The 112,833-nt window shown below is 37.3% G+C and overlaps 8 protein-coding genes across 20 annotated transcripts; 3 read left to right on the top strand and 5 right to left on the bottom strand.

Annotated features, from left to right (window-relative positions):
* Window positions 1-6,144: 6,144 nt before the first annotated feature.
* Window positions 6,145-27,561, bottom strand: fuca2 (alpha-L-fucosidase 2). 2 transcript variants are annotated; one of them, XM_067367147.1, is made up of 7 exons: window positions 27,194-27,561; window positions 19,021-19,208; window positions 17,209-17,548; window positions 11,639-11,849; window positions 10,611-10,801; window positions 10,350-10,458; window positions 6,145-7,273 (listed from the first exon to the last, which is right to left on the bottom strand). In XM_067367147.1, exons 1-7 carry the CDS (start codon window positions 27,376-27,378, stop codon window positions 7,136-7,138), a joined length of 1,362 nt encoding a protein of 453 aa, XP_067223248.1. In that variant the 5' UTR covers window positions 27,379-27,561; the 3' UTR covers window positions 6,145-7,135. The 2 variants fall into 2 exon arrangements, with proteins under 2 accessions (XP_067223248.1, XP_067223249.1); XM_067367148.1 differs by lacking the exon at window positions 27,194-27,561 and adding an exon at window positions 23,292-23,345.
* Window positions 27,562-27,716: 155 nt separating this feature from the next.
* LOC137006104 (TatD DNase domain containing 3-like) lies at window positions 27,717-33,452 on the top strand. 5 transcript variants are annotated; one of them, XM_067366555.1, is made up of 12 exons: window positions 27,717-27,861; window positions 27,955-27,987; window positions 28,068-28,141; window positions 28,210-28,288; window positions 28,372-28,434; window positions 29,462-29,571; window positions 30,829-30,884; window positions 30,974-31,086; window positions 31,490-31,570; window positions 31,661-31,744; window positions 32,771-32,845; window positions 33,389-33,452. In XM_067366555.1, exons 1-11 carry the CDS (start codon window positions 27,808-27,810, stop codon window positions 32,783-32,785), a joined length of 762 nt encoding a protein of 253 aa, XP_067222656.1. In that variant the 5' UTR covers window positions 27,717-27,807; the 3' UTR covers window positions 32,786-32,845; window positions 33,389-33,452. The 5 variants fall into 5 exon arrangements, with proteins under 5 accessions (XP_067222656.1, XP_067222655.1, XP_067222654.1 ...); XM_067366554.1 differs by lacking the exons at window positions 32,771-32,845; window positions 33,389-33,452 and adding an exon at window positions 31,920-32,063; XM_067366553.1 differs by lacking the exons at window positions 32,771-32,845; window positions 33,389-33,452 and having other exon boundaries at window positions 31,496-31,570; window positions 31,661-32,066.
* On the top strand, window positions 33,395-44,160 carry coq8ab (coenzyme Q8A, genome duplicate b). 3 transcript variants are annotated; one of them, XM_067366549.1, is made up of 15 exons: window positions 33,395-33,511; window positions 33,638-33,901; window positions 34,089-34,155; window positions 34,254-34,328; window positions 34,411-34,536; window positions 37,760-37,845; window positions 41,555-41,695; window positions 41,792-41,873; window positions 41,951-42,044; window positions 42,679-42,820; window positions 42,924-43,031; window positions 43,119-43,184; window positions 43,271-43,357; window positions 43,594-43,671; window positions 43,865-43,997. In XM_067366549.1, the coding sequence occupies exons 1-14, from the start codon at window positions 33,401-33,403 to the stop codon at window positions 43,630-43,632; spliced, it is 1,488 nt and encodes a 495-aa protein (XP_067222650.1). In that variant the 5' UTR covers window positions 33,395-33,400; the 3' UTR covers window positions 43,633-43,671; window positions 43,865-43,997. The 3 variants fall into 3 exon arrangements, with proteins under 3 accessions (XP_067222650.1, XP_067222647.1, XP_067222648.1); XM_067366546.1 differs by lacking the exon at window positions 43,594-43,671 and having other exon boundaries at window positions 43,865-44,160; XM_067366547.1 differs by having other exon boundaries at window positions 43,594-44,002.
* Window positions 44,161-44,874: 714 nt separating this feature from the next.
* On the bottom strand, window positions 44,875-52,563 carry LOC137006103 (proton-coupled zinc antiporter SLC30A2-like). Its single transcript, XM_067366550.1, has 8 exons — window positions 52,199-52,563; window positions 51,921-52,105; window positions 51,592-51,738; window positions 48,677-48,830; window positions 47,938-48,124; window positions 45,313-45,418; window positions 45,096-45,230; window positions 44,875-45,023 (listed from the first exon to the last, which is right to left on the bottom strand). The coding sequence occupies exons 1-8, from the start codon at window positions 52,276-52,278 to the stop codon at window positions 44,896-44,898; spliced, it is 1,122 nt and encodes a 373-aa protein (XP_067222651.1). The 5' UTR covers window positions 52,279-52,563; the 3' UTR covers window positions 44,875-44,895.
* Window positions 52,564-53,380: 817 nt separating this feature from the next.
* dnajc5gb (DnaJ (Hsp40) homolog, subfamily C, member 5 gamma b) lies at window positions 53,381-60,589 on the bottom strand. The gene is made up of 7 exons (XM_067366556.1): window positions 60,161-60,589; window positions 59,308-59,441; window positions 57,682-57,895; window positions 57,387-57,537; window positions 55,118-55,174; window positions 53,862-53,903; window positions 53,381-53,706 (listed from the first exon to the last, which is right to left on the bottom strand). Exons 2-7 carry the CDS (start codon window positions 59,418-59,420, stop codon window positions 53,672-53,674), a joined length of 612 nt encoding a protein of 203 aa, XP_067222657.1. The 5' UTR covers window positions 59,421-59,441; window positions 60,161-60,589; the 3' UTR covers window positions 53,381-53,671.
* A 982-nt stretch (window positions 60,590-61,571) lies between these two features.
* Window positions 61,572-67,065, bottom strand: tp53i3 (tumor protein p53 inducible protein 3). 3 transcript variants are annotated; one of them, XM_067367880.1, is made up of 7 exons: window positions 66,921-67,065; window positions 66,553-66,638; window positions 66,160-66,291; window positions 65,818-66,085; window positions 65,513-65,725; window positions 62,913-63,109; window positions 61,572-62,662 (listed from the first exon to the last, which is right to left on the bottom strand). In XM_067367880.1, the coding sequence occupies exons 2-7, from the start codon at window positions 66,583-66,585 to the stop codon at window positions 62,480-62,482; spliced, it is 1,026 nt and encodes a 341-aa protein (XP_067223981.1). In that variant the 5' UTR covers window positions 66,586-66,638; window positions 66,921-67,065; the 3' UTR covers window positions 61,572-62,479. The 3 variants fall into 3 exon arrangements, with proteins under 3 accessions (XP_067223981.1, XP_067223980.1, XP_067223978.1); XM_067367879.1 differs by having other exon boundaries at window positions 66,553-66,633; XM_067367877.1 differs by lacking the exon at window positions 66,921-67,065 and having other exon boundaries at window positions 66,553-66,749.
* A 1,432-nt stretch (window positions 67,066-68,497) lies between these two features.
* cenpo (centromere protein O) lies at window positions 68,498-77,532 on the bottom strand. Of its 2 annotated transcripts, XM_067368140.1 has the most exons (7): window positions 77,408-77,532; window positions 76,193-76,341; window positions 75,500-75,580; window positions 75,255-75,390; window positions 74,841-75,109; window positions 72,297-72,459; window positions 68,498-69,538 (listed from the first exon to the last, which is right to left on the bottom strand). In XM_067368140.1, exons 1-7 carry the CDS (start codon window positions 77,436-77,438, stop codon window positions 69,429-69,431), a joined length of 939 nt encoding a protein of 312 aa, XP_067224241.1. In that variant the 5' UTR covers window positions 77,439-77,532; the 3' UTR covers window positions 68,498-69,428. The 2 variants fall into 2 exon arrangements, with proteins under 2 accessions (XP_067224241.1, XP_067224242.1); XM_067368141.1 differs by lacking the exon at window positions 75,500-75,580.
* A 63-nt stretch (window positions 77,533-77,595) lies between these two features.
* Window positions 77,596-100,990, top strand: slc5a6b (solute carrier family 5 member 6). 3 transcript variants are annotated; one of them, XM_067366999.1, is made up of 16 exons: window positions 77,596-77,958; window positions 81,714-82,164; window positions 82,314-82,379; window positions 82,476-82,527; window positions 82,606-82,673; window positions 84,111-84,265; window positions 85,686-85,826; window positions 86,301-86,430; window positions 86,556-86,644; window positions 88,253-88,362; window positions 88,520-88,590; window positions 91,577-91,663; window positions 92,092-92,267; window positions 92,353-92,459; window positions 98,257-98,378; window positions 100,855-100,990. In XM_067366999.1, the coding sequence occupies exons 2-16, from the start codon at window positions 81,817-81,819 to the stop codon at window positions 100,936-100,938; spliced, it is 1,806 nt and encodes a 601-aa protein (XP_067223100.1). In that variant the 5' UTR covers window positions 77,596-77,958; window positions 81,714-81,816; the 3' UTR covers window positions 100,939-100,990. The 3 variants fall into 3 exon arrangements, with proteins under 3 accessions (XP_067223100.1, XP_067223099.1, XP_067223098.1); XM_067366998.1 differs by lacking the exon at window positions 100,855-100,990 and adding an exon at window positions 100,019-100,519; XM_067366997.1 differs by lacking the exon at window positions 100,855-100,990 and adding an exon at window positions 100,016-100,519.
* The last annotated feature ends 11,843 nt before the right edge of the window (window positions 100,991-112,833 follow it).

Genomic DNA, 112,833 nt, shown 5'->3' with positions numbered 1-112,833 from the left:
CATCCCGTCCAGGGACCACACGTGGAGGTTCCACAGGTCGGGACGCGGGTGCCATAGGAAGCCCCATCTCTGAGTCAGGAGGTCCTTCCTCAGAGGAATCGGCCAAGGAGGGGCTGTCGTGAGGAGCATTAGGTCCGAAACCCGGGTCCGAGTGACCAATATGGAGCCACTAACAAGACCTGCTCCTCATCCTCCCTGACCTAGCACAGGAGCTGTGCGAGAAGGCTCACTGGGGGAAAACGCATATTGCGTAGGCCCCGGGGCCAGCTGAGTGCCAGGGTATCCGTGCCGAGCGACTCGCCGGTCAGGGAAAACCACTGGCCGAGGGCAGTTCCTGGGGAGGCAACAGGACTACCTGGGCCTCGCCGAAGTAGTGCCAGATCAGCTGGACCGCCTGGGGATGGAGCCGCCACTTGCCCGCAAGTGGAGGCTGCCGTAAGAGCTCGTAGGCTGCACGGTTAAGCACACCTGGGACATGAGTGGCCTGGAAGCGACCTCAGATGCTTCTGACTCCATAGCAAGAGATGGCAGGCGAGTTGCGATATGCGACGGGAGCGTAGACCAGCCTGATGGTTGATGTACGCAACGGCCGCCGTGCTTGTCCGAGCGGACCAGTACATGCTTGTCTGACAGCAGCTCCTTGAAGCGGCCCAGTGCAAGACATACTGCTAGCAACTCGAGGCAATTGATATGCCAATGCAGTCGAGGCCCCGTCCAAGACCCGAACCGCATGCCCGTTGTACATGGCCCCCCATCCGGTGGTAGAGGCATCTGTGTGGACCACAGCGTCCCAGGGGTACTCCCGCCCGCAGGAACAAAGGGTCCGACCACCGGATGAGGGTAGGGCGGCAGCTCCGTGTCACGAGGACACTGAGCGTGCTGCGCTGCCATGGCCATCTCAGGACCCAGTCGCGGAGCCGGTGTTGAAGCGGCCTCATATGGAGCAACCTGAGCGGCGAAACGCGGCTGCAGATGCCACATGCCCCAGGAGCCTCTGAAGTCTTTCAGTGGGGCCGCCATCCTGCGCTTGAGCGAACTCAGGCAGTTCAACACCGACTGGACGCGCTCCTCAGAGGCGCACAATCCAGGCGATCGAGTCTAGCTCGAGACTGAGAAAAGAGATCCTCTGCCCGGGGGCGAGTTTGCTCTTGTCCCAGCTGACCCAAAGACCCAACAGGCTGAGGTGAGCTAAACCATCTCCCTGTGTACGCACAACTGCTTCGCGAGCTGGCCAGGAACAACCAGTCGTCGAGGCAGTCGAGAATGCGAACGCCCTGTTCCTTGAGGGGAACAATGGCCACCTCCGCAACCGTGTAAGGCGTGGAGCGACAGGGCCAGCCCGAAGGGTAGGAGTTTGTACTGACATGCTCGACCCGAGCGCAGAATCGAGACATGAAAGTATGCATCCTTCAGGTCAAATGCTGCAAACCAAACCCCGGGACGGACGCACTCGAAAATGCGCTTCTGCATGAGCACCTTAAACGGCAGCCTGAAGGTACCGGTTCAAGACGCGCAGATCCAGGATTGGCCATAGCCCACCGCCCTTTAGGGTACAATGAAGTAGGGCTGAACCTGACTTCAAATCGGCTGGAGGGACCGGCTCGATTGTATCCCTCGCCAGGAGGACAGCAATCTCCACTCGGAGAACAGGTGCAATGTCCAACGACACCTAAGTGAAGTGGACACCCCTGGACGCCGGAGGACACCGGGCGAAATAAATCGCATAGCAGAGTCTGATAGTACGCATGAGCCAGCGGAACGGGCTGGGGGCACTAACCAGGCCTCCAGACACCGAGCCAGCAGAACCAAACGCACCACAGACGTACCGGGGGTGGGGCAGCGAACCAGAGTACGGGGACCCGACTCGGGCGGCGTGGTAGCGGCCCAGAGTGTGATCAGACTCTGCGAGGTAGCAGTGCGTATGGGAGACGGCACACGGGGCGCGGCCTGCACCAACACACTGACACCTGCTGGCGAGGTGAGAGGGGGCTGGGAGTAGCAACGCGGGGCGCTGCACATCGCCAGCCACACTCTTGGGACGTAGAGGATCGGAAAACAGTTCTTAGTGGGTACCGCTGGACTCCGGAGAGCCAGCGGCGGAACAGACCAATTCTCCACCCGGCCCTCCTCCGGGGAGAAAGAACCGTTTACGTCAGCTCCAGGTCGCCATATCTCCAGGACCGTCTCCCGCTAGTCAGGTGACTGCGGGTTGAGCGAGAGCTGGGTTCAAGGCCAGTTTGTGAGATGAGCGCATCGAGAAAGCACACTTTGACGACGGCACATCCCAGCAAGACTCGCCAGGGGTGTTTCTGGACCACCATGGTGGACATTGTCTGGCCAGGGGCCTGCGCTTTGATTTGCATCCTGCGTAGCTCAACCCCGACTCAGAACTACCCACATGCAATGAGTGCTTTGACCTACTGCAGACTTACCAGGGGCCAAGACTCATGCAGGGCAGAGGTGGTGTGCCCGTAGCACTGCCACCCCACCCTAGGGGGTAGTGAGAGAAAAAACTTGTAGTGCAGATTATGACCCTCTTGGCGTTCCATATTAACGCCAAAAAAGGCCACAAACTGCCAAGTTTTCTCATGCACATCCGGGCTAAGCCAGGGGGCGCGGCAAGGCGAGTACGCGTCTCACGACACCCCCGGGGGCCCGGGAAAGCATGGTTGCCAAGTCTGAATCCGATTCGGCATGAGCACGCCACAACCGTGGGACGCTCAGCCTCATCTTCATGTTCAGAGCCCAACAATACTCTCTCCAATGTAGCAGTCGACATCTGATCCTCTGCTGGAGCCCTGACTAAGATGTTAGGTCCTCCATATTTATTTTAAGGAGGACCAGCAACACATGCAGAAGCTACCAGCCATGTTGGACAGTGAACGTGGCCGCCCAACTGGACGACACACGGCACCCTGGGCACCGACGTGGCCATGTATCTAAACATGATCCACCCACGAACATAGTCACAACATGTTTGCAATGCACTAGAGGAGTGGGGGGCCCACGGAGAATGAGTCGGCGGGTATTGCCCCACTGTGATCCTCTGGTCACCCAGGCTTATTAACCAAAGTAGCACTTTTCTGATTCAGAAAAATAACTAGATCGGGGAATAAGTGAGGGGACTCCACCTCATTAAAGGCAGCCGAGTCTCGACCGTGCATCTAGAGCGCCAGACAGCGCGCAGGGTTGCCGTGGCAACGCGCGCTGTCAGCCGGCAATTCGACGGCACACGGCGCGCTGAGCGCTCAAGCCCTTACGAGAAAGGCGAGCAAACAACGCGCCGACGTGGACATATTTCCATAAGAAAATATGACCACCCACAAACACAGTCTCAGCACGCTAAGCAGACATGAGAGAAAGTGATCGTGGCCGTCAGAGAGGATAGGAAACGACCGCCTCCAGAAACGCACAGACAGAATGACATCTTGAAAAAGACGCAGTGTCTGTCTGTGAAGCTCTTTTAGAAGGGGAAACTTCAGCTCTTTTGTGTCGAGACACACAGGGAGCGTCACGACGTGTTTAGAAAAACACAGGAGGAACCAGACCAAATCGCAGACCAACCAGTGGAATTACAGCGGAACGCTGGGAAAACATTGGATGTTTCCACCCGGCTCACTCCAACTCGCGACCTCGCTGCAGGCGTCGTCACACCAACACAAGCGCCGAAACTTCTTCAGAGGCTTGAAGTTCAAACAGCCGCAGGACACCAGGTAGGCTCCGAAGCGAAAGACAGAGTGCGATTGCATCTGCCCCCCTTTTTATATCCACCTGTTAGGGGAGGTGCGCATTATGCAAATATCGCACGCCAATTCCATTGGCTTGTTTTAGTTCTCTCGAAGCTGATAGGGGCTCTCTAGCGATATCCCAATTCGTCGGTCACTACTGACGTACGTCGAACGTGACCGACTGAAAGGGAACAGTATTTATATCATTTTTTACCTCTAAAACACCACTATGTCCAACTGCATTCAGCACTCGGTTAGTGAGGTCTGAACGCGCTCTGACAACGGCAGCGATGTCTCGCGCTTATACTTCAATGAGTGCTAAATGATTACTTCAATGATTATTTCATTAAAAAAATGGCTAAATGTTCTTGGTAATTTTTAAATATAAAAAATAGTACTATATTAATTATACATTGATCGTTCATATTAATTCATAGTGCATTATAACTAATGTAAGAGACGACTTTAAAATGTTAATGTTGAAATTAAAAATGAACATTCATTTTATTAAACTTATTTAATGTTACAAATGGACTCTTATTGTAAAGTGTTACCATTTCATATAAATCCAAACAGTCATGCTTAAAAATTGCCGTCTTTACACAAAGGCATAGCATATGTATACTTTCACACATTATTTGGCTCTATTTTAGAAAACGTGATGATTATCTAATGAAAATATGTGTTACAGTGCCAATAAAAAAAGAACTGAAATCGAATTCATTTCTGATTTATGTTTCTGTCGTTGCATGATGCGAATACAGTTTAAATATGCAACTTCGCTGGATAATGAATGCATAACAGCGAACAAATGGATATAAACTAATGCAAATGAATGATAACAATCGTGACATTAAACAGTTGGTGTTTTTGTCACATTATTTTAACCGCTTGAGATACTACTAACGTTAGCATCCTCTAGCCTAGGGCTGGGCGATATAATGCGCATGACAAAATGCGCGTGACAATTGCATGCGATATATCGCCCAGCCCTATCTCAGCCTCAATGCCAAACATACTACTGTTCTCCACTAATGCAGCATCTACTCAACAAACTAATTACTTTATAATGATATGAAAACATGTGATGTAGTGTACTGTATAACATACCGTTTCGTTGCCCGTTTTTGAAGTGTCCCGCTTTGTGTAGCGCGCAGCCTCATGTCACATGTCAAAACAAACTCTACGAGGCAACAGTGATCGTTTTTATTTCGCCTTTAGAGGTCGCTCTCGTACTGTATAATGACAGCATACTCTTCTCAAATCAAATGCTTTGGTAAAATGTATCGGAGTAAAAGTATACATTTTATTTAGGAAATGTAGTGGAGTAAAAGTAGAAGTTGACAGCAATATAAAAACTCAAACAAAGTACAGATTCTCCCAAAAAATACTTAAGTACTTTAACAAAGTATTATAACTTCATAACATCTCACCACTGGTGAGTAAAGCTTGGGCTAATTTTCATTTGAAAGTGAACTAATCCTTATGCTGACAACAATGAAAGTGCTTGAGAACTATAGGAGACTTATTTCGTAGCACAAAAGAAAACAGTGTGAAAGTGTGGCACAGAAATTCAAAAACAGTGGACTTGTGAAAAGGCCTCTGAAATAATCAGGCCTTCATTTTAAGCTTTCATTTAGTGATGAGGGATTTTTTTGCTAGACAAAGAGCAGGAGAAATACCAAGCGAGTGTCTCAGAGCCAGCAAAAGCTATGAAAAGAGGGACTGTTTATCTCACAGACTAAGATGCAGCCTGCAGAAGTTGTTGTCCACACTGGAAATATCTACTGTAGCCAAAGCACAATAAAGTCAATTAGCCATTTCCAAAGCCCATATTTACAAAATATAGACTTCAGGGGAATCAATATTCTGCTGTCATGAGACCAAATCAAACTTTCTGCATCTAACAGCATCCAAAAATGTTATGGTGTTGCTAGAGGAGGAGTACAGTGAGAAGTGCCAGGTTCCCACAGTAAAGTTCAGTGGTAGTAAAGCTGAAGTGCAGAAGTTCTGAGTGCTGAAGGTGTGAGGGAGTTCTGCTTTATCAATGCTGTCATGAATTCACACACAACTTGAAACAAAAATTGAAACAGAAGATGCTCCATTTGTTGAATTAAATCTAGGGTGTACTCATTTCTGCAATCCTTCATTTAAACACAATTGGCTAATTTACTTATTTTACAGATATTAATGACATATATTTTTCTGTTTTAATTAAGTATGTTGAATACATTTCAGTTCTGCCATTTTCCATGAATCGTATAAAGGGTTTTTTTTCTCTTTTTTTTGTATTTGTTCAAAGGGGTGTACTCATTTATGCTGCATGTGTAATTATTTAAACATTTAGCTCACCTGTTTCTGTTATATTCAGAAATATAAAAAAATTATTTCAAAACAGACACTGTGAGGCTAATCAAACAATTTAATTTATCAGTTTATTCATTTTAAAAGATAATAATGCAAACATACAAAACAGCAATCATTTATCTCATACAAAAATACTAAAATGTGGTTCTGAAAAAAAAATCTCTCTCTCTCTTTTTTTTTTTATTTAGTTAATTTATACATTGTTGCAATGTGCATTTCTTAAGAAACCATTATATTTTCGCCTGTGCAAAAGTCACCATCATGACACCAGGATGAAGCAGGTGTTTAACAGAAATTGCTATTGTTAGATCGGATGGATCTGCACATCAGAAATATCAGATCCGACCCCACACGTTGAATAATCTTAGTCATGTGCGTTTCAATGCCCAGACTTCATCTGACCAGCGCAATTGCTTCACAACAACATCCCATAAAGCCTTGAAATGGCGATATTTCTCTTATCTCTTATTTGTGGAGACAAGCATTCTAAATTCTATGAAACCCCATAATCATAAGATAAAACAACAATAGAATGGAAGTAATAAGTCATATAAAATCAGTTGAATAATAGAAAATGATGAATAAATGATTAAATGATAAATCAAATAACAACTGCATAAATGATTCATTATTATAAAATAAATTGAATAAAAAAAACACAGGTTACTGAAAATCCTTAGATCCTTCACTTTGCAGTTACTAAGATGTTCAGAGATATAAGTGTGTTGCTATGCGGTTGCTAGAATGTTCTGTCAGGTGCTGCACACGGCTTACTTTTTAAAGTTTTTTTTTCACAAGTTTTAACATTTCCAGTCTGATCTCTTAGCAAAGCTAGAGCACACCTCTCCACTTTGCGCCCCTACTAGGATACACTATGCAACAATTAAAAAATTTAATGATCTGATAAAGATGTGAATAAAAATGTAAATTATTTTTGTTGTATTATTATTTAAATGTAAAAGGTGGGGGAAGATATAGTGCCTTCAATCTTTGGCTTCATTTGTCCTAAAGCAGCAACTAACTGTGTTGCTACCCTCTGGCTACACCGCACCAGTCAGTCGCAGAGTCCAAGCCCAGGAGCAGGGCATCTGACTCGGGGCCAGCTGGGGCAGATGAACCTTCAGACCTGTGGGACTCATGGACTTCCACGAGAGGGCCTGATAGCCAATCAGCACCACCTGATTTGGAAATTTGGAAAAGGTTTGAAGGAAGAAAAAGAAAGGTTTTGCTTCAGATGTGATGCTCAGAAAACAGCTCTGAATAATTAAACAAGTCTTCGCTAAGCTCCCAGATTGACAATACAGTAAGCATTTCTGAGAAACGCTGTTGAAAGTGGATCGAACCGGGCACAACACAACATTACAAAAAAGTCAGAAGAATATCACTGAAAAAAAGGGTTTATGATCAGGTAAGAGCTTTAAGACCCACGTTAATATTAGAATAGCTTTCCAGCACGGGAGAGACCCAAGCGAAAGCAGGCCTTCCTGTTCACAAAAGAAAACACGTAAGCGTAGTCATTTTAGAAGTTTTATAAATTAAAGCTTGTATTTTTATATTTATATGTATATATTTATATAAATTTAAGTTGAATATTAATTCATTGTCAATTAATATAATAATTATTTGACTATATTATAAATAATTATAATTCATATAATATAAAATGTATAATAATATAATAAATAATTAGAGGCACAAGGCAATTTTGTCTAAATGTTTTTTACAATGAACTGCATTAATGATAGAGTAGGTGATTTCGGAATGGCTAGCAATAGCAAACTAGCTTTGAAAGCATGAGATCCCACCCTCCCTTCAGAGGGTCTCCAAACCACGCCTCCTTCAAAACACATGAACTGACACAGCAGAGTCTGCAAAGCGTCACAAGATGAGAGACGGCGTTAAATTACCTCATCTTTCAAAGCACACAACATTACAATAGTAATGATCATAAACAACTTACAAAGCTCTAGTTGTACCACCTGACTGCTGCAGATTCATTTCGGCGTTGATAGTATTGACATAGAAAGGCATAATTCTGAGTCTGAGGACGTGAACAGCGGGTACACCATCATGTGTTACGACATGGCGTGAAGTTAACGCAGCAAAAGCTCATCGTTTTTGGTTCAGGAGGAATTGTAAAAGGTGGCTGCTGTTCGTTTACGGCGCCTGGTGACGGTCTACAAATATATCATTGCATTCAGACTGAAAAAATGTGATTGGATGAACATTTTTTGGGCCCTAGATGTACATGTTTTAATATTTAGACCACTTCTATCATTGATTGCTATCTGGATGTGAAGAGTTTCAATCAGTTTAACAAATTGGCTAAATTGTATATTCTTCTGTGTATTTTATGTTAATTTTTTGTTCTTCCTTGACATCCGTTCATCATCTTTGCTTTGCTTTTTGCTTTACATTTTGGAGGCGGAGCAATGAAGGGAGGGTTGTGTTTTTTGGGTTGATTTCAAATATCAACAGTGTTTCTCTTACTGCACCTTTAAGGCAGAGGTCACTTGCTCAGACATTCCCACAGGAATAAAATGCAGATTTGTGAATGGCAATTAAATGACTCAGAGTCAGGCAGGATATAGAGTGCCCCAGGGATGACGCGTTTTTGTAGGCAAAACCCGGAAGCGAGTTAGTATTTTAGGACTTCCGGTTCCAACGCCGTAAAGTCTATGGGTTTTTTGAATGGGTTTTTGCTAAATCGCCTGAAATAAGGTCTGTGGTTAACAAAGCCTCTAAATACTTTCACGTTTTGATCTATGGCATAAAACACACCAGTTATAACCCACTTGTGATTTTTTAAAACTTTTACTGTGTCTTAAAATCGGCGGTTGCTAACAAATTGTTAAAAGGAACTACTTCCTTTGCTGGGGACTTTAGACGTCATCATGACAAACAGGACATTTGGACAGCATTTCTCATGAAAAAGTGGATAAGTATTAATAACAGTGCAGATCATAATCAGCGAGCATGTTTTTAAATAGAGTTGTTTTCTAAATAAAGTTTGAGGAAGCTTGGTGGTGATGTTGATCCGCGACCATGGTGTGCTGTAGTCCGTTTATAGCCTACTATTAGCCTTTTATATCTGACCACTTTATTTAGGCTTCAAAATCTATAAATGTTGTGTTAACTTGTAAAGATTATCTTGATAGACAAAACGTGTAAGTGTCATAACCCTTTGTTTAACACAGAGCTTATTTTCTGCGATTTTCCAAAAGTCTATGTGAAAAATGAATAGGCTTTCAACCGAGGGAACCCGTGCGGCGCTAACTTCCGGGTTGGCCTACAAAAACGCGTCATCCCTGGGGTACTCTATTTGCATGAAATGTGACATTGCAAAGCATTTTTTATACGCAGTAATTTGATTAAAAAAAAAAAAAACTCTGAAACTGAATAAGAATCAGTACAAACAATACTGTTAAAAAGTCTTGGATCGGGATCAAAACTCTCTCATGCTCACCAAGGCTGCATTTATTTGATCAAAAATATAGTAAAACTGGTAATATTGTTTAGAAATATTGAAATGAAATAGTATTACCATTTAAAATAACTGTTTTCTATTTAAATACAATTTAAACATAAATATAAATGTATTCCTGTGATCAAAGCTGAATTTTCAGCATCATTACTCCAGTCTTCAGTGTCACATGACCCTTCATAATTATAATTGCCATTCTATGCTGATTTGCTGCTCAAGAAATATTATTATTATTATCATCAATTTTGACATTTGTGCTGCTTCATATTTTTGTGGATACTGTGACACGTTTTAGAGGATTCTTTGATGAATAGAAAGTTCCAAAAAACAGCATTTACTTGAAATAAAAAAAACTTATAATATTGTAAATGTCTTTACTGCCACTTTTGATCAATTTAATGCAACCTTGCTGAGTAAAATTATTAATTTCTAAGTAAATTATGGTGATTAAATCTAACAACCATTTTGCTCGAATCACATCAAACCATGCAAAATTATTATTATTGTTATACTTTGTTCTCAAATTGTTAATGTTAACAACATCAGCACTGCGTGACTGTATTTAGTATGTATTAGCGTTACTAAATACAGTCATATTAGCGTTTCAATTTATGTACATTCTAATCTCTAACGTTAATTTGTCATCTGATGAGATGGCAACAGCTGCTAAGGTATGGTTGGTCACTAAGTTTTAAGGCCGGGCTTAACAAACAAACAATCAATCATTCAATAAGAATCTATATATATATAATTTCTACAATATACATTACCCGAGTCTTGTCTGCTGACACAATGGGGTCGTTCAGGACAACGTACCCATCATTGGGCCATGAAAGAAAAATAGCATAGATTGCTTTCTCCTTCTGATTCCATGTATACCTGTGAGGACAAAACAAAATTATACTTTAATTTAAAAGCAAATAAAGGTGAAAGAGATGAAACAGTTGAAGAGAGAAACAGAGGCAAAGACACAAACAGAAATTTTTGTAGCACGTTACTGTACATGAGAGAGAAATCATAATGTAACTGACCAAACTCCAGGAGTGGCAGTGTCGTTCTGAACTCTCCATGCACTGCTGTTGTAAATGGCCTCTCCGTTCACCTTAAGCCACTGACCCATCTGCCGCAGACGCTCCTCAAATATGGGCACAATGCGGCCGTCATGTGTGGGGCCCACATTCAACAGCAGATTCCCCCCGCAGGACACGGTCTCCACAAGAGTCTGCAAGACAAACAGAGGACTTCTTAATGTTCTTGCCTTTTACTTTTATATAAAATTGACATTTTTATATATATATATATATATATATATATTTATATATATATATATATATATATATTTATATTGTCAGAAGAAAATGTAATCAGTGTTTACCCATGCAAACTCACCATCACAACATGTTGCTATATGGTTGCTTACTAGAAAAAGAGCTCACACTCAAGTCCATTTTGATAACCACAGTAAACCATACAAGCCACTTGAACTATAAGCAATACTAATAAAGGTGCTTATAGTTTGTAAATTGCACTAATAATAATAATAATAATGGTATACATTTTACTGGTTCTTACAGCAAATTAAGGTAAAAAATTACCTCAACCATGCTAATTTCCACAATAAATCACAATATTCATCAAAACAGTAGGGTGAACATGATTTCACGATTACAACATGTTCCAGAATCACCATCTTTTTTGATCCTGGAACAACATTCCAATCAACCAATCAGATTTGAGGGACAAGTTTACAGTTTATGTAACTAAGTGTTATTCATCTATTTTTTCCCCTCTGATTTTAGAGAAAGGTTATGGGTAGGGTTAGGTTTAGGGGTATGGATAAGGTTAGGTTTCAGACAGGAATGTTAACTAAATATGTTGATCCAGGAACCTGACTTACTTTGAAAAATCATGGTGACCAAAACAGCAGAAATGGATCCATGCACTGAACAAAACTGAAAAGTTTGGCATCAAAATACACACTTGCTTGCTGCAGCATTCATCATTTGTAAGTCATGTGCACACAAGTGTCATAGTGATTGAATGTAAATGTAAAGCTCACTCCTATCAGCTTTTCGATACTGAGGTAATCGCTGAGTTTGGCGTCTCTCCTGTAGCCCCATGACTTCTGGTCAATGGTCATGCAGTTCTCCCACTTGTGCTTCAGCAGGTGTCCTGGGTTGTACCGATCTGAGCAGGTGTAATATCCACCATGTTTACATATGCTGCCATATCCCCACCGGTCATTGGTCACAACAGTGTCACGCACAGGGCTGAAAACACACATTTGCCATCATTTAGGCGACATGACTTCACTTAGACAGTTCTAGTAAGCAAATTGTTTGGTTCTCTACAATGTTATTATGAAATTAAATCAAAATGAAAGTCTTCAGTCTACGTCTGTTTGCTTTGAGTTCATCTATACACTAGTGTACTCCAAAACACTGACTAAATAAGCGTTTAGCAGATAAATTTAAGTAAAAATCTTTTGATTGAGGCAATCAATGGCAGTAGCTCCTCACTGCAGTACACAAGATCCAGGGGGTGAGGTTGGATCCAGATCAGGGGGTGCTGACGGGTAGGTTTAGGGATCAGTGTTTGATGTAGTCAATCAGTATGGTGATTGACATGACCAATATAATTTTAAGAATCTGCTGCAGGGTGACATTGGCCTGGCTACTGACGTCACACTTGGATGTGGGCTGGGTTGGATTGTCCATCGCAGGCTGAAGTGAACGCTTCTCATATGCTGGTTCTTCTGGTGGAGCAAAGTATATAAAGTGGGAGGAGTTGGATCTGGATCCAATCTCGCCCCCTGGACCTTGTGTTCTGCAGTGAGGACCATCTCATCAATTGGGCAAGATTTAGCTAGTTAAAATAGCCAAGTGAGCCCCTGCTGGTAGAAGCAGCAATTACACTAATCTGTTGCCAAAAAGCATTTTTCGCCATTGACCATTCAAAACTAACCTTGTATTTTGACAAAATAAAAAAAGAATGTCAAACAGTACAAAATTAAAAAATGTAATGACTTTATAGTAGATAGCTGATTTTTTTCAGAGGGATCTTAAAGGGTTAGTTCACCCAAAAATCAAAAATTCTGTCATTTATTACTCACCCTCATGCCGTTCCACACCCGTATAGATCTTCGTTAATCTTCAGAATGCAAATTAAGATATTTTTATTGAAATCCGATGGCTCCGTGAGGCCTGCATAGGGAGCAATGACATTTCCTCTCTCAAGATCCATTAATGTACTAAATATTTAAATCAGTTTATGTGAGTACAGTGGTTCAATATTTATATTATAAAGCGACGAGAATATTTTTGGTGCGGCAAAAAAACAAAATAACGACTTATATAGTGACGGCCAATTTCAAGACACTGCTTCAGGAAGCTTCGGAGCATTATGAATCAGTGTGTCGAATCAGCGGTTCGGAGCGCCAAAGTCACGTGATTTCAGCAGTTTGACGGTTTGACACGTGATCCGAATCATGATTCGACACAAAAGATTCATAACACTCCGAAGCTTCCTGAAGCAGTGTCTTGAAAATGGCCATCACTATATAAGTTGTTATTTTGTTTTTTTGCCGCACCAAAAATATTCTCGTCGCTTTATAATATTAATATTGAACAACTGTACTCACATGAACTGATTAATGGATCTTGAGAGAGGAAATGTCACTGCTTCATGTTTGTAGTCCGGGTCCTACAGTCTTTTAGTGATTTTTAAATTAGTGTTTGATTGTTGAAATAAAGTTTTGTATTTAGTATTCATGTCCTAGGCCCTTCTCTTCTTAAAAACCACGTACCTCTGTAACTTTTGTTGGGGATAAAATCTACAAGTACTAATATATTCCGTTTAACAAGTTGTCATGACTTAGTTTGTTTCCCTTTCCGGCCATACCACTCGCTACATAGGCGTGAATATTTAATTTGTCTATTAATTCGATACATTTCCTTTATAGAGATCCTTCTGTGATTTATCCATCTGCTCTGTTCTCGACATTATATGTATCATATATTATATGTATCAAAGTATTTTTATAGAGTAGCCTACGAGTATGAGTAGCACAAGCAGTTTCCGTAATATTTTAGAAATTCGTAACTCTATAAACATATTTGCAAAGTGAAGAGAGGTGAAAAAGGTGACATGTAGAAAGTAGATAGTTGTAGGGGGTCTGGGGGCATCCTTCCCCAGGAGAAGATTTTTGTGATTTTAACATGTAAAGGAAGCATTCTGGTGCACTCTGAAAAGAACATAAATGGAAAAAACAACATTTGCTTCAAGTAAAAAATTAAAAATAAAACATTTTGGCACCAGAGCTGAGCATTGACAAATTTCATAATTGAATGCGATTTTGATTCAGAAGCTTGCAATTTGATTTTGATTTGATTACCTTTGATTCAGTATTGATTAATTTGGGCCTATCAGGTACAGTACATGGCAAATTTCCTCAAAGAAAAAAATCTCTCAACTAATGCTGTAAACAATACAGGGAACCACAGCTGGTACGTCATTATAATATTAGGTTAAATTGATCGTAAGTTACTTATATATAGGCTAACTTACACATAAGGAAGTTTTTATAATAACGTTATAATAAAAGTGACAATTATTTTTCTACTCTTTATGTAGGCCTAAACATTTAAATGGTGACTGTCATAAAACAGATTTATGTATTCAATATAGAAGCACATGTTAAGTACAAATACAATGAATATGTAATACCCTATAGAGCATATATTTATCAAAATGCTCCTCTCAAAGTTCATTTTTGTAGCTAAATGATGAGTTATTGGACATTGTAAGGCTTTTCTGAGGTAGGCTAAATGTGACATTTTTACAAGCTGTTTTATTGACGCCTTTCTGCGGTTGAAACGCTGATTAATCAATTGCATGTGACATGACAGATTTTGGTAAGTTGTACTGTATCTTTCAATATACCTTCAGATGTTCAATCATTTTGTGTTGTAACTAGTAAAGCCAAAGAGATGGCTGGTCACGCTACAGAGCGCCAAGAAAGATAGTGACTAACTCCAGTCTATGGAAAAATAGTAGCCCATTTGCAATTCTTATGAGAATCTTGTGTCACACAGTCACTCACCCCGAAAAAATAACTCTTCGGATGTAAACGATTCACATAAATTATGTATTTTGATTCAAAACTGCTAATTTCGCCACAAAGTGACTAGTTTGCAGGTATAATAAATTACAAAACTGAATAGAGGCAATAGTCTGGAAACACAAATATTTTTCCATACTCTGATTTCTTTTTTCCATACTTTTCCAGAACTGGAAAAAACTCAAATCAAATTCCATACTTTTCTATACTTTTCCAAACCGCGTAGGAACCCTGTTAAAAGGTAATCTGTAAATAGGAAATTTGTTTAAAAGCTGGTTTTGAACAGATAGGGAGAAAGGGAAGTGGGATGTATTTTTGTTTAATTTTTCTTTGCTAAGATAAGGTAGTCTTTTAAAAATAGCTAATTTTTGTTTTGTTTTTGTTTTCCCATTTCTGAAGCTGACATAGTGGCAAGTAAACTAAAGAAACTATTAATTGCTCCTACAATTAAAGCAAATCTACACTTTCCTTATGTGACGTTCTTCATTTATGTTACTCCTCAATGCTCCTAGACTTGGACGTAACAGTGCCACTTGCTAAATTCTGGATGTGATTAGAAAAGAATGCATGTTCTTGAAAAAAAAACAAAAAAAAACATAACTATCATACTTGTGATCTTTGTGGTGGAAAATTAAATGAACAGGAAATGTATAAAATATGAAAATTCAGAGCAATTTCTGAGGTAAAATCTACAGCCACAAGGAAGTAGCCTTTGCATCTATGTTTAAATATATACAAATGCAAAACCTAACCCGTGTGTACACATAATACATAATACAATACACAATACACCACACTGCAGTAAATGAAAATTAGATTTTTTTCCATAATATTTCTATTAATTTGTATAATTTAGAATCTTATCAGCAACTAGAGTATTTGATATATATATTTTTAATGTTTTTAAAAACATATATTTTTTTTCCCTTAAAAAATAAATTCTTTTTTAATATATTCCATTGTATTACAGTATTTTTATATTTATGTATGTGTGTGTGTCTATCTGTCTGAGTATATACAGTGGCATGTGAAAGTTTGTGAACCCCTTGCAGAATCTGTGAAAATGTGAATAATTTTAACAAAATAAGAGAGATCATACAAAATGCATGTTATTTTTTGTTTAGTACTGTCCTGAGTAAGATATTTTACATAAAAGATGTTTACATATAATCCACAAGACAAAAAAGTTGCCGAATTTATTAAAATAACTCAAAAGTTTGGGAACTATTGATTCTCAATACTGTGTGTGGTTACCTGATGATCCATGACTGTTTTTATGTTTTGTGATGGTTGTTCATGAGTCTCTTGTTTGTCCTGAGCAGTTAAACTGAGCTCTGTTCTTCAGAAAAATCCTCCAGCTCCTGCAGATTCTTCAGTTTTCAAGTATTTTTGCATATTTGAACCCTTTCCAGCAGTGACTGATTGATTTTGAGATCCGTTTTTTTTCACACTGAGGACAATTGAGGGACTCAAACTCAACTATTAAAAAAGGTTCAAACATTCACTGATGCTCCAGAAGGAAACACGATGCAATAAGAGCCGGGAGGTGAAAACTTTTTGAATTTAAAGATCAAGGTAAATTGTATTTAATTTGTCTTCCGGGAAACATGCAAGTATCTTCTATTGCTTCCGAAGCGAAGTACTAAATGAAAAAAAAAAAAATATATATATATTTTAACAAAATAAGAAATATTTGGAACTTTGAAAAAAAATTGAACTTTTTCATCCTGTTCAAAAGTTTTCACCCCACGGCTCTTAATGCATCGTGTTTTCTTCTGGAGCATCAGTGAATGTTTGAACCTTTTTTAATAGTTGAGTTTGAGTCCCTCAGTTGTGCTCAGTGTGAAAAGACGGATCTCAAAATCATTCAGTCACTGCTGGAAAGGATTCAAATATGCAAAAAGTCCTTGAAAACTGAAGAATCTGCAAGAGCTGGAGGATTTTTCTGAAGAACAGAGCTCAGTTTAACTGCTCAGAACAAACAACAGACTCATGAACAACCATCACAAAACAAAACAAAACAAAAAAAACAGTTTTTTGAACAGAGATATTTTAATAAATTCAGCTACTTTTTTGTCTTGTGGATTATATGTAAACATCTTTTATGTAAAATATCTTACTCAGGACAGTACTAAATAAAAAAATAACATGCATTTTGTATAATCTCTCTTATTTTGATAAAATTATTCACATTTTCACAGATTCTGCAAGGGGTTCACAAACTTTTGCATGCCACTGTATTGTTATTGTTAGTAACTGAAAATATTAAGATATGAATATTGTCTGGTACCATGAAATACTAAAATACAAATTATTAAAGAATAAATATTATTGAAACAAAATACAGTACATTAATTTTATTAAAAAAAAAGTTTTTTTTAATCAGCCTTCTTTGTCTGTTGAGGATCACAAGTGAAATAGACATTAAATATGATCATTTGATATTGCCTTTAGACCTCCTCCCGGTTTCTTGGTTTGTAATCATGACACTTCTGTTAAGGTGGCCTTACCTCTCGTTATAAAGCCAGGCGAGGAACCCTGTGCTGTTCCAGTAAGAGTCGGGTGCATCTCCATCACCATCAGACCACAGCACTTCAGGTTTGAACTTGTTGACTATCTCGTACAGCTCAGGCAGGCTCTTTGTAGTAGGGAACACATTGGTTTTGAAGTGGTTGTCAGCATCGGCTCTGAACTTAGGGTTAAACCACTCAAACAAAGAATGGTAAAGCCCCAGACGCAAATCACTGTGTGTCCGCAAAGCATTGGCAATATCATCCACCAGATCCCGCTTCGGCCCAACCGCCACTGCGTTCCAGGGCCATGAGTACTTTGAGTCCCACAGTGTAAAGCCTGAGGAATTGAAACACACAGGTGAATCGCACAAACCCTATCAAGAACATGTTTGGGACTTCAATTAAAAAAAAAAAAAAAGTGATTTTTTTGCATTGTGATTTTATAGTGTATTCCATTGTACAGTATTTTTTTATATAAAATTCAGAAGTAATCTGTCTGAAGATGACATGTGGAAATGTGTTTAACTGCATGAAAATATTGTCTTTACAAACACTGGCATTATTTTTATTTTTATTTTGGGGTGGTATGACCTGTTTTCATGTTATTCACACATAAACCTTTTGTTGTTCCCCTTAAACAAATAGAACTATACCACTGTAATGTAATGTAATGTAATGTAATATTATATGGCATAGTACTATTTGGTGCCTTTATGCCTTCCTACAGTGGAATGCATCCTCTGAAGGCAGCATTTTTTATCTTTCGGATGCAGCCCATGTTTCAGGTATTGCGGTATGGCATATTGGTGCCTGTATATTTTTAAGGGGTCCTTGATTATGATTTGACTTTTTTTAACTTTAGTTAGTGTGCAATGTTCCTGTTTGAGCATTAAAAAAACATCTGCAAAGTTACAATGCTCAAAGTTCAATATAAAGGGAGATATTTTCTTTTACAGAAATTGCTTTTTAAGGACTACAACAAACAGCTGGTAGGGACTACAATGGGCTTCTTTCCGGGTTGGTGACATCACAAACCCCAAAATTTACATAAACCCCGCCCCCGAGAACACATAACAAAGGGGCCATGTTAGGGCTGCACGATTAATCGCATGAGATTGTCATGCGTGTCTCATCAGTAAAGCCGGTTCTGTGATTAGCGGTAAATGTCCATCACCTGCTTTCAAATGGAGCGGCACTTAATATACAGAGCCGTAGTTCGCGGACAAGCTACGCAATATCGTGTTCATAATCGAAGGCGATTCATCTGCGATTATGAACGCGATATTGCGTAGCTTGCCCGCGAACTACGGCTCTGTATATTAAGTGCCGCTCCATTTGAAAGCAGGTGATGGACATTTACCGCTAATCACAGAACCGGCTTTACTGATGAGACACGCATGACAATCGCATGCGGTTAATCGTGCAGCCCTAGGCCATGTTGAGCTGCTTTAGAGAAAAGGAACAGTTGTTGTAGTAGAGTGTTGTTTCATGCCGTCATTTTACGCCGGACTGCTTCACAAACAAGGGTCAATTCAACTCTGGATTTGCACAAAAGATTAACATGACCTTTTACTGTTTTCACTGCAAGTTATATAGTTAATCATAGTTTTTACTTAAAAACATACATTTGTTTTATAGAATGTGATGTTAAACCATTTATAGTAAGGTATTTTATAGTTAACCAATTAACAGGTTTTTACCATGGCATTTTTACAGTATTTTTTTTTTTTATGTAACATTAAAATAATCGGTTGACATATATGCAAAAATTAAATGCAAATGCAGTCGGTGCAGTCATTTCTTACAAACCTTCATGGTGTTTGGTTGTGAGCACAATATATTTGGCTCCAGATGAGGCAAAAATGTCAACCCACTCTACAGGATCAAAGAATTCAGCCTGGAACTGAGGTGCAAAGTCTGCGTAGGTGAAGCGAGTTGGATAATTCTGCTCCATAAACTTAACATAAGATGGGATTTTCTTGCCCTGCCAGTACCACCTGTTGGAAAACAAAACTATTAAGTACAATTAACCTCAAATATGCAAACACAAAAACACTGTCATAAAGTGACCATTTATTGAAACTTTAATTGAGGTAAGTTGCATTTTTAAATGAATTATATTACAGTATTTCGATATAACTCAAAAGGTAAAATGTCTGGAGGAGGTATGGGGAAATATTTTCACATCATGCAATATTTTCATGGAATTAATGTAAAATAAAAATATACATGTAAAATATACTCATTTTACAAATATAGGCTTCATTTTCTTTGCAAAGCAGATCGGATCATTTCAGGACACAGTCCGTTTACATTTGGCCTCTCTATCTGGATAACCGATTGGATTTCTGTTTCCCGCACAATATTTAAATTAGGCGCGTTCGAAAGGCATAAGGGCCGTTTCATAGTCAACGCATCTGTACACATACGCGTCCCCGAGGCTACGCATCGTTACGCTTCGGCCGCCATTATGCGTCGGTGCGTAGCCAAATGTGTCGTCCTAGTTTTTGATACGCGACGCGCCGATGCACGCAATACTATGCGTTGTCAGTGGGGGCGACATTGCAAGTATTGTACATTAATTCAAGTATATTGTGTTTACAGAAGAAGAAGGTTTGAATACAATGGCGGGCGAAGAGGAAAAATTATGCGAACTTGTATTCATCCTAAAATACTGGAAATGTCTCTCATCGTCCAGGCTTCGCATGGGAAGCACCAGAGACAAACTCCCCATCCTGATCTCTTTTTTGATTTAAAGGGCGAACATACCACCGTCTATCTCTGCGTTGCCTTTGTTGCCGCCGATGTAAAATCAGCAACAGAATACACTCCTCTTCAGTTGCCATTTTGATCTGAATATCACCCGACTCTACTATCCCCTGTTGCGTGAGCGGTGTATTGCATACACGCATCGCCCGTGACGTTTGCGTCCTCTGTTTAGACTATGAAAGGGAGCGCGTCGCTCGCGTTGCTTGCTCACGTTTCTCACGTTGACTATGTAACGGCCCTAAAGGCCAGAACACACCAAGCTGATGCCGACAAACTAGTGGCAATGAAAGCACTGTGGGGTTGGCTCACGTCGGCAGCGTCTGTGTCCAAAGTTGCCCTGACACACCAAACCGACGGCCAAGTAGCACGTCAGTTCTGCGCCTGTGTGAGATGAAATTCCTTTCCGAGCCAGCAGGCGGCAGTAGCTGAACAGCCAATCAGAATGATCAGATGGCCCCACAGACCGGCAAGCTCCGACGCCGTTTCAAAAGCAGACGAGGACCAACTTCAGCCGACGTTGCAGAACACACAGAGAAAACTTATTCGGCCGACGAAGAAAAACTGCCCGATGGCTGACCGTCGGCTTGGTGTGTTCCTGCCTTATGAAGCCATTTGAAGCTTAAGGCAGGAACACACAATGCTGACGGTCTGCCGTCGGACAGTTTTTCTTTGTCGGCCGACTAAGTTCTCGGTGTGTTCCGCACCGTCGGCTGAAGTTGGTCCTCGTCTGCTTTTTTTTGGCCGATTCGAAAAGTTGAATTGCCGTCGGAGCTCGCCGGTCCGTCGGGCCATCTGATCATTCTGATTGACTGTTCAGCTACTGCTGCCTGCTGGTTCGGAAAGGCATTTCATCTCACGCAGGCACAGAACTGACGTGCTACTTGGCCGTCGAGCGTCGGTTTGGTGTCAGGTTAACTTTGGACACAGACGCTGCCGACGTGAGCCAACCCCGCAGTCTGCTTTCATCGCCACTAGTTAGTCGCCGTCGACTTGGTGTGTTCTGGCCTAGAGTAAAACAACTTTCACTTTAGCTTCTATCAATGCAGTGCACACAGCACGGATTTTTTTTGAGTTATTCAACAAAAGTAGGCAACAATCGGTAGGCAAACGATCACAAATATAGTACTTAATTAACTAATTGAAGTTTCCCAACATTAATCTTGTATGATCAAAAGATTATTATTATTATCATCATCATTTCATGATTGGAAGGAGTGCACAAGCATTTAGATTGTGAAATATGTAGAAAATGGCAGAATCTGAACATCTTTGTATTAAAGAAATAAAAGAATGCACATCGCATTAAAAGCATTCATTAGAACTAAACAAGGGTAGGCTATACGACACCAGATTAAGTAATAGGTTATAGCGTTATAGCGTTGACAGAAATGGGAGATAAATAAACTGAAACAATAAAAACATACGCGATTGCCTTGTTTAGAGAATGTTGCACAGCTAAAATGAAAAAATTAGTTTAAATAAGTTTTAAAGATTGTTATTTATTGTAAATTTCAAGGAAGTGTAATTTCTTATCAAAACTGCATCTGTCCATTATTTTCTGACAGCCATGGAGAGAGACTGGGCAGGGATTTATATGACGTTGCATGTTAATGCCAAGTGAACGCAGCTTGCGATACCATATAGTACTGAATGATTAACATTAATGTACAATGATAATTACATGGGCAGGGGCGGAGCCAGACATTGTAAATATTCGGGGCTTAGCCCAAATCTATTTTGTCCAATAACATTTTAATTTTCCATTAACAGCTTTACAGACACGAAAGTAATATTGTGAAATATTATTACAATTTAAAGGGATAGTTCACCCAAAAATGAAAATTTGATGTTTATCTGCTTACCCCCAGTGCATCCAAGATGTAGAGGACTTTTTTTCTTCAGTCAAACGCAAATTATGATTTTTAACTGCAACCGCTGCCGTCTGTCAGTCAAATAATAGCAGTGATTGGGAACTTGAACAATAAGAGTCGAAAAAACTTCCATAGACAAATCCAAATTAAACCCTGCGGCTCGTGACGGCACATTGATGTCCTAAGACACGAAATGATCAGTTTGTGCGAGAAACCGAACAGTATTTATATAATTTTTTACCTCTAGTACACCACTATGTCCAACTTCGTTCAACTTCCGGTTAGTGAGGTCTGATCGCGCTCTGACAACGGAAGTGATGTCTCGCACTCATTGAAGTATATGGGCGAGACATCACTTCCGTCATCACAATGCATTTTTTGACCTCACTAACAGGAAGCTGAACGAAGTTGGACATAGTGTTGTATTAGAGGTAAAAATTATTTAAATAATGTTCGGTTTCTCGCACAAACCGATTGTTTCGTGTCTTAGGACATTAATGTGTCGTCACGATCACGATCACTGATAAGCTACGTAATATAGCGTTCAATATCGATATGAATCGCCGCTGATATTGAACGCGATATTGCATGGCTTATCAGTGAACTACAGTTCTGTCTATAAAATGCCGCTTCATTTGAAAGCAGGTGATGGCGATTTAGCGGTAATCAGGGAACCGGATTTACTGACGAAATGCGCATGACAAAAGCATTCGATATATCGCCCAGCCCTAATTTTCAGCATCATTACTTAAATGAAGTAAGTAATGACTTACTTCATTTAAGTAAGTCATTACCCCCGCTCCCATCATTACTTAGGGAGCGGGGGTACTGACCACACATTTTACAAGATAAGATATTTGTCAATTAGCTGCGTTTCCATTACAGAAATGTGATATTTTCTAAATGTCGATAAAAAAACTATTGCGACATGACGGCATGCGACTAAAACTCTTGCGATGAGTCATTTTCCTCTCGCGATAAGTCATTTTCCAAAAGATATTTCTATCAGAGAGCTTTATTTTGAGTGTAATATTTGCTACGGCTTCTAGAAGCCCTTCTCCCTCATATATGCTTCCCTAGGTGCTTCTCAATAATCCAATGGATGCTTCCTCATTTCTTCGCTCCTCCATCCTCCAGCCTGTGACCTGGAAAATGATCAAAGAAAATCTCGAAGGCCATTTTAATTCTATAAATACCATTTTAATTCTATAAAAGCACTGTGAGGATGTGAGGAACAAGGCGTGATGAAGCTTCCTGAGGAGCAATGAGCAAGGACGCACAGGTGCAAAGACATCTAATACTATTAGTTTCTATTATGTTCATTATTAATTGTTAATAGATTAATACTATTAGTATTACATGTCAAACTTTAAGGTTTCCTAGATCGAGCTTGAGGGATCAAGCATATTCCAATATACAAATAAGTTTTCCTACGATTACCTGGTCTACGTTTTCTTTTCTTGCATCCTCCCGTTGCCTCTAGGGGATGAAGCTGAGGTGCGAGGAAAGAGATGAATAAGTAAGAAAAGAAAAGCACCCCTCTCTCGTCTTCTGTACAAACATACCATGCTATCTTTAAAGAATGATGATATGACTGTACGTCAGGTGACCTGTAAATGCGAATGTTTCCATTGCAGTTTTGTGAAATATTCCTTTTTCAAATTCCCTGAAAAACCACCTCATGCGAGCAGAAAACATTTTTGCAATGAGTTTTTGTGAAATTGACACGTTTCCATTGAGCGTATTTTCAATTTGCACAATTTAAAAGGTAATGGAAACACAGCTAATTCTCATCTCATCTCTCCTTACCCTCTTCATGAGATTAGTGGAATCCATAAGGCAGGAACGAGGTTCCCAGCGAATCGAACTCTGAGAGGTAATTTCACAGAAAGAAACAGCGCATGTAGGGCAGGAACATCCAAGTTATAGAACCTGGCGAAAGTGAACGGTGAAGCCCAGCCAGCCACCTCAGATTTCTGCAATGGACACACTACTGGACCAAGCCCAGGATGAGGCGATATCTCTCGTGGAGTGTGCTCTTACTCTGAGGAGGAGTAAGCAAGCACTATTGTGTCAACTATCCATCGGGATAGCGTTAGCTTTGTGACCGGATGCCCTTTGGTGCAGCCCTGAAGCATACAAAGAGCTGTTCCGACTGTCTGAATGAGGTGGGACGGTCAATGTAAGTTCTTAAAGCTCTGACTGGGCAGATTAAGTTCAGTTCCTGATCGTCCAGAGAAGGAGGAAGCACAGAGAGAGTAATCACCTGCGCTCTGAACAGTGAAGGGGCGAGGCAGGTTTAGCCTCCTAGACCCCTTCAAGAAACGGACAACAAGGTTGTTCCTGCCCACCGACTGTCCAGCTAGAGGAGCATGAAAAGCTGCTATAGCCGCAACATAGACCTTAAGAGTGGAGGATGTATGACCCTTATCCAACAGCTCTTGAAGGAAGGACACTATCAGATATGTCACACGCAGAAATGTATTCATCGCGGGCTGTGCACCAAGCGGAGAAGACTGACCATTTAAGGGCATACAGGCGACTTGTAGACGGGGCTCTAGCGGGTGAAATAGTATTAAGGACATTCCCAGGGAGGTCAACAGGCTCCCACCATAGATGCCGGGGCCACAGCTCAGGCTGGGGGTGCCAAATTGTTCTGTTTGCCTAAGAAAGGAGACCCCATCTCAGGGGAATTAGTCACAGCACCGCTGTGAGCAGCTGAGACAGCTCCGAGAGCCAATGCTGGTTCCTCCAGAGCGGGGCCACTAGGAGGACCTTGTGTTTGTGTTCCCTGATTTTTCTGACAACCTGGGGGATCAGAGCGATCGGGGGAAAGGCATAAAGAAGGAGGATGGGCCAATCATGGGCCAGCACATCCCTGTTTCTTTAAAAATAGATTGGGCAATGACAATTGTCTTCAGAGGCAAAAAGGTCGACCTCTGCCTTCCCAAAGATTTCGCAGATTTTCTGAACTGTTTGAGGGTGGAGCATCCACTCTTCTGAGGACACATTGCTCCGTGACAGCATGTCTGCCCCTTGGTTCAATATTCCCGGCACATGGGCTGCTTTCAGCGAAAGCAGATTGCAACATGCCCACCCCAGAAAACTCTTTATTAGAGTGACAAGGCACTTCGAAGAGAGCCCACCCTGGTGATTTATGTAGGACACAACAGTCACTATCGGAGCGGACTAGGACGTGGTGTCCTGCCAGGAGAATCAGGAAAGACTGAAAGGCTCGACAGACTGCCAGCATTTCCAGGCAGTTGATGTGTAGCCTGCTTTCCTCGCTTGACCAAGTGCCAGAGGCTGATCTGCCCTCGCACAGGGCTCCCCAGCCTGTCTTGGAAGCGTCTGTGAAGACAACTTTTCTCCTGTACACCATCCCTAGAGCCACACCCTGCTTGTACCAGCAAGGGTCCTTCCAGGGAGACAGGGCTGTGACGCAAGCCTGGTTCACCCTGATACATAATTGCCCAGATGCCAGGTGTGGGATGGAACTCCGGTTTTCAGCCAGAACTCTAGGGGTCATATATGAAGCAGACCCTGTAGTACCAGCGATGCATAGGCCATGAGGCCTAGCATTCTTTTAAATGTTCTGAGCGTCAGAGAGGTTCCAATTTTGAAGGTTGTCACAAGCTGCTGTATGGCCGGAACCCATTCTGGCGAGACCACTGCCCTCATCTGGGTTGAGTCGAAAACTGTTCCCAGAAACAAAATCAGTCGGCTAGGAAGCAGTGAACTCTTGGCAAAGTTGACCTTGAGCCCCAAGCACTCCAGTTGGTTGAGGTGGAGGGACCTGTGGGATACTAGCTCAGTCTCCGACTGGGTTAAGACAAGCCAGTCATCGAGGTAGTTCAATATGCGGATTCCAAACTGCCTCAGAGGAGAAAGAGCCACATCCATACATTTCGTAAAGGTATGAGGAGCAAGGGACAGGCCGAATGGAAGGACTATGTATTGATATGCCACTCCCTCGAAGGCAAATCTCAAGAAGGCCACGTTCCGGGACTGATCCCGGCAATGTTACTGGGTCAGACTATTGTGAATGTGAGGAGACAACTGATTGAACTCACAAAGCATGAATACACTGCAGGCTCACTCCTGCTTGAATCCAAGGTAAAGGGGGGATGCCTTTGCTTGAAAATGTTCACATTTTTATATTCAGAAATAACTACGAAATGCAACGGATTTCTACCATATTCAGAGAAATTTTGTTACTGATGATAAGTATCTGTCAAATAGGACGTTTTGGTTTATCCCTAAATGAACGCGCATAAGGGACGTTAAAAAGACTGAGAAGGAGGTATGAAAACATTGTAATAGCTAGGTACACTCCACATATATTTTAGCTAGCTAATCCATTGCAATTTAGCCATAACTATCAGTGTAACTGTAACCAGTTACCAAAAAAGCCATCTGTTTTGTTACTTCATTTTTTCAATAGTGTCTTATCAATGACAAAAGTATTCACATTGGTATTTGTTTTCTTCCTTAATTAATCTGACATTTGAACGAATTGGCTTGAATGAACAATTTAAGTAGCTCACTCATTAAAACATCGAATCGCTGCCACCTACTGGCGGTTTCAATATTTAACATAATTTCTTTTTTAGAATCACTCCGTTATGTTAGAATTTTATGAATGGTTATAGATAAATTCCATAAAGTTATGATAGATAGATAGATAGATAGATAGATAGATAGATAGATAGATAGATAGATAGATAGATAGATAGATAGATAGATAGATAGATAGATAGATAGATAGATAGATAGAAAGAAATTATCCAGTAACACTACACATAAAACAGATTTTTATTATTATTATTATTACAAAATAATAATAACAGGCAGCATACCAACGCTCACCTACGCCCTTGGTGAGCTTTATTTTGGAGAAAATTAACGGCCCATTCTTCGTACCTCGCTAAATACATCTGAGATGATTTGACAGATGCTAGATCTTCTAATCGTGATAACTGATCTCTGGCTAATTTGGTTCTTCAAACAAATTTGTGGATTGGATTAAAATATCAGATTAAGTTGGCTGTGCACAACTGCGGTGTGCATGAACTCGCTGTCGGTGAGAAAGCGCTGCAGGTATCGGTGTATGGATACTGTAGAAAGGCGGTATTGAACTGTTTAACATATATTAGTAGAGAGATAAAATTATATTTTGACAGTAGGCTACTGTTAAGAAAACTCAAACCTGAAAGATTACCATGGTGTTGTACAATACATCTGCAAAACAACACAATATTGTGGAACCTTGGTAATGCCGTGATACTTTCAGTACTTTTTGTGTCATACACACTGTATTCGCGCTGATGCTGCAGACTTACCAGAACCATTCACTGCCATAGCTGGGAACTGAAAACACTCCCCAGTGAATGAATATGCCGAATTTGGCTTGATCGAACCATTCCGGTAGAGGTCTCGAATCAATTGATTCCCACGTAGGCTGGTATTGACAAAGACAGCTGCCAATCAAGAGTAAAGAAAGGGAACAAACACTCCAGTGATGCATTGTGCTGCTGCTGTCACTTATTCACAGCGATCAAATGACACTTGTTTAAAATCGCATGAATCACATGTGGTTTTCACGTGATCTGTCACATACGTGCCAACTGAAAAAAAAAAATGTAAAAAACTAAAACACAGCAACTGAAGCAGTTTCCTCATTCTGAAACCGGGAAACAAGTGTATATAAATGAACGCCACCACTGCGAAGGCTCGATTTATGAATATTAATTACGTACCACGACGTTCGCCGATGATTGGCTGAACGGCAGGAAGGTTACCGAAAAACACTGGAGTACCTAATTAATATTCATAACATAAACCTTCGCCGTAGTGGGATTCGTAATGAGGTAAAGACTGTCATATCCGTTTCTGTAGTTTACATCTGCTGATCCATTCGGACTGTCGTTTTGAACGATCTGAAAAATATACATCTATGCAAGGATATATCGATTGTCACTGTCATATTTCTGCCGAGGATTTTGACAGTGTAAGAAAGCAATATAGTTGCAAGGTTCATAATACTATGAAACTAACGTTATCTGAGAAGTTTCTTAATGAGTGTGTGTTGTGTTTATTTTAGGACATTGAAGATGTCATTGGAGAGTCTAAAAAGGTACCTCTTTCTGTCTATATTCTCGTTCAATCTGATATCCATAGTAAGAGTGCAATAATGTTTGTTGTTTCATTTTTTAGGCTGGGCTTGTTGCCCTTCTTGCTGTAGCAGAGCATGCTGGTGAATTTGAGAAAATTATACAGCTCTCACAAAGGTATATCTTATATATTCATTTATATATTTTCAGCAAACTCAATATTAAGTGGTTTTAATATCCTATAGGTTCCCTGGATTCATTATGCCATGTCTTGGAGTTCATCCTGTCCAAGATCCAACACAACCCAGAGGGGCCTTGCCTGAGGTCTAAAATATGTTCATATAAAGATACATTTATTTTATTTACTGTCTTCCAGCTTACACAGTTTTCTTCTTTCTGCCCCTCAGGATTTAGATGCTGCCTTACCGCTGATTGAAAAATACAAAGAGCACATTGTAGCTATTGGTGAGGTTAGACATATACTGTATGTCTAACAAGTTATTATTGGTTTAGAATAGAGTTCTGTAAGATTTAAATCCCTTAATTGTCTAATAAATAGAAAAGAGCCATTATTTCACTGATGCGTGGATGCACTGTTAATGCAGTCTAACATTCTTGGTCAAACTTTTGTTAAAGGATTAGTCCACTTTTAAATATACTCTTCCTGATAATTTACTCACCCCCATGTCTTTCTTTCATCAGTCGAAAATAAATTAAGGTTTTTGATGAAAACATTCCAGGATTATTCTCCATATAGTGAACTTCAATGGCCTCCAAATGTTTAAAGGTCAAAATTACAGTTTCAGTGCAGCTTCAAAGGGCTTTAAACCATACCAAACGAGGAATAAGGGTCTTATCTAGCAAAACGATGAGTCAGTTTCGGAAAATTAACAACTGTATGCTTTATAAACACAAAATATCGCCTTAAACGTACTTCCACTTTCTGCATTCTTCAAAACGCTTACGCCGTATGCCCTACACCTTCCCTATTCTACTTATGAAAACAAAAACGAAACTGGCACCGCGATCGTTCCGTAAGTAGAATAGGGAAGGTGCAGGACATACATTTTTGAAGAATATGGAATGCAGTCTGGCGGAAGCACTTGCAAGGTGAGCATTTGAGTTTATAAAGCATATACATTTTTATTTATATATTTTACGTTTCGCTAGATAAGACCCTTAATCCTCGTCTGGTATCGTTTAAAGCCCTTTGAAGCTGCACTGAAACCTTAATTTCGACGTCTGGAGGCCATTGAAGTCCACTATATGGAGAATAATCCTGGAATGTTTTCATCAAAAACCTTAATTTCATTTCGACTGACGAAAGAAAGACATGAGCATCTTGGATGACATGGGAATGAGTAAATTATCAGGAAAAGTTTGATTAAAAGTGGACTAATCCTTTAATGCAGGCAAAAAAGTCTTCCTCTTTCAGCAGTAACTAAATTAATTATTTATTGTTATGATGTTTTTATTAATATGTATCATCATATGTAGGTTGGCCTGGATTTCACACCACGTGTAGTTAACAGTGATGCTGGGAAAGACGGTCAGAGACAGGTACTCATTCGACAGGCCGAAATCGCGAAACAGTTGAATCTGCCTCTGTAAGTGTCAGTCTTCTAGCTTTTTATATTTGTGCAGTGTTGGGAAGGTTACTTTGGAAATGTAATGGGTTACAGATTACAAGTTACTCTATTTAATAAGCAGTTTAACTATTTTAATTACTTTATTAAAGTAATGTAACTGATTATATTTTATTACTTTTTAAAAAAATAAAGCATATACATAAACCCAAGCAGGAAATAAAACCTTTATTTAATAAGCATATGTCCTATTCTGTGTCCTAAACTCCTTAAAGCTGCAATACATAAAATTTGTGCAGCAAAATATCCAAAAACCACTAGGCCAGTGTTATATATTTTGTTCACTTGAGTACTTACAATATCCCAAATGGTTCCAACTATTTGTAAATCATGAGAAAATTGCAATTTTAACCAAGGCTCCGGGACGTGTGACGAGTCGCCTGTCAATTGCGTCATACCCACGTTACCCTCGGCTTCCGGTTTTTCGTAGAAACCATGGAAACACCAAAGACTTTAATAGACAAGGTTTTGATACATGCATAGACAGAAAACTAATTATTGTTATATAGCTCAACACGTTTAGTCTCATTGTTTAAAATAAATCTAATTTTCTTGATTATTATATTTATTTTTTGCAATTAGTACCATGCTTTCCCATGCCTCAGAGAAAAACACTATTTTGTCAATAGCTAATAGCATAACAGCATAGCTAATAGCATAAACAGATGCAGGTATATTTTTAGTAACCGTAATACAGTAATGTCCTGCTCTGCTTCATACTACATTAATGTTAATAGTAGCATCCATGAACATGATTTCTGCCTGAGTCCTATCCCGACTTCTCTCCACCGGCTGTGAGGTGAAGACCACATGTCCCAAGATTCCACACTCAAATTTGCCGTCATCAAGCTACGACTTTGTTTTGAATAGGCGACCTCTAGCGGACGAAAAACTACATACTACACCTTTAAACACTGGCGTCTCGTATTTTAGAGCAGTCAATGCAATTTGAAATCAATTAAACAAATTAATGTTATTCAACATATCCTAGCTTTTTAAAGAAAATATTCAGATGTAACACCCTTTGTAATCATTAACATTTTCATAAGTAACTAATTCAATTACACATTTTTTCTCAGTAACTGTAACAGATTACAGTTACATTTACTTTGTAATTAAGTTACGTAACTCTGTTACATGTAACTAGTTACACCCCAACACTGTATTTGTGCACATAAAAAAATGATCTTTCATATAGCAATGCATTTTGTCTGTTAGGAATGTTCACTCCAGATCTGCTGGAAGACCAACCATCCATCTTTTGAAGGAGCTGGGTATGCATACCAAAACATGCATTGACAAGCAGTGTATATTTATAAATTGGTTGCTTTTCATGATTTCAATCTTGTTTGTTTTCAACAAGGTATAGAAAATGCACTTCTTCATGCATTTGACGGAAAACCTTCGGTTGCAATGGAGGGTGTAAAAGCTGGTTATTTTTTCTCAATACCTCCATCCATTGTAAGGAGTGATCAGGTAAATATAACCTGCTGAAAAAAGGTTTTGAGCTCTCTTTACAGTATGTGCTCTGCCAATAGACATACACTCCAAACCAAAAGCTTGAGTATAATTCATCTAGAGTAACAGAAATGTAAATCTGTGAATAGTGACACGAATTGTGTCAAACAAATCTTATACTTTAATCATTCTCTCAGCCAACTTCTAAATTATTACATTTTTAGTTTTGTACGAATATATATATATATATATATATATATATATATATATATATATATATATATATATATATATAATTTATATATATATGTATATATATATATATGAGATATATATATATATATATATATATATAAGAGATATAATAATTTACAATAATACAATATTAGTCACATATCACATGATATCCACCTTTCATAAGAAGCAGAAGCTGGTGAAGCAGGTTCCTCTGGAGAGCATGTGTTTAGAGACAGACGCTCCTGCGCTGGGACCTGAAAAGCAGGTGCGTCAATTTATCGTTTTTTTTTTTTTTTTTGTCATAAACATGATTTGACATTCTGGCATTTTATTGACATCTTTGTTTTTACTCTAGGTGAGGAATGTACCAAGGAACATCAGCATCAGTGCCGAATATATCGCCAAAATCAAAGGAATTCCCTTGGAGAAGGTCATAGAGGTCACTACCCAGAATGCCCTGCATCTTTTCCCCAAATTAAAAACATTTATCAAAGCTTGACATTAATACTGCACCTCTCCAAAGCTGCTTAAAACTGTCCTTTAAACATACAAATGTGTTTTGTTGTGTAGAAATTGTGATCACAAAAAAAATATATATATATCTTTTTTTTCAGAGGACATTACAATTTTCATTCAAATAAATGAAAATAAGCAAAGAGTATTGCAGTGATTTTGATTCAAGATGTAGCCCATTGTTCTCATGACTGCAAATGACCACAACTACCAAAGCAGAAGAAACGTCTTTTGAGAATAGTTTTAAATATGTAATAAAATAAAAATATAAATAAATACAGTGGGTCTCAAACTTGTTTATGAAGTCAATGAGCAACAAGTTTACTTACACCAGGCTAATGCAAGCATGTGAAGATTTTTACGCACACATCCAGCATGTTCATAGTATAGTCAAAGACATAACATTGTTCATTAGGGTAAACTATAGAAATGGATGTCCTGGCAGAAAAACTTTGATGCTGTAAAAATGAAAATGCAGAACTTGCGTTTACCTGTAGATGGCAGAAAATACTTGATATTTGTGTCTCCAATCTAAAAAAGGGCGGTCTGTAGGAAGGGTTGCCAAGTCTGAGGTTTTTCCCACATTGAGCTACTACTCCGCGGGTTAAAGGCAAAGACTATTGACATATTCATTGCATAAATTATATTTGACTGATATTTTATATTCCACCAATGATAACACTTAACTAGATGTTAGGTTTTCATTATGCATAACAGTGGCTGTAAAATATGTATTTTAAGTATGGGAATTTGTGCTATTTTTTAATTGGCCATTGGGCTAGTTTTGTTACGTAGACTTGGCAACCCTGTTCCGTAGAGCCGCGCGCCGCCTAGAGGAAGAAGCGCTTAGTGAATCTTTTTTGTTGCTGCTGGTAACTTTTGCTGCTGCCTCAGTTCCTCAGCTCACTGTTTTCACACTGTTTCTTTTGCATATCCTCGTATGTTTGGACAGCTCACGGAAACTTAATGGAGTTTGATCACAGTCTATCATAAATGAAGACTTCAGTGAATGACACTAAGGATTATAGTAAGTAGTTTATAGTTTTGCTTTGAAAAAGCTTTGTTTGGTCTGTAAGTTCAATGCTGTCACTTAATTGTTAAATGGAGTTTGAATCAGGAATCACTGTAGAATAAGCATCGAATAGGGTTCATTCTGAATTCAAGAATCTGGATTCTGAATTCAACCCTCAGCTTGCAATCTGGAGAATTCATTTTTAAATTTCTGAATTTAATCTGAACAACTGTAAAGTGTAGTTATATATAATAATACATATATACATGTAGTATACACATATATATGTAATGTGTGTGTGTGTGTGTAGGTGTGTGTGTGTGTGTGTGTGTGTGTAGGCTATATGTGTATATATATTTTTTTATTCAAAATATGCATAAAACAATATTAGTATCTCAATATAGTAGCGTTAGTTTTTGGTATTTTATTTATTTTTGTTATTTTAGTACATTAATTTAATTAAACGGAATTAAATAAGTTTAAGGTTTTACATTGTATTTAAGTAAAAAAAAAAAAAAGTCCTAGTTTTAGTAAAACAAAAGAATCCTCTCTCTACAGCTCTGAAAGGGAATGAAAATGGCAGCTGATTTGTTATTGATGAGGGGAATCAACAGGTTCAGAAAAGTTACACTTGGAGGTCAAAAACGAGTCCTTTTTAACACACCTCACCTGAAAGAACAGGTAAGATTGACAAACTGCTGTCTGAATAGTCTTTAATTATCTGCCATGATTTGAAGTCAACATTTCCAAAGCGTCATCCATCCAGAGCAGATTTTTACTTTGTTTGTCCTGCATGTTTGGTTTCAGGGGTGTGGCAGTTGCGGACACCAGAATGCCTCCAGGTTTAGTGGCGTGGTGGGTGTTGTTGAATGTGCCAGAGGTCGTGACAGGTATTTGGGGAGATCTGGACACAGGCTATTTGGAGAGGCTATTCGTCCAGCTCAACAGCACTTCTATGGACAGATCTGTTTATTCCACCAAGATCACAGATATTATAGTGGACTGAAAAGAGAAGGTGTTGACACAACCAAAGATGCCAAAACACCTGATTCCAGAAAACATAAGCAAATGGTACAGCACACTAAACTAAATTCTTGTTGGTTACACGGCCCTGATTGAAAGTGTTGAAGTTTAAATGTTATAGTCTGATTTACTTTGAATACTTTAACATTTATGCAGCATTACAACTAGATTTTTATCTCAAAGCAGTAACTATGAAAACACCTTCTGCGATTGTTATCTACTGTTGTTTTCTCAGCTAAGCGAGAGTGCCAGAGAGAGAAAAGTGCCAGTCACGAGGCTGGGAAGGTTGGTAAACTTTGGAGGTGAGATAACACACACATTATAGTGTGATTGCTTATTTAATTAGCTAAAAAAGGCTTTGGTAAACAAGGAAATGCTAAATATTTAATGATTCCCACAGGTTTAGCTTTTGGACTGGGCCTTGGAGCCATTGCTGAAGTGGCAAAGAAGAGTCTTGCACCTGGAGATAAATCGGGTGGGAAGACGTGGTTGGACATTATGGATCAATTGATTGTTGGGTTAGTTGGGTTATTTTATTCCTCTCTCCTCTTTGGCAGGACAGAAAAAAGCAATTCTGGACTCAAACCCCTTCATATCAGAGGCCAATGCTGAAAGGATTGTTCGGACTCTCTGCAAAGTGAGAGGAGCCGCACTTAAACTGGGACAGATGCTCAGCATCCAGGGTGAGAGATACTTCCAAACACCTCTGTCTGTAGCGATAATGAATATTTGTGCAGTCATTTTTAAATTCAGCTGAACGTTTATTTGAAGTAACCCAGATATTTAATGAAATGTCCTAACCTTTCAAATTATATATAAATAAATATAAATATATGCATTAGGTGTAACGTTACATGTATTCATCCCAAACTGTCACGGTTCGGTGCATACAGTTAAAGCGATCCACAGTGTACGGGGTAAGGTAACGCTGTTTGCTAACCGCCACAACAGGAGAAAGCGCATGAGAAGAAGAACAGATGATCTATGCATAGATAATATTTACATTTAAAGGGTTAGTTCACCCAAAAATGAAAATAATGTAATTTATTACTCACTCTCATGTCGTTCTCCACCCCTAAGATCTTCGTTCATCATCGGAACACAAATTAAGATATTTTTGATGAAATCCGATGGCTCAGTGAGGCCTGCATTCACAGCAATGACACTTCCTCTCTCAGGATCCATAAAGGTACTAAAAACATATTTAAATCATTTCATGTGAGTACAGTGGTTCAATCTTAATATTATAAAGCGACGAGAATAACAAAATAATGACTATTTAACAATATCTAGTGATGGCCAATTTCAAAACACTGCTTCATGAAGCTTCGGAGCTTTACGAATCAAATCATTGGTTCGGAGCGCCAAAGTCACCTGATTTCAGCAGTTTGGCGGTTTGATACGCGATCCGAATCGCTGATTCGACTCAAAAGAGTTTTTTGAAATCGGCCATTACTAGATATTGTTAAAAAGTCGCTATTTTGTTTTTTTGGTGCACAAAAAACATTCTCGTCGCTTTATAATAATAAACCACTGTACTCACATGAACAGATTTAAATATGTTTTTAGTACCTTTATGGATCTTAAGAGAGGAAGTACCGTTGCTGTCTATGCAGGCCTCGCTGGGCCATTGGATTTAATAAAAAATATCTTAACTTGTGTTCCGAAGATGAACGAAGGTCTTACGGGTGTAGAATGACATGAGGGCGAGTAATAAATGACATTATTTTCATTTTTGGGTGAACTAACCCTTTAATCTTTCAAGCAATGTTTTAGCTGTGGAAAGACATCAATAAAAAAAGCTCGAGAATAATATCTCGCAAAGCATTACATTTACCTCAGGCAAGTCAAATTTAGTGTCCACAGCATGTTAGTTCACTAGAGAATTGAACTCTAGAGGGGAGCATTTCACTAAATATATGCACTATATTAGCTTATATATTCATTATATTTACTTTACCTGTTAGTAATGTCTTAATTATTTAATATATGTTTAAATAGATTTGTCATGAAAACAAGTTATGACTGTAACTGTGAAAATGATTATATTTCATAAATTTCAAAAATCTAAAAAATACTTTTATAATTAGATTTAGAAGTTAATGCAAAACCTTCCTCATGTGCAATTTACTTGCTTTTTTTGTGTTGATTTTTATATCTAAAAATAAATAGCAACTGAATTGAACAGTTTGGGCTCTGTTATTAATTGTAACTACAGATGCACCGATTCTAAATTTCTCCACCGATACGTTAACTGATTATTCAGCGTGATATCTGCCGATACCGATAGTTCGGGGGTTCTGCCTTTTATACCTTCCTTTTAAATGAATGATGGTTTCATTATAATTAATAATTAATCATTATATTTTTAATTATTATATTTTGAAAGAAATGCAAATAAAAACTTTATTCTCTCCATTTCATCAGCTTGTTTCAGAGTAACTGGTATCAGTTATAAACATAAACACATTACTCAAATTAATATTAACACACATTAACTAAATTATGAAGATTAAATTAATATATCTTAACTTTATGAATGTTATTAATTCATATAATTTCTATCAATATTGAACATCAAACTATTTTTTTTAGCATTTTCTTTACACAAAGCACAAATGCAGTGCACTTTCCTGCCCTCTTTTGATTGACAGAATATATCGGCTCTGACTATTGGCTGTTTTTACACTATCGGCCGATACCAATTACTGGCCGATATATCGGTGCATCTCTAATTGTAACCTTTAATATTATAGCAATGTGCAAGAAAGTGCTCCCTGTACATGATTTACAGCTGAGACAGTTTTTTTATGCTTAAGAAAATGTTAATTATAATTGAATTTATTTAAAGACAGACACAAAAAATAATCTACTGTTTAATGAAAAGAAAATAAGAAGCAATTTTACGTTTAGTTTTTTCCCCCCGCTGTACCACACCAGGGTTATTACTGAAAGGTCATGTTTGTGGACATAAAATGAGATCTATAAATGAGATCTGTAAACTATATAATAACCTGTTATATGTCAAATTTAAATTTAATTAATAAATTATGTTTTTATTATAGAAGGTTTTTATTAGAGGTGATTGCTGATCAGTGATCTGGTCTGAAGTGATTTGGTCATTTTTCTTTTGATCAGTAAATATCCCCCTAACAACACCCTAGCAACATCCTGGCAACCACACTAAACAGTTTAGCATCATAATGCCACCATTCATGTAAATTTAATTTGGCATTACTAATGTTATCACAAATATTTAAAAATAGGATGGAATACCATAAGACTTTGAATTTGCTGTTGAAATAGCCTTAGAAATATAAGTAAAGAAGGTGATGTTTGGTTATCTTGTAAGGCGTTCAGTGACACATTTTACAAAGTGCTCCCAGTGCTAATGTATTGTGTCAAATGCTTTTTACCACTTGTTTTTTTCTCTGATTCGGCCACTACCCTTGACATTGACCTGTTTTCTATACTGGCAGGGTTTATTCCTGTTAAGAATTTGACACAAATGTCATTCTGAATATCATTACACCCCTCCCCTCGACAAAGTGTAGGGCTGTTTATGTTGCTGACTGCATTCTGTACCTTTCCACTTGTTAAAAGGAAAGTAGATGAAGACAGAAAGCTGATAAGATCACATTAAGTCTCTTTTAATCTGTTGTTGTCTTTTAAAAAGGGCAATAGTATATTATGTGCCATGTCATTGAGGTGAAGGACTCAGCTAGCTGGAATATGTCACGACCCAAAATAAGAAAACCAGCTGGCCACAATAACCATGCAAAGCTTTTTTTAGTGCTTCATGCCATTCATGCTGCAAATGTACATATTCAGAGCTTGCTTAAAGTGTGTTTGCATGATATTGCTACACAATGATCTTTGGTTCTGCTCATGTTTTCTTGTCCATAGACGATGCTTTCATCAACCCTCAGCTTGCAAAGATCTTTGACCGTGTTCGACAGAGCGCTGACTTCATGCCCACCAAGCAAATGATGGTATAGCCTCAAATGTGAGAGTTGAAAACACAAACAAAACAGCTTTTACATCTAAAAGTCAGTGATGGGGGTTGCCCATTACAAGTAACTTGAGTTACGTAATCAGATTACATTTCTCAAGTATAATTTTTTAAATTTACAACAACATATGAGTTACTTTTTCAAATATATAATGCAAGTTATTTTGTTTTCCCATTTATTGACTGACAGCTCTCTTGTCCCCATGTTAAGAGAAATCAGGAGTAAGTGCAGAGGCGTTGTGTGTAACATGATGGGTATTGTAGTTCGAGACTAAATGTGAACATAAATTTACTCATCTCACTTGCACAAAAACAGATTCAGTATTCCTCAAAATGAATAAAAACAGTCTAATGCAAACTATTACGCAAACCTGCAATAATGAAATACATTAAATATCACAAATATACTTTATGTATTTAATCTCACTTTATTAACCAATGTATTTGCTTCAGACCTTCAATGATCCAATTCAACCATACTAATAGGCAAAAATGACTTTAGATAAACATCACATTTGTGTTGCTTTTTTCTTTTTTTATTGCTGAAGTAAGAGTTGAACTTTCTTCTCCTGCATCATTTCTCTTTTTCACATTTATGTGAAAGGTGTAAAAAGGCCTTTAATGTACATTTTCCAAAAGTAAAACTCTGGGTCCAGCCCAGGTGAGAAAAAGTAAGGCAAAAGTAACATAAATCATTTCTTAAGTAGTAAACTAGTAACACAATTAGTTACTTTTTTAGGGAATAATGCAATATTGTAATGCATTACTTTTAAAAGTAACTTTCCCCAACACTGCTTGAAGTCGACATTAAAAAATGTTTGAAAGTCATTTTATGTCTGTAATTTGAATTTTTATGCTGATGAGCTGAAATTATATAAAATATATAATAAAAGATAATCAATTTTGACTTTATTGAAATAATTAAGGCTACGTCTACATTAATCCAGATACATTTGAAAACAGCGTTTTTTGTTTCAAAATGCTCTCCATCCACACTAGCTTTTCAAGTGTTTTCCAAAAGATTCTTGTCCACATTATAATGCTGAAAAATGTTGAAATCATCATACTGTGTATGCTAAAATGTAATAATGGCTCACTGTTATACGATACAGAGAGACCAGACATAATAAAGTTCTCACGTAGATCTTCTGGCACAATTATTTTATTAGCAAAATGTGTTTTGGGTAGACTGGGTAAACCCAGCCTGATCTTCCAGCGATTTGATTTCACCCGGAAACTCAGTCTGGAAACCCGTACATTCATTTCTGCTGCATCTGTTACACTTTTGCGGGAGCCAATCACAGACTGGCTTATCCACCTTGCTCGCTATTGGTGGGTACAGAGCTCTTTCTATGGCTCTGGGCGGGTATAACACGATGACGTCTCTCGCACGACCGTCAATCCAATTCCTTTTAACCTCTCAACGATGCTAAATGACTTCTTCAGTTTAGCAAACAAATCGCTCGAGTGGGTGTAAATATCACTCACATTCATGTTTTTTTGCACAACCTGCAAAAATCGCTCGATGCCATTGCTGCTTCTGCAAACCGCTGATCAATGCTACAAACCAATACAAACTAAGCCTGTCTGGAGTTTTTGCATCGCTCTGCAAAGTACGTCACCCATCTGATTGGTGTGAATAATGCTCGTTGATCAGCCTCTTGTGCAGTAGGAAATACATAGCAAACTCCCCAGACCAATGTTCAATTTTAAATTGAGCTTAGTCTGGTGATAGCCAGACAATGTTTTGGGTGTAACGTTCAATAATCAGAGTCTCATCTCCCGTTCCCTTTAAAAGCCAGGTTGAGGGTTTCTGTATTCCACCATGTAAAATAGCAAATCTGCCATGGTGCAAGCGCATGCCGGATTCGCTATTTACATGGTGGAGTATAGACACCCCTTAACCTGACGAGTCAGTTTAAATACATGTGTGTATTGCCACGATTGGTCAAATAATTAGCCAATTTCATCTGTCATTACTGCAAATAGGTAACTCTGATACATGCAATGATTGTCCATTGTGACATGTAGGTATTTTTATTAGGGCTGTCAAAATAACGATTTCGATTAATTAATCTGAGAAAAAAATAATGCGTTAAAAAAAATAACGCAGATTAATCCATTCCGTATTGACCTTTGAACCTGGAGCCATTCTAGCCACCATTCGACTGTAAAATGTAGGAGGAAGACGACTGCTGCACTGACGGACAGAACGAGCGAGCTCTCTCTGTCTTCAAAGTGAAGTGTTTTCTGTGTTGACAAATCTTTTGCGATGTCTTAATAACAATCGCGATTCGTACGCAACGCGTCAACGTCCACTATTGTCCAATAGCAAGAGTGGTTAGTAAAATTAGCCTTAATAATCCACAATATTTTCAGGTTATTTCAATGACAATGTGTAGTAAATTAGGCCTTCCTATAAATTCAGTTAATTTAGAGTGGAGTGAGGTGAAACCAGAACAAAGCAAGTTGTTGTTAGCGAGGTGCATTCAATTGTATAAGGTAGAAAATTATATTATTAGTTAATATAACTTCTAAATGCTAATTTTTAATACTTTTCAGGTTTAGCAAAAAAAAAATTCTTCTCTTACAAAGCTATAAAATATTTTTTTTTTGCAAAGAGGGCAAGAAAGAATTACAGTGAGAGTGATGGGTACTTTATTGTCAGTATTGGGCTCGCAGATCACGTGGGTAGGGCACTTTTTACTGTTTGTGTGGATGACCATGTCTGTCACCACCGAAGACCATTTTTGACCCAGGAAAACCCTGCATTGATTCATTTGAATTGAAATATTTAATACTTTCACAGCGATAATTATGTATGCGATTAATTTAGATTAATAAGAGTATGTAATTAATTAGATTAACATTTTTAATCAATTGACAGCCCTAATTTTTATCTTATATACACACAATAATAATATTTTACATTGTAATCCTTTTATTTTTAATATTTGGCATGTTTGTGAGATGCTGCACTGGGCGCCACATCCGCGTCCCTGTGTGTGTAACAAGCAGAATGTATGTGCGTTCATCCATAATCTCCCTTTAAATAAAAAATAAAAAAAATACTGTGCCATTGACTTTAGACCAGGTTTCAGTCGTTCAATGGCGCAGTCGTTTTCAGTTGCCTCAATATAGCAACACGCCAACAATGCGCCTGAACACACCTCGTTTTCAGACCAGCATGCCCATGGGCGAACAGATGGGCATGAGTGCATTTGCTATGTAAACAACGTGGTGCTGGATAACTGCGTTGGGCTGAAACTAGCAAAAAACACTTGTCGCGCCTGGCTTCGCATTGCACCGGGTGTATGATAGGGCCTTTAATGGTTTACAGCAGGACAGCAATTGCGAGTGAATGTCATCTTTGCAGGAAGTAGACTAACATTTATCTTTAGCAACACTGGTATAAACACATATACATTATGTGTCACATGACTAAACATGCATCATCTTTTTTTAAGATGCATCATAAATTTTCAGTCTACACTACAACATCTACTATCCACTTGGGAGAGGGCCTTCAAAAAGCTGTTTTTGCAGAACAAAAACCACAAAATGTTTAGGAAAAAAATGCATTTCAAATGCATTTGGATTAGTGTAGACTTATCCTGAGATAATACTTCACAGATAAGTTTAAAAATAAAATAAGATTTAGTTTTATGGTTTGTTTATCATTCGGACAGAAAACGGTGGTCGGTGATCTGGGCCCAAACTGGCAGGATAAACTAGAGTACTTTGAGGAGCGTCCGTTTGCAGCTGCCTCAATCGGTCAGGTTCACTTGGCCAGAATGAAGGACGGCAGAGAGGTGGCCATGAAAATCCAGGTATGAGAGCTGGTTTTGTTTCATAGTGTTTCACGTATGCGCTTTGTGCGGCTAGACCTAGGCATTAAATAATTGAACATTATTATGTGCTGCCAGTATCCAGGAGTGGCCAAAAGTATAAACAGCGACGTCAACAACCTAATGACAGTCCTCAGTATCAGCAATGCTTTACCTGAAGGTATGAATTATGTTGTCTCAGAATACTTTTGATTTCAGTTCTATTGTAACCATATCTGTTGTTCTGTTCATGTGAAGGTTTGTTTCCTGAGCATCTCATAGAGGTCATGAGCAGGGAATTGGCTTTGGAGTGTGATTATGTACGGGAAGCCAAATGTGCCAAGAAATTTCAGTGAGTATTTCAGTAACAATATCCAAAGTGTGGGCCCATAATCTCAGCATAGTTAATTTAAATGAGAATCAAATGAGACTTTATACTCAGGTTAGGCTGCAGACCAGTGTTATTTGAAGTATTATTTATATGCTATTATAGTATTTATTAATATCTTTTAATTAGCTTTTATTTTTATATTTTCAGTTTTCACTTTAATTTTAGTTAAGTTTTTGCTTCTGTGATTATGATTTTTTTTTTATTTGCTTTATATATATATGTGTGTATATATATATATATATATATATATATATATATATATATATATATATATATATATATATATTATATATATATATAATATATTTGTAATTTTAGTATTTTAACTTACTTTTTTTTGTTATTTGCCAAGGCAACATTTCTAACACTCATTTAAGTATTTTTTTTTTATTGTTTTATTTTATTTTAGCCTTTTTTCCCCAATTAAGGTAAGGCAAGGCAATTGATCAATGTCTAAGATTAGTGAAAAAATTTGCAAATTCATCATGTTAAGCTTAGTGTTTCTGGATCATTCTGTAATACATTGTGTATGTAGAGTCCAATATTTCTAATTTAGCACAGGTGTAACATTCTGTCTGTGTTAATATCATTACAGGGAGTTACTGAAGGGCCATCCTTATTTCTACGTGCCAAATGTTGTGGATGAACTGAGCAGCCAGCATGTCCTCACCACGGAGCTGGTGTCCGGTTTCCCTTTGGATAAGGCTGATGACCTGCCACAGGAACTCAAGAACGAGGTGAATCCGGCCACACATGCCTTCAGACTGATGTAGTCTTCATTAAAAAGGTCTTTTTGTAGACCTGATGATGTTCATACTGTTCATATCTGCTCTTTGTCAGATCTGTGAGCAAATTCTGATTCTGTGTTTGCGTGAACTCTTTGAGTTTCGATACATGCAGACGGATCCGAACTGGTCGAATTTCTTTTTTGACCCACAAACACACAAGGTATTTCTTTGTTTTCATTGTATATTTGGAATTATTTAATCTGCATTGTTTTTATTACATTAAACATTGTCTGGGATTCATATGCAGGTTGCTCTGTTAGACTTTGGAGCCACTAGAGGTTTCGATGCGAGCTTCACTGATGTCTATATTGAGGTAACACTATAAACTTTACATCGCATATTTATGACATTGTTTCATAATTTGTGACAATTCTTGAAATTGATTTTTTTCTTTATCAGATTATCAAGGCTGCTGCAGACAGGAACAGAGAGGGAGTTTTAAGACGGTCGATCGATATGAAATTTCTGACCGGATACGAGTCAAAGGTACAGTAATTTACACCAAAGAGCACACAGACCTAAAAATAACATGTTTCACCTGCCCAAACACTCTATAATGGTTTTGTTATGAGTCTTTGGACACATCATATCCTGTTAGGCCACTGCCACAAACATTTTTTAACTTGTTTGAGAAGCTCCATTTGCATAGTGAACTTTGAACATTCATAAATGTGAATGGAATTGACCCCACATGCTTGCCTTTATTTTTCCGGTCCGGCTAGATGTCTGTAGCCCCCTCCTCCCCAGCACCACCTGTCTAGATCTTTTATGGGGTTGTCTTGGAGCAGCAAAACCAATATGTTTATATTTCTCATTATAAAATGTTAAAAACTAAATTATTAAATCTTAATTCTACTTCTATAAAATCAAATTTGAATCACAGTTTGCATCCTTTTTCCTTCTAGACCTCAAATCAAATTTAAAAATTAAATTCTCAATTCATTTCTGATTGGCAAACAAACCTTGAGTGTAATTTTATTTCGCTCTTTTCAGGCAATGGAAGACGCCCATGTGGATGCGGTGATGATCCTTGGGGAAGCGTTCGCGTTAGACGAGCCATTTGACTTTGGTTCCCAGAGCACAACAGAGCGGATTCACAGTCTGATTCCTGTGATGCTGAAGGAGCGTCTGACTCCTCCACCGGAGGAAACCTACTCACTGCACCGAAAGATGGGTGGCTCCTTCCTTATCTGCTCTCGCCTGAAGGCCAAGATAAGCTGCAAAAACATGTTCCAGGAGGCCTACACTAAATACTGGACAGATCGGCAAAAGGAAACTGCAAAATGAACCATTGGGCTTATCAATGTGTGTGTGTGTGTGTACAAGACAAAAATGGATTTGAAAAGAATTAAATGCATTATGCTAGAATGATGAATATGCACTTTATTTACAGCAGTAAATGGGGGGTCTTTGGCTGTGGATTATACTTGAATAATATAATTGAATACGTATATATATTTAGAAACCAGGAGAAAACTGTTAAAAGTTGTTTTGTGATGTGTGGTTTGCATTTCAGTCTTGAGTAAAATACAGAACCTTAAAGTTATAGAACCAAATATTACCTAAATTGCCAAGATGACATCAGACAAAGCATACATTTTGTTTATTTTGTGATCTAATTCACTGGAAAATATTTAAGAATCTTTCATTGTTTGAACTGTCATCTGTTATTGTACTAAACGCTCATGTCATTCTAAAGCTTAATTTTTCTGAAGTCCATGTTTTAAACCCGTATGGTTGTCTTTCTTCAATGGAAAACAAAAGGAGAAGAGGCTTACGCTGGTTTTGGAACAGTGATTTTCATTAAAAATTTGACCACAGTGTTTGATAAAACAAATATGCTCAAAAACATATCACAGTTTGTGTCCAAAAAATAGCATGTTATTCTTTCTTTTAAAGTGCAGAGTACTGTCCCTTAATGACAAAACTTGTGCCTTAGAAAAACTAACATTTATTGTAAAAATGTATGTTCATATACATGTATTATACACGCAACCTGTTTAATGAGAAGCTAAAATCCCATGTCAGTCCATCGGGTCCTGGCACTGTAAGCAATAAGACTCTGTTTGAATGGTGATATTTCTGAATCCATAATCTGTCTGGAGCAGTTTGGTCATGTTCATCAGCACAGTCTGTGGGTTGGTTTGTTCATCTGGAAATTAAATCATTTGTTTGGGTTAAACAGCCATTTTTGGAGAAGCATTTGAATTTGCACATGTTTTACCTATGACTGCATGAACAGAGATATGCGTTTCGCTTGTGGTTAGAGACCACATGCGCAGACTGTGTGTAGATTTGACTCCACCCACTGCCAGTAGATCGTCATTCACTGAGTCGAAGTCAACACCACGTGGGACTCCTTCAGATAAAACATGAGCTATTAGCTTATGTGTCAAGATTTTTGGCATTTATGATCATATGCAGATCAACCAATCACTTGCCTTCCATGAGTATTTTGAATATGTCTTTCAAGATGGTGAGTGTTGTTCCAAGCACAAGTATTGAAAACAGAAAAGTACAAATTGGATCTGCTATTTTCCATTCAGGCTGTTGGGACAAAGAAACAAAAGTTGTAGGAACATGTATTGCATATGCAGCTGTTCGAAAAATATTTGCACATACTCTCTTAAAAATAAAGGTTCCACAAGGGGATTTTTAAATGAAATGAAAGACCCATTTTGATTCCTCAAAGACCCTTTCAGTGAAATTTTTTTTAAAGAACCATTTTTTCATTTTAAAACTCTAAAAAATAACTTTACACTATAGCAGGGGTCAAACTTGGTCCTGGAGGGCCACTGTCCTGCAGAGTTTAGCTCCAATTTGCCTCAACACACCCGAGGCCAGTCAGTCATGGTGATCAGCAATGGCGGCTCTGAGTCAAGTCTTTCATGGTGGAAACGGCAGTCAAACAGAGATGAATCATTGCACCCACTCTTTGCAATCTTCATTGCTGCCATTCTCCACCTTAATGGTGGAGAGCTGCCACAGGGGATTCCAATCATGTACAGAACTGATGGCAGACTCCTGACAAGGATATCACACAGATATCGGCAATGGACACTCTGCTAGACCAAGCCCAAGAGGAGGCCATTCCTCTGGCGGAGTGGACCCTCACCCCTATAGGGCACTGCAAGCCCAAGGGCTTTACTATCCAATTTTTCACATTTACAATAATGTTTCTCTTTGAGTCTCTGCACTCTGAAGGGTGTGGAAATCATCAAAGGCACATAGCCTCTTCTTGGTTTAAGGACAACTTTACTGTGATTAGGTTGAGGCAAGATGCATCCAGTGAAACAGCCTGCAAATTGCCAACTCGCTTGACTGATGCCAAAGCTAGCAGAAGGGCAGTCTTTAGCGAGAGAGGCCGAAGGTTGGCTGTTGTGAGCGGCTCAAAGTTTTGAGTGCTCTCAGGACTGTGGAGAGGTCCCAGGATGGAATAGTGTGTGGATAGTGAGGTGGATTCAGCCTCCTGGCCCCTCTGAGAAACCTGACAACCAAGTCAATTTTCCCAATGGATTAGCCAGTTATAGGAACGTGGTACACTGCAATAGCTGCCACCAATACCTTAAGCGTGGACAGGGTGCTTCCGCCGTCCAGCACCTCTTGTAGAAATGAGAGTATTGATGCGTTCCCGCAAGATAGAGGGTCTACATTCGAGGCTGAACACAAGCCGGAAAAAAATCGACCATTTTTGGGTGTATAGGCACCTGGAAGAAGGTGCCCGTGCCTCAGAGATTGTATTCATCACCTTCCGGGAAAGACCCAAAGGAGAGACGGAAGAAACAAGGAGAGCTATTTTGTCAGCATTCTTGATCTCTGTTAAATTAAGTCAAAGGTGGCACTCGAGGACCACAAATTTGTCCATGGCTCGACCAAGCTCTTGGGTGTAGACTTAGTGGCACGCAGGGCGAGGTCGTCAAATTTTTGATGGAAGTTTTGAAGGATGCTGGATCAGGTCCAGACTCATCCATAGCACGGAGAAGTTTGGACTGGTAGACCTGAAGGACTGCCATTGTATGCAGGGCGGATCCAGCTTGACCATTTGTGGTGTACGCTCTGTCCGCAAAGGCTGATTTAGTCCTGCATGGCTTAGAGGGATAAGCGGTTTAGTTTTGTATGGTGTAAAATGCTGTACCCATTTTTTTCCGTGCTGTCAACGGAGGTGAAAGCAGACAAAGAGGAATAATGGACACATGCTGAGTAGGGGGCATGCCATGACTTTGTCAGTTCTTTGTGGACTTCTGGGAAGAACGGGCTGGCCACTGGCATGGGGCCTGTTGATGGCGCCCAGGCTGCAGGAACCATTTGTCGAGGCGCCTGCGGGTGGTGGTTGGGGGAGTTTGCCCAGTCCTCCGCTTCAGAGACATAGTGTTGTCATACATGAGTGCTGGGCCTACGTGAGCTCGCTGTAGCCCGGTTGCTCAACTTTTTCCTCCGTCTCGGCTCGAGAGGGGAAGAGAATGGGAGAGTATGCGAGGCAGGATCACTTTCCTTAAAAAAAGCGATCCACGAGTGCAGCAGTGCGAGAGTCCGTGAGCGCAGCCTCGGTGTGGGCCCAGCCCAGCCAAGCAATACACTCTGTGTGCTCGTTAATGAATGTCACAGAACCGTGAACATTGAAATATGTTGTTCAATTATTGAAATTTTAACTTAAAATCTTAGGGAGTACCTCAAGTAAATATTTTGTCACAGAGGTTGACAAAAAGTTTGGGAATCTCAGCATTAGATAATGAAATATCAAAGCAAGTGGCATTTATTTGACAGAACGATTTTAGCTTAGAGGATCATGTTGATACAAATATGACAATCTATGCCTGTGTTCCTCTGTGTGAACTTAAAGAGAACTGACTTCATGCATCCGCTAAAAATAATGAAAACACCAGGTGATTCAAACATATTGAGCTCAAATGATGAAGAGGAGTTAGTGATAGTGAGGAGAAACAACCCTGCAACATCTGAGACGCAATGATCTGATTAATCACTTTCACACATTTATTAATCTGACTAAATGTCCATAAAAGTAAAAGTCTGAGAGTTTATGTGCCAGTAATAGTAATGATACTAACCCTGAAGTAGATGATCACGGCAGCCAGCAGCACGCCTAAACTTTGCAGTAAATCTCCCAGCACGTGAATAAAAGCAGCCCTCACGCTGGTGTTTCTGTGATCTTCTGTGAGGCCGTGAGAATGACCCGAGACACTGAGAGAGCTGTGAGCGTGATGAACCGGAGACTGGTGGAGAATAAAAGCCAAACTGATGGAAACAACAACAAAAAAAGATTTTTCTTACTTGGCATTTTTGTCTTGTTTTCCATTACAAAAATATAGTCTTAAATCAAGATATATTTACATGTTTTCTGAAAGAATAATCAAAATGAAGTGAGTTTAAGCTTAAAAATGCATCAATGGGGTCAGAAAAATAATCTTGTTTATCTTTTGATTTAAGTTTATTTTTCTGACCCCATTGACAGATTTTCTTGTTTTAAGCATAAACTCACTTAATTTATACATTTTTCAGAAAACAAAACTTAAATCAATTTGCTTCTCAAGTAAATGTATCTTGATTTAAGAAAGTTTAGATATTTTACTGAAAAACAAGTCAAAAAGACTGTGTGTAAGTGTGTAAGAAAAGGAAGTGGCGCAATGCAATACACAATTGCCAAAATCATTCATGCTTATCGCACAAATAGTGTAGAATGAGCTTCATGCCAGAGTTTATTTGTAGTGTTTTTCCTTATCCAACCATGAGTATGAACACGTGTAATTGACTTAAACACAACTAATGAAATCAAATAACATCACTCACAAGATGTTGAGTGCTACAGCACATCCAGCTGTGATTATCATGACACCACTGTGTATCTCATAATCATCACTGATGATCCTCTGAACAGCGATGAGAACAAGAACCACCGTCACAGTCCAGATGGACAGAACAGATAGAAGAGCCCCTAAAACCTCTGGACAAAACAAATGACAGAAACACATTTGGAACAGTTGGCATAGTTATCAAATGTAATTTTGAAGAAATGAATAAAACATTAGTAACAATATACATATCGGTCAAAAGTTTGGAATTTTGATTTTTTTTTTTTTTTTTTTGTAAAGACAACTTTTCTGCTCATCAAGGCTCCATTTATTTGATTAAAAAATTTAAAACAGTAATATTGTGAAAATATTATTACAATTTCAAATAATTTTTTTTTGTTTTAATACATTTAAAAATGTAATTTATTCCTGTGATGCAAAGCAGAATTTTCAGCATCATACTCCAGTCTTCAGTGTCACATGACCCTTCAGAAATCACCCAAATATGCTGATTTGCTGCTCAAGAAACATTTCTAAATATTATCAATTTTGAAAACAGTTGAGCTGCTTCACATATTTGAAACTGTTTTAAACTTTTTTTAAAAGAATGCATTAAATTGATCAAAAGTGACAGTTAAGACATGTTATTTTACAAAAGATTTTTATTTCAACTAAATGCTGTTCTTTTGAACTTTCTATTCCTCAAACAATCCTGAAAAAAAATAAAATAAATCACAGTTCTAGTAAAACAGTTCATTTAAATTTTAATAATATTTCACATGTTAGCCTTGGTGACTTTCAAAAAACATAAAAATATACATATACATTTTATAATATACATTTATTTGAAGCTGCTGGTGTCTCTGGAGTCTTAAGAACCTCTCCATGCAGGCTGGCAATTGCATAAAGTTTCATTTCAGCCACTACTAACCAAAGTTCACCAAGTGAAACGTTTTCATTGGGTTAAGAAATACATGAAGACTCATTTTTAAATAGTTTTATTCACTGAAGAATCCCATATTTGAATGGGTGGTCTCTAGATAAATGGATTTCTGGATGGTTGGTGAGTGTCCAACACAATGTCAGCAAGGAGCTAGTGGTTGATGATTTGGGCTGGAATATTGGGAAGTGAGATGGAAGGTCCCCTTATGTTTCTGAGGGTGTCAAAATGACTTCAGCAAGATATGTGGTATGATCACTGACCATTTTCTGCAATGGTATAAAAAGGATAGTGCCTTCTGAAATAAAAGCATTTTCATTCAGGACAATGAATTATCCCATGCTGCAAAAAAAAAAAAAAAAAAAAAAAAAAAAAAATATGGCTACACCCCTGGGCACAGAACATCCCAAAGTAGAGGCGGTGGACAGGGCAGGGAGGCGTGGGGAGGCAGTGCGTTCCTGAAACACAAGCTCGCTGTCTGTGGCTGAGAGTGAGGAAGCTGTCAGCACCAACCCAGTATGACCCAGAGATTTTGGAAACTGCTCTTTTATTGAAAACAGAAATAAAATGGAACACAGGATTTTCCACCCGGACCTCCACAGGGGGAAGGAGTGGTGCCTTCACCGTCTCCTGGGACAGAGCAGTCCCCTCCATCTCTGGACCACTCGCCTCATGGCCGCTTAGGTGTCTTCTTCTTGGATGGCTTAGCGGTCTGGACGGGCTGCATCGCCTTCCTGTGGAAGGCTCGGGGAGGACGGGATGGTTACGGTCTCCTGGGAGCCTGTGCAGCTGCAGGGGGATGCCCTCGGCGACAGGCAGGGAAATGGGGGCGTCGTGAAAGCAATGTGGTATAGAGGAAAATAAAATCGAAGGAGTCTTTTGCCCCGCGGCGCCTTTTGCCCCTTTGTACCCTATATATATATGTAACGGAGGCCAGCTAGTAGTCGCTGTGCGAGTAAACCTCACTCCTCTGATCTCAAGAGATGCTCTAGCGGTTGCAGCCTTTAGCCTCCTCGTTAGAGCATCCGACTCCCACGGCGGAGACCCAGGTTTGAGGCCCGCGCAGAGCGGGGCAAGTAGGACCTGTGTGGAGTGGTTACATTGGTGCCGCCATGACCCGGATGGGAGTGAGCTTTAGGGGGGTGAATGTAACGGAGGCCAGCTAGTAGTAACTGGTAACTGTGTGAGTAAACCTCACTCCACTTCTCTCAAGAGATGCTCTAGCTACGAATACTGGGGGTTGCAGCCTTTAGCCTACTTGTTAGAGCGTCCGACTCCCACGCCGGAGACCCAGGTTCGAAGCTCGCATAGAGCAGGGTGGTGAGGAACTGGGTGAGGGGTTACATTGGTGCCGTGACCCAGATGGGAGTGAGGTTTAGGGGGGTGAGTGTAACGGAGGCCAGCTAGTAGTAACTGTGCGAGTAAACCTCACTCCACTTCTCTCAAGAGATGCTCTAGTGACTAATGCTAGGGGTTGCAGCCTTTAGCCTCCTCGTTAGAGCGTCCAACTCCCACGGCAGAGACCCAGGTTTGAGGCACGCGCAAAGCGGGCAAGTAGGACCTGTGTGGAGTGGTTACATTGGTGCCGTGACCCGGATGGGAGTGAGGTTTAGGGGGGTGAGTGTAACGGAGGCCAGCTAGTAGTAACTGTGCGAGTAAACCTCACTCCACTTCTCTCAAGAGATGCTCTAGCGACTAATGCTGGGGGTTGCAGCCTTTAGCCTACTTGTTAGAGCGTCCGACTCCCACGCCAGAGACCTAAGTTCGAGGCTCGCATAGAGCAGGGCGGTGAGGAACTGGGTGAGGGGTTACATTGGTGCCGTGACGTGGATGGGAGTGAGGTTTAGGGGGGTGAGTGTAACGGAGGCCAGCTAGCAGTCGCTGTGTGAGTAAACCTCACTCCTCTGATCTCAGCGGGGCGAGTAGGACCTGGGTAAGGGTTTACATATACTAAAGGACATACACACACAGACCTGATCGATGCCATCCAAAGGTCAGATGTTTGGAAGGTGGTCTGGAGGAAATCCATAGCGAGAAGAGACTGATCAAAACGCTGCCAAAGTCAGTGAGAAGATGAGCAGCATCAGTCATTATAGCGAGACTGTGAGCAGCGTATCCACCTACGAGAACAACAGAAAGTCAAGACAGTACCATCCATGACCTGCTACAGATATTGATTCACAGATAATGGAAAGAAAATAATAACATCTGTCACAGTATGTAATAGTATGTCATGTAATGTCAATTTTTGCAATGAGCGGATTAGGCTCTTAAAACAGTGCATGCCTTTTTTTATTCTCACCAATGACTTCTCCGATCATGAAGATCAAGCACACAACACATGTGATGAGTAACTTTCTCCGGGCCTGTGTTTTGTCCTGGTGCTTCAAGCTTGTGTCTTTCAGGCTGTGACAATGAAAAGCTTGTGTGTCACGTTTACACTCAGACTGAGTGCTGAGGTATTCATCGTCTGAATTATCCAGCAGACTAGAGGAAAGTTTCAAAACAGAATGAAGAAATCGAGATCAAACACTTCGAATAACAGCAGAATGATTGATTAACTGAGTTTGAAAGACTTACGCCGAAAGTTCAAGTGAGTCTGTCAAGGTCTTGTTCTGCTTGCTCAGCTGGACTTTCTCCAAATTCACCATGGAGACCATTAATAAAAAAAATCCTTCCAAATAGTAAATTCCAAATAAATAGTGCTTGTAATTTACAGGGCAGATTGTTTAAAAAAAACAAAAACATGTATTTAAATCTCTAAAACTTTGAAAATGAACTAAAGTTAAACTTTAAGTTTCCAGTAAGTTTTATGCCATATGCTGTTTCACATGCTGCTGCTATAACATGCCGGGAAAAATGAGTCAGTGCAGTGAAACCGTTTAGTTTTCATCAAGGTCACTTTTCCAAAACTAGAGATAAAGTGGAAAAAAACGATTGGAGGGTTTGGATAACAGATGTGCACATATACACATTTTCACTGCTGTAAAGATGTCTATAGAGAGCAAATTCACATGAACAAACTCACACTGAAAACTTGAGTCGATACAAGAATCATCTATATTTATTATTCTTTCATATTTCCTCATAATATTAATATTGCAGCAGCAGTCATTTGCCAATCATTACAATTATTAACAAAAATATACAACCAGAATCTCAGACAAAACCATCCCTGAGGCCGTGCAATATTACCACAACAGCAACAAAATATTAATTTTTAAATTACCAGCTGCTGTGTGGCAAAATTTCAGTGGTCCTTTGAACTCAGTGGGACAAACCGTACCTGAACCCCTGCCCTAATTGATCATATGGCATAATGATCTTTTTGATACATTCATTTGAAACTTTTAAAAGGTTAATATCATATTAAATGATCATATATCTTTAAATGGTTATTTCAGAGTTTGATTGAAACAGTGACAAAAACCACATAAAATGTCAATGTTTATGTACATACAAATAAGAAAGAACTGCTGGATTTATTTGTTATCACTGTATTAGATCCTTAACAACTTCACATGGTACAAATAAACTATTAATAAAGGTTCCAAAGGCTTTGTGTTCTTAAGAATTATTGTGATATATACAAATAATAAAAAAATCGAGCAAACCAATAAATCTGGTGTTTTTTTATATATGTATATTATATATATATATATATATATATATATATATATATATATATATATATATATATATATATATATATATATATATATATATATATAAAAAGCAGATTCTTATTTTATTAGATCAGGTAATTTGGCAACTTTTTTTTTTCACAAGGATGTATATGTTTGAGTGTACTCTAGATGTCATTTAAAGGGCTGCATCTGATCTGCGTTCCTCATCAGAGAAGCATTAGAAAAAGTGTCTTTGCAATAAAAATCAAGCAAACCAAAGGAAATATAAATGATGTAAACATAGCATCAAATGATCCACACATACTGCACAGAGACCGTGTGGACTGACAGTGAAACAGCAGTGTCCTCATTTCCACATCCTTCACGCTGAAACGGGGACGAGGCAATCTTCAGGTAGTTGTTTGCTCTATTTATCTGTGATCAGTATAGCAGTGTCTCCATCTGCAGGAGAACACAGACTATCAGTATTTCACTGCAACCCTCACAATCTCAACTGTCCTGCCATTTTGTTGCCAAAAAAAGTACATTATCCAAACATCACACAGAATATGATGTGCTATTGCTAATTACTGTAATTATTGATTGCTGATACTCACCTGACTTTTCAGGAATGGGCATTCCAACAAACACAGGGTGTCCTGTTGAACAACACAAAAAAAGGAAATCCAGTAATATCAGGACCAACAGAACAAGAATATTTGTGTAATAGTGATATTAGTAGTTGCAATTATGGTTGAGTAGTCACTTTCTTCACAGTATTTTAACAATTCGTTTTAAAAAATACTAAAAATACTATATTAGTATTTTATTTACAGTATTAAGTGTGGGGTTTAAAAGATAATTAATACATAATATATAATAGATTTAAGTGCACTGATTTGAAAATTTGAACTGAATTGAGCTGAATAATGACACTTAAGCCCTAGGTATACATCGCACAGTCGAACGCACAGCCTTGGAAAGTATACTTTATTTGACTCGTACGCATACACAGGCATTCGACGCTTGCACAAGTTTGAACAAATTACAACCCGTGTAAATATCTTTGTATTCTTCTTTCATGCTAGAGTTGTACAGATGAGGGTACTTTTTAACCTCTTCACACAATTTCTCGTCTACGTAGGCTTCCACTGTCGCAGTAGCTTGCATGTGTTCCGGTCTGTTCTATTTATGCAGTTTTTCTTCTACAACCTTGTGAATCAATGCCACCAGTGTACGGTGGCCACCTTGTGGATAAAGTAATTATTAAAATTAAAAGCGCGGTGACAAAATCCACTGGTGCGCGTACTCTTCTGATGACGAAATTCACGCCACTTGACAATGATCCATGACTGTTTTTTGTTTTGTGATGGTTGTTCTTGAGTCGCTTGTTTGTCCTGAGCAGTTAAACTGAACTCTGTTCTTCAGAAAAATCCACCAGGTCCAGCAAATTCTTTGGTTTTCCTGAATTTTCTGCATATTTAAACCTTTTCCTGAAGTGACTATATGATTTTGAGATCCGTCTTTTCATACTGAGGACAACTCAAACACAACTATTACAAAAGCTGCAAACATTCACTAATGCTCCAGAAGAAAGTATGCTTACATGTTTCGAAGAACACAAAAAAGTAACATTTATCCTGTTCATCCAATTCAAAAAGTTTACATCCCCGGCTCTTAATGCATTGTGTTTCCTTCTGGAGCATCAGTGAATGTTTGCAGCTTTTTTAATAGTTGTGTTTGAAAAGATGGATCTCAAAGTCATACAGTCACTGCTGGAAAGGGTTCAAAGATGCTGATGCAAATTTTGATAAAGTAACGTCTGACCCCAAACTTTTAAACTTTTATTTATAAAAAAAGAATAAATGTTCACCTGAATCTCCAGGCGCTGGACCGGGAATAGGCTGTCCTGTTATTACTGTGTCATTGCCTGTGAATCATAAATAATTCAGTGGTATAAATAAGTTACAATGTGCTATAACAATTAATAACAATTGTTCTTAAAAGGAACATTCACCCAAAAATGAAAATTATCCCATAATTTACTTACCCTCAAGCCATCCTGTGTATATGAATTTGTTTTTTCAGCCAAACACAATCGGAGTTATATTAAATAATATCCTGGTTCTTCTCAACTCAGTAATGGCATTGAATAGTGTCTGAGTTTTTGAAGCTCCAATAATCGTTCCATCCACAATAAGCTATTATCAATGGCTTTCAGCAATGGCCGTCATAAGAGAGTTGTGTGGTTTTTGCAAAAGGTGTCTATTTTCACCTTACACTATGCCTACGTCGGGTCAGAAGTCACCCTTTCACAAGAACTTGGCTCTCTCGTAAACACATGTACGGCCATTTAAAGTGATACAGAAGCCAGTGATTATAGTTTGTAAAGTTCTAATGCATCTATATGCATATTTTTTCTCACAAAAACCCATCGCTTTGCTTAAGAAGGCATCTATTAAATGGTTAGTTCCCCCAAAAATGAAAATTCTGTCAATAATTACCCTCATATCATTCCAAACCCTCGTTCATCACCAGACCTTTGTTCATCTTAAGAACACAAATTAAGATATTTTTGATGAAATCCAAGAGGGTTTTTTTATCCCCCATAGAAAGCAACAAAATTACCACATTCAAGGTCCAGAGAAGTAGTAAAGACATCGTTAAAATAGTCAACATGACTACAGCGGTTCAACCTTAAAAGGGATAGTTCACCCAAAAATGAAAATTTGATGTTTACCTGCTTACCCCCAGCGCATCCAAGATGTAGGTGACTTTGTTTCTTCAGTAGAACACAAATGATGTTTTTAAACTCCAACCGTTGCCGTCTGTCAGTCTTATAATGCGAGTCAATGGTAACACAATTTATAAGAGTCAATAAACATGCACAGACAAATCCAAATTAAACCCTGTGGCTTGTGACGGCACATTGATGTCCTAAGACACGAAATGATCAGTTTGTGTGAGAAACCGAACAGTATTTATATAATTTTTTACCTCTAATACACCACTATGTCCAACTGCGTTCAGCACTCGCTTAGTGAGGTCTGATCGCACTCTGACAACGGCAGTGATGTCTCGCGCTTATACTTCAATGAGTGCCAGACATTACTTCCGTTGTCAGAGCGCGATCAGACCTCATTAAGCGAGTGCTGAACGTAGTTGGACATAGTGGTGTATTAGAGGTAAAATAATATAAATACTGTTTGTTTACTCGCACAAACCGATCGTTTCGAGTCTTAGGACATCAGTGTGTCGTCACGAGCCGCAGGGTTTAATTTGGATTTGTCTGTGCGTGTTTATGACTCTTATAAATTGTGTTACCATTGTCTCGCATTATAAGACTGACAGACGGCAACGGTTGGAGTTAAAAATCATCATTTGTGTTCTACTGAAGAAACAAAGTCACCGACTTCTTGGATGCACTTGGGGTAAGCAGATAAACATCAAATTTTCATTTTTGGGTGAACTATCTCTTTAATGTAATGAAGCGACGAGAATACTTTTTGTGTGCAATAACAAAACAAAAATAACAACTTTATTCAATGATTTTCTCTCCACCCTGTCATTCTCATATGCAATTTATGTGAAGACACATTACAGAGCTTCCGTGTTCTACGTCAGAACGCCAACTCTGTATTGGTTGGCTCCTGCGTCAGCATCAGACATATTTTCTTTTGTTTTTGTGCACAAAAGTCTCGTTTTCTCGTCGCTTCATAACATTAAGGTTGAACCACTGTAGTCACGTCGACTATTTTAACAATGTCTTATCTGGACCTTAAATGTATACTTTCTATGGGAGATAAAAACCTCTCAGATTTCATCAAAAATATCTTAATTTATGTTCTGAAGATGAACGAAGGTCTTGTGGGTTTGGACTGACATGAGGGTGAGTGACAGAAATGTCATTTTTGGGTGAAAAACTCTGGCACTATTCATTGCCATTACAAATCTGGGAAGAGCCAGGATAACTCCAATTGTGTTCGGCTGAAAGAACAAAGTCACATACACATAGGATGGCTTGAGGGTGAGTAAATTATGGGATAATTTTCATTTTTGGGTGAACTATTCCTTTAAAGAGGCCCAGATGGATGCTGGGAAATTTTACAATCTCCAGACCCGAAAACATGACTGCTCCTCACCTCCGTTCTGCTCCTCCTCCGCCGCCAGCTCATCTGGATCCATATAATGAAAATCTTCTTCATGCTCTGAACTGCCGCATTTACCACAGCAAAAACAACAGCAGCAAAAGCAGCAGCAGCATGTGAAGAGCATTCCTAACGCAAGGAGCGTCTGAACATGGATCAACAAACCAAAAAAAAAAGTATTATTATAGCGATCATGTGCTGTATCATATACAGTACAGTACCATTGCATATAAGTGAATAAGTATAAGCAAAGAGCACAGACAGATTTGCATGCACACAAAGGACTCACCTTAAACCAGCACTTGTTCATGAGGAAATAGTACTTAACGCTGTCCTCTCCGAACTGGTCTGCGATGTAGAGGCCCATGGAGCCATACTGGTCGTAGATCTGTCTTTTGGTGTCGTCATGGAGGATGGTGTTGGCATTGTTGATCTCTTTGAACTTCTCTGCCGCTTCTGGGTTGTTGGGGTTCTTGTCAGGATGATACTTCAGTGCCAGTTTACTTTTGATAAGGATTTATGAAACAAAGCCTTTCAGTGACATGAGCTGTACTGACATGAGCTACAGTGGTGTGAAAAAGTGTTTGCCCCTTCCTGATTTTTTTTTTTGCATGTTTGTCACACTTTAATGTTTCAGATCATCAAACAAATTTAAATATGAATCAAAGATAACACAAGTAAACAGCATGCAGTTTTTAAATGAAGGTTTTTATTATGAAAGGAAAACAAAATCCAAACTCACATGGCCCTGTGTGAAAAAGTGCTTGCCACACCCAGGCCTGATTACTGCCACACCTGTTCGCAATCAAGAAATCACTTAAATAGGACCTGCCTGACAAAGTGAAGTAAATCAAAAGATCCTCAAAAGCTACACATCATGTTGAGATCCAAAGAAATTCAGGAACAAATGAGAAAGAAAATAATTGAGATCTATCAGTCTGGAAAAGGTTATAAAGCCATTTCTAAAGCTTTGGGACTCCAGCGAACCACAGTGAGAGCCATTATCCACAAATGAAGTAAACATGGGACAGTGGTGAACCTTCCCAGGAGTGGCCGGCTGACCAAAATTACCCCAAGAGCGCAGCGACAACTCATCCAAGAGGTCACAAAAGACCCCACAACAACATCCAAAGAACTGCAGGCCTCAGTTGCCTCAGTTAAGGTCAGTGTTCCTGACTCCGCCATAAGAAAGAGACGGGGCAAAAATGGCCTACATGGCATTCCAAGACGAAAACTGCTGCTGAGCAAAAAGAACAGAAAGGCTTGGGTTCTGCTTGGGTTCTGCTACAGGACAATGATCCAAAACACACCCAAGTCACACACAAATCCACCTCTGAATGGCTGAAGAAAAACAAAATGAAGACTTTGGAGTGGCCTAGTCAAAGTCCTGACCTCAATCCTATTGAGATGCTGTGGCATGACCTTAAAAAGGCGGTTCATGCTCGAAAACCCTCCAATGTGGCTGGATTACATTAATTCTGCAAAGATGAGTGGGCCAAAATTCCTCCACAGCGCTGTAACAGACTCACTGCAAGTTATGGCAAACGCTTGATTGCAGTTGTTGCTGCTAAGGGTGGCCCAACCAGTTATTAGGTTTAGGGGGCAAGCACTTTTACACAGGGTCATGTGGGTTTGGATTTTGTTTTCCTTTCATAATAAAAACCTTCATTTAAAAACTGCATGTTGTGCTTACTTGTGTTATCTTTGATTCATATTTAAATTTGTTTGATGATCTGAAACATTAAAGTGTGACAAACATGCAAAAAAAAAAAAAAAAAAAAATCAGGAAGGGGGCAAGCACTTTTTCACACCACTGTATTTATCAAACTGATTGTGAAGCAATACCTTTTTTTCGATTAGCTAACCATTTTCAATAATAATTGAACAAAAGAGTTGCGTTATTTAAAGAACATACCGGTATGCTTTCTTAATATCATCAGATGACGCTCCTTTCTCCAGGCCTAATGTCTTGTATAAACTCTCTCCAGCTCTGGACAGCTTGCGTTGAGGTCGGCTTGAATCTGTCATTGTTAAATTCTGCTAAAAACACTGAAGATCAGAAGTGGCATGAGTCATTTTTAGTTTTTCTTTCTATTACTCAAAATAACAGAAAAATGTAAAAATATCTGAATGTCACTGTAGGTTAACACTTTACAATAAGGTCCCATTGGTTAATGTGTTTATTTTCTTAATGTTTTTAATGATCATTGTTAGTTTATGTTAGCTCAGGTCCATTAAATAATATTAACAGATACAACTTTTCAATTTTAATAATGTATTAGTAAATTAAATAAACATTAATTGACTAAATGGTTTAAAAGTATTTTACATTGTTAGTTGTATTAACAAATAGACCCTTATTGTAAAACAGCACAAGTACACTTTGTGATTGTGTAGGTGATTTGATCACACCTGTGAAGTTCAGAACTGACTTCATACATCGAATAAAGATCACCAAAACAACAAATGATAAGTAACAATGACATTCATACATGAAGTGAGTCCAAACAGGGCCATTGTATAGTGAACAAATACACAAGAAACCACGTTACATTTAACTATTATTTATTAAGAGATTAAAGATATTAAAATATTCACAGGGTTAGTAATTCATCATCAGAAGGACTACGGTTTTGAATTTGCTAATCGCTGTATTTCCGCCAACAATATTACCTTGGCTATATTTTCATTTTCTTGTCATTAACGCAGATTTGAGCTCAGGCCTGTCAGAGATCATACTCTACCGATTAATGAAATCGATCACTTACCGTTTAAGAAGAGATGCTGAAGTCGATGTTTGATAAAGTTGCGTATGTATTCATATCTGAGTATATTTACAGCGTTTTTACAGAAAGTTGATCCATTGACCATGAGCAGAGTTTAGACCAGGAAGTAGGAAATAAAGTTTCTCTTACGTCAAGTACGAAAACTCATTGCCAGAGAGCAGCCTTGAAAACAGTGAAAGCAGACTGACTTTCTGTGAAATCTCGCGCAGCAAAAATCCAACAAGGTGTAAAGAAGTAGCTACAATTCCAGTAGAACATGTTTAGCTGGGGAGCTGACAAATATCACATATAGTCTTTTTTATTTTAACATCATTTTATATTACTCAAAATCGCATGTGTAAATGAACAATGTAGGGCCTGTACGATTTACGTCCGAATATTCCATTTCATTCACTATTAATATGAAGTAATGCATAATAATTGTAGATTTATGAAAATGTTGCTTGAAATGTCATTTCAAAATACACTTTTTTTTTTTTTTTTTAGAGATAGTCTGTTATCATTACATAGTACGCCCCATAAAATAAAAAACAATATTTTAAAATATGAATATTTAATAATTTTTTTAATCAATTATATATATATATATATATATATATATATATATATATATATATATATATATATATATATATATATATATATATAAAATTGTCAACTGAGACCATAGAACATCCCCAACGCAGAACACACACACACACACACACACACACACACACACACACACACACACACACACACACACACACACACACACACACACACACACACACACACCTAGGAATTCCTATTAAAGTGAATGGAGGGTCATATAATAGGGGCAATTGTCAACCTACAAAATATTTGGTATTTTGCTACTAAATATTTCAAAATTTTATATATATATATACACACACATATACATATATATATATATATATATATATATATATATATATATATATATATATATATATATATATATATATACACATATACATATATATATATATATATACACATATACATATATATATATATATATATATACACATATACATATATATATATATATATATATACACATATACATATATATATATATATATATATACACATATACATATATATATATATATATATATACACATATACATATATATATATATATATATATACACATATACATATATATATATATATATATATATATATATATATATATATATATATATATATATATATATATATATATATATATATACATATACATATATATATATATATATATATATATATATATATATACATATATATATATATATATACATACATATATATATATATAAAATGTTGAAATATTTAGTAGCAAAATACCAAAGTAAGATTTTTTGGATATTTATCAATTTGACCTCAATAGAAATAGAAAATTTTTTTTTTTTTTAATTATTATTTGTCAAAAATAAATAAACAAATAAATAAATCTGGCTAAAATCCAGAACTCACACATGAGGCTATAGAACATCCCCAACGCAGTACACACACACACACACACCTACACACACACACACACACACACACACACACACCTACACACACACACCTAGGAATTCCTATTAAAGTGAATGGAGGGTCATATAATGGGGGCAAAGTTTTTTTTTTTCCAAATAAAAATCAATCAGTCACAATGCAGACTGGACACGGATATGAATTGGTTAGATTTGAACACATTTACAATGCAGAACAACCAAAATTAAAAAAAAAAAAAAAAAAAAAAAAAAAATGAAAACTAAATGTGTTCAAATATTTCTAAAAAGATTTTCTAAATAAAAGATTTTATAAAAATATACCTGAATGCATACTAAAACTGCAAAACAGCAAACTGAATTCAAATCCACGGGAACAGTTCCTTTGCTCCATATAGAGCTATAAAGCCATCTAGTGGCAAGAGTCATAAAAAATCATGTTATTTTCAGAGAAAATTGAATGGGGTTATGCATATAATGGAGTTATTTTGTACTTAAGTGAAAGAATGTGAAAAATGTGCTTATAAATATTAAAATTTAAAGGTAAACAAAATAAAAAATATTACAAAATAAAAAAAAAAGTGCATTAAAAATAAAAACAATATAAATCAAAATGAAATGATATAATCATTCTGGACAATTTTTTTTTTAAATAAGTATCATTTTAGAGGTATGGGAGGATGATGAGGATATAAAGGAAATAAATCTAAATGGAATAACAGATATGAGGAAAAATTAATCTGATTACAGCATATGATCACATTAATCTAATATAGGAACTTTAATAATACTATGATCAAGAGGTTCCAATTTTGATAATTATTTTCCCAATATTCTTGTTGGCCTCCATGTGTTGATGAGCCATTTCAACATCTTCCATGTTGAACATGCTGTCAATCACAGGCCGCAAGGGAGGATCTGTCGACTGGAAGTGCGGCAAAATCTCCTCGGTGAAACTCCTGACCAGCTCTGCTTTATACTAGAAATAAAAACACACTCATTCATACAAGGCATATAACAAAATTATACCTCATTAAAGGAGTTAAAACAGGCCAAAATGAACAGCATTATGGGTTGGAGTGACATGAGGTAGTTTGAATAAATAATGACAGAATGTCTCAGACCATTTTGAGGTGAACTATTAATTTGAACATACTCCTTTTAGTCTACATCAGTTTGTAAATAAAAATGGTTTCCTTTGCAATGCGATCTGGAAAAACTCATCTTACCTGTAAACTTCTGTTTCTGAGGAGACTGCAAAGGAGATGCCCTCTTTTCCCCAAAAGCTTGCCAAACAAGTCTCCATCTGCTGTTTTACCACCCATTGCACCATAAAGCACCCATCGCCCATCCATTGCAAGGCTACGAATGTTCTTCTCCCAAAAAGATCCACCAATGCAGTCCAGAATCACATCAGCTCCCTTACCTAAACAAAAACACACAATTCATTTAAAGGGATAGTTCACCCAAAAATGAAAATTCTGTCATCATTTACTCGCCCTCAAGTTGTTCCAAACCTGTATGAGTTTCACTCTTCTGTTGAACACAAAAGAAATATTTTAAATAATGTTTGTAACCAGACGTTGATAATCATATTGTTGGTATTTTTTTTCCTACTATGGAAGTCAATGGCTACCGTCAACTGTTTGATTACCAACATTTTCTAAAAACATCTTCTTTTGTGTTCAACAGAAGAAAAAAACTCATACAAGCTTGGAACAACTTGGGGGTGAGTAAATAATGACAGAATTTTCATTTTTGGCTGAACTATACCTTTAAATGCATTCATTTTAATATTTGGGTCAATGACGTGACGGGTCTTTTTTTTTTTTGTCCAAAGGCCTTAATAATAATAATAAAAAAAGATATGATAGTCAAAATATGTAAGGTAGTACAACTAGATGTCTTTTATTTTTTATCTAAAAGGTTTTAATAATATTTTGCTACATATAAAGGTATTTTAAAGATTCTGAAGTGTCAAAAAGTCATTCGGTTTAACCATCCAAAGGCCAATACAGCCAGTGCATTTGTGATTGAAATATCTTAAAATGTAATAAATGTATATATTTTTTATTCTGGCATGATATAACATTATATATCAATAGTGCAAAATGGTATTAAAATTATGTGTAGAAGTCATTGCTTTGTTATCAGAAAGAATGTCCAGAAAAATGAATTTCATTGATGTCATTCGGAGTAACCAAAAGGGACCATTTTGGATCAAGTCATGTGGTGAGTATCATGTGACAGGATGTGACTTCATTCAGAAGCAAAGTAACTAACTCTCTTTAAAAATATTTGAAAAATTCATGTTTTCACTTGCTCATACGCATTTCCCGAAACATCAGGTCATTCGGTACAACCGCTATAAAACATGGAAAATGTTGTAATATTTTAAAAACTTGTACTAAATATAAAATGTAGTAACATTGTGTGTGATTGTCCTTTTGTTAGCTAGCTAGCTAGATATCAGCCTGTTAGAATTCTTTGAAAATATCATCATTTGGTACAACTAAAAGTGTCATTCGGTAAAACCGAAATTTTGGTTAAAACAAATGACCTTTTTGGTGACAAATTTTGTCCATTTTGTAAAAAATTACAAAAGCAGTATTAATTGATTGTGAAAACCACATAATCTCATTGTTAACACTTAATAAAAATCAGAATGAATTATACACTATATTGTCAAAAGTATTGGCACACCCCTCTGAATCACTGAATTCAGGTGTTCCAATCACTTCCATGGCCACAGATGTATAAAATCGAGCAGCTAGGCATGCAGACTGCTTCTACAAACATTTGTGAAAGAATGGGTCACTCTTAGGAGCTCAGTGAATTCAAGCGTGGTAGCGTGGTAGGTTGCCACCTGTGCAATAAGTCCATTTGTGTAATTTCCTCACTACTAAATAGTCCACGGTCAACTGTTAGTGGTGTCATAACAAAGTGGAAGCAATTGGGAACAACAACAACTCAGCCACGAAGTGGTAGGCCACGTAAAATCATAGAGGGGGTCAGCGCATGCTGAGGCACACAGTGCGCAGAAGTTGCCAATTTTCTGCAGAGTCAATAGCTACAAACCTCCAAACTTCACGTGGCCTTCAGATTAGCTCAAGAACAGAATAGAGAGCTTCATGGAATGGGTTTCCATGGCCGAGCAGCTGCATCCAAACTTTACAGCACCAAGTGCAATGCAGAACGTCGGATGCAGTGGTGTAAAGCACGCCGCCACTGGACTCTAGAGCAGTGGAGATGTGTTCTCTGGAGTGACGAATCACGCTTCTCTGTCTGGCAATCCAATGGACGGGTCTGGGTGTGGCCAAGTGTTTCAGGGGTTGGGCTTGGCCCCTTAGTTCCAGTGAAAGGAACTCTTAATGCTTCAGCATACCAAGACATTTTGGACAATTTCAAGCTCCCATCTTTGTGGGAACAGTTTGGGGATGGCCCCTTCCTGTTCCAACATGACTGCGCACCAGTGCACAAAGCAAGATCCATAAAAACATGGATGAGTGAGTTTGTTGTGGAGGAACTTGAGTGGCCTGCACAGAGTCCTGACCTCAACCTGACAGAACACCTTTGGGATGAATTAGAGCGGAGATTGTGAGCCAGGCCTTCTCGCCAACATCAGTGCCTGACCTCACAAATGTGCTTCTAGAAGAATGGTCAAAAATCCCCATAAACACACTCCTAAACCTTGTGGAAAGCCTTCCCAGAAGAGTTGAGGCGGTTATAACTGCAATTAGGTTGTTTTTTTTGTTTTTTTACACTTTTAAAAACCTTATTTGTCAATGACCCATTTAATAAACACATTCAGAATACTAAAGTGACAGACCTTCAGTAAACTGCAGTACTTTTTCTGAGAAATCCTCCTCTTTGTAATTGATTCCCACAGCTGCTCCAATCTGCTCTGCAAATTTTAACTTTTCAGGGCTTCCCGTTGTCACCACTGGAATCGCACGACATAAGCGAACCAGCTGAATGGCAGCGGTGCCGACTCCACTCGCTCCAGCATGAATCAACACCGTCTCATTCGGTTTCACTTTGGCTAAAAGAGGACAGAGGTCGTATGGGAATACAGTGGTCCTAAAAAATCATTTGGACACTTAATTGACAAGTGAAACAAACTGACATTATTACCTATGAAGTGCAGAAGTTGGTAAGCAGTCAGCCAGGCCTCAGGAAGAGCTGCGGCTTGATGAAGATCGAGGTGTGATGGGACAGTCATGATGAGTTCTTCAGGAACAGCAACATATTCTGCATAGCCTCCTCCTCCTAGTAAAGCCATTACTTTACTTCCCAGCATCCAGTTCCCCTTGACCTCAGGACCAATGTTAGCGATCACCCCACTGACCTCCAGCCCTAAGATTTCACTCTCTCCAGGCGGAGGTGCGTAAAGACCCCTTTTCTGTCAATTAAAAAGAGCCATCAATAGGGTTCAATTTTTCCAGGGCACAAACATTGGCAGGATTTGTGGTTCACCTGTAGAAGATCGGCTCTGTTTAAAGCGGTTGCGACGACTCTGATGAGGAGCTGCCCGTTTTTGGGTTCAGGCCGAGGGACATGTTTCACATCCAGTCTCCCTGCTTCATCAACACATACTGCCTGCATTGACTAGAAAATAAGAATACAAGCTGTTGATCATGCCTTTTATTTTTTATGTCTATTTATTAAACATTAATTTACTCTTTCATTTTGTTTGTTCCCCCACTGTAATACTGTGGCAATATATAGGCTAAAGTATATCATGCCAATACAATAATATGATTGTTAATACAAAACAACAGCAAAGAAAAAAAAAAGAAAAAAGACAATTTGAACAATCTTAAAATTTGATACAGTATTTCGTTGAGACACTCTTCATTTTCCACTTACCGTTTTCTCGTCGGCCATTTGTTGCATTGACATTTAAATGCGATCACAAACAGGACATAAGCTTTCCTTTTAATTTAGGACCTACACTTAAAACATAAACGTTAATTAAAAGTGAAGTTTCATATCACACATAACATTGTAATGCAACGCCACTGCAGTCAAGTGACTTGTATTTACACCAGTCTGCTTTTCTGCACAATTTCAGCGCACATATGAACTATTCTGTGCGTTGACGAAAACAAAATCTACACAGCACTGAACAATCATATGCAATATAGCTTGTTTCTGTATTAATTACACAAATGATGACATCGACTTTAATCTTTATATTGCCTGACTACATTAAAACTATACTTTAAACAGCTCACCTTTACATGGATGACATTTATGCTCACTGTGGAAGAAAACAGCGACAGTAAATAAAGTTATTTAAAAATTAAACTTCCTTCAATGAAGTAATTACTCTTTAAAATCGATGTTTTGTGCATAAGTAGCTGATCTGAAGTGAACAAACTGCAGTCAAACGAAAAGCTAGAAATGAAAGTTCATATAGTACCTCCCATAAGCTATATAAATACTATGGCAACCATAGTTTGCCAAAAAAACATTGTTAATAAAGTGAAACATTCTAAAAGAACATTCTGGAAGCTTATTTGAGACAGTTTGAAGGAGATCCCATACTAATTTATATTAATATTCTGTAGTAATACTTTATTCCTTCAGTATCAATAACCAAGGTATTTTAGTGTACATTATAGTTAATATGGAACATTATATAACTCAAAATATACAAATAATGTAAGGCTTAAGAAACACTTAAAGGGTTAGTTCACCCAAAAATGAAAATTCTGTAATTTATTACTCACCCTCATGCCGTTCCACACCCGTAAGAACTTCGTTAATCTTCGGAACACAAATTAAGATATTTTTGTTGAAATCCGATAGGTCCGTGAGGCCTTCATAGGGAGCATGACATTTCTTCTCAAGATCCATAAAGGTAATAAAAACATATTTGATATCAGATCATGTGAGTACAGTGGTTTAATATTAATATTATAAAGCAACGAGAATATTTTTGGTGCGTCAAAAAAAAAAAAAACTTATTTAGTGATTTCAAAACACTGCTTCAGTAAGCATCGGAGCACAATGAATCAGTGTATCGAATCATGATTCAGATCGCATGTCAAACTGCCAACGGCTGAAATCACGTGACTTTGGCGCTCCGAACAGCAGATTCGGGTCATAAGTAATAAATGACAGAAATTTCATTTTTGGGTGAAATAACCCTTTAAACTGTAGCGTGAACTGAGGTAGATTTTATATTATAAAAAAAAAAAAAAATTACCAAAATTTTAAGAAATAATAGGTAATATTATTTAATACTCTGAATTATCCATTCTCCAAACTGCTTGGCCTATGAAGAAGAGTCACAAGGATGTCATATAATACTGATTTGTAAATAATAATAATTAGTATTATTTCATTCCTCCCATCACATTTGATTCACTTAAAAAAAAAAGCAATAAATCATAAAATAAAGAACTGACATTTGTACTGCTGAAGTATACACCAATTAGAGAATCTTAGTCTTAGACACCAGACTACTGAAACTATGAAATCTTGTTTATAATCACTTTTCAGAAAATTAGTTAATGAGTTGCGAGCTATTAAATGGAGATAAAGGCCTGAATTTGGTCCAACCTTCCAGCTTTACCATGTCATTATCAACACAATAGTGATCATGTGACTGATTGACTTGAAACTCAAAACTCTGAAACCTGACAGAACGAAAGACATGTTATGTTTAAGTGTCATAGCAGCAGATTCTTACGAGACAAGGAAACATATGCAGCGGTTTCAGGTACAGTAAATTTGCATTTATTATGTATACATGTATACAACGTCCACATACACATTTTCATACAATACATTAACCTTGAAACAATCGTTGTGGTCTAAAACTCGGAAGCTTCTGAGACATTTGTGTGTGTTTGTAAAATAAATTTCACCTTGGAACAATCTGCCTCTGTGTGCTTAACAAAAAAAACGGCTGTCCGTTCCATTTGCAGTATTTGTTTTAAGAAACACCTCAAAATGACAACACATCCAAGCATTAGGAAACCCAAGTCTTTCATTCACATGGACGTAAGACTGCTGAACCACAAAGAGGACGTCCATCTTAAGTGGAAACTACACAGCATTAGCACCAAACACCGGCTCAACCTCAGACTGCTGGAGCAGGAACGACAGTTAGTGCTGAAAGAGCACAAGCGACTGCTGCAATTAAAGGTCTGCGAACCGTACGCAACAATAAACAACACGATGAGGGCCATATCTGAGGTCAGGATGGCAAACGATGCACACGAGACCCGATTCTCAAAATCTGCCCCAGCATTCAGAGCTCTATCCTCAGCAAAAGCCTTTGAGGATGACAACCAACAGAGGTTTGCTAAATCAGCATTATTTTCTGTCAAGAAAGATGATTCATCTCCACCTATGATATCCACAGATAAATTCAAAGCTTCGGAGAATGGTCAGCTATCTATTCTACAGCTGAAAGACCTGGCGTTGATCGACAGCATCTCCCAGAAAGAGCTGATGTATCAGGAAGAGTATTACCGATGGTACAAAGAAAGACTGAAACAACTGCAGAGAGAAAAACTACGACAGAAAATAAAGAGCTTTCTCAGCACTTTAGAACATATTTAACAATGTAAGCGTGTGCATGTGGTTGTCAGATGAACTTTGTGTGTCATTTAGGGAATTTTGAACCGATATTTTGTGCTAAATAGTTGTTATATGAGCCCATTGATAGAGCGGTGAGGTTTTTAACTCACTATAATAGGACATTATTTACATTAAAGGTATTTATTTCCTTAAGCAATGCTCCCCATCCTCCTCATGGTCATGAGAGCCGTATGAGCTGGAGAGTCCAGGAGCAGCGACTGGTTTTTCTTCCATTGTGGAGATTCTGAAAGTGATTTATCTATAAAAATGAAAGCAAATAAACAAAAAATTTATGTATTTCAGTTCCTTTTCTTTTTTTTTTTTAAATCTTTAAATAAAGAAAGTGCATGCTTTGGATTAAACTGTGTCACCCTCATTGTCCAATGAACATAAGATCACATACATTTACTCTAAACCAAGTTAACCAACAAAATGGCATATAAAAATGCTTTGTAATCTCACACTTCATTCCAGCACATGTAAGAAATTTACTGAAAATTACCCATATTAAAGAGGTAGCCCCTCCACTGAAAGTCCAGGTAACCAAAACTTAGAAGATCCAAAAATGTCATAAAGGTGTTGTAAAATTAATCCATATGAATTGAGTCATTTAACCCAAATTTTATAAATAAAATGGACAGATTTCATTCAGGCTTTTATTTACATCTAAACAATGATCGACAGACATACATAGATCACTTCACATATGGTAAATGTGTGTGATGCACGAGAACCGGTGAGGTTTGTTCTATCATGTGATGCACACATGAAGTTTCTCTATTTATGTGTGTTTATATAAAAGCATTAGCAAATCTGTTCATCACATAAAGCGATTGTGTCACTTCACAAGCTTTGGATTAAACTGCTTGATTGATATACGTTCATTTTATGATGCTTTTATTAACTTTTTGGATCTTCTTTTGGTTACCTGAACCTTCAATGGGGGGACAGAAACCTCTCAAGTTTCATTAAAAATATCTAAATTTGTGTTTTAAAAAAATGACATAAGTGCGAGTACATGATGACAGAATTTTAGTGTTGTCAAAATTAGCATGTTAACGCATGCAATTTTAATTTAATCATGTTAAAAATGTTTAACGCAATTAACTTAGCATCCATTTTTTCCATCATAATTTGGCTAGCGTTACATTATATAATCATGCTCTTATTCATGAAAAGGCTTAAATTGAAACCATTTCAAGCACCACAAGACACTCTGTGAATGTCGTGTCTGTGTGACACACACAAACACACACAACTCGTGTGCACAGAAAGATGCACACCATTATCGAGTTCTCTTTCACACTTGAACGAACAGTGATGCCTATTTTGTCAAGTGTCCTCATAAGAGCAGTCTTAAATGAGTTTAAATAATGTCTTAAATCAACTTGAATGAGACACGTGAAAATGAGATTCTCATCAGATCCGTGTCATGTTTGGCTGTGGCAGCTCTTAAAGTGATAGCAGCCTAATAAAGTTGCTATGATGCCTGTCATTAATGTTAATCAAAGAACAAACGTAACAGAGAAAATGTGTCCTTTAACACTAGAACTACCAAGGCAGTCATTTTGACCGTTTTAAAGATTTGCAATGTAATAACTTTGTTGAAATAAAACCCATATAACTACAGTTCCATGACTTTTCTTAAATGAATGTAAATTTTATTTTAACATTGTTATTTTATTAAAATTACAAAACACAAAAGAGTTCTGAGTATTTCTACCTTGAATGGCCATAGCGGTCAATTTGACCGCACATATTACAGCCTCAGCGCTTTTTCCCGCCGTTAAAGATGTGCGTAGCTGTTGCCTAGCAACCTTTCTCTGGCAGTTTTGTATGCTTTTGCTAAGCTAAAACTTAGCTTTACCGTCAAAATGGCAACAAGAAAGAAAATGACTGTCACTGAGGTTTTATCCTTGCTTGAGAACATTGATGATGCAGAGTCTGATGGAGGAGCAGAGAGCGATGTCTCTTGGTCTCTTGACAGTTCGTCTGACACCGATTCAATTTTGTGTTATGATATTTATTATCTGTCCAAATATAACAGAACTATTTATTCATTCTAGATTTCATAGAGGCTGCATAAAATTGTTTCCGATTCGTGTGGTCCAAACATTTCCGATAATGCTAAAGCATTGTAAACTCCAAAAGTCAAAATTGAATAAAAAAATATTGAATAAAGACAGATGTAATCATTTCCAAAATTCACAATATGTTTTTATCTAACGAAATATTCTGCTTCATTTTATATTTGTTGACATTTTGACTTTCAAAAACAACATTTTAACTGCAGTGAAAAACTTTGATCTCCAGCTTGCCGGATGCAAATTGCGGAAAGCAAATTGCGGCATGCACTTTTGTGGGAGGTCTAGTAGCTCTTACACAATAATATCACGAACATATTATATTATGTATGCTTAAATTACCCCACATTTTTCATAAAACATGACCATAGAAGCTTTGAAGTAAATATAACATGACAAAAATGACATGCACTGCTGTCTGGTATGAACAGTCAAAATGACCGCTATTGGCAGTTCTAGTAGTTATAGAATTCCGGTAGTGCTAGTTAGATCAGGATTAGTCTATATTTAATTTATAGTTTATTAAGTATTAGTATCAGTGACACTGGCTAAAAAGATGCCATTAAACAAATATTTAAAATATACTGTCTTTAAGTTGTTGATACATTAATTTGGAGAGTGTGAAGTTTTTACAATGTAAAAATATTAAAACTCCAATGTTTTTAATCGTGATTAATTACAAAAAAATGTGCGATTAATTTGTTATTTTTAATCGACTGACAGCACTTCAGAATTTAAAAATTTTTGGTGAACTTTCAATCATTCATTTTAACTTGTTCTGTTACATTTGCATCCATTTTATCCAAAGTGACTTACATTTTTTGTCAGTTTAAATCGAACAGATTACTGTGGTGTTGCTAATGCCATGCTCTACTGAAATAGTTATCAAGGGTGAAGCTTAGCCAGGGTCAATTAAATTGTGATGTGTCATACCTTCACTCTCAATGCTGACACGTGTTGGGAGACATTGTGTGAGATCTCTGTACTCCAGTGTGCATAAAACAGCTCTGGGAGTCTCGCCTTGTGCTGTACACATGAGCACGAGAATATTGCACAACTGATTGCTTTCCATCACCTCCACCGAACCAACGAGTTCCTGTGGCAAAGACAGGAGAGACTTTTATCCAGCAAGGATGCACTGAATTGATCAAAAGTTACAGTAAAGACATTTATAATGTTACAAAATATTTCCATTTCAAATAAATGCTGTTCTTTTGAACTTTCCATTCATCAAAGAATCTACAGGTATTCACTGAAAAACTGCATCATGGTTTCAACAAAATTCAACAAAACTAACAATTCTTGTTTGTTTTTTAATGGAATATTTCACTATTTTTCCCCTTATAAATGATTTATCAATGCACATCATTATTATTTAAAATTCATTTCCCCGTTCCTCTTGCAATGTCATGCTTTCTCTTCTCTGATGATGTGCTCACTGGTGCAAGGGCGGGGCAAACTGTCACTCACATGAGATCGACCAATAGCAAACCACAACCATCCAATCAATTACCCATGGACACAATCAAGTCCTCCCTTTTTTTATTGTTCAAGAAGCAATTTCACTCATATATATGTCAAAATAGGGAAGCAGCAAATCAGCATATTAGAATGATTTCTGATAGATCATGTGACACAGAAGACTGGCGTAATGATGCTGAAAATTCAGCTTTGCCAACACAGGAAAAAAATTACATTTTAAAATATATGTTAAAATAGAAAACATAAATATTAAATTGTAATAATATTTCACAATATTACTGTTTTTACTATGTTGATCAAATAAATGCAGAAGAGAGCATGTCATTTATTCTTGTGATATATATACAGCATCTCACAGAAGTGAGTACACCCCTCACATTTTTTAAAATATTTTATTATATCTTTTCATGTGACAACACTGAAGAAATGACACTTTGCTACAATGTAAAGTAGTGAGTGTACAGCTTGTATAACAGTGTAAATTTGCTGTCCCCTCAAAATAACTCAACACACAGCCATTAATGTCTAAACCTCTGGCCACAAAAGTGAGTACATCCCTAAATAAAAATGGCCAAGGTGGGCCCAATTAGGCATTTTCTCTCCCCGGTGTCATGTGACACGTTAATCTTACAAGGTCTCAGGAGTGAATGGGGAGCAGGTGTGTTAAATTTGGTGTTATAGCCCTCACTCTCTCATACTGGTCACTGGGAGTTCAACATGGCACCTCATGGCAAAGAACTGTCTGAGGATCTGAAAAAAGAATGGTTGCTATACATAAAGATGGCCAGGCTATAAGAAGATTGCCAAGACCCTGAAACTGATCTGTGGTGGCCAAGACCATACAGTGGTTTAACAGGACAGGTTCCAGAACAGACCTCGTCATGGTCGACCAAAGAAGTTGAGTGCACATGCTCAGCGTCATATCCAGAGGTTGTGTTTGGGAAATAGACGTATGAGTGCTGCCAGCATTGCTGCAGAGGTTAAGGGGTGGGGGTCCGCCTGTCAGTGTTCAGACCATACGCCGCACACTGCATCAAATTGGTCTGCATGGCTGTCATCCCAGAAGGAAGCCTCTTCTAAAGATGGTGCACAAGAAAGCCCACAAACAGTTTGCTGAAGACAAGCAAACTAAGGACATGGATTACTGGAACCATGTCCTGTGGTCTGATGAGACCAAGATAAACTTATTTGGTTCAGATGGTGTCAGGCGTGCATAGCAGCAACCAGGTGAGGAGTACAAAGACAAGTGTGTCTTGTCTACAGAGAAGCATGGTGGTGGGAGTGTCATGGTCTGGGGCTGCATGAGTGCTGCCGACACTGGGGAGTTACAGTTCAACAGGGAACCATGAATGCCAACATGTACTGTGATATACTGAAGCAGAGCATGATCCCCTCCCTTCGGAGACAGGGCCGCAGGGCAGTATTCCAACAAGATAACAACCCCAAACACACCTCCAAGACGACCACTGCCTTGCTAAAGAAGCTGAGGGTAAAGGTGGACTGGCCAAACATGTCTCCAGACCTAAACCCTATTGAGCATCTATGGGGCATCCTCAAACGGAAGGTGAAGGAGCGCAAGTTCTCTAACATCCACCAGCTCCGTGATGTCGTCATGGAGGAGGGGAAGAGGACTCCAGTGGAAACCTGTGAAGCTCTGGTGAACTCTGTGCCCAAGAGGGTTAAGGCAGTGCTGGGAAATAATGGTGGCTACACAAAATATTGACACTTTGGACCCAATTTGGACATTTTCACTTAGGGGTGTACTCACTTTTGTGGCCGGCGGTTTAGACATTAATGGCTGTGTGTTGAGTTATTTTGAGGGGACAGCAAATTTACACTGTTATACAAGCTGTACACTCACTACTTTACATTGTAGCAAAGTGTCATTTCTTCAGTGTTGTCACATGAAAAGATATAATAAAATATTTACAAAAATGTGAGGGGTGTACTCACTTCTGTGAGATACTGTACATAGAAAAAATATATAAAAAATACCTTGACGAGGGAGACCTGCTGTCTGCGACCAGCTAAAGCATTGAGGTTCTGGCTGAGGGTTTGCAGAAAGGCTTTAAGGTTTTTCTGCAGGTTTTGTTTGGCAAAACTCTCGAGTGGTAATGACGGTGGAATGTTATGGCGGGAGATCTGCACGTTGCGCGTCAGATCCAACTCCATGTTATACGTGTCCAAATACACACCCTCAAAGGCTGTGTGAAAAGACACACACACACTTTTCCCTTCCTTACACTCCACCAAATCATAGCCACCTAAAAAAAATAAATAAAATAAAATAAAAAAAAAAAAACTTTTTTTCATTCAATCAATTCATTCACATTCAATCAGGCATAAACAGAGGCATGATCTAGGACTAATCTCAGTATCACCATTAAAACAGGATGTGTATATAATTACCAATTAAGTGATGAGCACGCTGAAGGTCTTTCAACTGCAATTTCCAAGCAGTTAACAAAGACTGCTGTTCTATAAAGCCGCCAGCATCATCATCATCTTGTAAAGGAAGATCTTTGCTGATTTTATCTTTAAGGATCTGCCAAACAGTAACAAGTTTACAGTACATTTACAGTAAAGGCCCGTTAACACCACAAATAAATATAAAAATAAGATAACTATAACTATTCACACCAATGCACAATCACCTTGTGTTTACCAAAAGCACATGCTACAGCTGTCATCTGAGTGGATTCTGATTGGCTGTCAATGTTTTTATTATTCATCAGCTGGAAAAAAAATTGTTCTAAAAGTGATTCCAAGTGTTGTTTATATCATTATAAGATGTGATGTGGACACCACTATTATCATAGAATTTGAATCGTTAGTAAAATTTTATAGTTCAATCATGACAACTCTCTAAATAGTTTTGACATGTTATTGAATATGGCAACGTTAATGTATTTGGTCTTGGTGGACTAGATCTGCTATGCTGCTGCTATTAATTATTGCTAATAGATACACAGACACACTGCTGTGAGCCAGTAAGATATGCTGCTGCTGCATAATTAGACATTTAAATCCAGCAGCAGATCTAGGCAGGTGGAGCTGGGGAAGGTGGAGAGTTTTAGAGGAACAGGACTACCTTACAGCAAACAATGAACCTGACAATTTAAATATATATTTAAATATTAAAATGAAAGCAATCTCATTGCCTCCAGGATCAGCAGGGGCCAATCAGCTTGTGCCATGCTGTAATGATGTGATTTTCATGACCAAACTAGATATGTATGCTACACAGTAACTATGTTAAAAACTAGATTTTAACATATTCTACCAAATGTCAATGAGAAAGTCACATATTAGATCAATGTCTCTTTAATATTTCAAAGCCGTCTCACCTTGATGGCGTTTGTCTGCTGTTTGAGTTGATCTCTTTTGGCACGGAGGGACAGAGCTCTGAGCTTGAGCATCTCTAACCTCTCAGACTGATGCTGGTCCCGCTGTCCCATACCTCCCCTCTCTAAAGCCATCAGATGACCCAGAACACCTGGTATATAACATGACACAAACACAGGGTGCATAAAAAATGACTGAGTATATGAAAATATGCTTATTGCTTACACCACCAGACAAAAGGTTTGGACATAGCTACTCATTCTTTATTAGGAAATAGGAATATTTTCCACATTGTTGAATAATTGTAAAGTCATAATTAAACTGTTATCACGTCTCACCTTAGAGATTATACTATATTTTAGAAGCGAAAATTAAATGAGTTTAAATATCTTTTAAGGATTATAATGAAAAATTATATAGAAGATTTTGATGTCTGAATGAAGTATATATTTTTATTATTAACTCTATGAATTGGATTAATCTGACTGAATTGATCTGTAATAAAATGTGTCTGATTGTAATGTAACGATACTAAATTGTTATATAGTTATTGCAAATTAATGTTGTGCACTTTTCTTTTGTGTTTAATGTATTTAGTTTTTGTTGTTATAAATAAATTAGCTTTTAGATTGTCCAGGTGTATATACTATATTGGGGAAAAGGATATAATTTTTATGTATATATATATATATATATATATATATATATATATATATATATATATATATATATATATATGTATACACACACACACACAAACAAATATATATATATATATATATGTGTGTGTGTGTGTGGGTGTGTGTGTGTGTTTGTGTGTGTGTGTAAAATTCCAGGTATGTAAGCATACATTTAAAATCAAAACGTTTGTAATACAATTAGAAAATAACAGAATAGAAGAATACATTTAGTCATGCATGTCCATATAGAATTCCCAGGTGAAAAAATACTATAGCAATTTATAGAAAATACTAGTGTTTTTAAACCATCCATACTATAATTAATTGTAGTATACTGTGTATATTATAGTATTTACAACACTTTGTTAATGAATGCTACAGCATACTGTAATATTAATTATAGTGAACGGATCAACTGTAATACATATTTTATTATACTTTAGTTTTTACTACAGTAAACTGTAGTGTATATTGTAGTTTTCAAAACGTCTCGATATATTTGACACACTTAGATGTAAACACACTGACTAAGTTTACCTTGCTCCGCTGGTTCCATTTGGCTGTTCATTACTATGTTCCTGACGCGCCAATTTACTACTTTTGCTAATTTGTTTCTTTGTAAATCGAATTCTGGCGCGATGTTGTGTCATGTGTGACCTCGGAAGCTAAACACAAACAGCGCTCTAGCGCATCATCACTGCGCGCTATTTGCGCAGCCACGTAATCTGTGCCCATGAAAACGCTCTATTTTTTCCCCACCTGGTTGAATTTTTTGATTGTAATGCGCATATTATTATTTCACATTATATATAATATTCAAACTTTTTTTGGAAAGCATGTATAGAGAAAGAAAAAAGAAAAAGCATAAATGTGTGTAGTGGGAAACGCTTATTATCAGTGTGGAGATTTAGATAGTAAACTGTAAGGTGCATAGTGTATTTGACTGTGACAAAGTGGCTCAGTAACCTTAAGGCGTGATGGCAACTGTAACACTAGGAGGAGTGTATTAGTGCAACACTGACATTCACCATCTGGACCCTGAATGACACACATGAAGAAGCTCCAGCTGATCTGACTGACTGCTTTAGGTAAGAACACCTGCATGTCGAACAACATGTACGTTCACCTGTTGTGCTTGTGTAGATGAGGAACACTGCATGAACACTGAGGAACACAGCATGCGTCCAACAACTAACTTACAATAACAAGGACGTGAAATTGCACAAACTAATGATAGGTATAACTAGTTAGTCAGAAATGCTAATATATTTACAGTTTTACATTAAATATGGTCCTGGGGAGTGCATATGGGGTAAAGTTGAAACTGAAATCTCTGTTACAACTGCCAGGAACTGTTAACCCTGCAGTGTCCGGCAGGGAAGTGTTTACTATCCCTCATTAACCCTTTGGACCCCTACTTTATTAAAAAAAAAAAATGCTAATACCATGGTACTGTGATATATAACTTGTTAAAATCTTTAGACAGTCTCACTTTGAGATCTGAGGTTGTTAAATGACGCTATACACCTCAATTTAAGCTATTCATCTGTGCAATTTAGGGGATTTTACAGTTAAAACACAAAGACCAGATATGATAAATGAAGACAAAGTAAAAAAAATAAATGATTGAAGAAAATTTTACTGAAGAATAGTTTGCCGTTTCATCAGCAGAAGGATCACTCACAAGGATTTCATAGGCCACCCGCATACATTCACATTTCCATAGCAATTACACTTTACACAAGTCAATAAACCATGTCATTACTTCAGTATAAATGATTCTGATTGGCTAAGAAATAGATAAACTTAAACAAGACTGATAGGCAGAAGCACATTATACGGATGACACCAGGACCCTGGTTTTAGGCACAGGGGCCATGTATCAGCATTTCTAGGCTCCAGTTTGTCTAAAACATTTCATCTCGCCTGGATGCCAGTTGTTCACAAAATCAGGACCTGTAACTATGGATACTGACAGAAACACAGCTTCTTCAAGGTTGAAATTGGTCGAGCTCTTGCTCTAATCAGGATACTTCCCCAAAACATTCAGATAACATGTTCTTTCTCTCAATGAGAGGTTCAGACAATATTCATCATTATTATCTAGTGTTTAAAGATGGAAAAGTAAAATAAATCACTCAAAAGATATACATTGAAGCGGCAGTGGATTCCACAATCCACCCCCTTCAGCAATTTTAACAAAAATAATAATGATTTTTGTAATACAGTGCAGATTTTAATTGAGATCCACCAATCAGACAAGGTTCTGTAGACATGGAAGTTAAAATAAATATTATTGATGCTAATTAATTTATGTAATTCACAGTACTTCATGAGATGGAGTAGATCGTTTGCTCTTGATGTCATTATTTTATTCTACAATGTGACATATTTCCAAGTGAAAGAAGATATTCAGTGAGTTAAAATGGAGGCCAGGACTTGATTTTATTAAATGGGAATTGATTAGAATAAAAATATGTATCCTATACAACTAATTGGTTGAAATGTAAGGGTTAAAATTCAGAGGAATTGGTGATTAAACCAGATACCAGTGATGTGTAGTAGAATGAGGTTGATTTCGTCTTTTTACAATTTTTCAAATAATTTCTTGCTTCAGTTGAAATGTAATGTTGTGATTCATCTCATACCTACTTGGTTTGATTCAAGGTTAAAACCAAGGCCACTAAAAACTTGGCAGTTATTATTGTGCTTTAATACATAGTAGTATTTTTTATAAAGCCAAAATTAAAAGGAAGTAGCGACAGAACTTTTAGCGACAGATGTAACTATCATCCCAGTGTAACAGATCATTGAGTTAAAGTAGAGTAGGTCTAAGGTAAAGTAGAGGCAGATAAACGTGAACTTGCAGGGGGAGTTTTAAGCAGACTGAACGATTGGATAAGACGTTGGAGAAGAAGTCTTGACTAGAATGAAATGCAAAGATGGATGAATCATTCACAAAAACATCTGTAACATGCTTTTGGAAAATGGGTGTGAATTTTCAAATGTTCATTTAATGCAGACTTTAAGCAGACTAAATGACTGGAAAAGTTTGGTGTGTGTCTTTTTCTTCAGAAGGTCTTATGAAATTTTGATTAAAAATACAAGTAAAAAAAAAAATAAAAAATTAAATGTATACATGGTTCATGTTAAGATCTGTAACATGCATTTGGAAAATAGAAGAGGTCAAAATGAAACTTCTAAGTAGGTCAATGACGTATAAGGATTTTCATAAGGATTTTCCTAAACAAAACAAGCTAGCTTCCCATGAAAGGTCACTATGAAATTTGTAATAAAAGTATATACAGTGGTGTGAAAAAGTGTTTGCCCCCTTCCTGATTTTTTTTTTTTTTTTTTTTTGCATGTTTGTCACACTTTAATGTTTCAGATCATCAAACAAATGTAAATATTAATCAAAGATAACACAAGTAAACACAACATGCAGTTTTTAAATTAAGGTTTTTATTATGAAGGGGAAGGGAAAACAAAATCCAAACCCACATGGCCCTGTGTGAAAAAGTGCCTCAGTTGCCTCAGTTAAGGTCAGTGTTCATGACTCACCATAAGAAAGAGTCTGGCCATCTGTTTGTGACCTCAAGCTGAAGCGAACTTGGGTTCTGCTGCAGGACAATGATCCAAAACACACCAGCAAGTCCACCTCTGAATGGCTGAAGAAAAACAAAATGAAGACTTTGGAGTGGCCTAGTCAAAGTCCTGACCTCAATCCTATTGAGATGCTGTGGCATGACCTTAAAAAGGCGGTTCATGCTCGAAAACCCTCCAATGTGGCTGGATTACATTAATTCTGCAAAGATGAGTGGGCCAAAATTCCTCCACAGCGCTGTAACAGACTCACTGCAACTTATCGCAAATGCTTAATTGCAGTTGTTGCTGCTAAGGGTGGCCCAACCAGTTATTAGGTTTAGGGGGCAAGCACTTTTTCACAGGGTCATGTGGGTTTGGATTTTGTTTTCCCTTCCCCTTCATGATAAAAACCTTCATTTAAAAACTGCTGGTGTGTTTACTTGTGTTATCTTTGATTTCATATTTAAATTTGTTTGATGATCTGAAACATTAAAGTGTGACAAACATGCAAAAAAATAAAAAATCAGGAAGGGGCAAACACTTATTCACACCACTGTATTTACAGAAATAACTTAATATTCATTGTTTTTTTGAGGTCATACCACATGATATCCAAATGTGGTAATTACATACCAGCCGTTAAGTTACAAACCTGCTCCTTGCTTCCATGTGTCCTTCGCAAATTAGTATATGATGCAACTTCCTGTCTTTGAATAGCTTTCAACATGATGTCCCAAAGTGGTTGTTTTTTGATCGTCGCACCACATGATATTTCATAAAATGGACATCATCGGACAAAGTTTGTTTGTATATTATGATGGAAATATAAATACAAATGCTTTGCAGTCTTGTACAGGATTACAAAACATGTTGGAAATCATGCCAATTAGTGCAGAAAATGAATTTGAATAAATTTAGAGTAATTTCAACATTTCCAAAACAGAAGTTATGGCCGGACGGTCGCACCACATGATATTTTGACACTTTAAATAAGAGAAAATTACAGATAACTCATGATTTTTTGAAAAGTTAAAGTGAGTACATGCATGGGACAGGTACTACGTATCTTTTTATGCATTGAAACCAAATTTTAACTGAAAAAAATGCAATCAGACAGAAAATGCATCACGTCATTGACCCAAGTATGAAATGTTCACCATACAGTAAGTTCTAATAACATGCATTTGAAAAATAGATGGCAACTTTAAATGTCAACACACTAGCCTAACATGAAATCATAACCTGAATCTTCTATCAGTGTGTTTCAGGTCGTCATCAGATTTGCAGGCCGATGGCTTTGACCTTTGTCCTGATCATGCAGCAGAGACTCTAATATCACGCTTCATGCCTGCAGTCTTGGTATGGATCCATCGGGGCCTAAGTACTTCACTATTATTGATTATGTGATATTTGCGTTGCTGTTGGTGGCCTCCATGTCCATCGGGCTGTACTATGCCTTCACCGGAGGACGCCAGAGCACCACGCGAGAGTTTCTGTTCGCAGACAGGAATATGAAGTGCCTGCCGCTCTCTCTGTCTCTCATGGCCACCTTCCAGTCGGCCGTGGCCGTCATTGGCACGCCGGCTGAAGTCTATGCCAATGGCACACAGTACTGGTTCATTGGCTGCTCTTATATTCTGGGTCTCCTGATACCAGCACACATTTTCATTCCTGTGTTCTACAGACTGCATCTCACCAGTGTTTACCAGGTACACATATTACAGATATTATTTAGAGACCACCCTAGGAACCCCATAACAACAGCCCGGCAACACTCTAAATGAGTTTTGCACCTCTAACGTGTTGTTTTGTCAGTGATGCCATTATTAAACATGCTCACATCTCATTCACCTTGCAGTATTTGGAGCTGCGCTTCTGCAAAGCCGTCCGTATATGTGGCACTGTTACATTTATTTTTCAGATGGTAAGCCCTCTATTGTGAAATAAAGTTTCCATTTTGCATATTTAATGCATTAAATGGCTCTTTTGGAGAGAGTTAATGTGTGCGTCCTTTTTGCAGGTCATTTATGTGGGTGTTGGCATCTATACACCCGCTCTTGCACTGAATGCAGGTAATGTTGCAATAACTTTCAAATAAATATAGTCATAATTAACATTATTAATGCATGAACATTAATGTCTGTCTCTAGTTACTGGTTTTCATTTATGGGGAGCAGTACTGGCAACTGGGTTGGTCTGCACTGTATATACGGCACTGGTAAGATCTTTTTTAAATGATTTAAAGTGAACACGATATGAATATTTCCCAACTTACTTGACATATTACATGCATCTGGTCTTATTGTGCACAATTCATTAGTGCTTGATAAAATGTTTGTCTTTGTAAACTTTCATCAGCTTGCTCTGCATCTAAAATGTTTAAAATCGTTATGTATATGTTTTTCCCCACTCAGTTAAAACTGCAGAACTTTAACAAATAAAGCTAAGCATTTAAATATAATCTAAATAAGACATATTATTGGGAGATATATGACAGCTGATATTTATCTGCATTTTATGTAAGTAGTCTGCTATATTATCTAATTGATTTACATTACAAGCTATCCGAATTTCATCCTACTTTTGTCTTTTTCCCCCCCTAATAAAAACTATTTTGGTGACACTTTACAATAAGGTCCCATTAGTTAATTTAATTAATACAATAATGAGCAACATATTTGTTACAGTATTCATTTTTTGTTAACATTAATTTCTATTGTCAGCTCAGGTCCATTAACAGATACAACTTTTGATTTTAACAATGTATTAGTTAATGTTGAAATTATCTAAGATTAATAAATGCTGTAGAAGAACATTTTCATTGTTAGTTCATGTTAACTAATGTAAAGAGTTACCTATATTATTTTTAATAATACAAAATATGGATATTTTTCTGCCTGTTATTTATTTCACATGTCAGGCTGCTCAGGGTTAAAGGGTTGGTTCACCCAAAAAGGAAATTTCTGTCATCAATTACTCACTCTCATGTCGTCCCACACCCGTAAGACCTTTGTGCATCTTTAGAACACAAATTAAGGTATTTTTGATGTTTCCGTTGTATAGACAGTGCGGGCTTCCAGGTTCTGCGTCAGAACTCTGTCTTAGTATTGGCCAACGCTGTTCATGTGAGCAGCATGGACGCATACATGCGATGCTGATGCAAGAGCCGGCCAATAATGAGTCTGCGATCTGATGCAGAACCTTGAAGCACTGAACGTAAACAGCATAAGAGAATGACACAGAAGAGAAGATTATTGTTGAATAAAGTCGTTATTTTTGTTTTGTTTTTGTGCACAAAAAGTATTCTCGTCGCTTCATAAAATTAAGGTTGAACCACTTTAGTCACATGAACTGTTTTAAATACATCTTTAGTAGCTTTCTGGACCTTGAATGTGGTCATTTTGTGGCTTTCTATGGGGGATAAAAAAAAAAACCTCTTGGATTTCATCAAAAATATCTTAACTTGGTCTTACGGGTGTGGAACGACATGAAGGTGAATAATTAATTATAGAAATTTCATTTTTGGGTGAACTAACCCTTTAAATATCTTTAAAAGTAAAACTGGCTACAAATGTCAACCCATTTTAATTTGCTTGTTTGTTTTGATGGTCTCAAAGAAGTTGTAATTATTTTTGCATGTTTTTCCTCCTGGTAGGGTGGGCTGAAGGCAGTGGTCTGGACCGATGTTTTCCAGACAGTAGTCATGTTTACTGGTCAGCTGGCCGTCATCATTGTGGGCGTTCAGCAGGCTGGTGGTCCGTCTGAAGTCTGGATTAAAGTCAGAGATGGTGGACGCATCTCTGGCATCGAGTATGTTCACTTTAAATGGTTTGGTGTGGCTAGGCTCACTAAAGTTGCTCCAGGGCGAGTCATTATGGATAAATGCATCTATTAAATCAGGGGTCTTCAAACTTTTTTTTTAGCAAGGGCCCCCCAAAAATGATGATGATGATGATGATCCTCTTTGGAGGTTAAGCAGCTGTACTATATAAAGTCCATTTATACTGTGAGAAAATATTTAGTGTGTCTAAATGTCCACAATTAAAATATTATTAAAGGCATAGTTCACCCAAAAATGAAAATTCTGTCATCATTTACTCGGCCTCAAGTTGTTCCAAACCTGTATGAGTTTATTTCTTCTGCTGAACACAAAACAAGATTTTTCGAAGAATGTCGGTAACAAAAGTTGATGAGCCCTAATTGACTTCCATAGTATTTATTTTTGCCATACTAGGAAAGTCAATTGGGTCCATGAACTGTTTGATTTCTCAATTATCTGGATCTTCAAAATATCTTCTTTTGTGTACAGGAGAAGAAAGAAATTCATACAGGTTTGGAACAACTTGAGGGTGAGTAATTAACAGAATTTTTATTTTTGGGTGAACTATCCCTGCAGATTTGTTTTGTTATTTTCTAATGATAAAAATAATTAGTGTTTTAATAAATATAATAATAAATAATTGTTCTTAATCTCATGATTTCATTCTGGCTGAAACCTGAAATAATATAAAATTTGGTTAATGTGTTAAAAATTATTACATTAATTTAATATCTTCATTTATCTTAATATCGAGTTCGGTACGTTTACATGGGTTTGTTTTTATTTGTGTACACTCTACACTTGTAAATGTATTTTGTAAAATAAAGAAAACAAACAGGATTTGGCTTTTCTGCCATCCTGGGTTCCTTTCAATTCAGCTTGTGGAGCGTGTCACAAAAATGATTCGAAACTCAGCGTATAAGCTACTACACGCTCTTGCGTGCCATCTGAACTCTTGTTTTGGTTTGGTGCATAGATTGTCTCTTCTTCTTCTGCTCTTTTTCTTGTTGTGCCGGTTAGAAAACAGCATTACTGCATGTGCCCCCTTCTGGATTGGAGTGTTGATCGCTTGTGACTGACTGTATTTGTCGTCTGACTGTATGCACCGAACCGTCAAATACATGTACCGTTACACCCCTAATCCCTAACAAATATATTTTCAAATTTTCTTCTTGTGGTTAAAAACCCCTGTACTGAATGACTTCTCACTTTTTAATACTAAGTTTTGACCTTGAAAAATTTCTTTTGACTGCCTCAGGACATCAGTAGTGAAATAAACAAACCTCTAATTCTAAGTATTAAATCTAGGCATGTAACTCATCCTGTACTATTTGTGCTACAGACATGAAGGATATTGTGTTGATACTTTAAAGTCATTTCTCCAGTTGACTGACTGATTTGTCTGTTCAGCCTAAATCCTGACCCAACGGTGAGACACACGTTCTGGACGTTAGGTGTTGGAGGAGTGTTCCTCATGCTGTCTCTTTATGGAGTGAACCAGGCTCAGGTTCAGAGGTACCTCAGTTCTCGTACGGAGAAAGAAGCCGTCATGTAAGTGTTCCTTTTACCTACGTACACAGCAAAATCCCCAGAGTTAAATCAACACTGCTCAGATTACATATGGTCCCTCTCTATATAGTGTTAAAGTAACACTGAAGCAGAGTTAAAGTTAATGACATTAATTAAGTTATAATTGAGCATTAGTGATGAGCACCTGCTGTTAACAAGCAGAATTACTGAAGAGAAACACAATAACTACAAATGACTTCCAGCCACAGCCTTAGATTAAATCAACTGAAGATAAAAGACATTAAATCTCTCAAGATCTGATTAAACAACTCCACAAACAGTATATTATCATCATAATTAACTTTAACTCTGCTTCAGTGTTATTTAAACTCTGTGTAGAGAGGGACCATATGTTCTCTGAGCAGAGTTGATTGAACTCGGGGGATTTTGCTGTGTACAGACCCCAAAATCTCTCAGATGAACTTTAGAGCTGTACTTCTTACAATTCTCGTGCAGGTCCTGCTATATGGTGTTTCCGTGTCTTCAGGTGGCTTTGATGCTCAGTTGTCTCATGGGGCTGGTCATGTACGCTTGCTACGGAAACAACAGCCCTTTAGAACAGCAGTACATCAAATCCAAAGACCAGGTTAGCAGCACCAAACTAGTACCAGAGTTTCTTATAGATGAACAACAGATGATCTTATAGATGAACAACAGTCATGTGCCTGTATATATAGCTCCTGATAAGAATCATGTTCTTTGATTTTACAGATGGTGCTCTACTTTGTCATGGACATGTTACAAAACTTCCCTGGACTTCCTGGATTGTTTGTGGCATGTTTGTTTAGCGCATCTCTCAGGTAACAGCCTGATGTTTGAAGTAATCATATTTCAGTAAAAAAAAAGAAAAAAGACTGTATTATTGCAAGACTGTAATAGTAATCTTCAATAATTGTAGAAAACAACTGTCATAAAAGTAGTCAAAATGTCCCCAAAAATTAAAGGATTAGTTCACTTTCAAATTAAATTTTCTTGATAATTTACTCACCCCCATGTCATCCAAGATGTCCATGTCCTTCTCTCTTCAGTCGAAAAGAAATTAAGTTTTTTGATGAAAGCATTCCAGGATTTTTCTCCAAAGTTTGAACTAATTGTTATATACTTGCACTGGTATATTGTATATGAGAATTTAGTTCAAACTTTGACCTGAGGAGGGCAGTAACACACTTAGCAGCGTCTACACTGCTGGAATTCAAATAGAGAAGAAGAAGAAGAGAACTGGTTCAAATGAGCATTTATGGTTAAAAAAATTTTAAAAAATTTAAAAAATGAGTGATGGTTTCTCTAGATAAGACCGTTATTCTTCATCTGGGATCATGTAGAATGCTTTGAAGCTGCAATGAAACTGTAATTTTGACCTTCAACCATTTGGGTTCCATTGAAGTCCACTATAAGGAGAAAAATCCTGCAATGTTTTCATCAAAAACTTTAATTTCTTTTCGACTGAAGAAAGAAAGACATGAACATCTTGGATGACATGGGGGTGAGTAAATTATCAGGGAATTTTAATTTGAAAGTGAACTAATCCTTTAATGATCTGCTAATTGCATAAATGTAAATATTAAAATGTTATTTAATCCTTAGGTGCAAAGCTGAATTTTCAGCATCATTCCTCCAGCCTTTAAGTCAAGTCAAGTCAAATTTATTTATATAGCGCTTTTTACAATTGGTAATTGTTTCAAAGCAGCTTTACATATTAGAAGCACAGAAAAAAGGGAAATGGTTAAAAATAAGCTGTACAAACAAGCGTGGTAATATGTAAAATATACAAGATGCTGCTACATTAAGCCAATGTCGGCTGACTCCCAGGGGTGGAAAAAAAACCCCTAGGAGAAAAACCCAGCGTGCTAACACTGGGAAAAAAGTCCTAGGAGGGAAAAAACCCCTTGGAAGATATATATAATATATGTTAATGGATATGGAGATCAAAATCTGAATTATACATTTTTATTCTAGAGATTAAAAATAGTCTTCAGTGTCACATTATCCTTCAGAGTCACATGATCCTTCAGAAATCATTCTAATATGATGCTTTGTTGCTCAAAAAACATTTATTATTATTATCATCAATGTTGAAAACAGTTGTGCTGCTTTGTTTTTGTGGAAACTAAAGTGGTTTTTAGGATTCTTTTGATGAATAGAAAGTTCAAAAGAAAATAATTTATTTGAAATAGAAACAAATGTCTACTGTCACTTTTAATGAATCTTTGGAGAATAAGAACATTTATTTCTTTAAAAAAAAATCATACTCTGTAGTGCATGTTCATGCAAATCTGCTTTGTTTACTTTTGTCTCTCATAGACTTACATTTTGAAGAGATGCAGATAAAGACAGTAGTCTGCATGCCTCAAATATATAGAAAGTATACTTTATTTGTAAAATAAAACTGAGATTATTCTCATTGACAGTACAATATCCTCAGCGTTTAACTCACTGGCCACGGTGACCATGGTGGATCTGATCAAACCTCATTACTCAATGACGGAGGCCAGAGCCACTCTGCTGTCAAAGATGCTGGGTGAGACATTATCCTGAATGTTTATCTCTTCATTTGAAATGATTTCCGCCTTCCCACTGATGCACAATGATAGAATATGTTTCATCTGATTTCGCCTTTGCTCAAAGTGATCAAATAGTGAGCATGTTTATAATGGATGATTATATTCCTCATCCAGCCCTATCATATGGGATTATATGTCTGGCTATGGCTTATGTCGTCCATTTGATGAACAGTTCAGTTCTTCAGGTAAGCATACATGCTTTTTTTAAAAGGCGCTGATGAATTTATAGCTGTAATCAGCTTATTTTAAGAAATCAAAAATGTATCCTCTCTGTGTAAATTAAACATGCATTCATTCATTATTTAAGTTGCAAAAGTGATTCAGTCAAGAGCAGTGAGAGATTTTCTTCTTTTGTTGTTTGATTAACATTAAAGGGATAGTTCACCCAAAAATGAAAATTTGATGTTTATCTGCTTACCCCCAGGGCATCCAAGATGTAGGTGACTTTGTTTCTTCAGTAGAACACAAATGATGATTTTTAACTGGAACTGTTGCCGTCTGTCAGTCAAATAATGCGAGTGAATGGGAACTCGATCAATAAGAGTCGAAAAAACTTGCATAGACTAATCCAAATTAAACCCTGCGGCTCGTGACGACACATTGATGTCCTAAGACATAAAAAAATCGGTTTGTGCGAGAAACCGAACAGTATTTATATAATTTTTTTCCCAATAAAACACCTTAATGTCCAACTGTGTTCAGCACTCGCTTAGTGAGGTCTGATCGCACTCTGACAACGGCAGTGATGTCTCGCACGTATACTTCAATGAGTGCTAGACATCACTTCCGCTGTCAGAGCGCGATCAGACCTCACTAAGAGAGTGCTGAACACAGTTGGACATGGTGTATCAGAGGTAAAAAATTATTTAAATACTGTTCGGTTTCACACACAAACCAATCGTTTTGTGTCTTAGGACATCAATGTGTCAACATGAGCCGCAGGGTTTAATTTGGATTTGTCTATGCAAGTTTTTTCGACTCTTATTGATCGAGTTCCCATTCACTCCCATTATTTGACTGACAGACGGCAACTGTTGGAGTTAAAAATCATAATTTGTGTTCTACTGAAGAAACAAAGTCATCTACATCTTGGATGCGCTGGGGGTAAGCAGATTAACATCAAATTTTCATTTTTGGGTGAACTATCCCTTTAATGACACTGAAGATGGCAGCAGGTTTATTAGGCTGCTGTCACTTTAAGACCAAATGCACGGATCCAGTATACTCATGCGTTTTCTTTCTCAACTCTTACGTTCACTTAAGGGGTTAGTTCACCCAAAAATGAAAATTCTGACATTTATTACTCCCCCTCATGCCGTTCCACACCCGTAAGACCTTCGTTAATCTTCGGAACACAAATTAAGATATTTTAGTTAAAATCCGATGGCTCCGTGAGGCCTTCATAGGGAGCAATGACACTTCCTCTCTCAAGATCCATAAAGGTACTAAAAACATATTTAAATCAGTATAAGAATATTTTTGAAGCACCAAAAAAAACACTTATTTAGTGATGGCCGATTTCAAAACACTACTTCAGGAAGATTCGGAGCACAAATGAATCAGTGTTTATGCTGCAAAAATAACTGTTCAGTATGCAAATGCTCATTGAGTAGTGGCTTCATGTGCACAGTGCGTGAAATCACTTGTTTTTAAACTGCAATAAAAATGCATTCAGATGATAAGCTTTCACGACCGCGCAGCACAGCAACGTTACATGTTGTACAACGTAACTGCTATAGTGACGATATTCAAATATCTATTGGTTGTCGAATTTCTACCGGTTCTGTGTCTTACTGTGTCTTAAGGAACCAGGGTTACATTTGTAACCTGAAATGTTTACATCTTGCAATTCAGTTTTTTGTTTCTGCTGTGGAAAAAAATATTAAAAAGGTATTTTTTTAGGTATTCGTCTTGTTGCTACACTGTAAAACTCAAGTTCAGAATACTCAAAACATTTGAGGAAACTTATTACCTCAAAACATTTAAGTTAACTAACTTATTTTTTTTAAGTTAGTAGAACTTAATTTTTTTGTGACAAGTGGGGCGGGGCCGAGAGCCATGGAAGTGGAGCAATGCTAATGTGGTGCACAGGTGTCTCTCATTAACCATCACATCACTGGCATTCCTTCGCTCCCACAGTTCTCAGCCTCGCCCTACTCAAGTACATATAGTTAATTTACATAAACATCACATTCAAATCTTGGTTAAATGTTAGTTAGCAAAAAACACATGCTATTATAATTATCAAAGAGACTGTCAATATATACTTGCATGTATATAATCAAACAACATACAGTATATGTGGTCTTAAAACTTTTGCATCCCATCCTCAACCTAACCACACGGTCTACTCTTCACCAGAATGGTAACCCTACAAAACTAACATAACAGAACCCCCTGTCAATCCCAACATAACACAACATTAAACACTAACTTATGTCTCCCTATGTTAATCTTATGCAAAAACACACAAAATAACACTTTATTTCAACATTTAGACAGTCTGATGCAAAGCATGCTGGGAATTAGAAATCTGCTGCAACTAAAACAGTTTAGTTTACTTGAAATATGTCAGTGCTGTGAACTCAAAAGTAAAAGAAAGTTTTAAATACTCATAACTGTTAATTTAACTGAACTAATTTGTTTAATTTAAGTTTGTCCTACTCAAACGAATTAAGTATTTTGAGCATTAGGGTTTACAGTGTAGAAAGATAATTTTGTACACTGTAATGGGTTATAAAATAACAAACAGGTATGATTTTAAAACTGTTCTCATATCAAAATGTTTCCATCTTTATTTATGTGGTGAAAAGCTGGGTAATAAGTGATACAACTGTACATTATCCCTTAAATGTCCACCTTGGTAGAATTTGTCTGGGTTGAAAAAACTGTTTACTAGAAGCTTTTTTCTTCACAGAAACATTGTGTTTGTTTCGATTAATTATAATCAATATTTTGTCTAATTATTCACTTGTGTGACAAGTAGCCTTGTAATATATGTGAGATATCATACAACCAGCCAGTTGTTTTCGCAAAATAAACCACATAATAATAAACCAGACTATAAACCAGACTCAACATGATCTGCTTGTCAGGGTTTGTTTTGCAGTAACAATCGTCTGGATGTGCGTTATCCCTTAACTAACCTCTAGTTGTGTATTTCACTTTAAGGCTGCTCTCAGTATCTTCGGAATGGTCGGTGGGCCACTGCTCGGTCTGTTCTGTCTCGGCATCTTTTTCCCATGTGCCAATAGCATTGTAAGTTCTTCCTTCTTTCCATCCATTAATTCATCCAACCTCTATAGAAGCTTGTTTGCACCACAGAATTAAAAATATAAAAAAGTTAATTGTGAATTTTACCTCACAGTTTTGAGTTTTTTTCTTGTGATTGCAAGTTTGTCTTGCAGTTCTGAGTTTATTTCTCACCATTCCAAGTATAAAACTTGTAATTCAGACTTTTTTTCTTCTGATTTTATCACAATTCCGTGTTTATATCTTGCAATTCTGACTTTTTTCTTGCAATTCTGAGTTTACATCTCACAATTCTGGCTATATTTCTTGCAATTAAGAGTTTTTAACTCACAATTCTGACTTTTTTCTCACAATTATATTTTATTTTTTTATTCCATGGTGGAAATAAGCTTAAATAAACTTCACATTAAGGATGTTTTCTCTTTTTCATTCAGGGAGCTGTAATAGGACTTGCTGCAGGTCTGGTCGTGGCTTTCTGGGTTGGCATTGGTGGTTTTTTGGCTCGGATGTCCAGTTCTGTAGTTCCTCCATTCAACTCTACCAACACAGTAGCAGTCACCCCTGACAACATCACCATCACAGCCGTGACTGCCGTCATAGATGCTGCCAGGTGACTTGTAGATCAGTACCATGCAGTGCAATGTAAATGTATATATTGAGGGAAAGCATTAAAATGATTTTTCTATGTTTTTCAGCAGACCCATAGGGCTGGATGGCTTCTACTCTCTGTCGTACATGTGGTACAGTGCTCTCAACTCCTCCACTGTGGTGGTTATAGGACTCATTATCAGCTTCATGACAGGTGAGAAACATTCACCTAAAGAGCTTCCGATAGTATTTATTCAGAATGTGACATCAAAAAAGCCTTAAATAGCGTTACTTATTGTTTATTGTTGTGATATTACTTCTTTTTAAAAGTAATCCGACTTAGAAATTTAGTCTTGTGGACTAGATTTTCAATTGAGAAATCACACGTTTACACTCGAGAAGGCCTTATGGTTAACCAAAACTAAAACTATGAATTGAAATAAAGTGGATAACATTTTACAATAAGGTCTCATTAGTTAACATTAGTAAATGCATTAACTAACGTGAACTAATAATAAGAAATATATTTTTAAAGCATTTATGTATCTGTATTAAAGGGATAGTTCACCCAAAATTGAAAATTATCCCATGATTTACTCACCCTCATGCCATCCTAGGTGTATATGACTAACTTCTTTCAGACAAACACAATCAGAGATATATTTAAAAATATCCTTAGTCCTCCAAGGTTTATAATGGTTATGAATGGGGGGCCACGTTTTGAAGCCAAAAATAATGCATCCGTCTATATAAAAATGTAATCCATACGACTCCATAATAAACCATACCTAATCCATAAAATGCTCACCCTCAGGCCCTGTTTTTGGTCCTCAGACCAAGACGGGCCAAGCCCCATAGAAGCTTGTGGCATGGACCTAAACCGCAGAGGTATATAGGTCTTAAAGGCCGCAGACCGCACGACCACCGCCTCAACAAATATGCCAAAAAGCTCAGAGGGCGAAACCGGCACAACAAGGAGAAAATTTCTCCCAGATGTCTGCCAGGTTCAACCAAAGATGATGCTGTCATGGCCACCATCGACCGGTTGATCGCGGCAGCAGTTTGCTTAGTGGTATGGAGAGCAAGATCTGTCTCGTTCCCATTCCAAAGAGAACCTTGTTGTAACTATGAAGCTGAAATAAAATAAAATATAAATATTAGATGACAAACTTAAACAAATATTAGAATTGTTGCCTTGTCAACTAACTGAAAAAGTTGAATTTGTAACATTACTAGGGCTGTCGATTTAACGCATTAATTAGATTAATAAATTACACCCCAGACATACGTAGGTCATCTGACATTTCATACAGTTGATTGATGACGAATATGATGCAGGGCATCAACTTGCTGCATGATGAAGCCTATAGAATGTAGTTAGAATGTCCCTAAAATTCAGGATATGGGGCAAGAAATGCCCCTGTTTGAGTTTTTGCCCCTGTTTGAGTCTCATATTTACATCATATGTGATGTAGTTAAGTTATATCACGAATTTAATATCACAAGTTTTTCTGTCCAGAATAGCACAAGTGCAAATGTGATACTGGTATTATACAACAGTTTAATAAATAAGAACTTAATATTGTGTTATTAAGACACAATATTGTCTGTTTTGCTCAATTTTGCCAATGAAAATATAAAGACAAAGCAGAACTGTCTCAGCAACACACAGCGACATTTCATTTCTGAATCCGTGTTTTGAACAAACCGGCTGCTTGTTGGACTTGAAGCGGCATGGCACAGACTGATCGGCGAGTATGACATCAGAGTACCACGAGCGATTCAAAAGCATACGGAGCCATCTGCTCTCTAATATTTTGATGTCGTACACTGATCAGTCTGTGCAGAGCCACTTCAAGTCCAACAGGCCTAATGATTGAATGGACCATTTGCAAAGAGAACCATTTACTTCACTCTTGAATGAATCCGCCATTTAAACGAATCGAATGAATAAATGAATGACTTGATTATTAGGACATTTGCAGTTTTAGTTCATTTTTTCATTTAGTTCATAATTTCATTTAAAAAAATCATTCATATTTCTATAGTAAAAAGAACTTTCTCCCCAAAATGAAAATTCAGTCATTATTTACTCACCCTCATGGTCCAAAAGAGAATGTGTAATAAATTCTGTGTTGAATCAAATAAAATATATGTATTGCTGAAGCTATTTTTATTAATGTCTATGTGATGCTTTAGACAATAATGACTTAAAATGATCTTTTGGGAGTAATTTCTCAGCCAAATTTGATCATGATGTTCGATTCATGTGCGATTAGTTAGAATAATTAATCGCTACATCATGTAATTAATTAGATTAAAAAATGTAATCGCTTGACAGCCCTAAACTTTACTAAAACTACACCTGAAATAAAAAAAAATTAAAGCTAAATAAAAATATTAAAAAACCTGAAAAAAATAAAAATGACAAAAGAACATAAAATTGCTAAAATTAAAATTTAAAATATAAAAATAAAAGCTAATTCAATTCACATTTATTTGTATAGCGCTTTTCACAATACATATAGTTTCAAAGCAGCTTTACAGAGAATGCATGTCAACATTACAATTTAAGAAGAATGCAGTTAGCAAATAATGTAATAATTTGGGCAATTAATTTACAAACACTGTTAGCATTTAACTTTAAGGTAGAAGCAATGAGCTCCTGGAATAATGAATTACATATCAATAATTAGGATATATAGAAATTTGGGAATGTGCATGTTGCATCTTCTGAGGTCCTCGCTGGAGTTGACGTATGGAAGTAAATTAATGCCAAATGTTTTTGAAATAAAAAGCTTGTTGAATTGCTCTAAATGAAAAAAAATATGCATTACATTAGCTGTACTTGCATTTAGATGCACTGTATTTTTAAGGCTTGCATTTTTATGGGATGAAATTCAACACAGTCGTATATTTAAGCTGTAAATATTTCAATTAAAAATATTTCACACACATTTTCATTATTAAAAATTAAATAATTCATATTCACATTTCAAATTTCACTTCCAAGATATTTATTCTGTTTAAAAATACAACCTATAAAATTCGACTAGAAATTTTCAGTCCATTTTATTTCACTTTACAAATTCGCTTCCACAAATTCAGTGGCTCAAATTCGGCAGAAAATTCAACATTTCACATCCGGGAACTGCAGGAAGAGCAGTAGAGTGCCGATGCATCATCTCTACCTGCTGTTAGTCTTCTTCACCAGCAGGTGTCGCTAGCGGCTGTTTAGGAAGACCAAAGCAACGCTAGTAAGTCATCATTCATTCATAAAAACGGATTTACAGAAATGGAGCAAGTGGTAAGTGAATGTGTGATGATTATCAGGGCCAGTATAAATGCAGAAAAGCTGATAAAGACACAAAAGCTGCATTTATGTTTAATTCAGTGTATTTACGCTTACTTTCCCTGTGTAGCTACAGCTTTCTCTCCAGTGAACAAGATAACGTTATTGCCCGATGCTGGTGTACAGATCAAACGTTAAATCTGAGATATACATATATTTCTCTCTGTTGATAAGTTTCCTTAAATTTATATCAGCGCGGTGTTGTAATAATAGGGTTTCCCTCATCCGTCATAGGATTCCCCTGCCATCAGGACATATAAAACTCTTAACACAGCTTAATGGACTCGTACAGTGATATAAAAGACCAAACTCGCACCTCATTTGTGATGTAGGTTAGACTATATAGGCTCCAAGAAAGCAGATACTGGCATTAAGTTGATTTGACGCTGAACGTTTGATTATGATATTCGAAAATTTAGGGACCGTCTCTAAAGCTACGACATTTGGTATTCACGTTTCTACCTTCTACCAAACTCTTGTAGACACACATGCACATATACATATTCAAACACACCCCACTCAAAGTACATGCATATATACTATTTCTTTTTTTTTTTTTTTTTTTACATGTTCATCACACAATTTTTTTTACTTTGTTCATTTTTTATTTTACCTGATCATAGATTATCCTGCTTATACAAATTTTAAATAAAATTTAGAAATAAAATTAACAAAGTAGAACTAATTGTGTGATGAATGTGTAAAAAAAAAAGAAAAAGTATATGTGCATGTACTTTGAGTTGAGTGTGTTTGAATGTGTGTGTGTGTGTGTGTGTGTGTGTGAGAGAGAGAGAGAGAGAGAGAGAGAGAGAGAGAGAGAGAGAGAGAGAGAAGGGTGCATCACTCTTCGACCTGGCACCTATAGATGAACACTTCACAGGTAGTTTTGGTGATTGTAAATCATTCTCATCAAATGTTATTGAGCTTCTAATTATCCAATACAGTAGTGAAATACATAGCAATCTTTACATATTACTTGACAGTTTATTTGGAAACACTTTACAGTAAGGTTCATAATGTATTAACTAATGTGAACTATCCATGAGCAACACATTTGTTGTTGTATTTGTTCATCTTTGTTAACGTTAATAAAAATACAGCAGTTCATTGTTCATGTTACTTCACTATGCATTAACTAAAGTTGACAAATACAACTCTTGATTTTAATAATGTATTAGTAAATGCTGGAATTAACATTAACAAAGATTAGTAAGTGCTGTAGAAGTGCAGTTCATTGTTCGTTCATATCAACTATTTAATATAAAGTGTTACCTTTTATTTTAATAAACATCAATAATCTAAAAGGTTTGCATTATACCTGACACCTAGATAAACACTTTAGAGTTGGTTTTGTGACTAAGTCATTCTCTTTAAATGCTATTGAAGGTAGAAACGTGAATACAGAATGTCGTAACTTTAGAGACGGTCCCTAAATTTGCGAATATCATAATCAAACGTTCAGCGTCAAATCAACTTTATGCCAGTATCTGCTTTCTTGGAGCCTATATAGTCTAACCTACATCACAAATGAGGTGCGAGTTTGGTCTTTTATATCACTGTACGAGTCCATTAAGCTGTGTTAAGAGTTTTATATGTCCTGATGGCAGGGGAATCCTATGACGGATGAGGGAAACCCTATTATTACAACACCGCGCTGCGATATAAATTTAAGGAAACTTATCAACAGAGAGAAATATATGTATATCTCAGATTTAACGTTTGATCTGTACACCAGCATCGGGCAATAACGTTATCTTGTTCACTGGAGAGAAAGCTGTAGCTACACTGGGAAAGTAAGCGTAAATACACTCAATTAAACATAAATGCAGCTTTTGTGTCTTTATCAGCGTTTCTGCATTTATACTGGCCCTGATAATCATCACACATTCACTTACCACTTGCTCCATTTCTGTAAATCCGTTTTTATGAATGAATGATGACTTACTAGCGTTGCTTTGGTCTTCCTAAACAGCCGCTAGCGACACCTGCTGGTGAAGAAGACTAACAGCAGGTAGAGATGATGCATCGGCACTCTACTGCTCTTCCTGCAGTTCCCGGATGTGAAATGTTGAATTTTCTGCCGAATTTGAGCCACTGAATTTGTGGAAGCGAATTTGTAAAGCGAAATAAAATGGGACTGAAAATTGCTAGTCGAATTTTATAGGTTGTATTTTTAAACAGAATGAATATTTTGGAAGTGAAATCTAAAAGGTGAACATGAATTATTGAATTTTTAATAATGAAAATGTGTGTGAAATATTTTTAATTGAAATATTCACAGCCTAAATATACGACCATGTTGAATTTCAGCCCATAAAAATGCAAGCCTTAAAAATACAGTGCATCTAAATGCAAGTACAGCTAATGTAATGCATATTTTTTTTCAAATAGTGCAATTCAACAAGCTTTTTATTTCAAAAACATTTGGCATTATTTTACTTCCATATTGACGCCGTCTCTTCACAGGTGTTGGTCATCTGAGGTCTTTCAAAATTCAAAATGTTAATAAATAATACTAAAATAACGCTGACAGAAACATAACTGTGATAACCACCTACAACACCCTAGCATTGTTGTGTTGAGTTTTACAATGAGCAAGCATCATTCATAAAATGTACAAATACAGTTTTATAATTTATATTCTGTTTTCTACTGCAAGGCCCAACAAAAGGAGATGATGTGGCATCTGGCACAGTGTATCCGTTAGTGAGAACTGCACGATCCCTTCTGTACAAGCTTGTGCAGCCGAGTGCTTGCTGCACACACCCTCCTGAACAAAAGGTAAGATGCTACCTTAGCTGTACAATAAAATACGTTGCTGCTTTTGGTGATTTTACTGTAGTGAAAGGGTTAGTTCACCCAAAAACTAACCCTGTCATTAAATACTCACCCTCATGTCGTTTCACACCCGTAAGACCTTCATTCATCTTCAGAACACAAATTAATATATTTTTGATGAAATGCAAGAGGTATATGACTCTTCATTATACAGCAATATAACCATTTTCATGGTCCAGAAATGTATTAAAGACATTGTTAAAAAAAAAAGTCGACATGACTGCAGTGGTTCAACCTTAAAGGTGCCCTAGAATCAAAATTTTAATTTACCTCGGTATAGGTAAATAACAAGAGTTCAAACCCCATTGCTTCCTCCTTCTTATGAAAATCTCATTTGTTTAAAAGACTTCCGGAAAACACGCGGATCTTAACATAACACCGACTGTTACGTAACAGTCGAGATCATTAATATGTATGACCCCAATATTTGCATATGCCAGCTCATGTTCAAGGCATTAGACAAGGCAAAGCAGTATTAACGTCTGGATCTGTGCACAGACTAGGTAAGCCAGCAAGAACAACAGCGAAAAATGGCAGATGGAGCAACAATAACTGACATGATCCATGATATCATGATATTTTTAGTGATATTTGTAAATTGTCTTTCTAAATGTTTCGTTAGCATGTTGCTAATGTACTGTTAAATGTGGTTAAAGTTACCATCATTTATTACTGTATTCACGGAGACAAGAGTCGTCGCTATTTTCATTTTTAAACACTTGCAGTCTGTATAATTCATAAACACAACTTAATTCTTTATAAATCTCTCCAACAGTGTAGCATTAGCCGTTAGCCAGGGAGCACAGCCTCAAACTCACACAGAATCAAACGTAAACATCCAAATAAATACTATACTCACATGATCCGACGCATGCATACAGCATGCATGATGAACATCTTGTAAAGATCCATTTGAGGGTTATATTACCTGTGAACTTTGTAAATGCGCTGTAATATAGTCGAGATCTCGTGTGGCAGGGAGCAGGCGAATTAAAGGGGCGGCGCGCTGCCAAAATCAGTGTATAGTTAATGATGCCCCAAAATAGGCAGTTAAAAAAAAATTATTGAAAAAAATCTATGGGGTATTTTGAGCTGAAACTTCACAGACACATTCAGGAGACACCTTAGTCTTATATTACATCTTGTGAAAGAACGTTCTTGGGCACCTTTAATGTTGTGAAACCACGAGAATACTTTTTGTGTGCAAAAAAAAAAAAATAAAATAACTACTTTATTCAACAATATCTTATATTCAGTGTCATTCTCCTACACTGTTTACGTTCAGCTCTTACTTTATTGTTTTTGCACACAAAAAGTATTCTCGTCATTTCATAACATTAAGGTTGAACCACTGCAGTCACATCGACTATTTTAACAATGTCTTTACTTCCTTTCTGGATCTTAAAAGTGGTGATTATATATATCTATGGACGAGTCAGATACCTCTCAGATTTATTAAAAATATCTTAATTTGTGTTCCGAAGATGAACAAAGGTCTTATGGGTGTGGAAAGACATGAGGGTGAGTAATAAATGACAGAATATATTTTTGGGTGAGCTAACCCTTGAAACTGCTCCTAGCAGATTGATGGTCATAAAGAAATAAATGGCAACGTAAAGGAGGATGCTGGAACACCGGAGGAGACAGAAACATTTCTCTCATCAAATCCAGTGTCTCATGTGGAACAAGAGACCTCCGTGTAGCAAAAATGTCATAAGTGCTCAGGGTTAGCCTGCACTCTAGTGCTAATTATTATAAATATTTTGTATATTGATGTTGTCGGTAATGCTCATTACAGGGATGTGTAAGAGTTCAGTCTGGTTGTAATTATTTTGAAGGAAGAAGTGTGCCTGGGTGTAAATTTTTATAATAGAATGTATATTTCTGATTGTATTCTTTGTATGTGTAGCTGCTGTATACAAAACCAGTAAAAAATATTTTACATCATGCTCTAAAATGTTTTTATCTGTAAAGATGTAAAGTACAAATCCAAATGATTTGTTCTGCAAATCAACTTTTCCAATAAAAGCATGTGCCTCATGTGTTGCTGCTGTTGTGGGTGAATCTCACCGGTCTGGCATACATTTCACCCGAAAATAAAAACAGGACCATTAGCATCTTCCCCCATTGTGACACATATTACATGAATGATATTTTGATTTTGGTTAATTTTACATTCATGGAAAAAAAATGTGCTTAATTTTGATGAAAATAAAGAGAATGCAAATAAGTAAAATATAATATTAATATATTTGATTTTGGGGTGAAATATGACGTGGACTTGTTGACTTGTGGACTTTTGATGTTTATTTCCTAGATGAATGAAGATATATGCTTTATATTTTACCTAAAAACAATTGCAAGTATCTTACCAATTTCATTGGTCATTGTTTTGGTTTTTCTCACATTTGACCAGCAGATGTCTCCAGTGTGCAAAATTTATGTGCACAACACTGCACTGCACAAAGACAGAAAAAGTTCCTGTAACACCTCTGAAGACTGAACTCTGAATCAGTGAAAATGGCAGGATAATGCTGTGGTTTATTAAAAGCAAGATTTGGTGAGATGGCTTTACGTTTCATGGTCAGATGCTCGACTGAAATGTTGTAAATGCAACTTTATAAACAGACAAATGTCATGCTGACATTTCAGAGTGCTATTTCTTGGCTAAATGTCAGTTCTTGATGAGCTGATGGTGGCAGTCCTGAGGCTCACATGATAGCCCACAGGAACTTCCTGCTAAATGAAGCCTACAGCAGCACTTTCTGGGCCAACAAAGGTCTAAAGCCCAAAGTATAGTTCACTTTTTACGTGTATGCGAGGGGTCAGCGCACAGTGTGTGTGGTGCAAATTTTGTCAATCAGAAGAGTGCACACATACTGTACGCACACAGCTGGATTTTTTGTAACCGTGTGTACAGATCGGAACGCATGCAAGCTACAGTGACAATGGAGGCCTGTATAGACGAGAGATTGTGTTAGAAAGTACCCCTCGTGGCGAGTGATTTCTCAAAACTGTGCATGAGTCAAACGCCTGTGTATAAGTATGAGTCAAGTGAAGTACTTTCCAAGTCTGTGCGTTCGACTGTGGCCGTACACTGGCTGAATCCCAAATGGCACCCTAAACACTTGCAGTCTTCCTACGAGTCTGCACTTTGGTGACGTAACGCCGCTTTGACTGTCAGGATAAAGTCTGCCACAGAGTTTGCACCAGTGCGGGCTCAGCATCAAGGGCACATATCGGCCGCAAAGGGGGCGCTCATGAGCACCCTTCTGAAGCCTAAAATTGACAAATGGGACACTCTACGGTCTCGTGGACTTAACAGACACGCGGCAGCCATTGTAAGTCCACAAGACCAAAAGTGCATAAGAGTGTTCCATTCAGGATTTAGCCACTATGCGTAAAAAAGTAAGTATACCAAGAGCTTTAGGGTGGTTTCACACTTGGTTCGATTGCTTCCCCATCCTCTGCCCCTGCTGGACTGTGTTCAGATTATATATTATTTGGGTCCAAACTGTGGTGCGTTTGCATCATTGGTAACAACAGCGCAGGAGAAGGCGGCAAATTGCATAACTCCTCAATATATATATTTTTTTTAACCATTGGTTTTGTTTACAAAGTCTCAGTACGTAACGACACTTGTGTCTACCTACTGCGAATGTACAGCAAATGTCCAAAAGAATGCTAAAGGTGAGCATAAATGAGATATACAGCTCTCTACTTGCAGTGAGTCAGTCGCGCTCATCAGGAAAGTAAGTGAAACACACATTTCATCATATCATATGTCATTAATAGCGGTTCACTCACACTTTTAGTGTGATTGCATTCATATCAGCAGTCTACCGTACTGGAGTTCACACGGACTCAGGTACAGTTCACAGGTGCGCACTCCATTTCGGAAGACAGCGTTCACATCATCCAAACAAATCAGCCTGGTCTCATTGTTAATACGTAGTTATTAATACGTAACTTTAAAAGACACAAAACGTACATATTTGTACGTTTTGAATGGTGCTAAAACGTACAAATACTGACGTAATTATGGCACCAAAACGTAAACATAGTTACGTTTTTACTGCAAATAAAACGTAAAATATTTACGAATCTTTCATGTCATAAAAATATATGTATAAAATATATATAAATGTTCCCTTTTTAACATTTTTAGATGAATGTAATATCCCTAAACCCCACCCCACCCCGAACCTAAACCTACCCATTTTATACATAATGTTAAAAGAATAAATCATAATGGACAGAAATGTGTAGGAAAATGACAATTTTAGTAAAAATATGACATTAAAACAATATTTTGAGCCACTTATCCTACACCTACCCCTAAACCTACCCATAACAATTTCTTAAAACTACATACTGTTAATAAATGAAAAACAGACAGACGAGCGTAACGTTAATCACAATCATTTATTTTTTGCAAATATGTCAAAAGTGGTACCAAAAGTTAAAATGATGATGAGTTCCAGTCGCAGTCCTCTCTGGCGGTAACATAATAGTTTTTATAGGGTACAGAGCAGAATACAATTTATTAATCCGTGAAATTATGAATCTGTCTTCTCTCCGTCAAGGCGCGCACTCATTTCAAATGTCAATCCATTGAAACACGGCATATCGCAATCTGCAACGAAGCAGGTGAGAACCAATGAGCGTTCGATATCAGTGCCGTAAACCATGTCGTAACGCTTTTCGAGGGTGGCGCAGGCGCACTGGCACTATTTTTTAAATTTGAATCATAACGTGCGCGGGCTTTGATTGTGACGGTCGCTGTTGCTGAGAATGAAGGTGAAGATCGACAGATAAAGGGCTGAATTTGAATCTGTTCCTCGCAAACATATGGATTCTAAAGATATGTACAGCAAACTAATAAAATGGGTGTGATTTGTTAATTTATGTGTTGATTTGGTGTATCTTATGGTTGTATTGTCAGTCACTGCATAGGAAAAAAATCGCACAGCAAAATATTACAAAACGATTATAGAAATGTTATTCATTTTAAGGTTTCAAAGTGTAGTCTCGTTTATGTAACATTAATCCCCCGAAACGAGTTATGTTATTTGCAATCTGAGTAAACTGCTTTCAAGAAGTTCAACTAAAAACATGTAACTTATTGATATGACAATTGAACACAACATATTTGAATCATTAAAGCCACGATTTTAATATTGATACATGCTAATTCATATTCACACTTTACGTTAGATGATTTACGTTTTTTAAGCTGCTAATACGTAAGTATTTGTACGCTTTAGTGCTATAAATACGCAGCCTGGTCTCATTGTTAATACGTAGTTATTAATACGTAACTTTAAAAGACACAAACAATTGAACTCTGACGTCAATCAAACCCGGGTGCACACCAAAAGTACTAGTGTGAAAGCCCCTTAGAATGAAAGGTTTCAAAAGACTTTTTTCACAGCGATGCATTAGAAGAACCAAAGGTTCCCCAAAGAACCTTCCATGGAACAGTTCTTAAAAAAAAAAAATCATTCTTTTCTTAATGTGAATAACATTTTAATAATCTAAATAACCTTTTTTCCACTACAAAGAACCATTTGTGCATTGGAAAGATTCTTCATGGAATCATATAGAGAAATTAACAGTGAAGGTTGTCTATCTATAGGGAACAGAATATTACTCTGACTTGAGGACTGGATTGACTGCAACCAAAGGTCAGAGCCTTCAAAATGTTTATAAAATGTGCAGTATACACTTGGCACCAATTTCTAAAGTAGTCAAAGCAGATGATACTGTACATACAGTAACAGCCCAAGTTCTCAAAGCTATATGTGTTCCCTTCAGTCAGATTAGATTTGATGTGTTTCATGACTCTGATGGATTTGCATTGTAAAATATATGTATGTTGTAATGATGCTGTTTTGCATGAACAAGCTAACTGGAAAGCCATTTTTAAAGTACCAAAAAAAAAAAAAAAAAAAATGCCATGTTCTTGGCTATTTAAGGGATTAAGACAAAGTATTTTCTCTAAATCCCTTAAACAGCATAAGGAAAATATTATCTGCATTTACATTATGTTTTCACAATGCTGACTACTGTAATCGTGTTTATTTTGGATCATCCCAGAACTTTTCCTTGCCAATTCCTGGTTTCCTCACTGGGGCTCGTGTCAAGCACTGGTCTTTGTACAGCTGCTTTTATAACAGTTATGAATTATGAAAAGCACTATACAAATAAATTCAACTGACATCTGCCCCAAAGTAACCAGACCATCATAGTAAGACAGTTATTGATCTCTAACACCTCCTTAGTTGTTAAAGCCAACATAAAATCAAAATTGACCCTTTTTATTTTTTAGTGCATATATATATATATATATATATAGATATATATATATATTATATATATATATATATATATATATATATATATATATATATACATTACAAAGGTAAAATCAGTCACAACATCCAGTTCATCCAGCTACTAAACCTAAGCATTAGACATTTCTGTCTGTCACAGTTTTTAAACCAATTTAAACCAGGGATTTTTGCAGGGAGTTCATAAAAGTTAGAAAAGCTTATCATTAATTACATAATAAAAAATGTAAAATTAAAATCAATTTAAAAATAAAAACAACCAAAATAAAACACTATATTTCATCTTTTTTTTTTAGTTTGTTGACGTGCATGTCATGTGACCATTAGCTGACTTCAGAGAACAGTGAACATGTGAATGTCCTTAAATTATTGAAATATTAATTTAAGCAGTCAGCAGAAGTAAATATTTCAGGACTGAAAATAATTTTGCTGACAAAGTTTGGAAAAAAGATGGTAGTTTGAGCTTGACATACCTATTATTATTATTATTAATATGACAATGTTTTGTATATACACAAAAGCAGCAGAAGCATGTAGATATCTGCCTAATAATTTACAGTTGTAAAACGTTAAAAAATAAGCATAAAATGCCACAAGAAGCAAACGTCAGTAAACTAGGCTTCAGTTCATAAAAATTATGGGGAATGCAAAGTATGATGCAAATACAGTTGTGCTATTTTGAGTATTTTTTTGTGAGCCGCGATTGTATCTTGTACTTTTGATTATATACGGTAAATGAATGAGCCTGCTGTTGACAAGGTCTGTTTCCTTGAGGCTTGATTCCCCAAACAACTGAATTTTACTGATATTCAAACTAGCAACTGATGGACGTTATTTTGCAACATCCCCCCAACAGTTCTAGACCTTGGACACAATCTTTCTACCAATCCGTCTACAAAGAAAAAAAAACAAAACAAAACAGACAAAACCAAAGGCTTCTGCTTGAAATTAGCTTTGTACACAATAATAAATAGTGCCTGCATATTTAAAAAATTGAAGTGAGTTGGAAGGGTTTCATGGTTTTGATGACTTCACTATTATTCCAAAGTGTTGGAAAAACGGTATAATAAAAGTATATAATTAGATAAGTCCAAATTTTTCTTTCCTCAACTGTGCACTGTTATGTAGGCAAAGAATCAAACCAAACCAGGTTAGAAAACAAAACCTGCAGAATTTTTTTTTTCTTTTCAAAATGACTAGCTAGAGCAGACAAAGTTCATAACATGAACATGGGTCCATGTTGCTTGTAAGCAAAATAAATGCAAATGAAGAATGTTCTACTGGAGACATGAGATAAGCAGAGTCATTTGTGGGTTTTGCAGGGTAGAATTGTGTCTTTTCTAAATAAAAAATTTACATTCTAACAAATCAGATGACGTGAATGACCAGGAAATCCGCGGTGTTGCTGCCTAAGAACTAATAACACAAATAAAGATGGCAATATACCAGTATAGTAAGAAAATGTGAGTGGTGTTTGTTCATAAAAAAAACAAACAAACAAACAAAAAAAAACACCAAAACTGTTTCTTTCATCAGCAGTTTTACTTTTATATATATAAAAATAGTAATTACAATACTTACCTGTTGCATATATCCAATATATTGTAAACATCATTTCTAGTATAAACACACTTATGGCAAAACCAGAACAACAAACTAAGGTATTATTTTTTTCCACACTGGTATGTGGTCGTTTTACCCTATTCTTTTAATGGAATTATTGAAAAAAATTAATAACACTAACACAGGGCCAGTTCACACAGAATGCGTTTCTGCTGTTAAAAACCCAAGATGCAGGTCAGTAAAACGAAAAAGAAAAAGACTTTTTTTTTTTTTAAAGCTGTACTTTTTTTGGTTAAAAATGATCCAAAATCAATTATTGAGCAAGTACATAACCAATCAGTGTTCAAAAATATCTCCTCACCTTAGCTCGATTCACAACGGTAAGCTTGTAATAATGTTTTATAATCTGAGTGATACTGGTAGGATTTAGCGGAAAATACAAGTTTGCTCCTGGTGGTGCATCATTTGTAGCCTCTTCTTACAGCAGCTGGAATGTATTTAAACTTTAGATGGTGGCTTGTAATCCAGAAAGTTCAAAACGACAATCATCATGGACAACTGTGGTAAACATTTTAAAGACTTTTTACTAGACTGCAGAGAGCCTACAGTAAAAAAAGGGAAAGCGATCAGGCCCATGTGAAAACAAGAATAAAAGTCGGCAGGGCTTTTGAAAGGTGGCGTGACCTAAAAATGGACGCAGAGATGGCTATTTTTCTGCTGGACAGGTAAGACATTTCAGTGGTTCATTGGCTAATAAGGTCAGGTCAAGTCACCTTTATTTATATAGCGCGTTTTACAATGCAGTGTCAAAGCAGCTTTACAGTGATAACTGGTATACAATTTTGTCTGCAGAGCAGCTCTTAAAGAAAATGGTCCATTGTCCAACTTAAGTAAATTCAGTATTGATTCATTCCGTTGTAAGAATCAATAGTTATTCATTTAGTTAATTTATCTATATCAGCACCGGAGTAAACAGTGATGTCATCATCCAGCTCAGTTCAAATATCAAGTATCAAATATCAAGTGTCCCCAACTAAGCAAGGCAAAGGCGACAGCGGCAAGGAACCCAAACTCCAACAGGTGACATCTGGTGGCAAACAGGTGTCAAATGGAAAAAAAAAACCTTGGGAGAAACCAGGCTTATTCGGGGGTCCAGTTCTCCTCTGGCGAACAGCGAACAGTGCATGATTATGATTCAGGCAGCTTTCATAAGTCCGATGGGATCGCAACAGTCAAAGTATTCCAGTTCCATCCAGTTGAGGATCGTATTCATCACGCCGGTATGGGACGGTTGAGGAGCTGTGCCACTGTCTGTCGTGTCAGTGAAGCATTCACAGGGGTTGATCTAGTCGACACAATCTCTGCTGACACTTCAGAGCTGCGTTGTCGTCGTATCTAGGCGCGCATCCTCGATCTCACCTGGATACGACCCGGATCCGGCTGACTACGGTAATCCTCAGGATAAACAGAGAGACTAATATTAGCATAGATGCCATTCTTCTTCTGATGTAATGAGTACAACTAATGCCTCGTTTCCACTGAGCGGTACGGTACGCTTTTTTTTCCGTTTCCATTGTCAAAAGTTGTGAATGGTACCCTACAGTGGTCTACAGTGATGACCCCCCCCACCCCCCAACGTGCTGCCAACTTCATGGTTTTATTCAAACAGTCATTATATAGGCTATTGAAGAACATTAAAAATTATAATTAATATGTGGTGCATACATTTAACTAAATGCTCCTCTCAAGAGTTCATTTTTGGTCACGAGTTTATGGTCACTGAATATTGAAATTTGTTCTGAGGTAACATTAGCCTAAATTTGACGTTATATGACATTGTTTACAAGCTGTTATTAACGTCTTTCCGCAGTTGAAACACCGAATATGCAAATACACAAGACATGATATGGATTTCATTAAGTTGTTCTGTATCTTTTAACATACCTTTAAGTTCATTCATGTTTATTCAACGCTGAAACTGGTATGAAAACGGAGTAGACTGCAGGGGTACTCAAGTTCAGAGGCCAAGAGGGCCGCATTTTAACCAAATGAAACGCGAAGGGGCCACAAATTATAATTTGGATCGTAAGACTTTTATTTAGGCCTACTTAAGACAATATTTGTAGTTTTACTGTTTATTTACTAAAAGTGCAGTTTTTAAGGTCTGGCTGTTGTTCACTGGCTGATGAGAGTTTGTCCATAAGACGAAAACATTGCACTTTTTTATAGTCTTTTATACTCCATTGCACCTTTTTAACACTTTTTATAGCACCTATTTATACTCAGAGAATAAATGTTTTATTATTTGTATTATTATTACCTACCTTTTAATTTGGTCAGAATCCAAAAATATATATTTTTTTTTTTATGTTCAATCACAATTTTATGAATTATCTAGCTATAACCAACGTTGTAAACATGATAAATCAGATATTCTCCCTGAGCTCAATGATGTGATGACAGATCTGTAATGGGAGCGCTGCTTGCTTTCTGTTTATAACACATTGACATTAAGAATAAAAGGTGTGTTTTTCATGCTGCTCGGCAACTTACACACTGCAAAGTTTGAGGAATGTCAACTGCATTTCATCAAAAATAAGGTTACTTTGTTTTTTACTTGCGCGCAGTCTCGAGCCTTTGGTGGCGTTCACGAACACAAGTGCTCGACACATGCGCACTAGAGAGATTCATGCTTGTCTAGTCTTTTTCGCTCAAATAGTTACAATAAAATCTCTTTGTACTTGTTTAAAATTAGAGTTGCTGGTATCTTTTAATCCCCTCAAACGAGCGCTCTTCAACACGGTAGGTGTTTGTTGTTATTCTTGTTCTGTCTTCTCCGTTTCTTTTCAGACTGAAACAACAGCCCGTTTCAGTGCTGACACCTTGTGGACAAACTAAATTAGTGCAAAAACTATTCAATGCGCGCGTGCAGTGCCTTCAGTTTATATTGTTCTTTGCGGTTAGAAAAACTGTGCTGCGCGCGTACACTATACGCGATCTCTGCTGATGATTACAGCGTCACGCGCACTGTACGCCTAGCCTAAGTTTTGCACAAAAATAAAGTTTTGCAAAACAAAAAAAAAGAATTGAGCAATAAAAAATGTTTTGCAAACAAAAATAAAGAATTGCAAAGGAAAAATAAAGTATTGAGCAGAAAAAAATAAGTTTTGCAAGCAAAAATAATAAATTGCAAAATAAAATAACGTAGTGCAAAAATAAAAATATAATCAATTACAAAAATCAATGACAGCTGTAATCCTATTTTATCTTTGCCACATATTTTTCATGCTCAAACCTACTAAATCATTTGCAACGCTCATTTTATTCTGCGTTTCAGTCAAGCGTGCGCTCACGATACCGGTTTTCTTTTGCGCTGCACTGTTCTGTGCGGATCTCTTTATGGCACTGGTTTGACGTGGGGGTGGAGTCAATAAACGGGGGCACGCCCCCGCGAAACACGTCATCGGCAGGAGACGCAGATAGCAACAGAACAGATAAAGCATAGAGACAGAGCGCATTTATTATAATCTGAAAACCACGCCCACCGGGGGAAAAACAATCCAACCGGGGGAAAAATCAATCCAACCGTCTCCATTGACTTTGTAATGCATGAGGCTGCCTCCTTGTCTTTTCTGACTCATTACAAAAAACAGAACAATGCCTAAAAGCTGCTGTGTGACAAGGTGTACAGCTAACAAGCTAAAAAACCCAGAAATAAGTTTTTATAAGCTGTCGACCCCAAAAAACGAATGTTTAAGGACACAAAAGTGGATACAGGCAGTGAGACAGAGCACAACAGGTCATATTACTATAAGAAATGCATTGGAGGGGGTCGTAATTGGCGACAACATATGCTAAACAAACCAACAAAAACAAACCATTCATTATTTTTCACCATGTCAAAGAATTATTTCACCTGTCGCTGATTACGTTCCCCTCTAATGTGTTTCGCGGGGGCGTGCCCCCGTTTCTTGACTCCACCCCCACGTCAAACCAGTGCCATAAAGAGATCCGCACAGAACAGTGCAGCGCAAAAGAAAACCGGTATCGTGAGCGCACGCTGGACTGAAACGCAGAATAAAATGAGCGTTGCAAATGATTTAGTAGGTTTGAGCATGAAAAATATGTGGCAAGGATAAAATAGGATTACAGCTGTCATTGATTTTTGTAATTGATTATATTTTTATTTTTGCACTACTTTATTTTATTTTGCAATTTATTATTTTTGTTTGCAAAACTTATTTTTTTCTGCTCAATACTTTATTTTTCCTTTGCAATTCTTTATTTTTGTTTGCAAAACATTTTTTTATTGCTCAATTCTTTTTTGTGTTTTGCAAAACTTTATTTTTGTGCAAAACTTTAAGGCATTAATTTGACTCCATATATATGTAGCATGATGCGGGCCACAAATGTAATGCTGACGGGCCGGATGCGGCCCGCGGGCCGCCTGTTGAGTACCCCTGGAGTAGAGGGTCAGTTCATGTGTGCTTTACGCTACCGCTTCTCTTGAACTGATAAGGCGTACACATCAAAGAGCACCAAAACGGTATTTATGTTTTTTTTTTGTTTTTTTTATTTCGTTGTAAAATGGGCAGAATTTGAAATATGAAACTTTGAAACGTGTCGTTCAACCCGGAAAACGTAGCAAAACGTTGCGCACCGGTGTGAGCTTGAATGTGCCCCTGCTGTAGTATGTCCTCCATTGTTGTTTACTATAGCGTTTTCTTCTTCGCGCGAGAATGACGTCGATCACTATTTTCCGGCTACACCACGCCTATCAAGTAAGGGTACTGTTTTCGGTGGAAACGCAAGCCTGATCAAGGTGTACCGCTCCGAACCGTACCGAACTGTACCGTACCGCTCAGTGGAAACGAGGCATAAGGTAACAGTAGCATTCGCTAAATTCGCTTAGTTTTTTTCAGTTGTCAGAACAAAAATGGATGACATGTTACTTATTCAGATGACATTTTCCAGTGAAACTTCTTTTTTTGGACATACATTAAATGCATCTTTAATTAAGATGTACAGTGAAGATCCACACTGGAGTGTTGACTGACAGCCCCCAGACATAGCGCGGATGAATCTAATGTTTTGAGGTGTAGCTGCAGCTTAGGATCCATGCCATATATATGTGTGTGTGTGTATACAGTACAGTCCAAAAGTTTGGAACCACTAAGATTTTTAATGTTTTTAAAAGAAGTTTCATCTGCTCACCAAGGCTACATTTATTTAATTAAAAATACAGTAAAAACAGTAATATTGTGAAATATTATTACAATTTAAAATAACTGTTTTCTATTTGAATATATTTGACAAAGTAATTTATTTCTGTGATGCAAAGCTGAATTTTCAACATCGTTACTCCAGTCTTCAGTGTCACATGATCCTTCAGAAATCATTCTAATATGCTGATCTGCTGCTCAAGAAACATTTATGATTATTTTCAATGTTGAAAATAGTTGTGTACTTTTTTTTTCAGGAGTATTTGATGAATAGAAAGTTCAAAATAACAGCATTTATCTGAAATACAAAGCTTCTGTAGCATTATACACTACCGTTCAAAAGTTTGGGGTCAGTAAGAATTTTTATCTTTATTTTTTTGAAAAGAAATTAAAGAAATGAATACTTTTATTCAGCAAGGATGCATTAAATCAATCAAAAGTGGCAATAAAGACATTTAGAATGTTACAAAAGATTAGATTTCAGATAAACACTGTTCTTTTGAACTTTCTATTCATCAAATAATCCTGAAAAAAATATTGTACACAAATATTTTGTACAATTGTACACATTAAATGTTTCTTGAGCAGCAGATCAGCAAATTAGAATGATTTCTGAAGGATCATGTGACACTGAAGACTGGAGTAATGATGCTGAAAATTCAGCTTTGCCATCACAGGAATAAATTACTTTGTCAAATATATTCAAATAGAAAACAGTTATTTTAAATTGTAATAATATTTCACAATATTACTGTTTTTACTGTATTTTTAATAAAATAAATGTAGCCTTGGTGAGCAGATGAAACTTCTTTTAAAAACATTAAAAATCTTAGTGGTTCCAAACTTTTGGACTGTACTGTATATATGTATATATATATATATATATATATATATATATATATATATATATATATATATATATATATATATATATATATATATATATATATATATATAAACACACACACACACACACACACATATATATATTATATACACACACACATATTATTTATATATATATATATATATATATATATATATATATATATATATATATATATATATATATTTTTTTTTTTTTTTTTTTTTTTTTTTCAAATCAAAATATGACTTTCTGTTATGAAACAGAACATTGATTTCATACATGTCCACTGTAGAAGACACCGGGACTTAAATCATGTTTATCAGGCATTTCAGGAGACACAACAAGCACACTAAAAACTCCTGGGTCAAAAATAACCCATAATGGGTTATTTT

This window comes from Chanodichthys erythropterus, chromosome 18, assembly GCF_024489055.1.
Source record: "Chanodichthys erythropterus isolate Z2021 chromosome 18, ASM2448905v1, whole genome shotgun sequence".
NCBI lineage: Eukaryota > Metazoa > Chordata > Actinopteri > Cypriniformes > Xenocyprididae > Chanodichthys > Chanodichthys erythropterus.
Note: the sequence above shows the minus strand (reverse complement) of the source record. Positions and strands in the feature narration are given on the sequence as shown.

Coding starts and splice junctions, on each gene's coding strand:
- fuca2 (XM_067367147.1), bottom strand. CDS start 27,378: ATGCATCACTGGAGTGTTTGTTCCCTTTCTTTACTCTTGATTGGCAGC. Junction 10,459..10,610: donor ACTGCCACTCCTGGAGTTTG/GTCAGTTACATT, acceptor TTGTCCTCACAG/GTATACATGGAATCAGAAGG. Junction 7,274..10,349: donor TGTCAGCAGACAAGACTCGG/GTAATGTATATT, acceptor TTTCCAAATCAG/GTGGTGCTGATTGGCTATCA.
- LOC137006104 (XM_067366551.1), top strand. CDS start 27,808: ATGCAAGGATATATCGATTGTCACTGTCATATTTCTGCCGAGGATTTT. Junction 27,862..27,954: donor CTGCCGAGGATTTTGACAGT/GTAAGAAAGCAA, acceptor TGTTTATTTTAG/GACATTGAAGATGTCATTGG. Junction 31,087..31,489: donor CCATTGTAAGGAGTGATCAG/GTAAATATAACC, acceptor ACCTTTCATAAG/AAGCAGAAGCTGGTGAAGCA.
- coq8ab (XM_067366546.1), top strand. CDS start 33,401: ATGAAAATGGCAGCTGATTTGTTATTGATGAGGGGAATCAACAGGTTC. Junction 33,512..33,637: donor CACCTCACCTGAAAGAACAG/GTAAGATTGACA, acceptor GTTTGGTTTCAG/GGGTGTGGCAGTTGCGGACA. Junction 43,185..43,270: donor TCACTGATGTCTATATTGAG/GTAACACTATAA, acceptor TTTCTTTATCAG/ATTATCAAGGCTGCTGCAGA.
- LOC137006103 (XM_067366550.1), bottom strand. CDS start 52,278: ATGGTCTCCATGGTGAATTTGGAGAAAGTCCAGCTGAGCAAGCAGAAC. Junction 52,106..52,198: donor GACTCACTTGAACTTTCGGC/GTAAGTCTTTCA, acceptor ACTTTCCTCTAG/TCTGCTGGATAATTCAGACG. Junction 51,739..51,920: donor CATGATCGGAGAAGTCATTG/GTGAGAATAAAA, acceptor TTGTTCTCGTAG/GTGGATACGCTGCTCACAGT.
- dnajc5gb (XM_067366556.1), bottom strand. CDS start 59,420: ATGACAGATTCAAGCCGACCTCAACGCAAGCTGTCCAGAGCTGGAGAG. Junction 55,175..57,386: donor GGAGGAGGAGCAGAACGGAG/GTGAGGAGCAGT, acceptor TATGATTCACAG/GCAATGACACAGTAATAACA. Junction 53,707..53,861: donor GCCCATTCCTGAAAAGTCAG/GTGAGTATCAGC, acceptor GTTCTCCTGCAG/ATGGAGACACTGCTATACTG.
- tp53i3 (XM_067367880.1), bottom strand. CDS start 66,585: ATGTCAATGCAACAAATGGCCGACGAGAAAACG. Junction 65,726..65,817: donor CCAACTTCTGCACTTCATAG/GTAATAATGTCA, acceptor GTCCTCTTTTAG/CCAAAGTGAAACCGAATGAG. Junction 62,663..62,912: donor TCAGAAACAGAAGTTTACAG/GTAAGATGAGTT, acceptor TTTTATTTCTAG/TATAAAGCAGAGCTGGTCAG.
- cenpo (XM_067368140.1), bottom strand. CDS start 77,438: ATGAACAGCCAAATGGAACCAGCGGAGCAAG. Junction 76,342..77,407: donor AATGGAACCAGCGGAGCAAG/GTAAACTTAGTC, acceptor GTTATATACCAG/GTGTTCTGGGTCATCTGATG. Junction 75,581..76,192: donor AGCAGACAAACGCCATCAAG/GTGAGACGGCTT, acceptor TTTTTTTTCCAG/CTGATGAATAATAAAAACAT.
- slc5a6b (XM_067366997.1), top strand. CDS start 81,817: ATGGATCCATCGGGGCCTAAGTACTTCACTATTATTGATTATGTGATA. Junction 82,165..82,313: donor ATCTCACCAGTGTTTACCAG/GTACACATATTA, acceptor TTCACCTTGCAG/TATTTGGAGCTGCGCTTCTG. Junction 98,379..100,015: donor CACACCCTCCTGAACAAAAG/GTAAGATGCTAC, acceptor AACTGCTCCTAG/CAGATTGATGGTCATAAAGA.